At 47.5% G+C, this 128,373-nt stretch overlaps 5 protein-coding genes across 6 annotated transcripts; 1 reads left to right on the top strand and 4 right to left on the bottom strand.

Moving 5' to 3' along the window:
- Positions 1 to 7,260: 7,260 nt before the first annotated feature.
- POU6F1 (POU class 6 homeobox 1) lies at positions 7,261 to 39,241 on the bottom strand. The gene is made up of 11 exons (XM_077838206.1): positions 38,963 to 39,241; positions 22,835 to 22,931; positions 21,796 to 21,991; positions 19,483 to 19,604; positions 18,642 to 18,867; positions 16,387 to 16,637; positions 15,101 to 15,229; positions 14,276 to 14,494; positions 13,402 to 13,540; positions 12,435 to 12,609; positions 7,261 to 11,133 (listed from the first exon to the last, which is right to left on the bottom strand). Exons 2-11 carry the CDS (start codon positions 22,877 to 22,879, stop codon positions 10,788 to 10,790), a joined length of 1,848 nt encoding a protein of 615 aa, XP_077694332.1. The 5' UTR covers positions 22,880 to 22,931; positions 38,963 to 39,241; the 3' UTR covers positions 7,261 to 10,787.
- A 9,914-nt stretch (positions 39,242 to 49,155) lies between these two features.
- Positions 49,156 to 54,684, top strand: DAZAP2 (DAZ associated protein 2). The gene is made up of 4 exons (XM_077838607.1): positions 49,156 to 49,306; positions 51,595 to 51,716; positions 52,515 to 52,757; positions 53,301 to 54,684. Exons 1-4 carry the CDS (start codon positions 49,294 to 49,296, stop codon positions 53,427 to 53,429), a joined length of 507 nt encoding a protein of 168 aa, XP_077694733.1. The 5' UTR covers positions 49,156 to 49,293; the 3' UTR covers positions 53,430 to 54,684.
- A 657-nt stretch (positions 54,685 to 55,341) lies between these two features.
- Positions 55,342 to 66,563, bottom strand: SMAGP (small cell adhesion glycoprotein). Of its 2 annotated transcripts, none has more exons than XM_077838802.1 (4): positions 65,121 to 66,563; positions 60,291 to 60,385; positions 58,610 to 58,687; positions 55,342 to 56,378 (listed from the first exon to the last, which is right to left on the bottom strand). In XM_077838802.1, the coding sequence occupies exons 2-4, from the start codon at positions 60,322 to 60,324 to the stop codon at positions 56,209 to 56,211; spliced, it is 282 nt and encodes a 93-aa protein (XP_077694928.1). In that variant the 5' UTR covers positions 60,325 to 60,385; positions 65,121 to 66,563; the 3' UTR covers positions 55,342 to 56,208. The 2 variants fall into 2 exon arrangements, with proteins under 2 accessions (XP_077694928.1, XP_077694927.1); XM_077838801.1 differs by having other exon boundaries at positions 65,116 to 66,563.
- A 2,047-nt stretch (positions 66,564 to 68,610) lies between these two features.
- On the bottom strand, positions 68,611 to 96,221 carry BIN2 (bridging integrator 2). The gene is made up of 13 exons (XM_077838671.1): positions 96,068 to 96,221; positions 91,245 to 91,325; positions 89,684 to 89,738; positions 88,146 to 88,240; positions 84,887 to 84,982; positions 84,404 to 84,511; positions 84,005 to 84,090; positions 79,903 to 79,978; positions 77,758 to 77,840; positions 75,300 to 76,440; positions 73,250 to 73,324; positions 71,356 to 71,451; positions 68,611 to 69,234 (listed from the first exon to the last, which is right to left on the bottom strand). The coding sequence occupies exons 1-13, from the start codon at positions 96,143 to 96,145 to the stop codon at positions 69,124 to 69,126; spliced, it is 2,181 nt and encodes a 726-aa protein (XP_077694797.1). The 5' UTR covers positions 96,146 to 96,221; the 3' UTR covers positions 68,611 to 69,123.
- A 14,113-nt stretch (positions 96,222 to 110,334) lies between these two features.
- On the bottom strand, positions 110,335 to 125,004 carry CELA1 (chymotrypsin like elastase 1). The gene is made up of 8 exons (XM_077838893.1): positions 124,420 to 125,004; positions 123,582 to 123,664; positions 121,725 to 121,825; positions 119,383 to 119,508; positions 115,424 to 115,560; positions 113,802 to 113,947; positions 112,296 to 112,445; positions 110,335 to 110,346 (listed from the first exon to the last, which is right to left on the bottom strand). The coding sequence occupies exons 1-8, from the start codon at positions 124,460 to 124,462 to the stop codon at positions 110,335 to 110,337; spliced, it is 798 nt and encodes a 265-aa protein (XP_077695019.1). The 5' UTR covers positions 124,463 to 125,004.
- Between the last annotated feature and the right edge of the window lie 3,369 nt (positions 125,005 to 128,373).

A 128,373-nucleotide genomic window follows, 5' to 3' on the forward strand; every position in this document is an offset into this window, starting at 1 on the left:
GCCCGTCGCCTCGGCAGCACCCTTGCGATAGGCTGAGCGCGCCGGACGGGGCGGGACTAGCGGGGTTAAGGCGCAGGAACCGCTCGGCGTGGTACAGTCCGGATTCCTCTCCCTCTCCCGTTGTAGGAATTGGCTCAGGCCAGTGCCTCTGAGGGCTGTGGGTTCGATTCCTGAGCCTGGCTACTAAGTGCAATGAGTTGGGGTGAACTCAGCCTGGATCTTAGGGGACTGGATAATGGCAGGGGGGCTCTGGGTCGGGAATGAGAGCAATGGCAGACCTGGAGGGAGGGGGCAGAGATAGTGGGGGGCGTGAATTGGGATTGAAGGGCAGTGGCAGAACCATCCTGGGGGATGAGCCCAGGGCTGGGATAGCAGGGGGCTGCAGGTAAGGACTGAGGGGGCATTAGCAGGAAGGGAGAATGCCAGGCTGGAATGCCAGGTGAGATCTAAAGGGCATTGGTGGAGCTGGAGGACTCCAAGAAAAATAGAGGGTTTGAGTGAGGAGCAAAGGCAAATAGTGCACTTGCTTATTTCATGCATTACAATAAATATGTACTGAACAGCTGCTGAGTTTTCACATCCAATGGGCTGGAAAAGCAAAACCAGTGTAAACCAATAGTGAGTTTCTTAAAATAACTTAGTACAAACCTGACAAAATCCTTCCAGTCCGACACACCAACTTTGCAGATGGATCAATTAAGCCTTAACATAACCCTGGAGCTAGCTGAGTGTTTGTAGCAAACAGAGGAGAACTCCAGCTTTGTGCATAGCTTTCCCCTGCCACCCTACCCTGCTGGTCCTCTCCAGGTGATCTGGCTGCTGGATGCCCTTTTCAGGGTAGATCTAGAACTCAAATGCATCTCAAACACTGCATGCATCCAATGAAGTGGGTTTTAGCCCATGAAAGCTTGTGCCCAAATAAATTTATTAGTCACAAGTACTCCTTGTTTTTTTTTCAAATGAGAAAAGTAAGGCTTTGACTGAAAGGTTCCCCCACTCCATCCAGATGCTACAGACAGAATCTTCCATCCACACAGCCCTCAGCATGCAGATGGGGGGCCTGGCATTCCCACCACTATGGCAGGCTGGCTGCTGCCCTACAATTTGCGTGGCAGTTTCTTTCCCAGGAACCATCAGCACTGATAGATTCAAGCTGGGGTGGGGGGCTTGTTTTCATAGGGTGGATTTCCAATGGCTGCCGGCATTGCTGTTCTAGGAAGTGGGCGAGAGCCCTGCTGCAATGAAAACTCAGCCCAATGTCTGCTGGAAATGGGGTCAGGCTTGTTTACATTAGTAATCAGTTTTCAGCCCCAACTGGAGGAACATATGATTAACGCCATCTGTATTATTTTCCTAGAGTAAATAAAATTAATATGCATTGGAAATTCCTGCCTATTATTTATGATTGGTATTGCCATAGCACCTATGAGCCCGAGCCACAGACTACGACCCCACTGTGCAAGGTGCAGTACAAACACTGAGCAAAAAGACACTCCTTGGCTTAAAGCGTTTACAGTCAGTCATGTGCTCACATTAGCAGATTGTAATTTCCCTCCGCTCTCAACCTGTCTATTTTTCCATCCTTTACAATAAAAGTTTCTCTCCCTGCAGAATTCGTTCCCCATTATTTTGGGCCGTATTCTTCCCAGAAAAATGGGGCTTGCACCTCTCTCATCCAGATGCAGGAGAGGATTAGCACATATTATTTCCCTTACACACTGCCTGAGCACTATTCCCAGCAGCTTCGGGGAAAACATTTTGTGTTCTTAACGGTAGAACATTTTGAACTTTTCAATCAGTGGCACCAATTCAGATAGTTCCTGGAGGCAGCCCTCTGACATATTTAGTACAGTACCACTGCTTAAAAGTAGCTGGCCCATGGCCCTCCTAGCCTATGAACCATCAAGCAAGTGCAAACTCTTCTCCCCCTCCCGGTCCAGCCCTTCCTAATTGGTGTTTATGGGGCCCTAATTTTATATCCATTATGCAACTTGCAGCTGCAGGATTTGGGAAACAATGCCACCTGGCGGCCACCAGGCTCTGCAGTCAGAAAGGCTTGGAAATCATCAGTGGACTCTGAAATAAAAAAGCAGGTTCCAAAATCCTACTGCCTGGTTTGTGCCAATGTTGCGTGTGCATCTCTGGACCACAGCGACACCTTCCTTGACAGAAAGATCAGCAAATTAATTCCCCTCAGGTGAAATTTAGGCACGCTGGCCTGTTTGTTCGGTGAATTTAAGTGGTCCATAGGCATTGTGCTGTCTGTCAGCACCAGGAGATCAAATTTCACCCTCAAATCTACATTAATGTATGTGTTTTTTGTTTGTTTTTTAGAAACAACAATGATCCAGCACCGCTCCAGGTAGGCAATTCAGGGGCATTTTGCCTTTAGACGGCAGGCTCTGAATCCAGAATCAACCTCCCCCTTGGATTCTTTATGTTTGTGGTACTATGGCTCTTTGGGTCTTCCTCATACATTTCAGCAAAAGCAGCTGTGTTCCTGCTGTCAATTTTATCTCAAACATCTGTCATCTCTAGTATTCTCTTGACCGGTATGTGTATGTGTTGAGAGTTGGGAGCCTACTGGATAAGCTAGCATGGGGAGATAGTACGGCACAAACCACTCACTGTCTGTGCCCCCTGGCCCACTGGCAAGTCTTATGAAAAATAAGACTGTGGACCCCCCGCGCCCAGTTCCAAGCTTCAGCAGAAGGGGTCTAAAGAGCTCTTCGCTGGCAGATTGTGCTCTGAAGACAGGGACAGGGTGTGTCTGCGCCCTGGTCTACACTACAGGGTTAGGTCGAATTTAGCCGCATGAGGTTGATTTTATAATGAATGTGTCCACACAAGCAATCCCGTTCCGTCGACCTAAAGGGCTCTTAAAATCAACTTCTGTCCTCCTCCCCGGCGAGGGGAGTAGCGCTAAAATCAACCTTGCTGGGTTGAATTTTGGGTAGTGTGGACACAAATCGACATTGTTGGCCTCCAGGAACTATCTCAGAGTGCTCCAATGTGACAGCTCTGGACAGCACTTTCAGCTCTGAGGCACTAGCCAGGTACACAGGAAAAGCCTTGGGAAATTTTGAATTTCATTTCCCGTTTGGTCAGCGTGGCGAGCTCAGCAGCACAGGTGACCATGCAGTCCCCCAGAATCGCATACGAGCTCCAGCATGGAGTGAACGGGAGACGCTGGATCTGACTGCTGTACGGGGAGAAGCATCTGTGCAGGCCAAACTCCGATCAAAAAGAAGAAATGCTAATATAGATGCCAAAATCGCACAGGGCATGATGGACAGAGGCTACAACAGGGACACACAGCAGTGCCTCGTGAAAGTCAAAGAGCTCAGGCAAGCCTACCAAAAGACAAAGGAGGCAAACAGTCACTCTGGGTCAGAGCCCCAGACATGCCGCTTCTATGATCAGCTGCATGGCATTCTAGGGGGGGACCCTACCACTACCCCACCACTGACCGTGGACACCTGCAATGGGGGAGTCTCACACAACATGGAAGAGGATTTTGTGGATGAGGAAGAGGAGGAGGAGAATGCACAGCAGGCAAGCGGTGAAATCTGTTCTCGGCAGCCAGGACCTTTCCCTCACCCTGCAGCCAATAGCCTCCCAAGGCGGGATCCCCGACCCTGAAGGCGGAGAAGGCACCTCTGGTGAGTGCACACTTGTAACTACAGTACAGGGTTTAAAATCAATTGTGTTTAATTTGCCCTTAAGACTTGGGATGCATTCGTGGCCAGTACAGCTACTGGAAAAGTCTGTTAACGTGTCTGGGGATGGAGCGGGAATCCTCCAGGGACAACTCCATGAAGCTCTCCTGGAGGTACTCTGAAAGCCTTTGCAGAAGGTTTCTGGGGAGGGCTGCCTTATTTCCTCCTCCACAGTAGGACACTTTATCACACCAAGTCAGTAGCAAGTAGTCTGGAATCATTGCAGCACAAAGCATGGCAGCGAATGGTCCTGGGTTTTGGTCACGTTCAAGCAACATTCGGTCTATATCTTTCTGTGTTAGCCTCAGGGGAGTGATATCATTCATGGTCACCTGGTTGAAATAGGGGAATTTTTGTAAGGGAACAGTAAAAGGACCCCGTTCATGCTGCTGTTTGCACTTGGCTAAAAGGGATCATCCCTGAGAACAGCCACACGGAAGGGTGAAGGGATCATCCCAAACAGCCACACGGAAGGGTGCGGGGAGATGTGTGCTGCACATCCACCCGAAAACTGCACCCCGCTCCTTTTAAATGGCAAACCCAACCGCCAGTGCTTGCTATGGGAAAGGAGGGCACTGCAGTTTGAAAACATTCCCACAAGTTATGAAGGCATTAGAACCCAAACCCGCATAGCCTTTGGCTTACCATGGCTGCCTAGAAACCGAATTCTGTTGCCCAGCCATGTGTGATGTGTCACCATACTGGCAGGCGCTCAATATAAAAGGCAAAATGCGACCTTGTACCTAAAGCCCATGTGCTGTCTGCTTTGAATTGCTTGATTCACTGTGAAAGAGTCTCACATTTTTGAGAAGAAAAGGATCATCTTAACTTTTACTCTCCCTTTTTATCCCCCCACAGGTGCAAAAGTTTCTGTGCTCTCCGATCATCTCCTTCCCTGAGGTTATCGCAGATTAGAAGGCGAAAAAAACCACACTCGCGATGACATGTTTTTCTAGCTCATGCAGTCCTCCTGCACTTATAGGGCACAGCTGAATGCATGGAGGCATTCGGTGGCAGAGGCCAGGAAAGCATCAAGTGAGCGCGAAGAGCAGAGGCAGGAGACGATGCTGAGGCTAATGGGGAAGCAAATGGACATGATGAGGCGTCTCGTGGAGCTGCAGGAGAGCCAACAAGAGCACAGACCCCCGCTGCATCCATTGTATAACCACCTGCCCTCCTCCCCAAGTTCCATATCCTCCTCACCCAGACACCCAAGAACATGGTGGGGTGGCTCCAGGCAAGCAGCCACTCTACTCCGGAGGATGGCCCAAGCAACAGAAGGCTGTCATTCAAACAGTTTTGATTTGTAGTGTGGCTACAATAAGCAATGTGGCCTTGTCCTTCCCTCCTCCCACACCCCACCCAGGCTACCTTGTCAGTTATCTCACTTTCTTTTTTAATTAATAAAGAATGCATGATTTCAAAACAATAGTTACTTTATTTCCTTTGCCAGCTGTGATCAAAGGGGGGAGGGTGGTTGGTTTACAGGGAATTAAAATCAACAAAGGGGGCGGGTTTCCAGCAAGGAGAAACACACACAACTGTCACATCATAGCCTGGCCAGTCATGAAACTGGTTTTCAAAGCCTCTCTGATGCACAGCACACCTAGCTGTGCTCTTCTAATCGCCCTGAAGTCTGGCTGCTCAAAATCGGCCACCAGACGATTTGCTTCAACCTCCCACCCCACCATAAACGTCTCCCCCTTACTCTCACAGATATTATGGAGCACACAGCAAGCAGCAATAAGAATGGGAATGTTGGTTGCGCTGAGGTCTAACCTAGTCAGCAAACAGCACCAGCGAGCTTTTAAACGTCCAAAGGCACATTCTACCACCATTCTGCACTTGCTCAGCCTATAGTTGAACTGCTCCTTACTACTGTCCAGGCTGCCTGTGTAAGACTTCATGAGCCATGGGAGCAAGGGGTAGACTGGGTCCCCAAGGATAACTATTGGCATTTCAACATCCCCAATGTTATTTTCTGGTCTGAGAAGTAAGGCCCTTATTGCAGCTGCTTGAAAAGCCCGGAGTTCCTAAAGATGCGAGCGTCATGCATCTTTCCCGGCCATCCCATGTTGATGTTGGTGAAACATCCCTTGTGATCCACCAGTGGTTGCAGCACCCCTTGTGAAGTACCCCTTGTGGTTTACGTACTGGTGGGCAAGGTGATCTAGTGCCAAGATAGGGATATCCGTTCCGTCTATCACCCCATCACAGTTAGGGAACCCCATTGCAGCAAAGCCATCCAGTATGACCTGCACATTTCCCAGAGTCACTACCCTTGATAAGAGAATGTCAGTGATTGCATTGGCTACTTGGATCACAGCAGTCCCCACAGTAGATTTGCCCACTCCAAATTGATTCCCGACCGATGGGTAGCAGTCAGGCCTTGCAAGCTTCCACAGGGCTATCGCCACTCGCTTCTCAACTGTCAGGGCAGCTCTCATCTTGGTACTCCTGTGCTTCAGGGTGGGGGAAAGCAACTCACGAAGTTCAAGGAAAGTGGCCATATGCATGCGAAAGTTTTGCAGCCACTGTGAATCATCCCATATCTGCAACACTATGCAGTCCCACCAGGCTGTGCTTGTTTGCCAGGCCCAGAATCGGCGTTCCACTGTATCAACCAGCCCCACTGCCGCCATGATGTCCCAATTGCCACAGCCCGTGCTTTCAGGAACGTCTGTGTCCATGTCCTCCTCACAATCGTCCTCGTGCTGGCGTCTCTTAGCCAGGTTCTACACATACTGGAGGATGATGTGCAAGGTGTTTACAATGCTCACAACAGCAGCAGTGAGCTGAGCGGGCTCCATGCTTGCCATGCTATGGCATCTGCATGGGTAACCCAGGAAAAAAGGTGTGAAACAATTGTCTGCCGTTGCTTTCATGGGGGGAGGGGAGACTGACGACATGTACCCCAAACCCTCCACAACAATGTTTTTGCCCCATCAGGCATTGGGAGCTTAACCCAGAATTCCAAAGGGCAGCGGAGACTGTGGGAACTCTGGGATAGCTACCCACAGTGCATCGCTCTGTGAGTCGATGCTAGCCACGGTAGTGAGGACGCACTCCGCCGACTTAATGCGCTTCATGGGGACATACACAATCGACTGTATAAAATTGATTTCTAAAGATTGACTTCTATAAAATCGACCTAATTTCGTAGTGTAGACATACCCTAACTCCTTGAAGAGTTATGCCTGTGGTTAGAGGACAGAATGGAGATTGGCTCCATAAGTTGACTGAGGACTCACTCAGCATTCATGGGTTTCTTGACCAACTAGCTGGCTGAACTGGGAATTGACTTCTGCTATCCCAGGTGGTAGGAGTTGCAGTGAGCTGGGCATCACAGCCTGGACCGAGCAGGTAGGAACCAATTACCTCACCCTGGCAGATGCAGAAGAAGCTCAGCACGGCTGGAAGTTGCTCCATGCAGTCCTCACCTGGACCGCCCTCGCATGCCCCTTCTCCTCCCCTGAGATTGCAAATAAATAAACCATCCGGGAACCACACAACACGTTTTTACAAAAGAAAGTGAAAAAAGAAAAAGAAAAAATACTGTTTATTTCACACAACTACATCAAGTGCATCAGTCTAACAGAGCAAGACAGCCAGACCCCAGACCGGCTCCCCACCCCCATGGAGCCTGTCCCTCCCTCCTTGTACAACTTACACCACCTCACACGGCACTCTGTGAAATCCACCAGCTTCTCTTGAAACTAGGCAGTGGTGTTAACTGAGGCAAAGGGGAATGGCCCGCCCAATGAGGACTGGCTTAGTGCGGGGAGCCCTGGAGATTGGAAGCTGGAGACACAGGACTGGTGATAGCATGTTGGGTTCTGATTGACCCGGGGTGGCGGCATTTAAACCACCTCCTGCTACAAGGATGATAATGAAACCGCTTTTGCTCCCAGTCCTGCCCACCACTCTAGCCGTGTCTGGAAATCACTGAAACACTCATCTCTTAGGGCAGGGAAAGAGGGAGATGGATCACCTTTATTAGGGAGGAATTTGCCTGCCAACCTTGCCCTAGCTATTCCAAATGGAGGTGGAGGGACAGCAGATCCGGAAAGGTACTTCCTGAAAAACAAAAAATCACAACCCTCCCTCTAAGAAACCTTCTTTGGACAGATTCAGATGCGCCCCTCGAGCACCCCGTTCTGCTCTGAACGAGGCAGAGGTTTGGGGAATCAGCAATGCCGGTGTGGCATTGGTATCACCCCCACACCAGGCAGCCAACGGAATGGCTAGCTTTGCTTGTAGCATCTTGGGAACAGCAGCATCAACTCAGGGCAGGGGACCACCCAAACATGCTAGCGAAAGCCTGATTGGAAGGGGAAGGTGCCAAGAAATTCTACTGCACAGCAGAATCGCCCTGCTGATGCTGGGACTGAAGTCTGCTTGTGGGGGCAGCAGCTGCTTCCAAATTAATCTGCTTAGTCTTTCCCCTGTTCCTCCTCTCCCGGCTGAGTCTCATGGTCCTGGGCTGGTGACACTCGCGCTCCATTCAGCCTGCAGGCAGATCTGTGGAACGCCGTCTTTGCCCGATAAAAATGCGGTAAAACCGAAGCAGCTTTTGAGTTCAGCAAGACCCTCAACTGACCCCCATCCCGCCCAGGTCGGCTGTCCCCAAATCAACGTGCGTATAAACATTTTGCCTGGCAGCGAGTTACGCTGAACCCCCAGCGCCACCCTTCCGGAGCAGAAAGCTCACTCCTGCTGCCATTCGGAAGGTGGGCGATGAACTAGGACACAGACTTTTTTGAGATTCCTCTAGGAATAACGACTAGCCTCTGGGATGTGTCCTGGAGATCAGGATGTCAGACCCATAACCATCCTATATCTCCTGGGATAAAGAGAACTTTGTGGGACACTGGAAGCTCCCATAAAGCATAGGGCCAGCTGACACTGAAACCAGATTCTCATCCTAATGGGCTACCTGACGCTTTCCTAGCCCGTAGGTGGGCCCCTGGCTGCAGATGAAATTGTGCCAGGATCTGATACCACCTCTCATTACCATGCAGGCAAACAGAACCTCCCACTCCACTTAGCAGCAGAAGCTACTTTCTGATGATCTGCTTTGGGACTGAAATTTAGACCTTGGTTTGGTTTGGTTTTTTTAAATGCTTAGGCCCGAGGCAACCAGCACTGTCTCTTTAAGATAAGCAGAAGAGGCAGTACCAAATAGGACCTTTTCCTGGGTTTACAGTTAAGGGATATTGTGAAATCATTTGTATATAGATATATATATTTTGGCTTTCACATGACATCAAAACACACCTCCCATTCCCTTCTTATGTTAAAGACACACAGTGCATATACAGACAGGAACAGGCTGGCCCCACCCTCCCTGAAGGACCCTAATACACACAGCTTCCTCCACTTATTCCCCTTTTGCACTGAACCCAGCTTAGAAAGAGGGCACCTGGGAGAGATCTCGGGACGGATCCCACCTGCCTGCATCCAGCCTGAGAGCTGGGCTCTGGCGCGCTTTGCCATCACGCCACACAGGCGGTGGCGGGGGACGACACGTTCAGGCAACATCCGACGCGCTCTAAAAGGCTGCTGGTTAAAGAAGGCATTGACGCCCCCTGGAGAGCGTCTCCTGATTGTTGAGCCGCACAAGGAGGGACTTTGTAGTTCAAAGCTGAAGGCTGTTCCTTCCACACACACACCCCGGGCCTGGTTCGTCTCCATTGTAAAGAGTCTCAGTCCTTTGCCTGGCCACTTTCCCACAGGGAGGAGGGCTGGCGCTGATGGCTTGGAGTCGGCCCCCCCTTCACTTGGCAAGTCGACAAGACAATCAGCTGATGGTCTCTTCTCTTACAGCTGCTGCCACTTCCCCATCCCCCTTCCAGCACTTAGCAAGAGTCGGCCCGTCCTTTCGTTTTCCAGATTACCCCCTTCAGAAAAGCCACGCTCAAAAGGTAAGCGTAGAACCCTGCAGGAGGAAGGTAAATGTACCCTGTAGAGCCCTGGCTCCACGGCATGGCTCTTTGGTCCCCCTCTCCTGGTGAGACCACTTAGAGTGGTTTGTGCCTCCCAGCTAACAGAGGCCCATGCTTTAGATCCCCAGGCTCGAGCCCTAGCAGGGGAAGGTGTAACGCTTGACTTCAACAGGAGCCAATGCGAAAAAAGAAAGAGGATGGAGCAAACGAAAGGGCTCACACCCTGTCCACCTTCAGAGGCCTCACTTTGGTGAAGAAGCTGCCTGGCCCGGCTGGTTCTGTCCATTTCTTCCTCTAGAAACAATCCCATTTAGTGCAATTGAACCTTCCGTTTCCCAAGGGTGGCAGGGGAGATGCCAGGACGCAGGTGGCCGGTTCTCCTCTGGCAAATGAGGTTAGTAAGAGAGCTACCTACTGGCTCTTTACACGTGATCCCAAGCCCTAGCAGCTAATCATATGCAGAAACTTCCTTTTAAAGTCTTTTGATGGATAGTGCTTTGTACTCATAGGGAAGGGGATATAAATTAAGCTACTCTGCCTAGATACCGTTAGATACCAAGAGCTTGTGTCTCACACGGGACAGCCAGGGTTCCGAAATAAAAAGGGACTGAAATGAAGCAGGCTTCACATCTGCCTGTTCCCGGACCCAACCGGCCTCCTGGCAGGCCCTGACGCTACCTTGGAGAAACAGGAAATTCTAGAAAAGAAGAAAGTCGTTCGTGTGGCTGACATATTTGTGTGACACAGAAATGCACGGATCACAGCACTCCCTGTGCCCTGCCCCACTTCTGCCCCTGGGGGCAGAGGGGGGCTGGGGACACTCACATGAGCAGCTCTAGCACTCACTACATGTTACACTCAGGAGCAAGAGAAGGAAGGAGCTAGGCGTGTGATGGCCGACGTGTACATGGTCAGATCCTGTGAGGATGAAGGGCACGGATATATGCATACGGCGGGGGGGAAATAATGCCCGGCTGCAGTCAGCGAAGCTGGGCTAGTGGGGCTGGGGGAGGAGGTGGGCAGGGGCAAGGCCTAGGGAACAGTTAGTCACAAAGTGCTCACGGCAGGATCCTGGGGGTGGCCGGGCTGAGCCGGGCAGGGTTCTCTCCTCCCACCTGCCCCCCTAGGGGATCTGAAAGACGTTGAGTTTGCTAGTGTTTTTGAGTGTCTGTCGGCGGTTGCAGAACCAGACCCGGACGACCTCGCGGTCGTAGTTGAGCTCCTTGGCGATCTCGGTGATCTCCTGGCCGGTGGGCAGGGCGTTCTTCTCGAAGTAGGCGTTGAGGGCCTCGATGGCCTGGGGCGTGAAGGAGGTGCGGCGCTTGCGTTTCTTGGAGGGCTCGCCGCCCACAAACTCCATCAGGTTCTGCTGCCCTTCCTGGTTCCGCAGCTCGGCCTCGCTCAGCCACTTCTCCAGCACGGGCTTCAGCTTCTGGGCGCTCTTGGGGGTGATGTCCAGCTTCTCAAACCTGCAGGCAGGGCGGTGGGGAGGGAGAGAAGGCGTGAGGGTCCCGCCCTGCGCCAGGGGTCTGGCACAGACAGAAGCAGCAGTGACCAAACTCTGGGGGGTGGTGGAAGGGGCATAAGATCAAGCCGGTTATGTGGTCACATGCCGGTGGTACGGTAACAAACACGACAACGGAGGCTAGTGAGAAAAGAGAACTCTGAAATGGGATGCAGGCATGGACGCATGGTTCTGGGGGATCCTCAGGAATCTAGGTCTGCCCACAAAGAGGGGCCAAAGCAGGGCGCTGGGAGACTGGACTCCTGGGTTCTTTTCCCAGTTCTGGGTGGAGAGTGGTCACGGCAGTGGGGAGGGGGACTCGGGACTCCGGGGTTCTATTACCAGCTCTGAGAAGGGGTGGGGTCACTGACACCCAAACCGTGGCCCTACCCCTTAGCCGCCCCTTCCCCCTGAGGCCATGCCCCAAAACCACCCCTTCCCCCTGACGCCATGCCCCTTCCCCGATGCCCCTGCCCCTTCTCCCTGATCCCCCGCCTTCACCCCGCCCCTTCTCCCCGAATCCCATCCCTTGTGCCACCCCTTCCCGAGGCCCTGCTCCCACATCGCCTCTTCTCCCAAGACCCCACCCCCCACTCACTCCTCTCTGCCCCCTCTTCCCTGTGTCGCTTGCCCTTATGGCTGGAAAAAAGCAGGGGGCCATGGCGGTCCCCCCCACCCCCGCCCAGCATCCCTGGTGTGATCTAAAGGTTAGAGGGGGAGTGGGAGTCGTGAATCCTGAGTTAATTTCCCAGGACTGGTAAAGGAGTGGGAGTCAGGCTGCCTGGATTCTATTTATAGCTTTGGATGGGGCCTGGGGTGTACAGATTACTGAGAGACAGAACTCTTGGGTTCTGTTCCCAGCCCTGGGAGAGGAGCAGGGTATAGTGGTTAGAGCAGGCAGAGGGGCCCGGGAGTCAGGACTCCTGGGTTCTATATCTGGCTTTGGGCGACCTATACAAGTCACTCCATCTGTGCCTAGTTCCCCTCTCTATTGGGGACATTAGTGCTTGGCTGAAAGGAGAGTGTTATGAACACCGGTTTTGGGGTGGGCAGGGCCGGGTGCTGCTGTCCTGGCTCAGGGGATTCTCCCAGTGAAGTCAGTGGGTTCAGAAACGCTTTCTCTCCTTTCGGCTGACTCAGTTTCCTCTTTGCTTTTTCAGGGGAGGGAGTCACCTAAACGCTACACAGCCGAGCGGCGCCCTAGCCAGTGTCCGCCCCAAACACCTGAGCCCCATAACAGGGCCGGCACCGAACACAGCCGCTTACCTGCAGATGGCAGACTGGCTGTAGGCAGGTCCTTCCGTAGCCGTCAAAGCTTGACCCACCTGCGTCTGCGTCAGGCCCAGAGACAGACGTCGGATCTTAAAGTTCTTGGCAAACTCCCGAATCTCCTCTAGGTTGATTCCATCCTCCTCGATGCCCGTACTCGGAGTTTGAGGCTCTGGGGTAGGGAGGGGAATACCGTTATGAAGCGCAGTGTGCTCTGTATCATCACCTCCAGCCACAGTCCATCTCCTCTCGCCTCCAGGGAGATCTCGAAGTGGGAGCAGACACTGTCCATGACTGGCGGCATTCTGGTAGCCTCACCCTATGGTTAGGGCCCCACTGGGCTGACGGACAGTCTCTGCCCCAGGGTGCTTACAGTCTAAATAGACAAGCAGTGGAAGGGGAAACTGAGGCAGAAAGAGGGGAAGTGACTTGCACAGAGGAGGCTAAAAGAGAACCCAGGTCTCCCAAGGCTCAGACCAGCACCACATCCGCAGGGCCATACTGCCATGCTAGGGGAAGCAAGTCCAACATGCGACTTGACTCGTTCCAGAGTGCTTTGTGTCTCGGGCAGCAGCTCGTCGGGGCTGGGATCTGCCTGATGCAGGGCACTGGCGTCGCTACAGAAATAACAATACTAACATTGCACTGCTTCGCAACGTCTGATTCGCTCTTTAAAGGCTTTTTCCTCCCCACCAAAAATAAATGCTTCCACTTTGCTTTGTTTTATAAACAAATCGGAAGTTTCACCCAGCACGCCAGCAACCCTACAATAACAACCCAGCCTGTGTGCACACAACACTGACTCCGTGTCCTGTACTCTCACCATTAGAACCTGCTTCCTCTCCTACAATCACCGGGAAGGGTCACATCACACACTCTCCAATTCCTGCGAAGGGAGTGCAAGCTGCCTGCCCCCCCCCCCCCGCAACCAGCATGAAATGGACAGGACCCGAGAGGTGCTTACTGGAAACGAGTTGGCTCACTGTCGGGGTCTCCGAGCAAGTGATGGGAACAGGCACGGAAGAGGGCTTAGCAGCAGGGGCTGGGTTTGCGATGACCACAGCTGGCTGGGGCAGAGCAGGGGCAGGCTGGATTGGCTGAATCTGGTAACACAGCAAAAAACAAGGCTCAGATGAGGGCCATATAAGTGCATATAGTCCAGACGGATGGAGAGTATTGTGGCAAGCTCTCTGCTGTGGTAAAGCCCTGGCCACCCACCCTGCCTTCGCATAGGGGGCAGAGCACAGCTCTGCTACGCTGATTCCCCGTTGGCATATGGCCCATGCATTGGTGGCGTATGTAAAGCTGCCCCCATGCTATTCTAACTCATGCCAGGGTCACGGCTGGCACAGACTGGATCTCCGGTCTTCCCCTGGGCTGAATGGAGCTTGGCTGCAGGACAGAATCTGGCCCGTAGACAGGCAATCTGCACAAGTGAACTGCAGCCAAAGCAGATGTCTCTTCAATTCCAACATGCCAGGGCCGCCTGACCTGGCTAATTGGTGTCCTAAACAGTGACCTCTGGCATTGGATCCGGGAGCTGCCCCCTTCGGGCGACCTCTGGATGGAGCTGCCACCTCGACTCCTTCCAAGGGGAGAGGTCAGGCTCAGTCTCTGAACATCCTAACGAGGCACTGGAGAATTCAGCAGGGTGCTAGGTCCTGGCGGAGGCTTCAACACGTTGTTTAATGCACAGTACGTGGATCTGTAAAGGGCCAGTGCCCAAGTCACCAACCTCCCCAGGCTTCTGGGAGCTGCTGGCCAGCCACAGACACCAGTCGGCTGGCTCTCCGAGAAGGTGACTGTTAGACAGCCGTCACCCGCCGTTCGGAACTCACCTCGTTCTTTGCTGGGGACTCTGGGGCGCTGGGTTTCCTGATGGCCGCCGTCTGGAGGGCGCTGCTGGCTAATGTAGCAATGACTTGCCCTTGGGCGTTCAGCAGCAGCTGCGGGGTCACCGCCTGCACCTGCAGGTTCTGGGCTGGCAAAACAGCTGGGGTGGCGCTGGCCGTCGTGATCCCAGCCGGGTTCACCACCCAGGGCAGCGTCCCAATGACCTGCAGAGGAGACAAGAACGGGAGCTGGGTGCGTGGCACACCAATACTCTTCCCCGCCTCCCGTCCTGCAGGATGGAGTCCCCCCCTCCCGAGGCTGGATACGGGACACTGGATGGGGTGGGCCAGTGCTCTGGGGTGGTGCTGAGAATTTCTCTTTCAAGGGCTTGGCTGGCTGGTTCATGCTCACACGCTCAGGGTCTAACTGATGGCCATATGAGGGGTCGGGAAGAAATTTCCCCCAGGTGACCTTGATTTCACCTTCCTCTGCAGCACGGGGCCCGGTCACTTCCTAGGATCATCTGGGCATACCTCACTTAATCGGTTCCCCGCCACCGCATGGGCCCTGGGCACTGGTGGCACAGTTGGGTCACCTGTGGGCTGCCACATGTGGATCTAATTCTGGTTGAGCGTGCGGGTGCTGGGTGGTCTGTGATGCACAAGAGGTCAGACCAGCTGATCTGGTGGTCCCTTCTGGCCTTGAACTCTGTGACTAACTCTATCCTGAGTGACAGCTCTCGGGAAGGGAGAGGGTGCCCATAGGAAGGCTTTACGAGTGGCAAGGGAAGGTTATCCTCCTGTTGTCTTCTGGAGCCCGTCCCCACATACCTGTCCCTGGGCATTGGTCAGGATCTGACTCGTTATCCCTTGGACGCTGGGAATGGTGTTCGCGATCACCGGGGCGGCGGCCAGCGAGCTGAGGAGCTGGGTTTGCCCGCCGAGAGAAGCCGCACTGATCTGTAGAGAAAACAGGAGTCGGAGGTTAAACACACGCACTCAGCCATGCCTCGTTCAGTGGGGAAACCCCACTCTGGCTCCCTCTTAGAGGGAGAAATGGTCTAGCTGCCTTAGGTACTTATCTGGCCCCCATTATGGAAGTATCTCGACACTTCACGATCTTCATTGTGCTCATCTTCACAAACCCCCGGGGGGCAGGGCAGTGCTACTATCCTCACTTTACAGATGGGGCACTGAGGTGCAGAGAGACCAGAGACCACAAATGAAGATGTAATTGTAGCACAAGGAGGCATACCCCTGGCTAGCTTTAAGCTAGCTAGCCCGGGTAACCGTAGCAGCGGGACAGAGTCTGGGGCTGGCAAGCGACCTGAATTTGTACCCAGCGTTCCCGGCGGGCTTGAACTTGGGCAGTTAGGCCACGCGGCCTCATCTTCACTATTACTGTGCTAGCTAGATCAAAGCTAGCGCAGGGACACCTCCGCACGCTGACAGTCACCGCTTCATTTGTGCCCTCAAGGACTTAGCCACAGTCAGGCAGGAAGCCTGGGAGACTGCAAGGAATTGAACCCAGGCCTGCAAAGTCCCAGGCTAGCACCATAACCACTAGACCATCCTTCCTCTTCCAGGTACCATCCTTCAAGAAGGTCTCGCCATCCAGCCTGCCTCTGCTCCGTCAGTGACGGCAGCCGGCCCAACCCAGCAGCTGCTCCCCTACCAGAGCCCGTGTCCTTTCTCCCGACCCGCATGGGAAAAATCCTCATCAGAATGATTAATAACAACACCTGGCTCATACCACCAGTAGCTCTCAGAGTGCTTTACAAAGGGGGTATCATCAGCCCCACTTTTATAGATGGGGAAACTGAGGCACAGAGTGGCAAAACGACTTGCCCAAGGTCCTCCAGCAGGTCAGTGGCAGAGCCAGGAATGGAACGCAGCTCTCCTCCCTCCCAGTCCACTGTTCTATCCACTAGGCAACACTGCCTCCTGTTCTGGGCAGGTATAAATGATGACGCAAGGGGCCAGAATCAGGCCCCTTTGTGAGCTGCTCCGTCAATAAAGAATGCCCGACGTCAGGCCAGCCGGCAGGGATTCCTGACCACGCAGGACAGACAGCTCGGCTCCCAGAGGTTCTCTGGAGCGTCCCACCAGCTCCTTACTATGCCAGGGTTAAAGGCAAATCCCGCAGGCTGGACTGTGATTTGAGTCTGCGTCTCCAACGGCTTTCCCGCGGGCGGCGGCGGGGCGGCAGCGGGCTGGGGCAGGATGGCCGGTGGGCTCTGGAGCGAGGGCTGCGGCTGGAACACGGCCTGCGTTTGGATGGAGGGCCGCGGCTGGACCGTCTGCGGAGCCTGCAGTGGCTGGGCAGGCTGCACGGGGGTTGCCACTGCCGTGTTCAGCACCGCAGCAGCTGAAAGCAGAGCAGACACAGGGGACACTGAATAGCCGTAATATGCCTCTCTCTTTGCACCCCCACTGCCCGTCCCTGCAACAAATCATCCTCGTAATACATAGCCTCATGCAGAGCCTTTAAACTGAGCCCCCACCGGTCCCGCGCGAGCCCTTCTTATCCACCCACCAGCCCTGGCCTCTGTTCCGTCCTTTGGATGCCTGGCACTCGAAGTGGACAAAGGAGAAGGGTGCATGGAATCCAGGACAGGGCGGGCTGGCAGAAGACCAGTTGCCAACTCTGGTGGCTTTATCACCCGTCTCATGATTTAGGGCATTCACCCCATGGAGCCCCAGCTCTTGGGGTCATGGAACTACGGAAGAATCTCAGCTTTCGTCTAAGAAACTGGACATATGATTCTAGCCCCCGCGGCTGCAGAGAGAAGCTGGGAAACATCCCTAGCGCTTTGTAACTGTAGGTCTCAAAGCATTTCCCAAAGGAGGCCAGGATCATCACGCCCCCATTTTACAGATGGGGAACCTGAGGCACAGGGCAGTGACGTGACATGCCCATGGTCATCCAGAAAGCCAGCGGCCGAGCTAGGAAAAGAACCAAGGAGTCCTGAGTCCCAGCCCAATGCTCTAGGTATATCACAAGTCAGTTCTTGTATCGAGGCCTGTGCGTGACCATGGGCAGGGCTTGCACGGATATCCAGGAGCGCAGGGCACCTGAGTTCCATCCACAGCCATCACAACACAAGGGGAAAAAAAAATCTCTAACGACTAGAAGGCCAACAAAACTGGCATATGGCTTGGGCACGATCCACGCCACCCTCCCCTCCCTCTGTGCTGCCTGTCCAGACATCCAGATGGCCCTCAACAGCCTAGTGTCAGAGCATCTCACAATCTGTAACACACTGACCCACACAACTCCCTGTGAGGGAAGACAGCGGTATTATCCCCATGTTACAGTTCGGGGGACCAAGGCACAGGAAATCCATGAGTGAACCAGGATGTGAACCCAGTTCCGCAGAGTCCCCATCTGCTGCCTTCTCCGCCAGACCATCATTTAGGAGCAGCTTCTTGTTGAGAGGCAGATTCATCCCCCCTGCACCCCTTTTTGGAAGGGAGCTGGCAAAGATCAAAAACCCTGGTCTGTCTAACAACCCCAGAGCCTGAAAGGTCCAATCTGGATCCACCCTTAACTCTGTAAAGGGAACCAAACTGGCCATCGGGCCGAGAACACGCACAGCACCAACTGCAGGATTAGGCAGCGTGAGGGAGCCAGCCCTTCGGGGCTTCAAAGCAATTAGACACATTAGCTAAACACGGCTCTACCAGGAGACAGGTCAGCGTTAGTCTCCTAGCTCTGCACCAGATGAACCAAGAGGGCACCGTTCACCCCTGTGGCAGCATGAGGCCTCGGCACTGCTGAAGCCTTTTGGCTTACGTGTTATACGAGCCGTGTGGACTGAAGTGGTGCCTAGACCTCATGCTGGCCCCCTGCGCGCGGTGGATTTCACCCAGAGAGCAAGCATGGCTTCCCCACCGACCCAGCAGTAGACTCAGAATTTAAATGCAGATCCTGGCCTTGTGCTCAAGAGCACTGGCCCATGCTTCCTCCCAGACACAGAGAAATCAGTGTAACCTTCCCTGCCCGGCATGAGCCTGCAGTCCTTATGCATGCAAAGCCAGCTGGAGCCAATGGGAGCTTTTGCCTGCAAAAGAACAGCAGATTCAGGCCCGGGGCTTGCAGCTTTACACTTTTCCCAGGCCAGGTGGACTTTGACTCAGCACAAGCCATGGAACAGGGATAGCTCAGTGGTTTGAGCTTTGGCCTGCTAAACCCAGGGTTGTGAGTTCAATCCTTGAGGGGGCCATTTGGGATCTGGGGCAAAAATTGGGGATTTGTCCTGCTTTGAGCAAGGGGTTGGACTAGATGACCTCCTGAGGTCCCTTCCAACTGTGGTATTCTATGACATTTGACACGACCAGGGATGCTCTAAGGCAGAGGAGTGGCCGTTACCTTGCAAGTTGGCTATAGGTGGTTTGAAAATTCCCCCTGTAGGAGAAGCAGCCGTCAGTCCGGGAAGGGCAGCGACCGTTGCTGTAGGAAATGTCCACACAGCCAGCCCCTGCTGACCAGCCACTTGACCTGCAATACTGATGGGGATAAGAAGAGGTTGAGTAACTGCCCCTGCTGGAACCATTACTCCTGTCACAACTGTTGCTAAGTTTTCCTGAGTCAAGACCTGCAAAAGTAAACAAGATTTAAAAAAGAAAAGGAAAAAAAAATCAACGCCACTCCAGACAGCACCAGCCGCGTTAGCGAGCGCACGCGGTCTTTCCAAAGGCACACTTTGCCCCAGCCAGGGGGAGCCTGCCTGAGCCATGTGTGGGCATGGGATCGCTCCCGTCTTAGCAGCTGGGTTCCAGCTGAGTGGAGCCCCCCCGGAGGCTGGTTGTCAAATCACCACCAGAGGGGGACTTTTTTTTTTCCTTAGTGCAACCCTACAGAATCATTTCCAGCAGCAGCTCAACGCCACGGGGCCTTCTGTGGCGGGCGCTATACGGAGGAGTGGCCAGGGATGGATCAGGACACAGAACCTACACTCCATGCCTAGGCGGGTTGTTTCATTCAAACCCCACCCCACCACCGGGTGCTATCCCACTGGGCAAGTCTCTGTGCAAAACACACAGCGCTGTTTCAGGGACCATTAACAACCGATACACGCCGGGGAGCGTTGGAAGAGCGTGAGTGAATCCCACATGTAGGACACAGGAGAAATACCCCGCGCTCTTCCCCCTGCTCGCCGTCCGCATTTGCTCCCTTCCCACGCCCATCCGCGTAACTGCCGGGTAGTTACCTGTGGCGCGGCTTGCACTGCCAAGGGAGTTAGGGTTTGGGTCGGCTGGCTCGTTGCTGGGCTGAAGGTGGTGACAGATGAGACGCTGGCGGGAGCTATTCCAGGCAGTGACTTTACTTCACCTTGAGAGGAGGAAATAACACAACGTCAAGTGACCCTGTCACTTAAGTGTAATGACAATAACAATTATATAGGGCTTTTCAACTACAGATATCCAGAGCTGCACCATTACCCTTATTTCACAAATGGGGAAACTGAGGCACGGGGGGGGAGGGAAATGACCTGCCCAAGGTCACTTAGCAAATTAGTGGAATGCTGGATGCAAAGTGGGGTTTGGGGTGGAGGGTGACAGCTCGCAACCCCCATGTAATAACCTCACGACCCCCTGAGGGGTCCCGACCCCTAGTTTGAGAACCTCTGCCCTACCCCAAAAGAAGCTGAACATCGGAACAGCCATACTGGGTCCATCTAGCCCAGTATCTTGTCTTCCAACAGTGGCTAGTACCAGGTGCTTCAGAGGAAATGAACAGAACAAGGTAATGTATCGAGTGATCCATTCTGTCATCCAGTCCCAGCTCCTGGCAGTCAGAGGTTTAGGGACACCCAGAGCATGGGTTGGGTCCCCAACCGCCTTGATTAATAGCCATCGATGGACCTGTCCTATAACCCACTTATGCTTTTGGGAATTCACCACATCCCCCGGTTCACAGGCTGACTATGAGTGGTGTGAAGAAGTGCTTCCTTCTGTTTGTTGTAAACTGGATGCCTGTTAATTTCAGATCAGGTGACCCCTGGCTCTTGTGTTTTCATTTTACAAAGCAGATCAGGATCCTTACCCCCCCATTTTGCAGATGGGGAAACTGAGGCACAGAGCAGGGACACCACTTGCCCACGGTCACTCTGGAGCTCAGTGGCAGAACTGGGACTGGAACTCAGGCGTTCGGAGTCCCATGCCGGGGCTCTATCCACTAGGCCATCCTGCCTCCCAGTTGGTAATGCCTAACATACCCACTGTTCTGAGTCTCGGTCACCACCATCCTGGTCTGGCCACCTCAGCCGTGCATGGAGTCAAGGTGACACCTTGTGGCCAGACATAGGCATTGCAATTCTGTGACCTGGGACGGCAGTAGAGTTCCGAAAAGGCACCGACATTTTTTGGCACAGACTGCGTTAGTGAGCACCACCCTCCCATTGCTACCCCTGGGTAAGAAAGACTGCATCACAGCTACATTACATGCACCCTCCTTCTCCTCCACCTTGGACGCTGAGGCCAAAGTCATTTTCTTCCCAAAGGAGCTGACGATTGTAGGATAACACCACTATCTTTGCAGCTGTGCCCAAAATCATAACTTAACAAACTGAAACCCAAGAATACTTCACCCACCACTGAAAGGCAGCCACCTCTGGGGTGGGACGCAGAAGCTGTTTATCAGCACATATCAACACTCCAGAACATCCTAGGGCAGGCAGGGAAGAAAAATCCCGCACCCCTACACTGCTTCAGCCGTTTGCTTTGGGTATGTCTACACTGCATACTAAGCCCAAGCTCTGACTCAGATCTGAGCCCAAGCCCCTCTTGTGTGCACACACAAATCAGTGTGAGTTGGGGCAGGCAAGCCCTCAGGACACCGACAGCTCCACAGACGCTGCTTGGGTCCCACTGTGACTCAGGTCCAATTCCTGTCATTTTGCAGTGTGGATGCAGATGAAGCCGCAGCCCACCCTCCTCTCTAAGGTCCGGATGGTAAAGAATATGGCACATGGAGAAAAAGAGACTCCCTCTAACCCTTTTTATGGATTACATCAAGGAGCGTTCCTTGCTGTTACTGTCAAAGGGGTGGACTGGATTTGGATCTCCACAAAGAGCCAGGCAGCAACCTGGGAAGGTGCAAGCATCGTATGCAGAAGTGTTTTGCAGCGTGTATTGATCCCACGTATTCCTGGGCGGCACGTCGCATAGGCTGGGGAAGGCTGTGCCTCCCCAAACAGCCCAGCGTGGCCCCGCCCATGTTCCTCCCAGAAGCCCCCTCCTGCTTGCCCTTCCCCCTTGCCCCCAGCCCAGGCAGGCTGCTCCTCTTCAGAGAAGCAGGCTGGGGCTGGGGCTAGGGTGGCTGGGACTTGGGGTGGCTGGGGCTGCCCACCGCTGGGGACTGGATTAGAAAGTGAATTGAAATTGGGGGTATATTTTTCAGGGGAGCTTTTGGCCGACTCAGGAGGTTTTCTAGGTCTTGGGCATTTTCCTAATCCTTTGCCCTAATCAATGGGTGTGGGGTGGGGGAACAGTGAAACAGCACAGTGTAGAGGGCCTCGTACCAGTTGTCCCCCCACACGTGGTCTCTAGGTTTGCCTGCACATCTTCTCTTCCTGGTTCACTTGTTTCCACGGGGCAGCTGCTTGCCACCTCTCCAGCTGTTGGTTCCAAAGCTTTCCCATCATCCTCTGCTGGAAGTGGGGCGTCCACTCCCACCTCCAGCACTCGGATAGTCTCGTGACTCGACATCACAATGACCTGGAAGCAGACAGCAAAGCGTAAGTAAGAGCTCAACGGGCACAAACCCTGAAAGAGACGAACAAGAAGAAGGCATGATTCTCTGGGCTTCACACTCTCCATCCACAGCAAAAGGCAGAGCTAGACTGGATCCATCTATCTATCCATCCATCCCTATACACATCCATCCATAATCCATCCCCATACATAGCTGTCTGTCTATCCATCCATGCCCATACACATCATCTATCTGTCTATCTATCTGTCTATCCAACCATCCCCATATCTAATCTATCTATCTATCCCATGCACCCCCTCTATCTATCTATCGAATCTATCTATCCAGCCATCGCCATACACGTCTGTTTATCCATGCACCCCCTCTATCTATCTAGCCCATGCACCCCCTCTATCTATCTCTATCTATCCCCATACACATCTGTCTGTCTATCCAGCCACCCCCGTATCTATCTGTCTGTCCGTCTAATTACACTAGGCTCAGCTGTAACTTTTTCATCACCATTGCAGTTAGTCACAAACAGCCAGGCCAGATCCTCAGCTGGTGTAAATCAGCTGTAGCTCCATCAGTCACCAGGCCACAGCTCCAGCTGGTGTGAGCTGGCATAGCTCTGCTGACTTCACCGGGGCAGCCCCTCAACTGGAGTGAATCAGCACCGTTATATTGAAGTCAATGGGCCGAAGCCCCAAAGGGTGTAAATCAGTGACGCGCCTCTGGAGCCAATGTTGATTTACACCCGCTGAGGATCTGGCCCTGCACACGCCCGCAGTGTTAGAACGGCAGGATAGTCCCAAGCCCGACGCCAGGCTCAGCTGCCACAAACCTGTGGAAAGAAACCAACGTACTTGCTCGTTAACCGTCAGGGAAGCTTCCTGGGGCTGCACGTCCATGATTGGTCACTGCGCGCTGGGCGGAGTGGGGTGGACTCAGACTCTCCACATACTGCAAGCAAGAAGACAACGGTCACAAGAGCGTCTGCTACTAAACCGGTGTCACACCCTCCATGGGGTCAAATCTTGGGAGAGTTGAAACAACATGCACCCTTGCGTTTCCCACGCCGTAGCCGCACGGGAACTGTCCCGAGACCAGCCTCCCTTTGCACGGTGGGGTAGCTGTCAGAGCGAGGCACAGGCAGCCTGGCTTCTCCATACCACTACGCCTTGTGGAGCCGTTCACACCCGTGCAAAGCGGGTGTTAAAACACTCCTCTTCCGAACCAGTTCCGCTTTGCGACGGGTCACTGACTGCAACAAACGCAGGGCAATGGAAGGTCAAGTGCTGGGAGGTGCTCCACCCCCCGGCTCCACCCTGAGGCCCCGCCCCCACTCCGCCCCTTTCCCTGAGGCCCGGCTCTGCCCCCTGCTTGAGGTCTCCTGTCCTCCCCTGAGTGCTTCCTCACCAGCCGCCCAACAGTTGATCAGTGGCCCCAATGGGTGCTTGAGTCCCGGAGCACCCACACCGTTGGCGGCTATGGTTTGGAGCCAGGACTCCTGGGTTCTACTCCCAGTTCTACCACTAACTTCCTTGGGAAGGGGTTGGTATGTCAGAGTCCCCTTCTCTATGCTGGGTGTGGGAGGCGGGTGAGCTAATATTGATCATATCTCACAAGGCATGTGTGTCTGTGCGTGAGTGTGATTCACTTAGTAAAGTGGAAGGGCTGAACAGCCAATGAGAGAAGAAAGAGGCGCTGGAGATTCCACTAGAAATACCCAGCGCCACCTCACCCCAAGCGAAGCAATGGATCAGTGCAAGAATGTCTACTGATTTTGGGAGGAGAAATCATCCCAGGAGATGAGAATCCACCAACAGAAAAGCGAAACCCACCCCTCAGGATCAAACCATTCTCCCACTCCTTGGAAAACCAGACTCATGCCAACACATTTCTTTAGGCTGGCATTTTCCTCTCCCGCTGTCCGTGGGGGTTATGCGTCTAACTCCCATAAACCCGCTGAAAATTCCAGCCTTAAAGAGCAGCTGTTTCCAAAGAGAACACTGCCTCTTCCCTGGGCACAGGACCCTCAAGGCTTGAAAGGACTAGTGATTTTTTTTCCTGGGTGCCTAACATGAGAGACCTAAAAAGGTCCTCTTTTCCAAAGTGGGGCCTTCAGCACTCTCTGAAAATCAGGGTCCCTTTACGACGGTCCAAGACGGCATGGATGCCAACTTTCAGCTTTTCCTGCTGTTACCACTCAAGGAAGAGATCATGGAGTCATTGTGGACAGTTCTCTGAAAACATCCACTCAATGTGCAGCAGCAGTCAAAAAAGCGAACAGAATGTTGGGAATTATCAAGAAAGGGATAGATAATATGATAGAAAATATCATATTTTTATAAATATATGTAATATATGCCTCTATATAAATCCATGGTACACCCACACCTTGAATACTGTGCGCAGATGTGGTCGCCCCATGTCAAAAAAGATATATTGGAATTGGAAAAGGTTCAGAAAAGGGCAACAAAAATGATTAGGGGTATAGAACAACTTCCGTATGAGGAGAGATGAATAAGACTGGGACTTCTCAGCTTGGAAAAGAGGTGACTAAGGGGGGATATGGTAGAGGTCTATAAAATCATGACTGGTGTGGAGAAAGTAAATAAGGAAGTGTTATTTACTCCTTCTCCTAATACAGGAACAAGGGGCCACCAAATGAAATTAATAGGTAGCAAGTTTAAAACAAACATAAGAAAGTATTTTTTCACACAATGCACTGTCAACCTCTGGAACTCCTTGCCAGAGGGCGTTGTGAAGGCCAATACTATATTGGGGTTCAAAGGGGAGCTAGATAGGTTCACAGAAGATAGGTCCATCAATGGCTCTTAGCCAGGATGGGCAGGAATGGTGTCCCTAGCCTCTGTTTGCCAGAAGCTGGGATTGGGTGACAGAGCATGGATCACTTGATGATAACCTGTCTGTTCATTCCCTTTGGGGCATCTGCCATTGGCCACTGTCAGAGGACAGGATACTGGGCTTGATAGACCTTTGGTCTGACCCAGTATGGCCGTTCTTATGTTCTTCTGCTCCACTTCGAGGCCCCACTCCCACTCCACTCCTCCTCCCAAAGCCTCACCCTCGCTCGCCTCTTCCCGCACCCTCCCCTCGAGGCCCCACCCCTTCTCTGAGCACGCCCTGCCTGCGCCCTGCCTTTACTTCATCTCTTCCCACCCTCACACCTCTCTCTCCTCCCCAGCACTTCCCGCCCACCACCGAACAACTGATCGGCAGCAGGCGGGAGGTGCTGGGGGGAAAGGGAGAAGCTGATCGGTAGGGCCCAGCAAACAGCTGATCGGCAGGTGGCTTTAAAGATTAGCACTGGGACTTTGGAGCAGACGTTGGGTGTGCATGTTATTATGATGTGCACTCATGTTTCAATAATATAGGATGAAATCCTGGCCCGTTAACAGCAATGAGGCCAAAATGACACCGCTACAATATGCAGTGTGTAGTAACTGGGTAGTGTCCCTTTAAACAGTGTGTGGAATTATTACTGCAGGAAGGAACCTCACAGAAACACAGCGGAGTCCGAGTAACTGTGTTTACTAACTATATACAACAAGCAACCTATAGACATATACATGCTACTGGCAGTAGTCTGTTGGCTTCTGAAACATAAAACCCAGTGAGCGCCATTAGAAGGCTCACAAACTATTTAAAGGGATACTACGCAACTCCTAGCTGCTGCACACACTAAACTGTAAATGTAGCTGCCCAGCTCCCTTTAAAACTATCCCCCTAGTTGGCTCTGAGAATCACAACCTAAACATTCAAACAGATCCCAGGGGGCGCGGCCCAGAACCAATGCCGTCTTCTCCGCTACGCTCGGTGGCTTTTAATAGGTTTAGACCCTGCTGCCTGAGCGACTGAACTGATTGAGATCAGCCGAGTGACTGATCTGTAATATCTGATAAAAGTTTTTAAATCCCGCTTTGACTTCAGAGTAGCCAAATGCCATGGGATGCCGGTGCCTGCTTTAATTAACAATTTATTCCAGTGCAACAGAGAACAGAGTCAGGGGCCATCAGGTAGCTCTTCGATGCATCTGGCGTTATTAATAGTTAATTAGTTCTCCTACAGCCAGAGCACAGGAACCGGCAGGAAAAGTTGGAGCGAGGGACACTTGCTGCGCCAGGGACGTGCCGGTGGAAAGAAAAAGCAGAGAACTAAAGCTGCAAAACCTCCTGTGACGAAGAGACGAGATGAGCCGAATGTACAGTCATTCCACCAGGAAGGGAAGATCTGTGAGCTGGACAGGGTGGTGGCTAGTGACCGGTTTGCTGGTCTCCTGGCAGCGGTAAGACCTGCTGTGTGTCTCTGGGAGGAGACTGTAAGCTCTTTGGGGCAGGGACTATCCTTCACTTTATAGACCCTACCACAATAGGGTCACTATCTCACCTGGGGTTTCCAGGTTCTACTATAATGCAAATCATAAATAACCGCTGACCCCACAAAAAAGCTCTCTGGATAAGTTAGAGCAGCCCCAGGGGCTGTTCTATCCTCAAGCAGCCTTTCTCAGGTGGTACCACCACCCGGGATCCCCTTAGCACTGAGCATTATGGCTCCTTCCCCTTTCTGTCTCCTGCACCTGAGCTGGTAAGAGGGGAACAGCACAATTATGCACATGGCAGCTCTTTGCTGGGGGAATTCTCCTCTGCCCTTTGCGGCTCATTCACAACCCCTCCATGCTGCTGGAGAGGCATAGAGAGACTGGAGTAGGGGGGCAGCATCGGCCCCCCCGTCAATTAGAGAACAGGTTTCATAACTAAAGCTGCAATGTTTTTAAAGGCATCGGACCAAATTCAGTCCCGGTACAGAATAACTCAGCACAGTTCTCATGCTTATCAATGGAAACTCAGCCTGTTTATGCCAGGGCTGAATTTGGTTTGTCCCAGGAGGTAGTCAAGGCAGAGAAATGTCCACTGAAGAGATCTTTTTTATCAGACCTTGTCTACACGCAAATTCAAACTGGTTTGTTAAACTGGACACTCCGGTTTTGGTTTCAGAGTGGTTTATAACAGTTTGGTCTAAATTCCTTAAATTCCTTTAAGCTAAACCGAAATAAGCCCGTTTTCAACCAAAAATCACAGTCCACACAGGGGTTTACACTGGCACCACCAACGTGATTGAAATTCACCCCTTTCATTAAAAAGATTCAGCTTGCTCGTACAGACAAGACCCAAGACAAGCCCTGTCCCGGCTTTCTCTGCTGCGGCTGTACTAAATAATACTGTTTGACGGAGACATCTTTTGCACACAGGCATAATGAAACCTGCAGTAAAATCTTCCAGCTTTGCAAACGCAGGACGTGAATAAACAGCAATGAGCAATACCAAGGCTGCTGCGTATAGAGACCAATTAACAAGCTGTTTCTGAACAAACTCAGCAGGAACATCTGTATCGAGCTAGCTAGCTAGCTATTGAAAAATAAAAGGGTTAAGGACGTTGTTAGCTGGGCTGTTCGCTGTTTGCCCGGGCACAAATTCTGTTTATGGAGGGTTTCTGTTCAGCACCTTCTAAAAGCAGCCTGAAATGTTGTATCACCTCATCAGCCTAAGCAGCAGAGAGTGGAAATTTTCAGCATTCACTCAACCTGCTCTCACTGAGAATTTTCCTGCTGACTTCAATTAGAATCGGGGTCCATCCAATGCTGAACGCCTTTAAAAATCCCGTCCACAATACTTCAGCCTGGTGTATATACAGGCATACCCGTTTCCCTGTTTAGAGTTGGGGCATGATTGTGCACCAACAGCGTTAGAGTGATCATCCCTGGGTCGGGATCTGGTTATACTGGTGATTGTCTGCTCTTTTGGGGCAGAGCCTGTCTTTTTTTCCTTCTGTGTTTGTACAGCACCTTGCACAATGGAGTCCAGAGCCATGACTGCGGTTTCCAGGTGCTATGGTAACACAAATACATAAAATAATATAAAGATGCTCACACCTGTAAAGCTTACTCCTGTCATTTTACCTTAGGTCTGCTCTACGCACAGTTTTCATACTGATTTAACTACTTCATTTAAGGGTTGGTTTTTTTAAACTGATTAATATACTGGTATGTATAACCTATTCCCCAGCCAGGTCTACACTACAGATCTTTGCTGTCATAGCTATGTTGATTAAGACTGTAAAAACATCACACAAGCAATTCCCCTGTGTAGAAAGCAGCTCATCCCTGTAAGTGTCCCTTTGCTGGTATAGTTTATGTTTCTTGGGGAGGTGGTTTCAAGTGTCCTTTTGCCGGTATAAGCTGCATCCAGAAGGCTTTGCCAATATAGTTATACGGCAGAGCTTTTGTAGTGTATACTGGCTGCATACTGGTAAATAGCATTTAGCATAGCCACACCTGCGTGGGCGGTGTAGCTGCCCCCTGAGTACAATCCCATCTGAAATCCTAGGTATGCATTTAGAGCAGCTAGCCCATTCCCAGCCGCGGCTACACTGCTATTGTTAGCTCACTAGCTTGATCAGACCTAGTGCAGGGGTGTCTGCTGGAGCTGGAAATTATACCAGTGTAGACACCCCCTCAGAGGCTAAAGAAATGCAGCTGCTGATTCCTGGTGAGCCTTCCTTCATCTACTGAACCCTCACTGGGAGTCTGCCATCAAGAGCCAGGTAATGTGTATCTCACAGCGTAGTAAAGCTGATGGGGAATTTTTTGATGGAAAACGTTTTCATCGGAAGTTGCCCATTTAAAGAAGCCAAAACTTTTCACAGGAAAGGGGGGCCAGTCTCGACAAATTTTTCCACTCGACTAAAAAGTTCTGAAATTGTCAAAACGACTTTTCATTTCAAAATTTAAGATTGCTATAATTTTAAAAATACAACAAAATGGTAAAAATCGCGGCAGTGTTGGGCACCCACAGGGAGACTGCTTGATATTCAGTGGACACATTCTTAAAAAGCCAGTGAATATTTAAAAAATAGCCAGACATCTGTGCCTCACTGCAACTTTCCTTTGCAGTGAACGCTGACGCCAGGAACAGCTGTTTAAGGAAAGGTATAATTCCAAACACACTCTCTAGTGACTGAGTGAGTGTCATTCTTGGCAGGAGATGGGACTGAGCAGTTATTAGCTCGTCTGTTAGAAAAACCACAAGAGGAGAACCCAGGAAATTCTGAGTTCTAATGCTGGGTACTCATTTGCTTTTCGGCTTTGGGCAAAGCACAATCGTGGGACGAGTCGGGAGAGTTTTGTGCACTTGTCTCCCATAGGGAGCTGGGCAAATGCTTCAGCGTGATCAGCTTCTATGATTTCACTCGCTGTGCTGCAAAATAAAAAAGCTTGGTGCTGAAAATGCCCCAGCTCTCTTGGTCCTCCCAAGGTTATTCATCTGCTCCCCAGTCACATCCCTCCTGTTTGTGCATTTTAGGAACGTCTCCAGGAAACGGTGAAAAACAAACAAAATCCCATGCACTTTCCCAAGGAGGCACCTGGGCACAATGGAGTGTTTAAAAAGCAGCATAAGTCTTTACAGTTACACACACTTTAAGGTGCCTTTGCCCTGCCAGAGAGGTATAAAATGGCCTTTGTGTAAATCAGAATGAAGTTCAGTGCAAGACGCCTTCTTCAAAGTGTGCAGAGGATTAAAAAAAAAAGGGCTCTTTCAACAGAGCCTTGGAGTTTTGCTGATCAAAGTTACACTAAAAACTGCAGCAAAGAGCAGCTCGAGACGGGAAACATACTTGCGGCTTATGGGAAGTTTATCTCTGCACAGATCTACAGCAACAAAACAAGATGAAGAGCCACTTTCAGAATCTCAGGTACAGTCTAACAAGAGTGAACAAGACTCACTAATCAGGTTCTATCTACTGTATTTATCAGAGCAGGATACTTCCATCTTTTCAGGCCTTCCCAGTGCAGCAGAGTCAAATAATGGGCAGAGAAGAGAAGCCGAGATCTCTCTCAGTGTGGTGCAAAAAGACCCATTAGCGTGATGGACGATTAAACAGACATTTCATAATGTCAAGCTCAGTGCAGTTCCGTGGCATGGCTTGGATTTCCTCACGGGCTGGCGCTCATTGAGCAGATATTCTGCGAGTGTGTCATACCATTTCATTTTGCTTCTTCGCACATTTTTGCAATCAATGGGACAAATCATGTGCCCAGATGGTGGTGTTGAGCGCACGCAGCACGAAAACAGCCATTTCACAACAGATGGTGACGAGAAACTGAAATGCACTAAATTATACTACTAATAATAAAAAAGAATTGGAAAAGAGAGGGAGAAGATGATTTACGAAGCTCCAGTTTTCACTGTGACTATAACTGATGTGTTAATTACTAGTGTTGATGAGTCAGAGATGTGACGGCCTGGATACCATTCCAGTGGGAATCTCACTTTGAACAAACATGCCACAGGTGAGAAGTCCGAAGAGTCAGATTTTCAAAGGTGCTTAGGCATCTACGGACACAGATAGGTACCTAGTGTTGTCTTCAAAAACGCCTAAGCTAATTGGGCCCCCAACTCCCAGAGAAATCAATGGGAATTAGACGAGTAACGTGCTATAAGCCTTTTAGAAATCCCACTAAGCACCCATCCGCATCTTTAGGTGCCTTAAATACCTTTGAAAAATTAATGCCCATCCTCATCGGAGTACTGTGAGGGCTCCTGTACTGAGGTGTGTTATATGCTCAGGTACTAAAGTGGGGAGTGCCACAGAAATGTCAATATTACCAACTAAATTCTGTTTCTGTTGGAGTTAATGACAAAGTTCCCATTGATTCGATGGGAGCAAGTTTGGACCCCACCGGAAGGGGCCCATGAGCCTGCAAGCAAAGGGAATAGTAACTAATGATGATAATAGTTCTTGTCAGCCATAGCTTTTGAAGCACTTTACAAAGGAAGTCAGCACCATTATCCCCATTTGACAGATGGGGAAACTGAGGCATGGAGAATCTGAACCATCTTCCCTACCAATCTGAAATGGATCCTGGGTTCTACTGTAAGGCAACTACCCCCAACCTTCTGGGACACTGCACCATTTCACTAGGCCAAGGCAAGACTGTGATTACCCCATTGCTGACCACCACTTCCTGTCCCGTTACACCAGTGCTAACCCATCAGGGAGTGTATCCTAAGTACAACTGTGGGTTAGATCATGCACACACTGAATGAAAAATGGGCAGCCACAATGCACTGGGGCTCAGTATTAAGGGGGCTAGGGAAAGAGGTTACCCGTTACAAAAGGCTGAAATTACAGTGCTGATACCTGCACCAGTGGTTAATAGCACAAGAGGAGACTAAGACATGAGGCATCAGAAGCTTTGAGACTGCTGAGCCTCCCACTTCTGCCATCCAGAGTTAGGGGTTCAATCATGCACTCTGGTCCCCATACAGCAAAACACTTAAGAACATCATGTGGTTTTAACGTTGAGCAAGGCGGGTGATTTCATATGCTTAAAGTTAAGCATGTGCTGAAGCGCTCTGATAGATTGGGAACAAAGTGCTCGACATCTGGCAGGATCGAGCCCATAAAGCAATTTCGCAGTCACTCAGGCTCATATTAGGGCTGGTGCAGGGTGACATTGTGTCACGGACTTCGGTGGTGTTATGCTGACTCATGCCAAATGAAAACCTGCCTCTCATTTTTGTAGTATCATAGAATCATAGAACATCAGGGTTGGAAGGGACCTCAGAAGGTCATCTAGTCCCACCCCCTGCTCAAAGCAGGACCGATCCCCAACTAAATCAGTATTCCCAATTTGTAAAGCCATTCAGCACAAAATTCATGGAGTTAAAGGTTCTTAGAATCATAGAATATCAGGATTGGAAGGGACCTTAGGAGGTCATCTAGGCCAACCCCCTGCTCAAAGCAGGACCAATCCCCAATTTTTGCCCCAGATCCCAAATGGCCCCCTCGAGGATTGAATTCACAACCGTAGGTTTAGGAGGCCAATGCTCAAACCACTGAGCTATCCCTCCCCTCCTTCACATGTATGTGACTAAATGCTTGTCTACAAGAGGAAACTGACCACAACTGCTTTTGTAGAGTAGTTTATGTCACAATAGCTATTCTGGTCAGTTTCTCCCTGTACACAAGTCCTTATTCTCACTGTTTAAGACTTTAAGTGGTCTGCAGGGATTGTTGTATCTTTCAGACTGGTTGCACTTGTATCTCTTGAGAGATCAATTAAATGGACAAACTTGAACTCACAAAGACCACAAACATTTGCTTTTCCAATGAAGCTACCTAAAGGTCTAAACTGCAATTTAATTAAATTAAACCCTGCATTTAATCATAAAAAGCCATTCATCATCACATGGGTCCAAGCACACATGTTGTGCCTCATGTTTAATCTCCCTCTTTTCCATTCATATTCGTTTTCAGAATATTAAGGACATTTCAACCTGGTTTTGCAATTAATTCCTCCCCCCAACAGCCTCCCCCACAAAACACTAAACCTTTGTTTGCATTTTGACCAAACCTTTTCCTCTGGGAATCTCAAAGTACTTCACAATTAACGTCACAATGTTCTCAGAGGAAGGCAAATATTACCAACTGCATTTACTGAAGGGGAAACTGAGGCAGAAGGAGTAACTTGTCTAGCATCACACAGTGAATCACTGGCAGAATGAACACTAACACTCAGGAGCACACAAACCCTGGGCTCCTTCTCAATCCACTCGCCCATTCTTCCTACGGTTCTGATCTAGGCTCTGATCCTGGAATCAGGTCCCCAGAGAGAAAGATTCAATTACAGCATCAGACCCCTAAGAGGACAGGCCCCCATTTAGTATGGCTGAATCACACATTGTTTTTTACAGTCTGAAGCAGTGTCCAGATAGAAAAGAAAAAGCACCTCAGTCTTAAATCCCAGTTTAGTGTAATTCTAAATAAATATTCATAAAAATAAACAAGCCAATCTTGCTCGAAGGCAGATGCTCATGTCAGTTACAGTCTATATAAATGGGGATTTATGAGCAACAATTTCCAAAGCTCCTAAGTCATTTAGGAGCACAAGCCCCATTTTTAAAAAGTGACTTCAGCACTTAAGGCTGAGATTCTCAGAGGTATTTAGACACCTAGCTCCCACTGAAATCACATTTTGGGTACTTATCCAATTAGTCCTTTCCAGCCTCACTCTAATATAATAAAACAACGATAGTATTGCAGCACTTTTTATCAGCAGATCTTCACTTCACGGAGAAGGTCAGTATCATTATCTCCATTTTACAGATGGGAAAGCTGAGGCAGGGGGCAGTGACGTGACTTGCCTGCGGTCACCCAGCAGGCCAGTGGCGGAGCCAGGAATAGCATATGACCAGTGGACAGCATGCCCATCCTTTCCTCTGCAGCATGTTGCCTAACTCAACTACTCTAAATCACGTTTACTCGTGATTAAGACGAGCCCTGGGACTGGGATTCGCAAAGAGGTTAAAGGCTAGAAACATGCACACACACATCTAGGCACAACAGCAGGGCAAACTTCCAGCACCCTTACTCATCCCTTAATGTAGCACAAGATTATTCCCAGAGCAACGGGCATGGCTTGATTCTCATTTACAGTAATGTCCCTTCCCATCACTGTGGCTCTCCAAGGAGGCAAGTAAATGTAACATACGCTCATTTGAAATCCCCATTTGCACCAGAACAGTGCAAAGTGGTCTTAGTGAACTGAGCATCAGACATAGGGTGCAACTGTTCTACAAGTAACCATCATAGGACAGCCCCCAACTGTTTGCTGAAACAAAACTGGATTCCTCCTTCTGAAGGTAAAAATAAAACCACAACCAAAATCCACTCTATATAATAGGGGGAAACTTCAGTTCTGTGCTTGGGAGCTTCAAAATGGCCTATCCAATGTTTCTGAAAATGTGCATTTGCTCCCCGGGGAATGCACCCTGCTTGGCACGTTTCAGAGTGAAGTTTTATGGCTATTTTTAAACTCCTAAAGATGGGGGGGAGGGGTAATGAAAAATCAGAGACAGCCTCTGATCAGAGTTCGATTCCATGCATCTGAAGAAGTGGGGTTTTTTACCCACGAAAGCTTATGCCCAAATAAATCTGTTAGTCTTTAGGGTGCCACCGGATTCCTTGTTGTTTTTGTGGACACAGACTAACACGGCTACCCCTCTGATACTATCTTCGAAGACAGAGATTTCTGCCACCAGCATAACTTTGGAACATACGGCCGCTCCCCAAAGCTCTTGGTTACTATCTCCTACAAGAGGAGTGAGCCTCTTTCCTGGAAAGCTTGTGCCAGGGCTGGGCCGGGCCAGCTAACTCCACCAGCCAAGCCAATGAAAACTCATTTGTGACACATAAAGGACAGCCGCTCCAACGTTACCGTAAAGCTATGAAAATCTGTACTGAGTTGCTATAAAGTGGGCTGTCATCAGATCAGGCTGCTCTGCTGACCTAAGATGACAGTTTCGTCAGCAGAAAGAATTACAAATTGGTTACTGTTAAATGTACTTTGAGACAAATAGAAGTGGGCCGTAGGGCTGCCTGTAATGAACTGCGGCTTCAAGCTGAGTTTCAGGACTGAAGAAATCACAAGAGGGAATTCATGTCTGCAAAGCATGTGCAGCTTCTGCAAACTTTAAAGAGCACCTCCCACCCACAAGAATGCCTTATTTTACGTTAAAAGAAAAGGAGTACTTGTGGCACCTTAGAGACTAACCAATTTATTTGAGCATAAGCTTTCGTGAGCTACAGCTCACACATCCGATGAAGTGAGCTGTAGCTCACGAAAGCTTATGCTCAAATAAATTGGTTAGTCTCTAAGGTGCCACAAGTCCTCCTTTTCTTTTTGCGAATACAGACTAACACGGCTGTTACTCTGAAACCTTATTTTACGTTGACGTACTTACTGGCATCTGTGCAAAGGAACTAGAGGTCACTTGCATTTGCCAGTAGTTGGTTGGCAGTTTTTTTAGCCCTGATCCTGCAGTCGATTGCTCATGGGCAGACTCCAGAACCTGTTGCCATAACTGGGACTTCAAGGAAAGCCAGAGACAACCTGCCAATCCCTTTACCGATACACTTGCCATTCCCGTTTCAAGGCAAGTGGAGCAGTGAGTAACGAACAGGGAGCTTTCATCTGCATCCAGAACATTTTACTAAATACATTAAAAAACAAAGAAGCCAGACGTGACTCAACTCCTGCCAATTTCTGGGTTTAACTCCCAGTTATTTGCCAAACCCTGTTAGTACCTTTAAAATAAACGTTTGTTTTCCCTGCTTTTCCCTCGTTACAATCGCTGCAACCTTCGAAATAAGGATGATACTCTATTAGAGAGCCAGTGCGACCCACTGGATTAGGAGATCTGTTCCTAGCTCTGTCCTCGACCTGCTGGATGACCTGGGGCAAATCACTTAATTGCCCCGTGGCTTGTTTTCCCTCCCACCCTTTGTCTATTTTGATTGTAAGCTCTTCAGGGCAAAAACTCTCTCCCTATGGGTTCGTACCACACTCAGCACAAAGGGTTCTACTATAATACAAATCCTAATAATATGTTTGCTTGACATCTTCCTGAATTCGGTCAGTGTGGTCTTGGAAGCCGTATTTGTTTACAAGTATCTCCGGACTGCACATTCGTTACTTTCTCCTGAGAGGGCGGGACGTATTACTATCTTTGTTTTACAGCTAGGGTATTGAGAGATTAAGTGAATCGCCCAAGGTCAGGTGAGAAGCCTACTGCAGCGCCAGGCACAGAACTCAGATCTCCTGAATCCCAGTCCAGTACATTAACCATAAACTCAGTCTATCAGTTGTGAAGGAAGTTCATAATATTGATTCCGGCAGGTCCTGCCAACATAAAAATATGTCACCTACCAAGCAAGCCTAACCTAAAAAAATGCACATCTCCCAGCTTTCCAACAGGGTGGCACCTGAGTAATCCTGCAGAAACCTAACATTCGCTCCCCAATCGATACCTATGTAGCACGGGTGGTAAAACCACCACCACCATGTGCGTAATTGTGATGGGAATGCATGAGAAAAATCGGCTGGTTTCTTCTTAATATTTCATGCCCAAAAACATTTGATCACTTTGACTGCAAAAGGTGAGACAGAGAATAAAGCCAGCTCCTTGGAGACAAGGATGGAAGGTCATACTGCTCAGTGCATCAAATGCAGTATTGCCGGGCATTTCCATGGCCCTGATCGCGCTCCCCCCCACCCCCCCACTGGCAGGACATCTGTCTCAACAGGTGTTTCCTGGTCAAGCAACTCTTACTACCAAGGTCTATTAGTATTTAAAGCCTTTAATATATAATGTTGGGGTATGTAAGGGTTAAGTAAAGACCTGGGTAACCGCTATCATGGTAATAGGGAGGGAGGCACATGCAAGCACTGATTCTTCGCTTGATAAAGCTGCCGTCCTTTTCCCTTCCCTTCTGCTTGTTAAGGATAGATAAGCCTTGCAGTTGCATGAGAAATATGGTTGTCTGAAGGATCTTTGTTTGAAGAAGTGTTATCTCCCCTCTCCCAGCTACATAAACAAGCTCAGGGTCACGGCCCCTTCCCAGGATGACCAGATGTCCTGATTTTAAACGGACAGTCCCGATTTTTGGGTCTTTTTCTTATATAGGCTCCTATTACCCCCCACCCTGTATCCCGATTTTTCACACTTGCTGTTTGGTCACCCTACCTCTTCCTCCCTCCCCCGGGAAGTGCTGATTAAGGGAACTTGTGGCTACAATTACTGCAAAGAAACGTACCTTCAAGGTAAAGACATGTCTGTACAATATGCTTAATGCTGTAAATGGTAAACAGGGGAGGGTATAATTATATTCAGTATATAACTATTAATATTCATTATATGGGCGTTCATATTATTAAATAAAGGTTTTGGGGGCGCTGTAGTAAACGTGGGTATTTACATATTAACTTAGATAAAAGAATGTGACGTGATTAACTCGGGGCTTACTCGACAACTGGGTCGAGGGGAACAAGTACTGCAATAAAGAAGTCCGTTTACTCAATCCGCCTCTGGGTCAGCCTGCTCCTTCTTTCCATCTCTAACATATAAGTGCTGTCTCTGGGGGAAGGGCAGCCTGCGTCTTAACACCTTGTCACAAGCAAGTACAATCGTTACCATTAGAAGCGGCAGTTGTATCAGGTTAGCATCCTGAGGGGATGAGAACATGGAGCTCGCCGCTTTCCCTATACAAAGCCCAGCCAATGCAGCCTTAAGACAACTCCAGAATCTTTTGTTTCCATTCCCTTTGGTAATTCCTATTTATTTGTATCGGAGTAATGCCTAAAGACCCCAGTAAAAAATCAGGGACACATATTTAGCTACTAGGGTGTCTGTCGTGCTGACCACTGCTGTCCAGGGTGCCTGCCAGCCTGTGGGTTTGGGGTGCCATCAAATTCACCATTATCCTCCATTGCTCTGGTGCAAATTAGCACTAGCAATAATACCCACCTTTCATCTAGCGCTTTTCATCAGTAGACCTCAAAGTGCTTTACAAAGGAGGTCAGTATCGTTTGTGCCCATTTTACAGACAGGGAAACTGAGGCAGGGAGGTGACGTGACTTGCTGAAGGTCACCAGCATGGCAGTAGCAGAGTTAGGCATAGAGGCACTTCCCCGGGAGACACACTTCTCTCTGACTCTAAGCCCCTCTCCCTACAGGGGCACCTAGCTCAGGGAATGCTTAAAGGGGTCCTGGAGAGATAATACAAACTCCCAGTTTGTGGCAATTAGCCCCAGTAACATATTCCTCGGCCTCAGGGGCAGCCCCTCCCCAGCCACCCAGGGGGCTCCAGCCCCCAGCGCAGGGGGGCTCCAGGGCCCAAGGGCAGGGGGCAGCCCCACCCCACCCAGCCAGGCATGAGACACAGCCCGGCAGGGAGGAGAAGCCCCAGTACCCCAGTCCCTGCAACGCGTCTCCCTCCCAATCAGGCAGCTCAGCCCCATGGCCCGGCCCCGGCAGCTGCTCCCCCAGGCCGGTGCCTCGGCAGCCCCCAGTGCAGCCTGAGACCCCACCCCCGGGCCCCGCCGTCTGCTCGCCGCCTACAGCACAGCACAGCGCCCCCCGGGGCGGGCACAGCCCGGCCCCCGCTGCCCGATCCGGGCAGCTCCTACCGCGGTCCCTTCCCCGCTGCCCCCCAGCCCCTGGCTCCTCCGACCCCCGGGTCCCCCCCAGCCCCCGATCCCCGGGGGTCCCCCAGCCCCTGGCTCATCCGATCCTCGGGTCCCCCCAGCCCCCGAGGCTGATCCGATCTCCGGGTCCCCCCAACCCTTGTCTCCCCCGATCCCCGGATCCCCTCCGAACCCCGGGTCCCCGCAGCCCCCGATCTCCGGGGGTCCCCCAGACTCCGATCCCCGGGGGTGCTCCGACCTCCGGGTCCCCCCAACCCTTGTCTCCCCCGATCCCCGGATCCGCTCCGAATCCCGGGTCCCCCCCAGCCCCCGATCCCCGGGGGTCCCCCAGGCTTCGATCCTTGGGGGTCCCCCCAGCCCCCGATCCCCGGGGCTGCTCCGATCTCCGGGTCCCCCCAACCCCTGTCTCCTCCGATCCCCGGAGCACCCCCAGCCCCCGATCCCCGGGGGTCTCTCGAAGCCCGGCTCCCCAATCCCCTTCAGCCTCTGGCTCCTCCGATCTCCGGGTCCCCTCAGCGCCCGACGCCCAGGTCGCTCCGATCCATGGGGCTCCCCCCCACCCCGACTCCCCTGGTCTCCCCCCCAAACCCCAGAACCCCCTGAGCTCCCGACCCCTGGGGGCCCCGATCCCAGGGGCTCCCAACCCCGGCTTCCTGACCTCCGGGCTCCCCTTAACCCCGGCTCCTCGGTCTCCCCCCCCCCCCAACCCCAGCCCCCTCAATCCCGGTCTCCCCACGACCCAGTCTCCCCGGGCTCCCCCGGCCCCGGCTCCTCCGCTTGCAGCGGCCCCGGCCCCGGTTTTTCTCTTTATCATAAATATATAAATTATGCTAATTAAGACCATTGCATATTCACCGAACCGGGTCCCCCCCGCCCCCCCTGCCCGCCCCACCGCACCCCCTCTCCCGGGCCCCGCACTCACCGCGCCGGCAGCCGCTCGCCCCCCGCTCGGGCCGGGGCTCCGAGCCGCTTTTTTGCTGGGAATAATTAACAATTCATCTCACAGCAGCGGAGCGGAGTCTGCTGCACACAAAGGGGGGGGAAGGAGGCGGCAGCCCCCCCACTCCGCCTGCCCAGCCCAGCCCTTGCACCGAGATCCCCGGGGCTCTGCGCCGGGCCACCCCCGCTTGCAGCCGCCTCAGCCCCGGGCCCCCGCTGGGGGAGTTGCGGCGGGGGAAGGGGATTTTTTTGGTTACTTGGATTTTTTTTAGCTGCTGCGTCATGAACATAATTTATGCAAAGGCCTTTGCCGCATCCTGCAGGCTGCAGAGCTGGCCGCGGCCTCGAGGGGGCGCAGGGACCCCCCCCTCCTGTAACAACCCTCCCTCCGCCCCCCAAATCTCCCTGTATAAACCCCCCACCACCACCACCCCAACCTGAAAAGTGCCCCTTTGGTATCAGACACTTTGCGTTTCCCCTCCCAGCACTTGGCAAACATGAGCTGGTTCATGACGCCCAGTGGGGGGAATCTCAGGCATGGGTGGGAGGGGGGTGTGTGAAACCACTGCCCCCCATCAAGGTCATACAGCAAGTCACCACCGGCAGAGCCGGGCGAAGTAGGCCTGACTTGCTGATTCGTTCCTCCCCGTCTCCCTTCAACTAGCTCATCAAAACCCTAATGCAGCATTTCATAATAATAAATTAATACATTAAGAATAGTATTCACATGAGCTGCCTGGGGACAGGACAAAGGACTCTGACTGTTTCCTCACCTTATCTGGCTCTCTCATGGGGCATAGCTTGGACCTGGAAATCTGCACATCACTAAGGTTGCCTCCCATCCAGGTGTTCCCAGGATCGTTCCTTTTTCGAATCTGACAGCCGCTGTCAGGGTCCTCAGTACACACTGCCAGCAGTCCAGCGTTATGGGATCAGGATCTTCCCGGATGTCCTGGTTTTTGTACCTCAGAGGTAGCAACCCTACCCACCGCCCTTGTTATAAAAACAAAACTATACTGTACCATGAAAACTGTTCCAAGGGGCCAGCCTAGTTAGCAGTCGGGGGTCAGGGTGTCTGTTAACGGTACTGGAAACCTTGAAGATATACGTTAAAGCAGGGGTTTGGCTAGGAGAGGAATAGCACAATTATTGCAGGTCCCTTCCGCACTTTGCAAGAGTAATGTTGCAAGAGCTAATAGTACTGTTACTCTCAGTACTAGTACTCTCCAAGCACAGAACGCAAAGAAGCCTGCATTCCATACTAACTGTGGTTCTTATCATCCTTTCCTGAAGTCAATCAGAGGACCCCTAGTGGGACCAGAAGCAGCTTGTGGCCTGGCTGTCCCTCCACTTGGAGCCCTACAAGGCCTGACTATTATAGTTCCGGAGCCAACTTCATGATCATTACCCAAAAGAACCACAGTAGTCGCTCTCTCTCTCTCTCTATTTATATAGACTGATCAAGTATCCTACACATGGTTAACAATATAGTAAAAAGAACAGGAGGACTTGAGGCACCTTAGAGACTAACCAATTTATTTGCGCGTAACCTTTCATGAGCTACAGCTCACTTCATCGGATGCATGCAGTGGAAAATACAGTGGGGAGATTTATATACACAGAGAACATGAAACAATGGGTGTTACCATACACACTGTAACAAGAATATAGTAAAAACATCCTGATTGGTTAATAACTTAGATTGGTTAATAATTAAAGCACAGGGTGTTTTAATATCATATGCTGCAAAGCACTGCAGGAGACACATTAAAGAACTACTTGCGGCTCCTCAACCTTGTCTGAGTATCACTGTTGTACCATTATTTATAAGGCCATCCTGGCTGGCCTCTTGAACCTACCTACAGGCCTAAATGCCCCGAGGCAGACCTGTGCTCATACACGCTTTGATTTCCAACACAGCGAGTGCTGTTGGAGAGATCTGTGCGTGTACTTAAAAAGCCTGGTGAAGAGAATAAAATGTATCAACTCCTCACAAGCAATGCAGTCCCGAGGAAATTAAACATTGTGCATCATTGCGATTGTTCAGTCTGGAGAAGAGACGGCTGAGAGGGGACATGATAACCGTTTTCAAATACATAAAAGGTTGTTACAAGGAGGAGAGAGAAAAATTGCTCTTCTTAACCTCTGAGGATAGGACAAGAAGCAATGAGCTTAAATTACAGCAAGAGTGGTTTAGGTTGGACTTGAGGAAAAACTTCTTAACTGTCAGGGTGGTTAAGCACTGGAATAAATTGCCTAGGGAGGCTGTGGAATCTCCATTGTTGCAGATTTTTAAGAGCAGCTTAGACAAACACCTGTCAGGGATGGTCTAGATAATACTTAGTCCTGCCATGAGTGTAAGGGACTGGACTAGATGACCTCTCAAGGTCACTTTGAGTTCTATGATTCTATGACATGTGCCTGCCAAACAACCCTGCATTCCTTAGCTGTCCAGGTTACTTGCTTTCTCCTAGGGCTTGAGACAAAGTTCTTGAAGTCAGTAGAATGAGTCACATTGACTTCAAGGATTTTGGAGCTAGACCCTAGGGATTAATAGTTGTTGGGATAAGGAATTGGGTTGTTAACTCAGTGCATTGCTATAGCTTGGCTCAGCCCAGTGCTTAGGCTGCAAACCTGAGACTTGGGTTCAACATCCACCCACCTCTGCTACAGGCTTTATGTGTAACCTTGGGCAAGTCTCCTTGCTGTGAGCCTCAGTAATAGTAACTGACTTCACAGAGGTATTGTGTAATACATTAAAGATTGTGGCATGTTTACGGTAATGGTGACCATATAAGCACCTTAGTAAAATAGCAAGCTACCTCTAATCCACATGGAGCCAAATTCATTCTTAATGTTACTTCACAGTCATTCAATTTAGGTGTGAATTTTGACTTTGAGACTGCATGCTATATGAGGCAGGGACTGTCTTTATTTGTTTTGCTCAGCAACAAGGGCATCATCAAGTGAATAGATAATAATCATACTCAGGAAAGTGATGCACTGATTACTTTTATTGAAGTGGCAATATATATATATATATAAAAGACGACTTTCTGAATTCTATTGAGCACCTGTATTTTATGAGTGTGATCATTCAGGAAACTTTTGTCCAGTTCACTTCAAATTTTGTACAAGAATTCTACCTCCATTTCAGATCTAACCTACCAATTTTGAGGCAGATAAAAGGAACACAAAGATCTCTTTTAACTGAATACCTCATTAAAAGCACAGATGCAATATTTGCGGTTTTTCAAAACAAGCCAACTTATGGACCAATTACAGCTAGTTTTGACTCGTTACAAAAGAACACAAAGTATATTATTATCTTGCATTGTGCATGTTTTAAAATGTGTAATTGGATAAATTATAACTTCTTTCTTATCTTTAAGCAGAAGTAAGGGGGAGAAGGCATGTCTCAGTTGCTGGTGCCTCTTAAAAACAAACAACAAATGGTCTGATGAAGAATGATTTTTACCTCATTCTTTCACATCTAGGATCAATTAGAAAGAATTACAGCTTCTGTTTCTCTTCACAGAGAAGCTATTGGATTAATTTTAAATTGTTGCCTTAAAATGTACCTTTCTGAGTTCACCATAAGATATTCAAAATGTGCCTCTAAAATACATTTCAGGATATATGTGAATTTATATATATCACAACTTACAAGAGATGCATTCATTTTTTTAAATGTGTAAATACTATTTGTAATTTTTTGGGGGGCTACCCTTTATTCTGCATCCTATTTCTGTATACAAAAATGTTTCTCGAATGAAAATAAGCTAAACTAGACTATCCCATCTCTACTGGCATAACATGATATTTAGTACTAATTAGTAACAAATCTGTTTTGTAGAGGAACTCAGTAAACATGATATTATGTAAGCAATTCTTTCTGAGGTCCGGATTCAAGAAAGCACTTAAATACATTGACTTCAACAGGAGTTAAGGATGGATTTAAAATTAAGCACACGCTTACATGGCTTCCTGAATTGAGGCTTGATCCAGATGTTAATACCAATGCACGGATATTAACAAATGCACAACCAATGGTGACAACATTTTTTAAAATAACCAAATCAGTTATGTTAAAATGGCTTTGCTTCAGTACAGCTATTTGAGACTCCGCAGTACAATTCTGTTGAGAATCTGGTTTGCATATGCTGTACCGTGATTATGAATATTTAAATACTTCCATCTAGTTGAATTTCAGACTCATTTACATACATTGGCATACTATTAATATAATACATATGGGGAAAGGGTACACATTGCATTTTTAATTTATTTTGAAGATGAATTGATTTTGCGAGTTCCAGAACTATTTCTTTGGAAAACAGCTTGTTTAGAGGGGGAAAAAAATTATATTCATATGTTTGATAAGAATAGCTGGCGGGAATAAAATTCTGTCTGTCTGATCATTGTCAAATGCCCTTTCCTCCAGTGCCTTCTCTGGCCACAGGAACGCATGACAGAGGACCAAATTAGTATTCTACCTCTCTTGTCTTTTCCTTTCTCGCTGACTTAAGGATTTAGCTTCCCTATCCACACACAGCACTGGACCAGATCAGTGTTTGCACCTGACTATGTGGTCTCTGACATATCTCACTCTCTACAGAAAGGCCTTCAGTTCCACAAGTGATGACTATCATGCCATAAACCCGTTTCCCTCAGAGGTTCTGGGGAGGCCTACCTTCCCCACCAGCACAAAATCCAAGCAACAGAAAACCAGCATTTCTGTTTGATTTATCAAAACACAAAGATCCCATGGGTTTACGCACTTTTGCTATTTCAGCACATGCTTCAGTGCTTTGCTGGATAGGGAGGGATTTAAGCAGATGCTTCAAGTTAAGCACGTGCTTAATGCTTTGCTGAATCAAGCCCTTCTCAGTTTTCTCCTCTAGGGCTGTAAATAGGATCAGGATTTTGCACTGCAGTTTCAGATACTTCCCTACTTCATTGATTTTGAGGCTTAGCTTACTCATGTGCGGTGAAACTCTCACTCTATTGCCATCAATGACAAAACTCCCACTGATTTAAATGGAGCTAGAATTTTGCCCTTTGTCCTTTGGAAGTAGGAGGTGCCATAAGGCAATGGACAATTAATTTGTATTGTTATAATTATTTTTACACTAATTAGGGGCCTAATTCTGCATGGTACTGAGTATCCTCAACTCCTTTTAACCTTCAACTACTCACATGAGTAAAGATACACTCATGGCTGTTTGCAGGGGCAGGGATTTCACAGGCATGATTTTCTTTCTTTCAAGTAGAAACAACAGAAACAGTCCAATTCAGTGTCACTGTTCGCCAGTGTTAAATATTATCCAGTAAAGTAGATAAGTAACTCTAGCTCAGGTCTGGACTTATCCTTTGCCAAAACCAAACGGAACCTATACTCATCTATTTTGCATTTTATTTGTATTGTATCATCATTGTGCTAGGAAAACTGTCCCGTTGCCATTTGGAATTACCCAGGGCAGGAAGCATGGTCCTCTGGCACACAGCTAAATGTTCAAAAGTAGACTCTGATTTTAAGTGCTTCAGTTTTTCAAAACCCTTTGGGCCTGATTTATAGGGCGGGTGACATCAGTTGGAGTCTGAACATCAGGCTCAAAGTTTATCAATTTGGCTATTCAAAACAAACCAACCAAATCAAAAACCCCTCCAAAAGAATGCACGCTTTCCCTTTTCCTGTATAATGAAATCTGGCGAGCAGAAACAGGATTAATAACATACGCTCTTTCAAATAAATTGGGGTTCGATCCTTCCAGGTGATGAGCTCTCTCACTAATCTCAGTGTGCATAGGGGGCACTCATCACTTTCAACTCTAATCAGCACCTTGCAGGATTGGGCCCTCACAGAGAGACAACAGAACTCAGTCACCATTTCAGAAACTGTTTCCTAGTATCCGAAAGGAAAACGACCTGCCACTTCTCCTGATGGAGATGCTCATTCCTTCTTTCGCCCTCGCTCTTTCTTGCCGCTTACATTTTTAACACTGGGGCTATTTTATATAGGCAGCTTTCAAGCTATCTACACAGATCTCTCCTCCACTTTAAAGGGTAAATATTTTTTTATAGTTCCTGTACAGTAACAAGGTGAAGAACATTTTATGCTCATAAATTATTTATAAAGCCCTCACAGGCATAGCAACCGATGTGCATATTCATCAGTAGCCATGTACATTATTCATGAGAAGTTCACTTAAACAGTGAGAAAGCAATGCAATTGTTGATTGAGATGCCTAAGAATTAGCTTGATAAAAGGTGTGTGCGTGGCGGAGTGTGGGGTTTCACCCCAAAGCAAACTGCATCAGGAAAGTTTGCATATAAGAGTCAAGACAGAAAGTGGCATTTTTTTTACTCATGCCCAAAATATAAAATATTTATCTGTTCTATTTATGAAGGAGGAAGATTTGTACTTGTGGCATCTAATAGTCATATTAAGGGAGAATAGTTACAAGCCCTTTATTTCACCTACCCCTGGGCCTCTGACTATAAATTCTGTTCTAGCATCTTTGACTTTGTGACTATCAGACCAGAGTTATGATAACAGGTAGGCGCACAATAGCTGATCCTCAGAGCACATGGTATGTTTCAGTTCTCTAGGTTTTGAAGGTGCTGAGCTTTCTCATGTCCCAAGGTTCATCTCAGTGTGATCAAGACCCAACACAGACAGCATTTAAGTGCATGTTTAAGTTTAAACACATGAGGAATCCCACTGATGGTAACAGGACTCTGCGCGTGCTTAACTGCTTCGTTGGATCAGGAGCACAAAAGAGGAGCAGCCTTATGGATAAAGGAGGACCTGATCCAAAGCCCACTGAACTCAACTGGGACTCTGTCCATTCATTGACTTCAGTGGGCACTGGATCAGGCCTTAAGCACTCAGAACCAAAGGATCTGGGTCTCAGGCCTCAATTCAGCAAAGTACAGCTGGTGCTTAAGTGCTTTGGCGAATGAGGGCCTAATTCAATTCAGGCAAGGGTGCTCTGGACCATACATAAGAAGCAGCATGGAAGAAAACATAGACACATTTCTGGGAGATGCAGACAAGTGCATAATCAAGGCATTGGACACGGAAGCTGGGAGAAGAGATAAGAACTGGCTGAATGGTTGGTATTGAGAGTCCACCTTTCCTGGCATGTCGCAGTTCTTTAGCTTGACTATAACAAAACCAAACTGGAGGGACCTTATGATATAGCTGTGGTCATCTGGGACCATTTGAAAGGAGCTTCTCTCTCCTAGATCATTTGATTATCATTTGTATTACAGCTCCCAATTGTTCCTTTCACCAGGCCACTGACTCACGCTCGTACATAACCCCAGAAGTCTTGGTGCCAAATGCTTGAATTCAGAGCCACTGTGGATGCAGAATATCTAAGCAACGCCTACAGAACTCAACTGCTATACTGCAGTGTGGCCACTCTCCTTTGTGACAGGCTACCTCGAAGGCAGTGATCCAAGGTTTCAGTTAATGCTGTAGGATGGACCTGCCCTTGGAAAAATTCCAATGTGGACCAAAAATTGTTGCATTTCTGCAAACATGGGCCTGTTGTTAGTGAGAAGCGGAGAGGAGGCGTGAATCAAAGAGGCATCATCTCCTAGCGGCCCCTACTGAGACTGTGTTGTTGTGGGATAAAGGGGCATAGCTGGGCAGAGACTGGCTGGGGAATAGCTGCTTCCCATGGGATGCTCACCCTCAAACCATTCAGGATTTCATAGATTATAAGGCCAGAAAGGACAATTATGATAATCTAGTCTGACCTCCTATATAACTCAGAAGAACCTCCCACAATAATTTCTGCATCACGCCCATAACTTCTGCTTGAGCAATAACTTATCACTGAGCAAGACATCCAATCTTGACAAAGACTGCAAAGGATGGAGAAACTACCATGTCCCTAAGTAAGTTGTTCCAATAATTAATTACCTTCACAGTTAAAAATTTGCCTGTGTACGATCACATTGATGCAAGTGTGTTCCACCTCTGGGTTCTGCAATCACCTTATAAAGAGGGGTTGGGCACATTTATGTGTGTGTGTGTGTGGGGTCACAGTTCCTGAGTGAGTCCCATGAGGGTGTATGACAGGCGCCTGGGGAACCAACTTCCTGTTATAACAACGAAGAGGATATGTTTTAAAATAACTAACATATCCTAAAGCTCAGGACAAAATAACTAATAAAGCATTAGCTGGTGCTAATGAACAGAACTTACTGCCTGATGAAATTTTACCAGCCTTAAGGCTTAATTAAATTTAAAAATATTTGGAGGTTATCAGCTGTTTCCATTGATCTTTTATGCATGAACTTAGAAACGGCTGCTTTTTCTACGTCCAATTCAGAAGGAAAAAAAAAAAGGAAGGTTACATGGATATTTTTTTTTCAGATTTGCTCAACTGCCTGTTTACAGCCCTGTTCTATACCCAGGGTTCAGGCTTTCTATGCTCCAAAGAGGAGTACCCCAAGATTGGGTGTAAATGAAAGGGTTGCATTAGCCAATTGGGGTTGAATTCATTAGTAACAATATTTAGCAGGTTTCAGAGTAACAGCCGTGTTAGTCTGTATTCGCAAAAAGAAAAGGAGTACTTGTGGCACCTTAGAGACTAACTAATTTATTTGAGCATGAGCTTTCGTGAGCTACAGCTCACTTCATCAGATGCATACCGTGGAAACTGCAGCAGACTTTATATATACACAGAGAATATGAAACAATACCTCCTCCCACCCCACTGTCCTGCTGGTAATAGCTTATCTAAAGTAATCTTCAGGTTAGGCCATTTCCAGCACTATTTATATTTAGCACTTTCTCTCTTCAAAGCTCTTGACAAACATTGAAGGATTACGCTTCATAACCTCATTTTACGGTGATCCTGTCCCTGTTCTCCTTATAGGGAAAGCGAAGCACAAATTCATAGACTGTAAGCCCAGAAAAAAAGAACAGGAGGACTTGTGGCACCTTAGAGACTAACAAATTTATTATAGCATAAGCTTTCGTGAGCTACAGCTCACTTCATCGGATGCATTCAGTGGAAAATACAGCCCAGAAAGAATCTTTACGATCATCTTGTCCGACCTCCTGTATAACACAGGCCAGAGAATTTCAGCCAGTGATTCTTGCATCAAGCCTGTATCTTGTGGCTGAGCCAAAGCCTATTATTTAGAGTCATCCTGTCTTGATTTAAAGACTTCACGTGATGGAGAATCAGCCTCATTCCCTTGGAAAGTTATTCCAATGGTTAATTAGCCTATTTAATATGTACACCTTAATTCTAGCCTGAAAATATCTAGTTTCAGTTTCTAGCCATTGGAGCTTGTTATGCCTTTGTCTGCTTGATTAAAGAGCCCTCTACTATCAAAAATCTTATCACATGTTGGTACTTATAGGGGGAGAAGGAAGAGCCCCCGCTCTCCTCCTTGGCTGGGATAAGAGGTGGCTGCCCCACTCCTACCCTTGGCTGGGATAAGCAGCCCCCCAAAGTTTCCCCTCCTTTTCTTGGCTAGAATAAGCAGCTCCCCTCCACTACTTGGCTGGGATAAGCAGCCTGCCCAAAGCCCCCATTCATGCATGGAATAAGCAGCCTCCCCACCGCTTGACTGGGATAAGCAGCCCCCCCCCCGGCTCCCCCTCCCCTCCTTGGCTGGGATAAGCAGCCCCCCCCGCCCCCGGGCTCCCCCTCTCCTCCTTGACTGGGATAAGCAGCTCCCCCCCCCGCCTCCCCTCGGCTGGGATAAGCGGCCCCCCCCCGGCTCCCCCTCCCCTCCTTGGCTGGGATAAGCAGCCCCCCCCGCCCCCGGGCTCCCCCTCTCCTCCTTGACTGGGATAAGCAGCTCCCCCCCCGCCTCCCCTCGGCTGGGATAAGCGGCCCCCCCCCGGCTCCCCCTCCCCCTCCCCTCCTTGGCTGGGATAAGCGCCCCCCCCTTGGCTGGGATAAGCGGCCCCCCCCCGGCTCCCCCTCTCCTCCTTGGCTGGGATAAGCAGCCCCCACCGCAGGAACTTGGGAGTCCGGGGCGGGGCTAACTACTCCCGCCCCCAGCAGGGGCTCAGCGTTCGGAACGGGGGTAGCTCCGCCCCTGCCCAAACGCGCCCAGGCCGCGCCCCCCATGACCCCTCTCTCTTTCCCTCCCGCAGCCCCCGGCGCGGCGTCGTTACGTCATGACGCCGCGCGGCGAACGTAAGACGTCATCTCCCCTCCTCTCCCCCGCCCCCTTCCCAGCGCCGCAGTGACAATAACAAGGAAGTGAGCGGAGCGGACGGGTCCGGAACCGGCCGCAGCGAGTCCCCGAGCCCGAGCCGAACCCCGCGCCGCCATGAACAGCAAAGGCAAGGGCGGGGGGGGAGCCCGGGGCCCCTCTCCGCCAGTCGGCGGGCCCCGGGCCGCGGCCCCTTCAGAGCGGGCGTCGCCGTCGGTTACCGTGAGGCCGAGCCCGTGATGGGCGGGGAGTCCTGGCCAGTGGGAGCGCGGCGGGGGGCGGGGGCTCGGTTTCCATGGCGCCGCACGCCTGGGCCTAGTCGTTAACCCCTTGGGTGCCGCGCGGCCGCTGTGTGGGGGGCGGGCTCCGAGGCCCGGGTGCTTCCCAGGCGGGGGGGCGGCTGGCGTGAGTGGGGTGGTGTGGAGGTGGGGGAGGGTGAGAGCATCGTGGAGACGGGAGGGGTGCGCCCCATGGGGGGAAGAGGAGCAGAGGAAGGGGTGCAGGGGGGAGGAGGAGGAGGAGAAGGGGTGCTCTCCAAGGGGGAGGGATGTGCCCCATGAGGAGGGGGAGGGGTGGTTTGTTTGTTTTTTTTGGAGGTGAATGCCTGTGGTGGTAGCTGTAGGAGCCGGTAGTCATGGATCAAGGTAGGGCAGTTGTGAGGGCACCAGGGGCGGGTGGGGGCTGGAGGTGGTTGGGACAAGAGGGTGAGGGCAGTTGTGGCGGCTCCTTGTCGTCTTGAAGAAGCAGGGAGCCTGAGGCGTTGGTGGAAGGCCTATATTTAACGGTTAGCTCAACAGTTCAATGCCTGAACCTTGATTTGCTAACTCGGAATCCCTAAACTGTGTCACGAGGTCTCCCTTTAGACGCTTCCTGTAAGAGAGCTGCAGTGTCTGCGGGATGGCGCTGTGCCAGAGCAGCATCCTGGAGTTGGATATGCCAGTCATGGGGGAGGGAGGCTGTTGGGGGTCGTAGTGGGGTCTGCGCCATTGATGGGTGTCACTTTAGGGGTTAATGCACATTTGTATAACTCCAGTTGATCGGGTTCATAATTTGCCTCGAGTAATGTGAGCTGCTCTGGCTTTTCCCAAGGGATCACAATCTTTAAATCGCTTCAAGAATCTTGGTTACTTGCCATTAACAAAGCTTCTTCTTTTCTCTGAATTTTCCTTGGGGCAGTGGCTCCCTCTAGTTTTGGATGCTCTCCTGGGGCTGGGGCACTGTGGGGATGAGCATCTTATAAAAGCTTGACTAGAACTCAAGTTACAAACCCTCCAACGCCCCTATATTTCCCCCCTCTTGCTCCCCTCTTTAATGCTGTGTTGAATCTGTAACTCTCATAGAAACATTGATATTAGCATTAGGTGTGATAGAGCTTTTAACAATCATTACAAGAGTCCTGCTTTGACCTGATGGTGACGCCTTAAAGCCACACCTCCTTGCCATTGCTAGCTATCTTACATGCAGCTGGAAAAACACACAGAAATTATTTATCTTAAACACATGATGTTGACCTGATGAGAAAAACAAACTGTAGAGCTAACTGCGGTAAAGATTAATAGTAATTCCTTCAAAATTTCACCAAGATATTAAGCAGGACTTCCTATTGGCCTTCACTTTAAGAGCAATGCTACTGTACAACTACTTACTTTTGATACATTAAGATGCATGTCGCTTTAATGGAATGTCAACTTTTGTATGAATTAATAAAGGGGTAAGGAAGAGTAATTAGCGTAGGAGAGCCTGGGATTGGGAGCAGGTCCTCTCTTATTCTGGGGACTATCTGTTTCTCACTTCAGTGTGTATTATGCCCCCTCTCTTTTGTTGAAACCAAGTTATCTTTTCTGTGAACTCTGCTTTCTGCGACTTGAGGCACATGGAGTGACAGTGTTTAATTGTAAACATTAAGATAATTAACAGATGCTCTCTGGAAATTGCACTTATAACAACCTATCACTAGCTTCAAATGATACAGGATCTAGTACTGTTGATGTCCCCAGTAATTGTCGTAGATCTGTGGCAGAGAGTCAAAATTTTGTGACTTGCTAGTCTAAGGAGTGGAATGCCCAACTCTGAATAAGCAACTCTGCACAGGAAGGTAATTTAACTTTGCAGTAGCCTCGTTCCTTTAAAGGATTTTAATAGTACAGAAATTATTTTTTGCTTTAAATTCTGACCAGAGTGCAAGTATTGCCTGAACATGACTGAGTGGACTTTACTCAGTACCTGACACAGCTGCATTCCCTTCCCTCTTACGTCCTCTGCCTCTGGCTATGTGTGTAAAAACATCCATGATTTCAATCCCTTGTGGTCCCCTCTCTCTGATCCCTAAAGAAGGGGCTTTCCATAAACTCAACTTCCTGTCCCATTTCCATAATGGCAATTCAGTTAACATTCTCTTAATTCTCTTCTGCTTCTTAGGTCAATATCCGACACAGCCATCCTACCCAGTGCAACCTCCTGGTAATCCTTCTGTGTACCCACAGACAATACCTCTTCCTCAAGCGCCACCTTATACCGATGCACCTCCTGCTTACTCTGAGGTACGCAATATGTTCCTTTTGTGTTCTTGCTCCGCACCTGAAAAGTAAACTCGAACTGGTTACAAATGAATACTTAATACCTGCATTTGTTAGCCTGGAATGACCATTTGCACCTCCCAAGACTGGGCAGCAATCAGTCTGGCAGCTCTGTCTAGTGAGAAATCTGCTGAGTTAGGGCATGCCATTCTGACTACTAATTAGAAAAGCATGCTCTATGCACTTTGGAAGCTGTTTCAGGTTTCAAAATCCTTCTCTCTCTCTCTCTCTCCCCCACCTTCAGAAATCAGTAAAGCATTAGATAATAGCTTTGGCTAAATGCTCAAGCATAACATTGAGTAAAAACGAATCGACATTGCTGTCTGACAGAGGCTTCATGTATGGATACAAACAACATGTCTGTTCTGAAATGGGAAAAAATACTTGTTTTGTGATCTGGCTGAAATCCACAAATAACATTTCCTTTCCCAAATCCATTTAAAATGCCAGAAACTTTAGTCAAAGCTTCCCTTGGAGTTGCCACTAGAGCTAACCTGCGTAGGCAAAAGCCAATAATATGGTTCTCCTGGACCGATTCTGGCAGACAATCGAGAAGCACTGTGCCTCAAAGTGGCATAATCTGAACAAACTCCTCTCTCCTTCCAGATGGAGTTGTGCTTTCAGGGAAGGGAATGGGACTACCTCTGTACTTGGGGGAGGGTGGCAGCCCTATGACATACTATCAGAGCTTTGAGAGAGAATCTGCATAAATGGTTCTGGGGCGAGGAAAATCTTGTAACTTCCTTGTGTTTCTCGTTCTAGCTCTATCGTCCAAGCTTTGTGCATCCAGGGGCTGCCACTGTACCTACTGTGTCTGCTGCATATCCTGGTACTTCTCTGTACCTACCCATGGCACAGTCTGTGGCTGTTGGCCCAATGGGCTCTTCAGTTCCAATGGCATATTATCCTGTCGGTCCCGTCTACCCTCCTGGGTCAACTGTCCTTGTTGAAGGTGGTTTTGATGCCGGAGCAAGGTTTGGGGCTGGTGCTACTGGTAGTGTTCCTGTAAGTATAAATGTATTGTGGAAACCCTGTATGTCTCACTTTCAGAGTCACATGGGAGGCTGACAGCATAGGCAATAGAGGCTATTCCTCAACCTCTAAACATTTATCAGAAGGTGCTTGTGTCCCTATTTAGGAACAATCAGCTACTAGGAGAGAACCGGTGTGAGCGACCTGTGCTTGTAGAGCTCGTGATGTTCTGCTGCTGTCTTTTTCTGCCATCACGCTTCTACTTGGCTTTCGGGTGGATAAAAAAAGCCAAGGCGGCATTCATAGTTTTAATTCTTTCCTGTCCCGTTGCCTCACCCATTCTATCCTTCTATGAATGGAGCAGGGACGACTCCTCTACTGGTTCAAACCAGGTGATCAGGGTGTTGCCCATCTGTTTGTGTACTATTATGGGTGATCGCAGTTAAGTAGATAGCTGTGGGTACACTGATGGTAATTATTATTCTGTGTTACAAAAGGGAGTGCCTGGTTCTCTGTAATCCAAGACATGGAGGTTGCCCTCTGATCCTCTTACGTAATCCTCTCTTTGTTTTTCAGCCACCCCCTCCTGGCTGCCCTCCCAATGCAGCTCAGCTGGCAGCCATGCAGGGTGCCAATGTGTTAGTCACGCAACGGAAGGGAAGCTACTTCATGGGGGGCTCGGATGGTGGCTACACTATCTGGTGAACACAGAGGCGATGTTTGTGTAAGGAAAGACATCACATACTGTCAGCACTTCTCACAATGTAACTGCTTTAGTCATATTAACCTGAAGTTGCAGTTTAGACACATAACGGTGGGGTGTCTTCCTGGTGCCCAACCCTTCAGGCACTTTTAAAATTTAATAAGAAACCATGTAATGGTAGCAGTGCCTCTATTAAAGAGGGGTTAATTCATGAAATGAATGTGAGCTAAGCAGCCCCACAGATCTTCCTTTAATTCCACTGGAGTAATACTGCAGCACTGTCTCTTGGCTTTTATTAATCAACTGTCTATAACTTGTGGGGGGTGGGAGGAGAAGGGTAGGAAAGAAATCTGACTTCAAAGTATCAAACTATAATTCTTGCAGCTCAATCTCAAATCTATTGCTTATCAATAGGAGTGAGATTCATGCATCCTCTTTCTCCTTCCATAGAATCAATGGTGCTGGATAGAAAGCCAGCACATTAATTTCTCTGGTGGCCAAATAGGGCTTTTTTTCCCTCGCGACTTCACAGTAGAATGGATCCCTTGAAGCACTCTCTGTGCTCACATTCACTCTTCATTTTTCTCCAGGAAGGTATGCAGCTTGGGTATGACATGGGATGTTCTTTTGATACATTCCCAGTAGCGTTGGGACTCCTTTGCACGTTGAGTCTAATCAAAGCCATGCTTTGGTGCCTGAAACACAGTGCAACTCCTGTTCGAACGTTTCATTAAATGCAAACTAGACTTTTAAAAATACAGCTTAATAACAAAATCACATTTTTAAAAGCAACTTGGTGTCTTGACAGCAAAACTTAAGGATATTACTCAGAACAGAGAGACGGGTTTCCATCTGTGCTTGAGTGTGTAGCAACTGTCAATCAACACAGGTTAGCTTGGTGAATGGCTTGTTTTATGAATGCATCCTTTTAAAAATGACTTGAGTATAATGAAGTCTTATTAGGGTTAAGAAGAATATTTCAGGGATCCTCAATCTTTTGGTTTTTGTTTTATGAAGAAAAAAATCAGATTTGGTGAATATATTTTATCTTGAAGTTTCAGTTGAATCTAAATCTCTGTATTCTATGTTGTGTTCAACCGTACAACTGACTGTTCTGGAAGTTCAGCATTATGTCTCTCTCTGTATACACTGTGGTGCACTTAACTTGTGGATTTTTTTTATACTAAAAAAAGTAGAATAAAGACTATTTTGAAAATTTGAATAAAGTGACAAAGTTGCATTAGACCTCACAAAGAACTCCTGACTGTTACTCAGCTCAGTGGTTAGTTGTTTTTTTTGTTTTTGTTTTTGTTTTTTTTAAAGGCTTGCATCTTCTTTCCTGCCTTCTTGCAAACTTCATCTTAAACAGATTTTGTGAAAGGGGAACTTTTCTTAAGAGGTGAGGAGTACCCTGTAGATCTCCTGAGAGCATTTCACACTAGTCTAACCTAACACAGGGAAGGATGAAAGGAAATTTGAGTAGATTGTTCTGTTGCTGTGTGAGGATATCACAGAATGGCATGATGGGTAAGTGGACTTGCGGTACAATAGAGGGTCATGCCAAACGGAAGGATTTTTAATCTCTTGGACACTGGCATACTGCTTCAGAAGCTAAGCAACACAGGGCATGTTGAGTCATCTAGACTAGAGGGGCTCAGTCATTTAATGCTGATGGTCTACAGCAAACATAAGGGCAATGTAGTTTCAGGCACCTTTTTTTCCATCCATAACAGGGAATTATTGCTGATAGAGGTAAAGAGCTTTGAATTTTAGTGCTTGATTCAGCCTAAGATCACGTAACTTGCCCTAAATATGGGTGTTTTTCCTTTTGGTGGTGGCACTAGTGACACCAGACTAAGGCACTGTGCAGAACAGTGATACAACAGCCTACACCACAAAGAGGCATGACTTTATTATGCTGAGTGACTTTTGGTTACATGAAATGAACTGCTAGCCTCACCGCTTGTAAGGACGTAATAGGAATTATTGTGCTTTATTAGAGCATGGATCTGTCTGGTCTCAGACACTGGCCAGTGCCACATGCAACACCTCAAAGTGCAAGAAACCCTGTAGTGGACAACACTGAATAATCAACTCCTAAGGCAAGTTTCTTTAATTGGCCTCTGTCAGCTAATGGCTGTCCTCATTCTGAGAGGCAGTGTGCTCCAAGGGTTAAGACACTGGGCTGGGATCAGGAGCCCTGGGTTCTCTTCCAGCTGTACCACTGGCTTGCTGTATGACCTTAGGCAAGTCACTGCTCCTGTCTGTGCTTCCAGTTCCCCTCCTGCTTGGTGGCCCTTTAAACTAAATTCTTTGGGGCAGGGACTCACTAGGCAATTGTATTAGAGCCTAGCATGATAGAGGCCTCTAGGCTTTATTGTAACACAAATAACAACTTGATTAACTTTGGCCTTTAATCTGTGTCTCCTCCCCCACTTCCTTAACATTCTTTGCTTGAGGAGAGAAACTCTAGATGTTTGGCAGTCCATTTTACAAACCAGACGAAGAAGTGTGCTATCATCCCAGCTAGCACTTTTACAGTGTAGTGCTTCCAACCCAATCACTTTTATTAAGCTGGAGATCCTTGCCTTCAGTTTAACCAGAATTCTACGCAGTGGAATGATGGTTGAGGTTAGCACTGTGCACGTATTACACTTTTCCTTCTTGGATTAACTTCATAAATTAGGGGGAAAAAGTCTCTAGGTCCTGAGTCCAGGAAATACGGGTAACTTAGCGTCAAACCTGAGTATGGTGTAGAAGCTGTTAGCCACACTGAATGGGTTATATAAAATATTCTTCCTTTTCTCCTTTCGAAGGGAGGTTCTCCATCTCTACAGACACATCTGCTTCTGGTTGCTCATAGGTATGGTAGCTACCTTTATTCTTGTACAGGTATGTGATGATGATTACCAGGACTGTCAGTAGCGTGATGAAAACCACCGTGATGACGCCTTCCGAAGAAGAAGAAGAAGAAGAAGAAAGACAGATTAGGATATAGCCTTGCCCAGGTCAGCCTCTAGCTGCTCACTTAGAAAGCTTGCTTGATCTGTAATAATACTAGCATTGGTCTGAAGAGCAGCAGAACAAAATGGGATGCTAGCAGGTCTATATTTCAAACTGGGAAAACAGTACAAGAGTGTATATTAAAAAATAACTCACTATAGGGGGCAAGGAAGAGGTACAGAGTGGTACAGCGCTAGTCTGGGATTTAAGTCTAGATTCCGTTCCCTTCTCTGGGGCCAGATTTTTAAAAGCATTTTGGCTCCTAAAGATGCAGATTGAAAATCCCACTAGGTCCCTATCTTGTCATACAGCAGGGCCAGGGAGCAGTGGGAGAGGGGAGATATATAAACCCAAGGCTAATTAAGGTGTGGTTCCCTGTAGACTAGGGAAGGTTACTGCAGGTTAATTGGAGCACCTGTAGTCAATTAAGGCCCTGTCAGGAAACTAATAAAAACACCCTGCTTGAGGCAGACAGCATGGTGCAAGGAAGGAGAGAAGACTGGGATTTAGAGGTATGTTGCTGAGATTTCAAAGACCAGAGAACTGGAGGAAGGGACACCCTGCCCCAACATCAAGGACCAAGGGTAACCCTACCCAAGGGCGAAGAGGGTAAGAAACCCGCATGGGCTGGGGCTCAGAGTGCAGAGCAAACCCAGATCCCTTCCCCGCTTCCCTCCTCTACCACCTTTCCGGGCCACTAGCGGGGCCCTCGGTGCCCCAAGAACAGGGGCAAGGGGTGGCGTCTAGCCTCCCTGCCAAGAAAAGCACAGATCCCAACATCAGCCATTTTGCCACAATCTTTAGGCACCTAAATACCTTTTAAAAATCTATCCCTTGGTCTGTTTGCCTCAGTTCCTCATCTCTAAAATAGAGAGAATAGGAAAGTACGACCTCATCAGGTGTTGTGTGAATTAATATGTTAAGAGTGTGAGAGGCTCAGATACTATGCTGATGGGGACCATATAGTACTGTAATATCATTTACTATATTCATGCATGAATTTGGGGAAGCAGTGTGGCAGGGACTGCACAGGAAAAGATGTGGGTTTCATGTCTGGCTCTGTGCCTGACTTGTGGTCTTGGACTTGCCACTCCTCTTTTCTGTACCTCAGTTCCCTACCCATAAAATAACAGTAATATCTCCCTTGCTGTTGAGAAGCTTAAACAATTGATGTTTGAGAACTTCAGAAGCAAGATGGATTTGTCGTGGTGTCTAGAAATGATCTAGGATGCTCCTCTTTTTCCTAATCTTTAAATAGAATAGCTTATGGAATATTAGTAAAGCAGCTGAGATGTTTGCTAAGGTGATAGAAAAAGCAGTTTATCAGCAGTAATACTGGCTACTGGTTTCTTTGTTATGGGAAATTACCCCAGCGTTTCAGCCATTAGCAGGCAGATCGCTCTTAACCAGCAACACAGTATACCCTGAAGAGATGCTTCAGACAACAGCACCTGTAGTAAAGTGTCACACCTGGAAATAAGGTTATCGAAGCAGCCTATGACAAGGCTTGGAGACTGGCTAAGAGGGAAGACTAACCTTATGTGCATGGACAGAGATGGAGGTGGCATTGATTTGGTTGGGTCAGTAGCTGTATAATCCATAGATTTTTTTTTTTTTTTCTCTATACCCATTTCCTCTTCTTTCTCTTAGTTCAGGGCCGGGGGAAAATCCACACTATCTCTTTTGTCTCCTCTCTGTGCTTAGAACCTGGGCTGGGTGAAATTCACTGTTGCTTTAGCTTCATGTAGGCCATCTCTGTGGGGGTCAATCTAGAATTGTTCTCAGTAAAAAGGGACTGCGAGGCTACTAAACTCCTCCTCCTGGAAAAGTTCAGCAGCTGTCAGCTGGATAAAAGTGACCTAGCTTCAGGCGCTGTTATAACCCCTCGGTATGGTGCATTCCTGGCGTGCATATTTACCGAGGTCAGTGCTGAAATTTTGTGTGTTAGCTGGGAACTGCCAAGGTCATCCAAGTTGCCATATGGCCCCTCGCAGCAATGAAAAGAACCATTAACGCCTCAGCGTGGAAGAAAGATGAGTAGGTCCTGTACAGTGAGCTACTTTGATTAGGCTCTGAGCTTTCCCCAGAAAGTGTCTTTATCCCTATGTATCACGGTACAGAGCAGAGTGATGGCCTATGTGCTGCTTGGGATCAATATGCGACAATAGTAATGTCCTACCTGCGATGACACCCACACTGGCTTCCTCTTGGAGAGACGGCGTATTTATCCTCTTCAGAAAAGGGGTGGTCAGCTCTTCTTTAGAACGCAAGGGAAGGAAAGAATGTAAGTGACACTGTTATTGAAGCATCTTCAAGGCACTTAATTACACAAGAATAGGTCTTATGCTAAGACTTGTTTAGTAGCGTTGGTTGAAAATTTTTCATTGAAACAGTTTTGGGTTTGGAAACAGGCTTAAAACAAAAAGGAAGTGTTTCTTCACACAACGCACAATCAGGCCGTGGAACTCTTTGCTAGAGGATGTTGTAAAGGCCAAGACTATAACAGGGTTCAAAAAAGAATTAGATAAGTTCATGGAGGATAAGTCCATCAATGGCTATTAGCCAGGATGGGCAGGGATGGTGTCCCTAGCCTCTGTTTGCCAGCAGCTGGGAATGGGCAGCAGGGGATGGATCACTTGATGATTCCCTGTTCTGTTCATTCCTTCTGGGGCACCTGGCATTGGCCACTGTCGGAAGACAGGATACTGGGCTAGATGGACAGGATGGCTGTTCTTATGAAAATGCCCTTTTGGCAAAACCAGTGTTTTTTTTTCGGTAGTGAAATTGTACTGACAATTTTGTTTAGAAAAAATAGTTTCAAAAATGTAAACACAACCCAGTGTGACACTTTTAGAACAAAGTTTTGATTTTTTCTTGGCAAAATGACTGGTTTGAAGCTTACTTCATGAGATTTTTTTAAAAACGGTTGAAATCCAAATTAAATGTTTTGATAGACCTGAAGTAATTTTTTTTTCCAGGTCATTTTGATTTTTTTTTGAAATTTTGGATTTGTCCCAATTTGAGTCAAAATGTTTTGTTCTGAAATTTCAGTTTCTCACAGCATTTGAAAATCAGTTTTCCGACCAATTCTGTCGTTTACCACAGATGAACCCTCGAATGAGAGTGAAGTCTGGAAACTTTGAAACCAACATGTGGTTTCAATGTGTAACAGCTGCTGGAGTAATGCAGCTGCTCAGCTGTCCCCTTAATTAAATGATTAGAGCAGTGGCCTTCATTAGCAGCCTAGAGGCAATTGACACTTTTGGCCAAATCTGTGGACTTTAATGGTGCAACATGCCTATTGGAATCCGTGAGTTTTGCTCAATTCAAGACTCCAAGACCTGGTTTAACAGCATCTTTCCCATCATTCAATGGCATTATGTAATCGGCTGTCTCCTTGCACATCGTCTTATAAAAAGCTGCCGTGCTACCAGCAGGAATGGTCTGGCAGTAGCTCTGTTACAAATTGTCTTACAAGTTCTCAATCTGAGACCATTTCTTCTGGCTACGTTTTGCTTCAAGAGTGGGTGGGATTATTTGTTTAGGGATGTGGGTTTGTCTTCATGTGGGACAGTTATAAAGGGGCCTTTTGGATAGGGGAAACCAGGAAAAAAATAGAAGCATGTGTTTTTCCTGCAATGTCTTCAGCATTCACAAATGCTTCTACAGTTTGGCTTATTATAAACTTCTTACAATACAACATCTTAGCAGGAGAGGCAGATGAGGCCACATATAAACCTGCCTCTTCATTTTGTATCATGCAAGAGGTGCTGCTTTTCCTTGCCAGCTAGTAAACCAAGCTGTGATTTACTGACTCCTTACCAGGTCTGCGACCTGCCAAACTTTCAAGCGCTTCTTACCTGTAGGTAGCAGAGGTGGTGGAGTAGCTGCCATGGATCTAGCTGAGTTGCAGGTGTTTTTATCCTTCCACTTTAAATTTTGGGATCTTTTAGAACTACAAAAACAGCCAGAAAAGTGATGTTAGATTTATTAGTGTCTCACAAGGGAGAGTGCAACTCAGCTAATTACCCTCATGCTTAGTTATGGTAGAATCTGAACTTGTGATCAGTCACCCACCATCAAAAGCAGCACTTACTTTGAGAAGAAAACAAAACAGTCTAATTTGTGCAGACCTGATTGGAATAGTTGAGCCCAGGGTCAACGCAGGAGCAACTTAAGAAAAGCAGGGATTGGGAAAGCCTAGGTGACTATCCAGCATCTTCAAGCAGGTCCTGTTCTATTTGTTCGTTAAGCCAGGATCAGAGCAGACCAATGGTGAAGTGGGGAATTGTCTCTAGACGTGCCATTTGTTCTCTGATTCAATTTAAGCACATATGACACTTTACACCTTCACAATGCTTTCCATGCACTCTAATTAGTAAGTCCTTACAACTTCTGCGTTATGCATATAATTTTCTTTGTCATAAAAGGGGACAGTGAGGCACAGATATCTTAAGGCCAGAATGTCTAAAGGTGGCCTTTGATTTTGGGGGCTTGAGTTTTGAGTGCTTCCCATCAGCCACACAGGACCTGATTTTCCAGGGTCCTGGGCACAGCCACACCTTCTGCTGACTTCATTGGGAGTGGTCGGTGCTCAGCCCTCTGAAAAAAAGGCTCCAAGTGTAGCTAGATGGGCACCCTCAATTGGAGGCTATTTTGAAAACTTTGGATTCAAGTGTCAGTTTAGAATTTCTGGGCCTATGTTCATACTGCTAGACTTAGGGATTCCTGTTTTCAGTTTGACCTTTGCCATCACTCTTCTGATCAGGAGCACTCTTATGGAGCTGTCTGGGTGGGTAAGATTGATAACATTGCAGGTCTCCTCACTCTCCCGGGACTCAAACCCTCTCTCGCATGCAGTGTGCTTAGGGTGACCAGATAGAAAATCTGAAAAACTGGGACAGGAGGTGGGGGGGTAATAGGCACCTATATAAGAAAAAGCCCCATATATTGGGACATCCGGTCACCCTAAGTGTGCTTGTGTGTTGGTGGGCAGTCAGTCAGCTGCTGTATTTTCAACAGGTCTGATCTGTTCTCATGTAAACTGTGGAAGTGAGGACCACTGCAGCATCTTTAGCGGGATGCAAACTTTTAACATTAGGTATCCCAGTATATGGTGGTGATAATGCAAATCTTTAGACCCTTGTAAAAAAACCCGGCAGTAAATTTTTCTGGCAACTAGCAAATCCACTAAAAAAAATGGCCAGGCTGGTCAAATACCAGCCAGCTGGTAACCCTAGTGGCTAAGTACATGTATACAAAGAGACTGAAGAGTTAGGTGAGAACTTCTAGACTCAAATTACAAGAGCACATAATTTGACAGGGGTTTTGTGTGATCTTGCTCTATTAATAGACTTGATTGGTTTCTAAAATCTAATAACTCTGAATCTCTGTGCATAAGCAAACTCTGAACAGGAAGAATAAAGCCTTTAACATGAGAGAAAATAAAGAGTTCGAGACAACTGGCTCTACCCCAAGCAAGCGGAGATGTCTCACCTCATTCTGCTACACGGCAGTTCGTGTTGCTTAAGTCCAAATGTCTTGCTTATCAAAGTAGTAATGCCTGGCATTCACATTGCCACCCCTCCTCCCCCCCACACTTAAAAACAGGATCTCAACAATTAAACATGTGGAAAAGGCTGCATGCATTACTTCCACACTCTTGTAAAGATTCTTCTCAGCTACATTGTCAGTGGACCCGCCCTCATATCTGCATCTCTGGTTTTAATGGCAGTTGCAGTTAGATCTCTGTGGATTTTATTAGGCAGGGCTCTGCCTCACACCCCTTGTTCCCAAGGCTGCCTGCCTCATAGCAAATGACTCACCCAAGTACTTGCAATAAAATTAGCAGCAGCTTCCCTACTCCAATCGAGTGACTCAGCTGCTGTGCAGAAACTGACCACTAGGTGTCAGGCTAAAATAAATTTTAAAACAGCAGTTCAACAACACACAAATGGGGTCAGAGAAGTGTCCTACAGTTTCTACTTCAGTATCAGTCTCTGTATTTAAAAGCATCTTGTTAACTTAAGAGCATATGGCAAGTGTAAGGCTGTAAACCCAGATGTTCTCTACTGAAACTGAAAGATCTAAATTAGTTTCCACTATTTACACTCCAATTTAGTCTGTGGTTGACTTAGGGCCAGATGGTATCTTCTTTTTAACCAGCTCATTATCAACTTATGTTCTCTCCATATGTGTTATGTCCACCTGTTCTCTCTCATTTTTAGACCTGCATTTTAAGCTGTCCAGGTACGTCCTGCCTTTTTGCTGCATGTTTGTACAGTGCCTCATACAATCACTCAGGGATCTTACTGTTCTTTCTTAGATCTTACTGTAACACCTAATGGGAGGCTGCACAGCCATGCAGGGGAGTAAAGGAGAGGAAGACAACCCCCAGCACAGGGCACAGTGAAGACCAGTAGCTTCTCTCATACCCCTGTAGATACGTAGGCAGGCAGGGGCAGAAACTTCATTTGGAACCCCCGCCCCTTCTTCCCTTCCAAAAATGCATTCTAGCTGAGCCGGGAAGTAATCCACTGCTGGTCTAACCCAGTAGCAGATTACTTCTTAGAGAAAAGGGGAACCAGTGAACTGTGACTCTGAGTCACAGTTTGTCCCATGATCTGCTCTTAGAGCGCCACACTGTCTTACACAGGCCAAATTGTGAGACAACACACTTCCTTAATTTGAACACGAGAAATAGACTGGTCATAGTGTCACTGACACTATCATTTCTCGCTAAGCTTTTATAAAAACGAGGAGTCCTTATGGCACCTTAGAGACTAACACATTTATTTAGGCATAAGCTTTTGTAGGCTAAAACCCACTTCAATAGATGCATGGAGTGAAAATACACTCCATGCATCTGATGAAGTGGGTTGTAGCACAAGAAAGCTTATGCTCAAATAAATGTTTAGTCTCTAAGGTGCCACAAGAACTCCTCGTCGTTTTTGCTGATACAGAGTAACATGGCTACCACTTTGTAAGCTTTTATACTGCACTCACCACCATGTGCTAAGTGCTGCCACCTAGAGCTGCAAACGGTACAGAGCAAAGGTTTGAAATCCAACTAAAAAGCCTTTCTAGTGAATTGGATTCATGAAAACATTGCTATAGTCATACCTTTTGTAAAAAGGTTTTTGACGTCAGTACCTGAGTCTAAGTCACTCGACAACATGGCTTTAGAAGTGTTTCCCTAGTGTGATGCCAAGTTATATGAAGGTAAAATGTCATCCTTGGACGTTCAGAATGTGAGCGCGCACCTGAGCAAGCAACGGGAAAGTGACCGACTTCCTGAAGATAATTGCCCCTGTGAAAGCCAGGAAAGGTAGCTTGTGATTTTACAAGCCTCGCAGGGTTTATAAAGAAATTGTCAACTGTGCTTTCAGTCATGGTGTCTCAGTGGATTTTAAAGATGGTGGTTAGCATGGAGGAATGCAGTGAGTAAGGGCATTTCAGCGGCAGTCAGATGATTTTGGGGGCAACCTGATTTAGGGATTTCAGAGAGGAAGAGGAAGCACTGGTTAATATGATGAAGGTTAGCAAAGGCTGGAGCATGATGCAGCGGAGTGGTTACAACAATGTATGGAACAGTTGGTTATAATTTTACTCCTGCATGATGGGCATTTTGCTTGGACCGTATTGAGCTGCACACTGAAATGTGAGCACAAAACTCACCTAGCTACAACAGACACAAAACTCGGCTACAGAGCAATCCAGGAGTCACTGTGATCTGCAAACACTAATGCCATAGTGAGAGGCTGGAAAGAAATTCTACCTCCAGAATGACAGTCAGACAGCAGTTAAAGGTAAGTACACCGTGCCTGCAAAAACAGGGTGAATCCGTGAACGAAGCCTGTATACTTTCTCTTCCATTGAACCCCTTGCCTTCAGATGCTACAAGGCAGTACTGGAGCATGATGCCCTTGTGAATCAGGGAAGTTAGGAGTGACAGTGTATAATGAAGTCAGTGTAGGGCAGGGGTGAGCAAACGTTTTGGCCCGAGGGCCACATTGGGAAATAGAAATCGTATGTCAGGACTTGAATGCTCACAAAATTGGGGTTGGGGTGCGGGAAGGGGTGCAGGTTCTGGCTGGGGGCACGGGCTCTCGGGTGGGGCGGGGATGAGAGGTTTGGGGTGCAGGAGGGTGCTACAGGCTGGGATTGAGGGGTTTGGAGAGCGGGTGGGGGGGATCAGGGGTGGGGCGTGGGGAGAGGTTCAGGGGCAGGCTTACCTCAATTGGCTCCCGGAAGCAGCAGCATGTCCCTTCTCCGGCTCCTACGTGGAGGCACAGCCAGGCGGCTCTGCACGCTGCCCCATCTGCAGGCACCGCCCCTGCAGTTCCCATTGGAGTGCGTAGGACCCGGAATGGGGCCATGCTGCGGCTTCCAGGAGCCACGTGGAGCACCCCATGAACCGGCGCCCTGGCTGGAGCGCCGGAGCGGGGCAAGCCCCAGACCCTGCTCCCAAGTGGGAGCTTGCAAGCCGGCTTAAAATGGCCCAGCCCGCGCACCGTAGTTTGCCCACCCTTGCTGTAGGAGTGGAACGAGAACCCCAGTGAGGAGAGCATGCTGCCAGCTTGCTGGCTGGGCCGTGAACCTCAGTCCAAGCACTGGAGGGAAGAGAAAAGTGCTATAGAAGGCAAGAGAGTGTGTTGCAAAGCAGAGGCCCAGCAAGGGGTTTACCTTACAAAGGTGCTGACTCAGACAGGCCTCTCTGAAGCTCCAGTCCTGCAAGGTGCGGAGCACCCTCACCCTTGACATCAGTGGGACTAGGCACTTGAGTCCTAATTTAGGGCCAGTCTCGGAAAGGACTAACACCACCACTAACTCCTTTGGGAATCCAGTTCTGATATTGGGAGGCTCTAGTCTCTGCTTGGTTCCTCTCCCGCCTCCTTGCTGATTGGGTGTAGTTCCCCAGCCAGTGACTCACTTCCCTAACACACTGGATATTTACTCATCTGTAAGTGTTTTTAAAGCGACATGGCATTGCAAATAGCTGTGCATGGAACCAAGGTTTTGGTGCACTGGCCATTGTGAAAAAGAAACCAACATTTTTTGCAATCGAAAAAGTAAAAAAAAAAAAAGTCATCTTGGGTTTGAATGAAATGTTTCATTTGACCCAAAACACTTAGTTTTCAGGCATTTTTAAAATCAAAGCAAAGGCAATCATTCACAAAGGGAAGGATGATGGTGCTAACGCCTCATAACCATTACCCCAGTGCGAGCATGCACCGACCTAGGACATAGAAGACACATGTTTGAATCCGTTCTGAAGCAGGGACTTTGAACCCAGCCTCCCACATGAGTGTCTGAACCATTTGGGTATAGGGCATGTTGTGGTGGGGGTTTCAATCTCTTTCTTCTGTTGAAGCTGTTCCACTTTATATCGATAGATTTTTCCTTGGAGCAGGGGCTGGAACTCAGGCCTTCCACATCCCAGAGCGTCATTTTCTCTTGCTAGCCCCATTTGTATTGCAGAAGCAGCTGGGGCCCCAGTCTTGACCCAGGACACATTGTGCAAGGTGCTGTACAAACTCAGAACCAAAAGATGGTCCCTATCCCAAAGAGCTTACCAGCCAAGTCACACTGCCACGGTCAGGGACGCCTGCACAGTAGGGGCTGGATGGAGACCCCCGGAATTCAGTTTGTAACAGCAATGTGATGATCAAACCTAAGCTAGATTCCAACCAGTAACCTAAAGGCTCAATCTCTCACTGCCAGTGATACTAGACAGCTGGGTCTCCCCTCTAAAGAGCTTATGCTCAAATAAATCGGTTAGTCTCTAAGGTGCCACAAGTCCTCCTTCCCTCTAAAGAGTTGACTCTAACAAGCCCATCATTTTCTGGCGTGGTTCTAGTGTCTGGTCTTTGTAGTCCGCGTGCTCTGTTTCATCTGTTTATTTGGGGAGGATTTTTCACTTCCTGCGCCTTCCTAGGGAAGGCCAGTTGACAATTCAACCGCACCTTCGAGAGGCTTTTACGAGTCTGCTGAATTTAAACTCAAATGAAAACACAGCGCCTTGCTAAAAGCACTGATGCCGAGGCAACTTCTAAAGGGAAACTCTGAAAGAGGAATAGAGACAAAGGGGGAGCAGCATTTTGGCTTTTGCATCCTCCCTCTGCTGCCAACGCAGTCCAGAAGTTAAAAACCCTCTCTCTGACTCTGGGCCTGGACCGGTCATGTGCTGAGCTCCTGTAAGCACCAGCAAGGGCAGTAACCAGTCAGGATTTGACCCAATGGGCCAGATTCTCATAAGTGTTTAAGCACCCAGCAACTCTCACTGAGGGGCCTAAATGGGAGCTAAGCTCTTTCAAAAAACTGTCCCTGTGGGGTTTGGAGTTAATCCACCCCAACCAAGCCTTCAGCAGGGTCTCCCTGGTTTGTCTCTCCCTTACGCCACAGACCATATTCAGCTGTAGGGCTGGATTGGGAGTTGATAGACACCCCAGATGAGCGGACATGGGTTGTAAAGTGGATCAGAACCAGTGGTGACTGCGAAAGTAAGTCTCTATCCCCAAAACAGCACTGTGCTGCCAGGGGGAAACCCTCCCCCCCGCTTTACCTGTCATCAGAGTAAAACGCTCCAGCAGCATGAGGTGTTTGCAGAGTTCCCTTCCACCATCTATTCTCACACAGCTCCTGAAATTGCTGGGAGGCTAAGGCGTTCCCTTCCGCCTCACCTTTCCAGTTTCCCCACATTGATGATAAAAGGCATAGTCAGCCAAATGCCTTGCCCTTGTTAACTCTTCGTTGGCAGGCGAGAAACAGACCAAATACGAGAGGCCACAGTTGTGAGACCTTCTCACCAAGTGATAGATGCATATGCAAGGGTTAGGAATTATTCAGCACGGTGTCTTTATTGAAATATCTTGGGATTTAAAACGGTGGCCAAATTTCTAGTGATAAGAAGATGCCATGAGTTATTTATTGCTATTTCCTCTCTGGGGAGGGCCAGTGAAACGCCTTTCCTGGAATAACAGGATATTGAGGCCAACCCCAGGGATCAACCCTTGTCACGTCAGAGCCCATGCTAGGCATAGGCAGCTCAAGGAGCCCCCCCCCCCATTAGCTTTTTAGTATTGGGGAAGGGCAAAAATATTCTGGTTTAGGGCCCCCAGTGGGCTAACAACGGCACTGGTCACCATCATGTGCCTTGGGGACAATCACCAGTAACCATGCAGGTGGCAGACAGAAGTCACAGCGTTGCCAAGGAAGTGAGGGAAGCAAATCTTTTGTGGATTCAGCCCCAGTGAATGGTGCATTTACAGGACCAGCAACATGGGTGGCGGGTGAACCACTGGCTGTGGGAGACTAGCCCCCAGCTGACCCTGCCCCCACATCCCCTGCCAGAGCCCCCCCCAAGCCCTGGAGCACTGGGCATGTGCCCCCCCCCCGGGTCCCCAAACATGGGAGGGCAGCCCCAGTCCCTCCTGTCTCCCACCCCTGAGCGCCCCCTCCCCCCCCAGCTGCCCTAGCCCCAGCATGCTGCTTCCCTAAAGAGGAGCAGCCTGCCTGCGCTGGGGCCAAGCAGGGCTTCAGGGAGGAGTGAAGGTGGGGCCACGCCAGGCTGTTTGGGGAGGCACAGCCTTCCCCAGCTGATGCTACGTGCCACCCATGACCAGCAGAGCCACAAAATAACTCCCGCCCCTCCAGATTCCAAACCCGAGTGGACAGAGCCAGCCCCTACCTGAAAAGCATCCCCAAGGCAGCTGGGCCTTTCCAAGGGCTCACATGGTCTGCAGGAAGGAGCTGGATGGAGGGTCTCATGGAACCTAGTTGCTAAGGGATTAAGGCCCTGATCCACCAAAGCATAGAAGCCCATGCTTAAAGCTAAGCATATGAGTAGCTGCAGACATTTCCATTGGGATTACTCAGGTGCTTAAAGTTAACCATGTGCTCTGTGGAACCTGGCCTTCACTGAGCGTAAATGCAGGGGGATTGAAGCATAGGGATAAACACCCCCAACTAGGCTGCAGTGTCTTCTACCAATGCTTCACTATTGGTTTTGCCAAACAATTTGTGACAGCAAATTCCCTGATATTTATGGCGGGGGTGTGTTCAGATTTCTGTGAAAAAAGAAAAGGAGTACTTGGGGCACCTTAGAGACTAACCAATTTATTTGAGCATAAGCTTTCGTGAGCTACAGCTCACTTCATCCGATGAAGTGAGCTGTAGCTCACGAAAGCTTATGCTCAAATAAATTTGTTCGTCTCTAAGGTGCCACAAGTCCTCCTTTTCTTTTTGCGAATACGACTAACACAGCTGTTACTCTGAAACCAGATTTCTGTGCTTTTTCTAAGGGGCATGCAGCAGGCACTGTGGAATCAAACTGAAGCTTGTTCCTATACCAGCCAGTAAGGTGCAGCTCCATTAATTCCCACTTTCTCAAAACAAAATGAACGTGACAGGTTTTGTCTCCCGTGCCCACATGTCCCGTTGCAGTTTGACATTCTGAATCGGATGGATGTGGCAAAGCACTCTTTGGTTACAACGGCAATGTTACTGCTTTCGGATGAAGTGAGCTGTAGCTCACGAAAGCTTATGCTCAAATAAATTTGTTCGTCTCTAAGGTGCCACAAGTACTCCTGTTCTTTTTGCGAATACAGACTAACACGGCTGCTACTCTGAAACCTGTCATAAATAGATCCTGTTTCCCTCCCACTCCACCCCAGCCGCTTTGATGCGCTAGACTCATTTGGAGGAGATGGGTCTGATGAGATCTTGGGGGAAAGCTCTCTTCTGTAGGAGATCCCGGTTCACCTTCCAATCACTCTCTTTGAAGCCGGTCAGAAATCCTTCTTCCTGGGGAGAAAAAACAAACCTGGGTCAGGACCAGTAGGAAGAGTGGAAAGGGATTTCTAAGGCTGAGTAGCAGGAAAATGTTCCTGACAGTGAGAGCTGTTGGACTGTGAAAGTTTCCCAAAGGTTGCAGGGTGGAGACAAGGCTTGGGACATTTAAAACTAGATTAGATGCAGCAGTACAGAACAATCCTGCATTGGGTCCAGAGAGATGGACTGGGTGGAACCTATCCAGTCTTTTCCATTTCATGATTCAAAGAGGAGTTTTTTGCTTTAAAGTCACCTAGGAGGTGTGGAAACCCAGTTCCCGCTAATTCTAACTGGGGTATCTGCATCTATTAGACAGCTCTGAAAAAATCTCAGCTTTAATATTGCACCTCTCCTTAGGTTTACCCTCTTGTGACAGCATCTTCATCACAGAGACAGTACACAGATTCAAGTGTGCAGATGAAGGAACCAACTGACGAGCTGGGTGGGAAATGGTTTTCCTATCTTGTGAGTTTGAGGTTTTGACATTTTTTCCTGCCTCAAATCAGGCTGAAAAGTCAAAAGCTCAAATTTTTGCAACCTGATAGTCCAAAAATTTTTTTCCATCAAGTCCATTAAAATGTTTAATTTAGATTTCGACTTTAAAAATAAAAAAGCTTTTAGTAAAAGCTAACGAAAATTTCAAAACGAAAAGTTATTTTGAACCAGAAAACAAAACACTTAATTTAGAAAACACTGAAACAGGTCATTTTAACAATTTTAAAGTTTCCCCCACAAAATTTTCTAATTAGATTTGTCAAAACCAACCCTTTCCCGTGAAAAATTTGTTTCTGTGAACCGGCATTTTCTGATGGAAAAAACATTTCATCAGAAAATTCCCAGCTTGCTCTACCAATTTGCCTCTAAATCTCTTCAGCAACAGGAAGTGACTTGTCAGCACCAAGGAAATAGTTTAGCAAGAGGCGAAAGGAGCTGGGAGATCAGTTAATGATTGACTGAAGGTCTACCTAAGGTGAAAGAGAAATGATAAACAGACACATGTGTATTGCAGGCACTATGCCTGCATTTTATTAGGCCTTGTGCTCATGGGAAAGTTGCACTTGTATAACTGAAGGTGTGAATTTAAATCGGGTGCAAACACTGCACAGACACTTTTAGACTTGGTCTACACAGTTCTTTTACTAGGAAAATGACGTCTCTTAGAGGTGTGGTGTTTTTTTTTTTGTTTTTTACCCAAAGTTCTACCAGTACGACCCCTAGTGTGGACTTATAGTTCTATCAATATGGTTTATTCCTCTTCCTGTACGGTATACCTGCACTCACCCTAACAGGAGTCGTATTCCTTTAATTATACCAGTATAGTTAAAGCAGTACATCTTGTCTGTGTGTAGATAAACCCTTAATCCAGTTTAAGAGTGGTTTACTTCTGTTTAGCTCCATGCTAGCTCTACACTTGAAGGCTTTGCTGCTCTAGCTGTACCAATATACTAGACGGGCAAAGTGCTCCTAGAGTGGATGCAACAAAACTTTGGTTTCACCAGTGTAACTTATTCCAGTGCCCCCTCCCCGCTCCACCCCAGTGAGAGAAAAGGGCAGTTTGGCTGGTATTACTGTAGCTACACTAGGGGCTTTTGCTGGCTGTATTGGTCACAAACCACATCTCCGACTGACATTGCTATGCCAGCAAAAGTTTTTAGTGTAGATCTGGCTTTCATCAATTAGAAACAGGTTTAATTAAACCAAAATAAAAGCATCCGCACACCACCTTTTGTACCAGTTAAATTGTCTTTTTTTTAAAAACTGGATACAATTTAAAGTTAGACTGTGAAGCTTTCCCACGTAGACAAGCCCTTACATACTGAGAGAAGAGACTGCAACAGGATCATATCAGGTCCTACCTACACAGTATGCAGCAACAGGAAATTGCCAAGACATCCCATCCCCCATTACCAAATAGTCAGGCTCTTTGTTTTCAGTTTTTACCGACTTTTACTGAAACTTTCCCGGGTTTTACAAAAGCAATTATTCATATATATATATTTTTTTTTACCAATTTTTCACCCAAATTTTGGAAGCGTCAGAAATCCCACAAACCACCTCCTCGCTCGGGAATGAGAGATGGTGGCTCGCTGTTACCTGGGCCTGAGAGTTGGTTACCACCAGAATTATCTCCCCTTCCCTGAACTGCAGATGATTTTCATCGTCTGACATGTGAGTCTGGATTGCTTGAGCCTGGAATGTGAAAGATGGGATTAGTGAGAAGGTACTTTCCTTGGAATCACTGACTCTTTCCCCACCAGCAGGATGGGATGGTACATGGTGGAATTCGGATACACAGGTTCTGTCAGAATGGTGCAATTGTCTCTTGATAGCCACATTCCATACCATGTGTCATTGCTTAATTAGCAGGTCCCTTTCAGATGACACCCCAGGGAGCAGCTCATAGACCCAGACTGGGAATACTGCTCGGAACTGCTGCTTTACATTATTTAGGGCACTGAAGCCAAAGAAGTATGCATCTGAAGGCAGAATTTGGCCCTTGGGACCTATTTTTTTAAAGTAGCGATGGAATAGGCAGGCAAGAAAAGAACGTGGATCCCCTGGGATTATCCTGCCTGCAAATCCAAAGTTTGTGTGTCCCTAAAATGTGAACGCAAAGGGCTGCTACTGGTGACATCTCAGGAGGACAACCACCTCCCCTCCAGCAATTGCTGATTGTATCAAACAGCTGATTGCTATCACATTGTTCACTCTGCTTGTGTGTGGTGTCGCTTTCCCCTATCTGTCATCTGCATTGTCTAGAATTATCAGCTCTTCCTGGCAGACACTATTTTGTGTTTGTACAGCACCTCCCACAATGGGGCCCCAGTCTCGGCTGGATCCCTAGGCACTTATTCATGCATGATTAATCATAGTAAGTATTAATATTGACAGAGGCCAGGACTACACTACAGAGTTTTGTCAGCATGGTTCTGTCATTCAGAGGTGTGAAAAAACCACACCCTTGACTGACACAGTTATGCCGGCAAAACCTCCCATGTACATGCAACTATACAGTACCAGAAAGAGGGTCCTTTTGCTGGTATAGCTTCTGTTGTTGCAGTTTAACTATACTAACTCCTCTTGCTGGTATAAGCAGTGTCTCCACTAGGAGGCACTGCTGGTATAGCCTGTGTAGTGTCAACAAGCCCTCTGGTACCAGCGAAACACAAAATTCTTTTGCTCAAGGTCGGCCTTTGAATCAACCCCCGCTGTGTCATTATTGGGAATTCGTATTAGAGGAGCACTTAGAGGCCCCAACTGGGATTAGGACCCCGCTGTGCAAGCTGCTGTTCACACCCATAGGAAGAAATGGTCCATGAAGAATATACGGTGTAAATAAATAAGACAAAGGATGGGAGGGGAAACAGAGACAAGAAGCAACTTGCCCAAGGTCACACATCAGGTCAATGAACAGAATTCCTGGTCTCCCAACTCCCCAGCCAGTGTCCTAGCCACTAGGCCACCTCTGCTCAGCCTTATGGTACAGCAGGTAGTTGGCGTTTCTTAGAACATAAGAACGGCCATACAGGGTCAGACTAAAGGTCCATCTAGCCCAGTATCCTGTCTTCTGACAGTGGCCAGTGCCAGGTGTCCCAGAGGGAATGAACAGAACAAGTAATCCTCAAGTGATCCATCGCCTGTCGCTCATTCCTAGCTTCTGGCAAACAGGCTAGGGACACCATCCCCGGCCATCCTGGCTAATAGCCATTGATGGACCGATCCTCCATGAACTTACCTAGTTCTTTTTTGAACCCTTTTAGAGTCTTGACCTTCACAACATCCTCTGGCAAGGAGTTTCACAGGTTGACTGTTGTGTGAAGAAATACTTCCTTTTGTTTGTTTTAAACCTGCTGCCTATTAATTTCATTTGGTGACCCCTGGTTCTCGTGTTACGAGAAGGAGTAAATGACACCTCCTTATTTATGATCTTCACACCAGTCATGATTTTATAGACCTCAATCATATCCCCCCTTAGTTGTCTTCTTACCTTGAAGAGGAAGCCCACAGGCAGCTCATGGCTGCTGCTGCCTGTTTCACCATTTGGAGTGAAGCCAAACATCATCTGAAATCAGAAGGACATTTGATGGGTCCGGTTACTCTAGCTTCTTTGCCCATGCACAGAACTATCCCTTTGGCTGGCCCTCTTGGGCTGCTGGTGGCATCACAGACTACACAGAAAGCAACGTTGCAAAATAGTTTTTAGAAAATACAATGTAGGACTATAGTTGGGAACCGGAACTAATCCGGCCTTTCAGCCCAGAGTCCCTGCTTCCTTCAGTGGATTCCCAGATCTTCTGATTTAGATCCAGATGCTGCTACTCTGACACGGCCAGCAGCCCTCCTGGACTACACCCAGAGTGAAGCACTAACAATTGCGTGTCAGGATAGGACAAGCTGACCCTTCAACATTTCTACTCTATTAACTCAGTCACCTCCTATCAAGGAAGAGATTCACAGGTGCAGATCACTAATAGAGAACGCTAAGCAGCTTCATGTCCATAGGAGGAGCTTTGCACACAGCATGGCTCACTTGCCCCCCATGGGGAAAGCCACAAACTTTGGTTAAACTTTGCTTTATCATCATATCGCTCATACTGAAATAGTGCCTAGGAGCCCCAGTCATGGGCCAGAACTCCACTGCGCAAGGTGCTGTACAATGACAGTGACTGGATGCAGTTTGTTTCCTCCCAGATAGGCTCTCCCCTTTTCATGGCTGATGACAAGGAGCACGACCATGCCAAACAAGCGTGCTTGTTTCTAAACGCGTGCTGACTGGAAACGCCTTTTGCTGTGGTTTTGGGACAAGAGGTGCACAAACCCAGCAGCAGTTGGGTGCCTAAATCCCTTAGGCTCCTGTGAAAATCCCAGCCTTACCATGCAACAAAATTTGATAGCAACCTTTGACTACCTGAAGGGGGTTTCCAAAGAGGATGGAGCTCGGCTGTTCTCAGTGGTGGTAGATGACAGAACAAGAAGCAATGGTCTCAAGTTGCAGTGGGGGAGGTCTAGGTTGGATATTAGGAAACACTAGGAGGGTGGTGAAGCACTGGAATGGGTTCCCTAGGGAGGTGGTGGAATCTCCTTCCTTAGAGGTTTTTAAGGCTCGGCTTGACAAAGCCCTGGCTGGGATGATTTAGTTGGGGTTGGTTCTGCTTTGAGCAGGGGGTTGGACTAGATGACCTCCTGAGGTCTCTTCCAACCCTGATATTCTATGAGCCTGGGAAATGGATGGGTGAGGGAGAGGCTAAAAATACACATTGATCTTCAGGGCACTTGTGAGCACTTCTGGGTGTGGGAAAAATCTCCCATTTGGGAGGGCTGGAGGCATATAAGGGAGCCACAGAGAACGTATCGGTGTGTGAGAAACAAGTCCCAGCGTTAGAGTGGCAAAAGCTGGGCGTGCAGAAGAGCAACTATTCGGAAAATGTGATGCACCCTCCTGCGGCAGTCGAAATAATGATGAACACTAACTGCTGTCCCTGCAGTTTCTTGGTTGAAGTTGGGTTTTTCAGACACACCTTAATGACTATCCAAACGCAACTGGGTTTGGAACAAAAGGAGGAGGAAACGAGTCTTATTCAGCAAATAGTTTCCTATTCATCCCCAGTGAAAAAGCAAACCACATCATGGAGAGCATTCTCCATGGAGTGACCAATTCCTCGCTGCTGGGAACTGCTCTCCTCCCCCCCACTGCCCTGCAAGTTCCTTGGAAGTTGGAAAACTTGCAATATATTTTGCCACGAGCAAATTGCTTTTCTGCTGCAAAGGTTCGTGGAGGCAACAGACCCAGGTGACTGCCCCGGTAAAGGCCCTGGTTGTCAGTAACATTTCTGGCAAGGACAAGTACAATTCAAGCAGGTCTCTTCTCTGGGCCCTAGCATCTGCCGCCCCGCTTCTCCAGTAGCCCCCCTTTCATCTCCTCAATGCACCCGCTTGCTTGTTATTCCCATGTTACAGCAGATACCTGCAATGACTTTGCTTCAGGCCACTGGTCAGCAGCCAAACCCTTGTCCTACATTCATTCTGTTATCTCTTACCTGCGTTTCAGTCACCGTTGGGGAAATGTTTAGTTCTTCCATGCTCCCCTCGCTGCCCCGGTCCTCTTCGGCCTCCCGGCTTGGCTGGCAAATGGTCCGCTCAGTCTCTGGCTGTGGCTGCTTCTGGCCATTGGCCCGTTCCTCTCCTTTGGGTGGACTGGAGCCACGGATGCTGGCTGCGTCTTGATGGACTTCATGGACTGGGGTGGGAGGGGAAGCGTCTTCGTCAGGAGGATACGTGGAATTTTCAGGGCAAACTAAAACCTCACCGAGGGGCATCCCGTTTCCTGGCTGACTTGATTCTTGCTGGGAAGCTGTGGGTTGGGTATCTCCTGATGGGTTGGTCTCCTCTCTCAAGTCAGGTGAAGGGGATGCTTGCAGAGATGGGATTTCATTGCTCGCATGTAGTACAGAGCATTCATTTCCCCCCTGCAGGTCTCTAGCATCGGCCTCCAGGCTTCCTGGAGTCTGGGTTTGGGCTGATGCACCATCAGAGGACGGCGGAGACGTTTTGGCTTTGCCCACAGCCTCAGCTATAGCGGCAGATAGAATCTCTGCAGCCGTAGCTGCTGCAATATCTTCAACTCCCCGGTATGACCTCTCTGTCGCTCGGCTGGGTTCCTCCAGAGTCCCACTTTGATTCTCATTCTGGATTTCACTGGCACCAGAGGACCCGGACGCCACCTCTGCTGCTGACATTGACTCTCTCTTGTCATGCATCGGAACAGCAGGAGAGGTGGGTGTCTCATCCTGGATTTCACTGGCACCAGAGGACCCGGACTCCACCTCTGCTGCTGACATGGACTCTCTCTTGTCATGCATCGGAACAGCAGGAGAGGTGGGTGTCTCATCCTGGATTTCACTGGCATCAGAGGACCCGGACTGCACCTCTGCTGCTGACATGGACTCTCTCTTGTCGGGGGTCAAAACAGCAGCAGGAGATGCCGGCCGCTCATCCTGGATTTCGCTGCCACCGGAGGATGCGGCCTCCTCCTCTGCTGCTGAAGAAACAGATTCTCTCGCGTGACACGTTGAATTGTTAGGAGGCAGCTCAGGGGTCCCATCTGCAGAATTTCCCAGTGATGTGAAAACGACAGGAGGACGACTCACCGGGGAGGAGATGACCAGCGAGCGCCTGTTACTGCATTAAAGAAGACAGTGCTTTTACTTGCATAGGGTGTTCTCTCTGTGACACACGTCACCTATCTAAGTACTTTGCACCTACTCCACCCAACATTAATCCCCCCAATGCATACAACCCCAGCAAGAGTACGACTGGCCATAGGCTCCAGACAGACAGACTGCAACAACCAAATGCGTGTTTCCTAGATACCAGACGTCTTTAACTAATCCCAGTGTAGTGACGGTTAGTTTGGCCTTCACCAGGGATTGAACCAGGGATCTCCACAGCTAAAGCATGAGCCTCTATAGCCTGAGCTAAAGGACGAACTTCCCTAGTTTTGAACTGCAGCAGACTCATTCTCTCTGGGTCAGGCCCAGGGTAGGGGTGTGAGGTCTAAATCACACATTAACCAGTGGGTTATATTGGCTGAAATTTGTGAGATTGCCCCCCTGGGGAGGCTGGATTTTAAATACTCCAAGACTCACTGAGGCAATGACTATACCCAGTTAGATTTCTCTTAACTCCCAGCGATAAAGGAATAAAAAACCAGTATAAAAAACCCACACGTTGACCAAAGTACAACCGGCCAGGAGTTCCACCCAAGGGTATCTTAGCCAGGGGTTCTGAGGAGGCTGCTCCAGAGACAGAGGAGGTGAGTAAAAAAAAAAGTAAACTAATGATTCCAAGGTGCCAACATTTGAGACACATTTATGGGCTCTGATTTTCAGAGACGAGGCACTCAGCACAGTTTGAAAATCGGGCCCCATTGAGGAACCTCAGCCCAGACTTCTGAGGGTTGAGGCACCTCCCACAATCCATAGTCAGATTTGAAAATCTTGGTCAGAGTCAACTTTACGTTCACGTCATTATTTTCTGATTTACTGCATTTTATTTACATTCATTTAAAGAAACAGGAAACCTCAGAGAATCAGGGCTTGAAGGCATAGGAGAACATTCTCCATAGCTCCTAAGGCCTGGTCTACGCTACAAATTTAGGCCGACGGAAGCCACCTTAAGTCGAACTAATAACATGTCTCTACGCTACCAGCTCCCTTCTGCCAACCTAACACTCCTGTAATGTCGCCTTAATTACTCCACCTCTGCAAGAGGCGTAGCATTTAATTTGACGTTGATGGGTCAGCAGAGAGGCAGCGTAGATGCATTAGAGACCTAGAAGCTTAAGTTCCATCGAAAAAGTCAATGGGAAATAGGAACTTGACTCACTGAGGTACTTTTGAAATGTTCCGTGATCTAACATGGCACCTAGCGCTCCCCCGTTTGAGATTTAGCATCCCTCTAGACCTCATCTACCATGAGAACTGGAAAGCCATTTACCTCGGCACCCCTTTAATGATAAAGACTTTGCTGGAGTGCTGCTTTTCCAGTTTGCTCATCACCTCATACAAGTCGTGGTTCAGCTGAAAACAATGGGAGAGAAGCAAACATCAGAACCTACAATGAGATGATACTTCACAGCTTTCTCTTCTTTTGTCAGGGAGAATTAGTTCACATGGTTTCTCTTCACAGCCCTGTGAGCATGGACTTCTGCTCACCCACTGTCTGAACCACTGTAACATGGACTATCTAGACCAGCGTTTCTCAACTTTTTGATACCAGGGACTGGCTTACTGCCTTCCTAAACTGTCTCAGGGAAATCTCAGGGACTGGCAAGGAGACTGCTGCCGACCGGTAGTTGAGAAACACTGATCTACATGACTCAAGACAGGAAGTCGCTTCTGGAGGAGCCCCATGGGTGGGTATCAAAGGCTGGGGGAGGCTGAGCCTCCCCAAACATCCCTGCATGGCCCTGTCCATGATCTGCCCCCAGACCCCCTCCTTCCCAGTACTGCACTCCTAGGTGGGGGGGGGGGCCGTGCCACCTGCCCACCACCACACCCGGCGCTCCAGGACTGGGGGCGCTTGGGGGCTCTCTGGGCTGGGGCGGGAGGGGCGTGACCTCAGGCAGGAGGGGCAGGGTGGGCTGGGGGCTAGCCTCCCCGAGCCCAGGGTTCACTCGCCGCCCATGAGAAGCCCTCTGTGTTTCTCCCTTCCCTTCATTTGGGGCTGCACTTCCTGCCCCCCACATTCTCCAAATCTTCCCTTTAACCAGGTCATAACAAGAACCAATGATTGGACGTTAAAGCCAGACAATTTAAAATTGGAAATCAGGCAGAAATTTTTAACGGTGAGGGTGATTGTACCATTGGAAGAAACTACTCAAGGAAGTGGTATCTCAAGGTCTTCAGATCAAGACTGGATGCCTTTCTGAGATGCTTTAGTCAAACAAGTTATTGGGCTCAGTACAGGGGTAACTGGGTGAAATTCTCTGGCTTGTGCAATGCAGGAGTCAGGCCTGTGGTTCTCAACCAGGGGTACTTGTACCCCTGGGGAGATGCAGAGGTCTTCCAGGGGATACTCAACTCATCTAGATTGGTGTTTCTCACCCTGGGGGTTGCATCTTGGATGGGGTCATGGGACAGGTTTGGGGGGTGGGGAGCGCGTTACAAGTACTGGTCTGGTGTTAAGGGTTGGCAAGCAAGGCAGTTGCTCCTGGTCCCCAGGGCACAGGGAGCCATGCAAAACTAAGTTACATGTTTCAGCCTCGGGTGGTGGGCTTGGACTTCAGACAAGGCTCACAAGTGAAAAACAGGCTCAAGTACCACGGTGAAATTTACGTACACTATTTATAACCCAGTCAATTTGTTTTATCATTATATGGTGAAAATGAGAACATCAGCCATTTTTCAGTACGAGCGCTCTGTGACACTTCTGTATTTTTATGTCCGACTTTGTAAGAAGTAGTTTTTAAGTGAGGTGAAACTTGGGGGTACGCAAGACAAATCAGACTCCTGAAAGGGGGACAGGAGTCTGGAAAGGTTGGAAACACTGACGATCTAAGAGTCCCTTTAAAAATCTATGACTTTATCTATAAAAACCCAGCTCACAAGGCTCTTCTGGCAGCACTGGGATATGCTAGGGACTAGTCTGGTTAACACAGGTCGTCCGACCAACAAGAGAGCAACATCAGATGGATTCCCTTAAAATTACATTTCAAGGGAACACAAATTCCTTGGATAATCTGACAAGGCGGGTGAGGGAATCTCTTGTATTGGACTGACTTCTGTTTGTGAGAGAGACAGGCTTTTGAGCTTACACAGAGCTCTTCTTCAGGTCTGGGAAAGGTACTCAGAGTGTCTCAGCTAAATACAAGGTAGAATATTTCATATTTCAAGTAACCATGCAAGTTGAAGTTGTCTGTTAAGACTTTTCCAGTCATGGCGGGAGGAGGGGAAACAAAGGACCGGTGGTGGGTGGATTATTTTTTTTAACCTTCCTAACTGTCCTCTAGGTGGCAGCAGTGGGCAATTATTGCTAATGCTCAAAGGAACAGTTTTTAAAGCAATTGAGACCCCATTACTAGGAAAACACATCTTCTGTGCGTCATTTAACAGGCTTATATTTTAAGGGCCAGTCTCTCACCTTACTCATCTCCTTGTAGAAGATGTCTCTTAAATTGGAAATATTCTGGAAGATGGTCACGTAGCAAGCAATGCGGCTGTTCAGAAATAAACCAAAAATAAATAAATAGCAAATTGAGTCATGCCATGCAATGAAAGGAAGAGAAGGCGAAGAAATGAAGAGAACAGGCTGGAATAACGATTGGGTAATCAAGGATCGCAACAACTTACCTTAGGCTGTGATGGAGTCTCCATAACTTGAAGTCTAGAGATCAAGACTGTCTCTTTTTAAAAAGAGATGCTTTAAGACCCTAACTTCTGTTTGAGTGAATGCAGAAGTTACTGGGTGAGGTTCCTTGGCCTGGGGTATGCAGGAGGTCAGACCTGATGTCAGAATGATCCCTTCTGGCTTTTAAATCTATGGCTAGGAACGCTAATCACTCTGCACAGCTGTCGATCCTTTTTGTGCGAGATTTCACATCACTTTACATCCAGAGCACTATGAAGCTTCAGCTTTACTGTAGCCATTTTATAGATTGGGGTACAGAGAGATGACATGTCTTGTGGGTGTATGGCAGAGCTAAGAATAGAGAACAGGAATCCTATTCCCTGTCCATTAAATTAACCCCTCGAGTATACCGGCTTTCCCAGCTGACTTGGTTCTACATGAGCTGGGTATGTCCTCCATGTGACTTAATGAATTGAGCTGGAGAACTGGCAGATTGTCTGAGCAGAGCACTGATGCAAAAGCTACAGTGGAACTGGTTGGTAGGCAGAAGTAAAATGGCACATCTGACTGGTCCACTGTGAGAGAGAAGCTGGGTGAGGTAATATCTGGGTAATATCTTTTATCTGCCCCACCTTGTCTCTTGAATGTGCTGCGACTGGCACGGCTTCACCAACACTGCATGTAACAGTGCTCAGCTCCCCATCTGTAAAATGGGAATTACAATATTTCCCTGACAGGGATGGTGTGCGGATATGTTATTGAAGTACTCACATAGTATGGGGATGGCCCCCAATCTAAGAATATAGATCACAGATATCATCCTTCCCCTTTTGCTGGTAGGGAAACCGAGGCACAGAGCAGTTAAGTGATTTGCCCAAGGGCATACAGGAAGTCTATAGCAGAGCCAGGAATAGAACCTGGCTGGAAAATTTTGTCAATTAAAAAAAAAAAATTTGGTCAAAAAAATGAAATTTTGTTGCAGCCAAAACATTTTTGTGAAAACACCATGATTTCGACTGGCCTTCGACGGAATGGCTGCTCAGGTTCAGAGTGGACTTTCTGACGCAGGGGAGAAGAGAGACAGAACCTTACTTTTTTTGGATCCCAAATGGACATTTCAACCCAATTCCGTTGTCACAAACATGTTTGAAAGGTTTTCTTTTTGTTCCACTGTGGGGCAAAACCCAAAATTTCGGAACCTTGAAAGTTGTTACAAAATGGAATGGTCATTCTCCAGAATACTGGGATTTCTATTCTATATAGGTTCTGATACAGTGCTCATCATTGTAACATCTGAGCACAATATAAGAACTTATACGGAATAGAGTGTCTGAGACCTAGTGCAGTGTCTTAACTATAAGACCATGATAGAAACTAGCATTAACAACTGCTCTTGCCCTGGTTCTATTCCAATACAAACTGCTTGCAAATTAAAATGAGTAAAACGTGTTGGTAAATTAATATAATTTCTAAAAGTCATTGGTATGGCAGGGAGTTGGGTATCAAAAAGGCATTGCAGGATGACAGGGGGCACGCACAAGAGCTCTTGCTAACTGATAGATCATATGGTTTCGCTCCAGTTTGCGTAACCTTTTATTGTCCCCCTTTCAAACAAAGAAACATACAAATAGAAAAGGAGTACTTGTGGCACCTTAGAGACTAACCAATTTATTTGAAAATACAGAAGATCTGTATTTTCCACAGTATGCATCCGATGAAGTGAGCTGTAGCTCACGAAAGCTTATGCTCAAATAAATTGGTTAGTCTCTAAGGTGCCACAAGTCCTCCTTTTCTTTTTGCGAATACAGACTAACACGGCTGCTACTCTGAAACATACAAATGTAATTCATAGTATTATTACACAGTACATTGGCCATATTCTTGTTTGTTTCAGAGTAACAGCCGTGCTAGTCTGTATTCGCAAAAAGAAAAGGAGGACTTGTGGCACCTTAGAGACTAACCAATTTATTTGAGCATAAGCTTTCGTGAGCTACAGCTCACTTCATTGGATGCATACTGTGGAAACTGCAGAAGACATTATATACACAGAGACCATGAAACAATACCTCCTCCCACCCCACTCTCCTGCTGGTAATAGTTTATCTAAAGTGATCACTCTCCTTACAATATGTATGATAATCAAGTTGGGCCATTTCCAGAACAAATCCAGGTTTTCTCCCCCCCCTTCCCCCCCACAAAACACACACACACACAAACTCACTCTCCTTTGGATAAGCTATTACCAGCAAGAGAGTGAGTTTGTGTGTGTGTGTTTTTTTTTGGGGGGGGGGGGGTGAGAAAACCTGGATTTGTATGATAATCAAGTTGGGCCATTTCCAGCACACCTTGTAAAGAGAGTGGTCACTTTGGAATGACTATTACCAGCAGGAGAGTGAGTTTGTGTTGGGGGGGGGGGGCGGAGGGTGAGAAAACCTGGATTTGTGCTGGAAATGGCCCAACTTGATTATCACACACATTGTAAGGAGAGGTTTCAGAGTAACAGCCGTGTTAGTCTGTATTCGCAAAAAGAAAAGGAGTCCTTGTGGCACCTTAGAGACTAACCAATTTATTTGAGCATGAGCTTTCGTGAGCTACAGCTCACTTCATCAGATGCATACCGTGGAAACTGCAAGGACTCCTTTTCTTATTGTAAGGAGAGTGATCACTTTAGATAAACTATTACCAGCAGGAGAGTGGGGTGGCAGGAAGTATTGTTTCATGGTCTCTGTGTATATAATGTCTTCTGCAGTTTCCACAGTATGCATCCGATGAAGTGAGCTGTAGCTCACGAAAGCTCATGCTCAAATAAATTGGTTAGTCTCTAAGGTGCCACAAGTACTCCTCCTCTTATTCTTGTTTGTGAACCTCTACTGCCATCTTTTGGTCATTAATCATCGGAATTTTTCAGGCCCAGCTCTCAAAGCACTTTCATGGGAGGGCGCTCTGTGTCTTATTATTCCCACTACAGCGGGATAAAGGAAGGTGAGGTTAAGGGCACGTTTTCCAAATTTGGCCGTGAATTTTGGTTTCCTGTTTTGGAACACTTAATTTTAGGAGTCTTAATGCAGAGTTCAGTGTCTAGCCTCAGAGTGCAACATTTTGGCCAGTATCTTTCCTTCGGACACAATTATTTGTTAAAGCAAGAGGAGATATTTGCTTGTGTGCTACAACTTTGTTGAATTGGATTGTATATCACACTGTTCCATGGCTTGACAAGATGTTAACTAGCGTTGGCTGTGGAATTGCTTCATCTAGTCTCCCCCATCCACCCTGACCCCAAAACAGGCAGCAGCCAGAACTGTGATTAACACCCTCCACCCAGTTCAGCTATCTGTGGGGTGGGAAGAGAGGATGTGGTTTTAACAGGGAAGATTTGAGAAGCTGAGGGTTAGAAGCTAGGAGGATAACAAAGACCCATACTGATTAGAACTCCAGGTTTTTAACTCACATCAGATTAATTTTTTTTTTTTTTTTGTAGACAAGTTACTCTGCCTTTCTTAATTCCCAGCAAGAACCTCGGAATTGAAGGAGTTTAGCGTATAGGTCAAAGATTTACTCATACTTTCCTCCAATCTAGATATTAACACTAAACCCTATTGCCTATCAGGCAAATATACCAGTGGCATAAAGGAGCTCATTCCCCAGCTAGGTTTCTCTGCCATTCTGCACCCTTGCTATGACCTGTCTCTGCCATAGCACAGGGCAGCGGCAGGCTGCATTTTGCTTGTGAATTAAGAATAAGATGCTCTGTTGTGCCATGGAAATGAACATTTTGGCTCCCCAGAGTCCTCCTGACTACATGCAAGTTCTCCTAGATTTAACTTGCCCTTTTTACGCTGCTCTTTAAAACGGAGTGATTTTCCAGCTGGTTTAGCCGGTGGGGATGTGACGTTACCTGTTATAAAGAACCGGGAGCTCCTCTCGAAGTTCTTTGTTAAGATCCTCAAACACAGCCTGCGCTTTGTAGAATTCCTCTTCAGCCTGCGTGACGGAAGGGGACAGCTGTCTTCAGACACAGCAATGTGAAGGAGGCATTAACAAAACAGACGAGCTGAGCTGTTGAGGTGAGATCCGAACTCGGAGCTGCAAGAATCTTTGCACACAGGCGCTCCAGATATGCTAGGTAATTGGAAGTCACTTGGACAGCTAGAGCCAACCCCAGTCTCAGAGACTGGCAACAGCCCCGCTTTAAGGCCCCGTGAGGTGCTTATCGGGGACTTAACCCAGTATTCGGCATTGAAGGCGCAAAAACCATGGGCCCTCCTAGGTTCTGTTCGGCACAGTTAGCCTTTACCTTTGCAATCTTAGCTTCATCTTTCTTCTTGGCATTCTGCAGCGCCTCCAGGTGATGCCTGGCGCTGTCATAATCCACCACCTTCCGCCCCCGCTTAGCAATTCGCTCCTGGTCAGAAACCAAACGCATGGAAGGTGAGTTAGTTCAGGAGGAGAGGGCCCTTAGCAGGGTGTTCTGTACCTTTGAATCAACCCACAGCCCTGCTCAAGGGTGTTGTATCCTATAGCTGCACACGTCACCCAGTCATACTGTACCTTGAACCCCTGGGACACCCCATGTGCAATGTAGCTTGTGTCTAGCACACGGTGCATTGCCCTTACCAGAGTGTTGTGTACTCAGTAATCTGAGCGGTATCTGTTTGCATCGCTGCCCAGGGCCTATCCCGTGCCGCTTACCGTAAACGCAAAGCCCCCTACTTTATTTTGTAGTGGGGTTGGGGTGCGGCTTTCTGAAAATACAGCCTATGTTTCCACTTGCCGGTACCTTGATTTCACCAAACTGAGCCATGTAGTTCTCCATGGTTCTCACCGCCTGGTCAGCTAGTTTTTCCTCGTAGTCTTCCCACAGGAGGTCATTGCTCTGGAAACACACACACAGGGGACATTTGAAAGGCTGCTGTGTCCCTAGACTCACGCCTCTGCGCTTCATTCCCTAGACTGGTCCGGGTCAGGATGGTTCAGCAGTTGGGCGGGGGGGGGGGGAGGCGCTAGGCTGGGATTTGTGAGACCCAGGTTCAGTCCCCTTGTTTGCCACAGGCTGTGTGACCTTGAGCAAGTCAGTTAGCATCTCTGTGCTTCAGTTTTACACGTGAGCTGAGTGGCGGTTGCCTACCTCCCAGAGGCGTTGTGAGGATAAATACCTTAAAGATGGCTCGGGTACTGGAGTGACGAGTGCTCGTAAGTACGACTAGATACAATTAATGCCTCAGGCTCTTCTTTCGAGTCAGTGGATCACTGAAGGCTTCATTATAAAACAAACTATTATCCTTCCAAATGATGCGCAGGTGCTTGGTCTGTGTGCGCATTTGTGTTTTCAATTCGTCAGTAAACCCGTTAGAGCACAGAAACTTGGCGAGATGTTCCAGGCGGATTTGGAGGCTCCAGCCACAGAGCTTCTATTCATGTTAAGCCTCGGAGTTGGCTTTGAAAAGGACAGCCCCTGGTCTCACACAGCGTTGGGGCAGCCGTGTTGCTCCCAGGATATGACACACACACACACACACACACACACACACACATATGATGTGCGAGGGGATCTCTTTTATTGGACCCGCTTCTGTTGGTGAGAGAGGGGAGCTTCCGAGCTGACACAGAGCTGAAGAAAAAGAGGCTTTTTTCCCCTTCAGCCCTGCGTCAGCCCGGAAGCTCCCCTCTCTCACCAACAGAAGAGGGCCCAATAAAAGAGATCCCCCTCACCCACCTTGTCTCTCTAACCACTTATCTGTAACATCCACCGCCTGTCTAGTCAGCTCCTACCACAACAAGACTCACTCTGAGTGTGGCTTTGATAGGCTATTGCAATATAAATATAGGTTTCAGAGTAACAGCCGTGTTAGTCTGTACTCGCAAAAAGAAAAGGAGTTCTTGTGGCACCTTAGAGACTAACCAATTTATTCATGCTCAAATAAATTGGTTAGTCTCTAAGGTGCCACAAGAACTCCTTTTCTTAATATAAATATAATAATTTACGTCACTGCATAAGCCATCATCACCCACGGCTCCATCCACATGCAGCTACCTTAGGGAAAGTCCAGAACAAAGTGAAAGTTGCCTATTATTCCTTTTCTATAAATCTTAGGTACTTATATGCCCCCCCCCCATTATCAGTTGAGCATCTCAAGCTCTTTGATGTACTTTTTCCCCTCACAACCCACCTGGGAGGCAGAGCAGAGCTATTATCCCTTGTGACGCATGGCTTCAAAGGGTTAAACATCCTGCAAAATAAGTAACCCACAGAAGACATGTGGGGAGATAATTGTTGTGTATTTACATATGTCTGCATAGAGTGGACAATGTAATCAACAGTCCCTGTCTGTGCTGTATTCTGATAATTCAGAGGTCAAAAGAACATCCTATCATGTAATATGGGATATCTCAGTATTCATCTCTCTTTGAAACGTACTGTGAATGGTGGAGGAACAATCAAATGGCCTTATGTTAATTTGTAAAGTTAAGTACCAGTGATGGATCTCTTTCAAAGTCATCCTAATGACCTTTTGTTCCCTGAGGAATTCCAACTTGTCAAAAGACAGGACATTGTATAAAAGAGCCTTGGGCCCTGATTCTGTCATCTCCGATCTGCTTAGGTGTAGTCAGGGGAAGTTTGAGTCCCAAGACTGAGGTCCCAGTTATGCTGGTGCGCCCTGAAAATGAAATTTGGACATTGGACTATAAACTATGAACTATTTCTGAAAGAACTCTTTGCAACTACAAAGCGCACCATCTCTGCTATGAATCTGCACCTCAATGAATTGAACTCTGTATGTATATTGATCTTTTAACCATCCTCTCTCTCTCTCGTTTTTGTAATACATTTTAGTTTAGTTAATAAGAATTAGCTGTGGCATGTATTTGGGTAAGATCTGAAACATTCGTTAACCTGGGAGGTAATGTGTCCGATCCTTTGGGATTGGTAGAATCTTTTCTTTTATATGATGAAATAAGATTTACAGAAATTTTCATCATATTTGACGTGGGTACCTGGATGGAGGCCTGTATGGTAATAAAGGTAGTAAGGTAAGGTAAGAAAGTAAGGTAATAAAGAAGCTGTTTTATGCTGGCTTGGTAAATCAAGTATTGGAATATCCACCAGCTTTTTAAGGTTTGGCTTCCCCATTCTTTGCAATTCACCCTGATTGAGTGACGACAGTTGGCTCCCCACTAGGATCCCGGTCACAGTGGCATAGTCGTGCTTGGATACACATTACCACAGGTTAAGGGTTTTTTGGATCAGAACCACACACTTGGCAAAATTTTATTTTGATATTGGAGAGTTTAAGGTTTAAAAATCAGTTACAGTGAGTGACCCAAGATCAAGATCCTGACAGAACAAGCCTTGAAGAATTGTGCTCACAGAGGGGGTTGTCTTAAGAAAAAGGCCCCAGAGTAGTAAAAATCTGATAACTGTAGGGTGATCAGATAGCAAGTGTGAAAAATCAGGACGGGGGTGGGGGGTAATAGGTGCATATATAAGAAAAAGCCCCCAAAATCGGGACTGCCCCTATAAAATCAGGACATCTGGTCACCCTAGTTAATTGTCAGTAATAAGGAAGCAGACCCAGCGAAAATGCTTGCAGCGAGAAACCAGCAGCTAGAGCTTGAACAAAAGTAAAAAATAGCTGATACGGAAGAAGAAGCTGCTGAAAGAGAACTCCTGTGTTTTGAACATGAACAAAGAATGGCATATATTTGATTGCAGGAACTAGAAGCTAAGGCAGAAGTGGACAGACTTAAGCTCCAGCTCAAGAGAATAAAGGAACAACAGAAACTGTGTCACCCTGAAAAGCCTGCTCCTCTCAACAAGAAAGATGGGGATAGACAGGTAACAGACACAGAAGAGGTTAAGTGACTTGCTCAAGGTCACCCAGGAAGTCTGTGGCAGAGCAAGGACTTGAACCTGATTCTCCCAAAATACAGGCTAGTGCCCTAACTGGACGAGCTGTCTTCTTACTCCACCCTTCAGTTGAATGAAGATTTTCTAGTTAGTGTTTCTTGCCCAAGGGAGATTTCATCCCATCTCTTACCTCTGCAATGGCTTTCAAGTCCCCATGTCCATCCCATTCCACATGGTAAATTTCATGCAGGGTTTCCGCCACTTTCCTGGAACTTTCGTGCATCACTGGAAGAGACAACCCAACATGTGGCAAACCTGCTACCACCCCAGAGTCATTAGCACCCCTTAAGCCAACTTCCCGGCTGCATCATTAAGGTTTAGAGCTACCATTGGAGTCTCCCTGTGAAACCTACACACATCCCGTAGGCATAAAAGACCGGGACATTAACAGAAGTCAGGCACCCAAGAGAATAAAACCCAAGGTGAACGTGGTGAGCCAGCAAGTCTGGGATAAGGGGAAAGCTGTCTGACTGGATCCAGGAGTGACTTCTCCAGTCTCGGACAGAGACACTGGATGGTGGGAGGCCACTGGGTAGCAGGGAGCTTCAAGAATCAATGCCAATGGTTTAAAATTCTTCTTCAAAAGCCGTTTCTAAACGCTGAGCTTTTCTAAGCCTCCCAGGGAACTGAGATGCACAGTTCCACACTGAAATGAATGGGATGTGTGGCTAAATCCCCTAGGGAGGCTTTGAAAATTTCAGCTCCAAGACCGGTTTCAGAGTAACAGCCGTGTTAGTCTGTATTCGCAAAAAGAAAAGGAGGACTTGTGGCACCTTAGAGACGAACCAATTTATTTGAGCATAAGCTTTCGTGAGCTACAGCTCACTAGTGCTAAAATAAATTGTTTAGTCTCTAAGGTGCCACAAGTACTCCTTTTCTTTTAGCCCCAAGACCGTAGCCTTCCAACACTGGGAGGTCTGGCAAATACAGGTAGGAAGGGTGGTCTGGTAGTGGAATTGGGACTCAGGAGACTTAGGTTCTACACCCAGCTCAGGCAAGACACATAGTCTCTCTGTGCTTCAGTTTCCCATTTGTAAAATGCAGAGGATAGCACTGCTCTACCTCATAGGGGAACTCGGAAGATAAAGCCTATTAAGGGCAGTGAAACACTCAGAAACTACATTGATGGGGGCCATATAAAAACTTAGATAGATACCCATTTTACAGAGAGGGTCAGTGAAGAGAAACAACTGTCCAAAGCCACAGAGGGAGCTAGTATAAAAGGTTGGATTAGAACAGGGTGGTGGCCTGGCTCCCAGACCTGGTTTGGAGAGCTTAAAAAAAACTGTCACAGTTATCTGTCTAACACAAATGAGGCACCGAAGTGTTGCCAACTCTTGCAATTTTATCTCAAGTCCTGAGTCCTAAAGCCCCAGCTCCTGGAGTCATGTGGTTAGGTGTAAATCTCAAAAATAAAATAAAATAAAATAAGCATGTTCTGAGACCTCATGGTTGCAGAGAAAGGCTTGACAATGTGATCCAAGCATGGCTCTAGAGATTCAGAAGCTAAATAAAACCTCAATTTTTTTTTTTTTTAATTCTCACGATTTTTCGGCCAGTCTGATGATTTTTCAAGGCTCGAGGTTGGCCACATAGCGCGTCAGTCGCGATGTGGCAGGGAACCAAGCAGCAAAAGGTAAGTTTGAAGAAGGAACTGGGGTCTCATACCTTTCACAGCGCTGAGGAAAGCCTTAAGGTCCTTGTAGAGTTTCTGGCCTTCAATCTGTAAAGCAAAGAAGAGCAACAGCCAGGGTTTGCGTCAGCAGCTGGCGTTCTACTCTGCACTTCTATTACAAAACAGCCAGAGGCAGAAATGTGCCACATCAGCCACAGTGGGGAAGGTGAATGGAGCAAAGGGTGCGAGTAGGCTCAAAGAAATCCAGCGAAGAATCAAGGGTAGAGATGGCTGGACATTTGTCAAAATGGTTTCCTCAGACAAAAAATATGCCATTATCGTAGAGATCAGAACATGTCAATTTCAACCAAATTTCATTGAAGAAAACCCCCAAAACAAAGCGTTTGGATGCTGTCGTCACATGCGGCTTTGTCCTGTTCCAACATTTCCAATGAAAAGTTTTTAAAAGGTGGCAACCGGAATGAAATGTTTCAATATCAGCAACGCAAACCCTTTTGATGCACCTGACATGATTTTATTTGATTTTATTTTAAATTTTGTTTCATGAGGAAATTTTGAAATTTTTTTGTTTTCATTCCATTTCAGAACAGAAAAAATTCAAAATGGCGGGATTTCCCACAAAACGGAAAATCCAGTTTCCAGCCAGTTCTAATCATGGAATCGTCCTGGAAGGGACCTTGAGAGGTCATCTAGTTCAGTCCCCTGCACTCAGGGCAGGACTAAGTATTATCTAGACCATCCCTGACAGGTGTGTGTGCAACCTGCTCTTAAAAATCTTCAATGATGGAGATTCCACACTAGACAATTATTCCAGTGCTTAACCATCCTGACAGGAAGTTTTTCCTAAAGTCCAACCTAAACTGCCCTTGCTGTAATTTAAGCCCATTGCTTCTTGTCCTATCCTCAGACGTTAAGGAGAACGATTTCTCTCCCTCCTCCTTGTAATCAAGGGGCATCGCATGGTGGTGGTGGGAGAAACCAAGAAGATGGGATAAGGTAAACCTTGCAGATGAGTTAGAGCTGGACAGGGCAGGGCAGGGCATATTGTATCCAGACAGGTATGTGTACAAGCATGAGTGGCTCCAAAGAAGGTGTGGGTTCACGGGGCATATTTCCTGTTCCTAACCTTTCATGACAATGGAGCAGGTTTCTAGCTAATCAGAAACCTGCATTTCTTTTTGTTGGAGCCTTTCTACCCATTTAACCTTCATGCTCCAGTTCCTGGGCTGGCTGCGTCTGCCCTGCTGGAGTTCAAGCAGTGGCTGGTTACACCAGAGAGTGACTTTGAAAGAAAACCAGCCTCTCTCTTGCCCCATTTCCACTCTCCAATATCTCATCAGACACCCTCTCCCCCTAGTTCCTGATCTACTTCCCTTCCGCTATATGGGAGATCCCCTACCACCGCTCCTTGCTCCACATTTCAGGAGAATCCCCCTCCTCCAGATGTTCAGTGACCCTCCCCCACACTTTTCAGATGACCTTCCCATGTCCCTGCCCCTCCCCTATTTTAGAAGACCCTTCCCCCACCCTCTGCCCCTATGTCTTTCAGGATCTTGTCTTCTCTCCCCTCTGCCCCCTTCAGTCAGATCCAACCTGTTGCTGCTGGAAATCGTAAGCGCTTTGCTCGAATTGCTCATCTTTGGTTTCTACCGTCTTGCCCAGTTTCTGCAACACCTGGGGGTAGAAAAAGACACCAAGTTTAAAAAAAAAATCTCCTTGAGAAAAACTCTTAATAAACTACGAGGGGTGCTGTGAAGTTCCCATTTTAATCTCTCGCGATGAGCATGTGCAGCACCTTGTACAATGGGGGATGGAGAATCTAGCCACTACTGTAATTAACAACAATTACTAATCATTTGAAAGCTATTTCCTTGTAATCTCTCATTCTATGTGCAGCACCTAGCACAAAGGGGCCCTGATCTCAGCTGAGGCATCTAAGTGCTATTAAGTGTATGAATGTTCATAATTTAAAAATTAGTCTCCTTTCAACTGGAACACGCGACTATTAGTAATTTTCAATTCTGCAAGTAGGTTTATAGATTAAGGCCAGAAAGGACCATTGAGATGATCTAGTCTTATCTTTTGTACAACACAAGGCAGAGAATTTTACCCAGCATTTCCTGAATAGATCCTGCTACCTATTTTGAATCTTCATCTTGTGTAATTATTTTCCAAATGAATTTCACCGAGGATGCAGATTTAAAAGGTCAACATTAGTTCATCTTTGAAGAAAAACAGGCTTCTGTTTGGCAAAAGCTTAAACTCGCTGAGGTCTGAGCCACTCAGGGAAGACAACATGCCGTGGAATTTCAAAATCCCCTTTCCTCCGTTTGCATCGACGACACGCCAAAACAAATGGAACCCGTGCCCAGTGCGGTGCTGTGCGCCCCCGGGCCACTCATAGAGACTGACGAGGTTTGCTGCAGCCTTGGCTAGCTCAGGTAGTAGAAACTCATACTCTTAGAGCCGGAGGTTCCAAGTCTGATCCCTGCTACTGACAACCCACCCAGGTGCATGATGTAGTGGGGGCCTGTAGGGAGATTTGAGCTGGCTTGGGGCTCAGAAGGGACTTCCTCAGCCAAAAGAAGTGTGTAACACGTGTCCATTCCAGCGTGGCACACTGCGCCCAGTGACGATCAATTCAGGGGTTCAGCCGAACGTGTACTGCACTTGGCTAAGCCTTCACATTCAGAAATAGGAACTTAAGCACGTGCGTAAGTGCTTAGGTAAACAGAGATGTTTTCGTGACTTGAGGCCAAGCCAGAGCAAAATATCCAGCACCGGCTGCCATTTCTGTAACTCAGTTTTCTCTTTAAATCATTTTGAGCCCGGTGTTGTCTGATGGTTCAGAAGACTATATGGTTGGTAACATTATGAAGAATTGAAATAACTAGTCACTCTGTACTTGCTAAAGGGGAAGCAGCCCATCTGGAGTCCAGGTCAGCTAACTTCTCCTCACGCCAACATGTGCCAGTCAGTGACATGCCCAACCTCTGAGAGAACATCTGCACCTCAGAGCTTCTCTCCTCTGGAGTTTCCCATCATCACTCACAAAATCATCCTCCTCCTGAAAAGAATCCTCCCCCCCCCAAATCAAATAGCTTCAATTGGACGAAGAGCGAAGATCTGGGAGATTAAACCCAAATGGTGAGGCGCTTGAAATACAGAACACAGGAGGAGGCTGGCCTGCAGAAGTTGGTTTCTTTAAGCATCAGAGATGTGTGTGTTTCGTAGATTGCAAGGCCAGAAGAGACCATTGTGATAATCTAGTCTGACCTCCTGGATAAAGTACAACTTATGCTAGAACGGCCCCAAAATAATTCCTTTGGAAGTAGAGCATCTCTTTTACAAAAAACTTCCAGTCTTGATTGAGAAATTGCCAGTGATGGATAATCCACCACGACCCTTGGTCAATCTTTCTAATGGTTAATTACCTTCACTGTTAAAAATGTATGCCTTATTTCTGGCCTGACTTTGTTTAGCTTCACCATCACCCATTGGATCGTGTTGTACCTTTCTCTGCCAGACTGAAGGGCCCATTATCAAATATTTGCTCCCCAGGTAGGTACTTAGCGTCTCATCAGGAAGAGAGGGTTCCCCAGGAAAGCCTGTGAAGGGACCACATCTAGACAGTCCCTTTCAGCAGGATCTGCACCTATTATTCAGAGGGTAGCTGGCCCCGGATGTTTTGGGCAATGTGCAGAAATTCTATCCAGGTTATTGAACTACATGAAATATCTACAAGAGAAGAGGGCTCCAGCCAATGAGCACAGAAAGAATTCAAACGTCTGCGATGCGTATGTGGCCTCCATGATCTGAGTGCCTCAATTTTTAATGTATTTATCCTCAGCACCCCTAGGAGTAGTGCTAGCATCCCCGTTTTGCTGATGGGGAATTAAAGCCACAGAGAGAATAAGGGGCTTGCCAAAAGTCACCCAGGACTTCTGTGGAAGAGCAGGGAATCTACTTCAAGGGAAGCTAAGAAGGGACAATACACAATAATTTAGTCTCCAAAGGCTTTTCCAAACTACTTCCTCTCTCTTCTCTTAGATACCAAATGAAAATCCATGTTCTCATAGTTAAGCACACCACCACTTTCTGGCGCGCTCAAAAGTTTCTTGCCTGCGTTTGTGGTCAGACAAGCGCAAACGCCTTTCTGCATGTTCACACATCTGAATTCTGGAGGCGCAGAGCCAACGCTACGTGGGTGTAGCTGACGAACAGCAGCTAAGGCCGACAACTACCCAAAGTTGCAAACGGCCATGAAGATCATTCCAGCTGGCAAGGCGATTTACAGGATGGTAAAGTCTGAAACTGCGCTTCCCCAGAATAACTTTGCAGACGGTGCTCCAGATGCCTATGTGTGCATGCATGCAAATTTAGCACTAGAAACTGGTTGCAGTTTAGCGTCAGATTGACAGCCCTGGAGACCGGAGCCTTCTGGTTATCTCAGAGAACAAGTACAGCATGGACAACCTTCCCCACCCTTCCTCTATTCTTACCTTGGGTAGATCGACACTGCAATCAGAGATATCACTGCAACACGTCAATGTACTCAAGCTAACTTTGATCTAGCTAACTTGGGTACCAATAGCAGTGAAGCCATAATAGCATGCGTTAGGGCTAGTCACCCAAGTTATGTACCCAGGATCCTGGATGGGCTTGTACAGCTCATGCTGCCGTGGCTTCCTTGCTATTGGTACCTGAGTTAGCTAGAGCCAAGCTAGCTCGGGTATGTCTACATGTGCTGCAGTGAACACAAGAACGGCCATACTGGGTCAGACCAAAGATCCATCTTGCCCAGTATCCTGTCTTCCAACAGTGGCCAATGCCAGGTGCCCCAGAGGGAATGAACAGAACAGGGAATCATCACCCCCGGCGCCCATTCCCAGCTTCTGGCAAACAGAGGCTAGGGACACCATCCTTGCTCATCCTGGCTAATAGCTATTGATGGACCTAGCCTCCATGAACTCAGCTAGTTCTTTTTTGAACCCTGTTATAGCCTTGGCTTTCACAACATCCTCTGGCAAGGAGTTCCACAGGTTGACTGTGTGTTGTGTGAAGAAATATTCCTTTTGTTTGTTTGAAACCTGCTGCCTCTTAACACCTCCGATTGCAGTGTAGACAGACCACTGGAATGGAAGGATAATTCATCTAAGGTCCTGCTCCCTACTGAGACTACCAGCTGGGAAAAACTGTTGTGACCAGTAGGCCGCATTCAATGAGACTCAGATACTATAGAAAGATGGAGGCCAGTTAGGGCTGCTCACATGAGAGGTTTGATAGGATGAGGCTCAAGGTAGCTAATCAGAGCTAAGCCATAATTTCTACTGCTGTAGTACCTAGAGCGGCCTTTAACAGGTCAGAGCCCCAGAACGCTGAGCACCGTAGAAACTTCTTCTAAGACAGTTGTCCACTGGAAACCAGCTGGAGATCACCCCAACTGATTTCCACCCAGGCCACCACCAGCCATCAAATGTCACTCAACCTAAGGGGGAGATTCAACATCAGTGACATGGAGGTGAAAGATTCAGCTAAGGATTTCTGTGCTTTGGTGAAAGAGAGATATGGTGCTGGTCTGTCCTGACGAGGACAGCTTGGTTAATCCTACGCCAGAGTGAAACAGGCAAAAATCCTCTGCTTTCAGAGATGCTGCACTTAAAAAGGGAGAAATACCAAGACTAGAGGAACTAGCAGAGGCCAGCTCTGTTTCTACCCACTTCCTGAGCCCAGCCCCCATCTCTTCCTGATGCAGTTCATAAAAAGAGAGTTTAGGCTAGCTAGCATTTCTGGAGTTCACTCCACTTGCCAGCCCTCCCTCCGCCCTGTTCTGGGCTTGCTCTCCTTCCAAAGGAACTGCCCTCAGCCACGCAGTACTTGTGGGTAACTGCCACTCGGCATCATCATCCGTGGCAGACACACTTTGGGTGACAAGGTGATGGTTTGGAGGAAAACAATGCAACTCACCTCCTCAGAGACCTTTGGAGATAGGTCGAATGAAGCCCCCCTCTAGTAACGTTAGGTAGCACTCCATGGAAGTTAAGCCAGGTACACAGATACGGAGTTAATTCTCTCTCTCTCTCATTATTTTTGTTACAAAGAGCTCCAGTCAACATAGAGTTAAGCTCACTGGGAGCAGGACATCACCCTTGCTATCATCAAAGCAGCTGTCTCTGCGCATCATTTTTTCATACTACCGTTGAATTACAAATTCCACAACGATTGCAAAAGCACTGGGAATTAGACACACACACACACACACACAGGCTAGTGCTCAGAACACACCTCCCACTCACTCACTTTGTTTCATAGCATGATTTCTCAGCTCCCGAAGCAGCTGGACAACTGAAAGGGGATGCTACATTCTGAGCTTTCCTTGCAAAGGCACAAAGCAGTAACAAATGAATGAAGCGTACCTTCTCTTGGGCTCGGCTAAATCGCTTTTGGACCTGCTTTGCAAACTGCCCGGCTCCTCCTGTCTTGCCATCTGCCATGGCTGCAGCTCACGGTGCAATTTCTGTTTTCAGTATGAACTTGTGGTTTTAAAGTTTTCTGGGGGAGGAAGTAAACAGACCGTCAGCTGCCACCATGCTCAGCATCCGCTTAAAAATCAGATCAGGGAGTGTTTAATTTCCATTGCTGAATGCTGAGCAGCCACTGTCTGGTCTGCCCCAGGATTGAAGGTTCTGTATGTTTGGCTGGTTGGATTTGGGTGGGTGTGACGCTTGGCTAGAAAGGGTTAAACATCCTGCAAAATAAGTAACCCACAGAAGACATGTGGGGAGATAATTTTTGTGTATTTACATATGTCTGAGTGGACAATGTAATCAACAGTCCCTGTCTATGCTGTATTCTGATATTTCAGAGGTCAAAAGAACATCCTATCATGTAAATGAATTGTAAACACGGGACATCTCAGTATTCATCTCTCTTTGAAATGTACTGTGAATGGTGGACAAACAAGCAAATGGCCTTATGTTAATTCGTATAGCTAAGTACCGGTGATGGACCTCCTTCAAAGTCATCCTAATTACCTTTTGTTTGCCGAGGAATTCCAACTTGTCAAAATACATGAAATTATATAAAAGATCCTTGGGTCCTATAACAAAGTGAGCGGTTCTCTTGGTTTTTTCAATGGGTTGCATGCAGTGGGGGTGGGACTCAGTTTCCCTGGGCGTTACTGGTTTAACGAGACGGTGGGAGAGGGAGTTTGTTGTTACAGAGGACCAGTGACTGAACTTGGGACCCCGGCCAACGGCCTGGAGAATGGATACCCCAGTGACTGGTGACCCAGCTCGGGACTCACAGCAGGTTCTGGCCAGTGGGAGGACAATGGGCTGCGAAGAGAGGACCCCGGTGACCTGACCAGCCGGTTCCAGCCAGAGGAGGACAAAGGTCGGCTGAGAGGAGAAGAGGCCCAGGTGGCTTTGTTTACCTGGATAGAAGACAATGGACAGAGGTGGGGTTTGTGGGGGGTGATATCATCTGCCCAGCTGGAAAGCGCAGGGTCTCTGGCTGGAGAGAGGGAGCAGGCAGAGCCCACCTGGATGCAGGAGAGACTTAGATGTACTGTGCTGAGGGAGGCCAGGCCCAAGAGTTTCCTATGCTGTGTTCAGACACTCAATAAACCCTGCTGTTTTCTGCTGGCTGAGAGTCACTCCAGTCTAGAGAACAGGGTTGCATTATTCCCTCTGGGAGTGGAGGCCCCGGGGGTCTGGAGCGAGTGGACTCTCCTGAGGCGTGCTAAGGCTCAGAGAGGTGCAGTTCCAGGAGGTGGAGGGGCTTAACCCTCAAGAGAGAGTGAACCCCCGAGAAGGACTGTCCCACTGAAGGGGGTTCCCTCCATGGACCACCCAGGCCAAGAGTGGACACGACCTGTGAGTCTGTGACAGGTCCTGATTCTGTCATCTCAGATCTGCTTAGACTTCATTAGGGGAAGTTTGAGTCACAAGACTGAGGTCCCAGTTATGCTGGTATGCCCTGAATATGAGATTTGGACATTGGACTGTGACCTATGAACTGAATTCTAAAGGAACTCTTTGCAACTACAAAGCTCACCATCTTTGCTATGAATCTGCACCTCAATTAATTGAGCTCATGTCTGTATGTATATTGACCTTTTAACCATACTCACTCACACTCTCTCTCTCTCTCTCTCTCTCTCTCTCTGTTTTTTAATATGTTTAAGTTTAGTTACTAAGAATTGGCTGGGTTGTGTATTTGGGTAAGATCTGAAACATGCATTAACCTGGGAGGTAATGTGTCTGATCATTTGGGATGGTAGACCCTTTTCTTTTGTATGATGAAATAAAATTTACAGAAATGTTCATCATATTTGATGTGGGTACCAGGATGGAGGCCTGAGGCTGGATCACTTTAAGGGAACTGTGTTGTTTGGACTTCTGAGCAACCAGTAAGGTAATAAAGAAGCTGTTTCATGCTAGCTTGGTAAATCTAAGTACTGGAATATCCACCAGCTTTATGGGGATTGTCTGCCCCATTCTTTGGGGTTTGCCCTAATTAATTGACCACAGCTGGCTCCCCACTAGGACCCCGGTCACAGTGGCATAGTCGTGCTTGGATATACATTACCACAGGTTAATTAGGTTTTTGGATCAGAACCACACGTTTGTCAAAATATTATTTTGATATTGGAGAGTTTAAGGGTTAAAAATCAGTTACAGTGAGTGACCCATGATCAAGATCCTGACAGAAAAAGCCTGAAAGAATTGTACTCACAGAGGCGGTTGTTTTAAGAAAAAGATCCCAGAGCAGGAACTGAGAAATCTGTTAATTGCCAGTGATAAGGAAGCAGACCCAGTGAAAATGCTTGCAGTGAGAAACCAGAAATGAGGAAAAAATTGCTTATATGGAAGGAGAACCTGCTGAAAGAGAACACCAGTGTTTTGAACATGAACAAAGAATGACATATATTTGATTTCAGGAAGTGGAAGCTCAGGCAAAAGTGGACAGACTTAAGCACCAACTGAAGAGAATAAAGGAACAACAGGAACTGTATCATTCTGGAAAGCCAGCTCCTCTCAACAGCAAAGATGGGGATAGAATCTATCCAGTTTGTAAGAATGTTCGTACGTTGTTTGACTCTAAGCAGTCGTCTGTGTGTAACCAAATTTACCCCAACGCTGCCACCTTTTATGTAAATGCTTTTACTGTGAGCTCAGGCGAAGGTAACCCCATACCTTGTGCAGAGAATGTAAAAGTCAATGGAAAAAGCTGTTTAGAGCAAATTACAGCTTCTAACATCACTCTTGTTAGAACAGATTTTGTTCAAAGAGGAAGATTATTTACCAGATAAGAGTGTGAATATTGTAATCCTCTATGAGTTTACTGTAAGTGTGCCTTGAGCCAGAATCCATCTTGAATGGAATGGTGTTAAACATGAAGTTATAGCTGGTGTAAGGAAGTTATTGCCTAAGGATCTTTTGATTGGGGATGAGACTAAAGCTTTGTTCAGTCAGGTTAACATAAATCAGTCACAGGAAAGAAATATTCCTGAACCTGTATCTACTGGGGCAAGGATTTGCCTATGGAGGGTTTCTCCAAATGTTTGTCTGTGCAAAGAAGCAGTGCAAACGTGGAAGAAATTTCTGAGTGTCTGTCTGGTATCTCAGAAGTGAATCTGGCTTTAGATAAAGCTCAGGAAGATGTTTCTCTAGAACAAATTAAAATTGGTGATCAGGTTAAAGCCCTAACTGAGGAAGGAAAGGGTACATTCTTGGTAAGTGATGGATTGTTGGCAAGGTTAGTGGAACATGAGTATCCCTATACCTTACCTGTTAGCACTGTGGAGAATTGTGACAGTGAAGGAAACGGTCCTGTGTCTGTCAGGGGTAATGACTTGCCTATGAAGGGAGCTACCCTAATCTCCAAGCAATTGTCTGTGAACAGCCATGTGTGCTGGGACAAAGGAAAGGATATCCCAAGGTATTTTGTCTGTTAAAGGGGAATGTTTCTCCATCTCTTTTCTGTTTGTAGAGCAGACAGAAAAAGTTTGTCAGCCTATGATGGTTGAAAATTTATCTGTTAACCCAGGCCTGATTCTGGATACAACTAAAGCCCAGGAAGGAAGTGGTCCCGAATTTGTGTCTGCTAGGGAAGATGACATTGCAACTAGGTTGCATCCAATTGATGTCATAAATAGCTCCCAGAGACCAAGTCATTCTGGTGCTTCTATTTTGCCTGTTGCTGGGTAAAGATATGACAACCTTGCCTGATCAGGGTGATATCATAGCCAGGGCACAAGAAAAACATGAAGGTGATTTGATTATGTTACCCACTGACAGCGTGGAAACTTGTAACAGGAAGAGAATACTTCTAATCTTTTGATTACGAAGTCGAGCAGTTTACCTGAAAGGGGGTTTTGTGAAAATCCTACTGATGGGTCAGAAGGGATTCTGGATTTAAGTGAAACCCAGAAGTCGTCTGTTATTGCTCAGGAAAATGTTCCTTTAGAGCAAGCCCTAGGTGAAAAGGATAAGGGCAGAATTTCTGTGAAAAATGAGTTGTTACTTAGAAAGATTCATGAAAAGGAAAATCTTCAGGGTAGATTTTGCAACTGATGGGTTTGGAAGTGATTTGATTGAGTTAACGCAGGGTGAATCACTATATAGAGAAAGCAACAGTTTGTTTGGAGACTTGTTCCCATTTCTAACTGCCAGAGTCTTTCTGAGGTGTATAGATCCAGGGCCAATCAGAGGGGGGGCCAGGAGGGCCATTTGACCTGGGCCTCAAGCTCAAAGGGGGCCTCAAATTTAGACACTTGTTAATTTTTTGGCATTTGATAAGTTTCGCAACTTGTTTTTATGCCCATCTTTATTGGACCAAAATGTGACACACACACAGCTCAGAGCTGCAAATTTAAGCAAATAAGAGATGTGATTTGGTAAAAGACAATTTTGTTAACTGATATAGATTGTGTCATATTAAAGAGTTAAAAATGTTCATAAATATTAATTAAAATATATTGGTTCTGATGGCACAAGGTTAGACCGTGATGAACGTGTCCTCTCAGATCAGCTGATTATATAAACAAACCACTACTAGTGGCTGGTGCTGGATCAAGTGAGTGTTGAAAGGTAGAGAATTGTTACATTTTAGTGTCCTTATAGTTTTACATCTAGTTGACTAAGGAATTATTTGTGTGTGAGAATACTCATTATTATTTTCATATGGTAGCTAAGAGAGGTGACTGGTTGGTTGGATGAGCCCTGGGCTTGGTAGCCAGCATCATAGGCTTTTGAAGTCTATAGGCCCAGCTTCAAGGTAAAAATTTGTGAGGACAGTCTTGAACAGTGAGTTTCGGAGGACACATGTTTTAAATTTTTGGACATTATCCCTGTGTCTGTATCTGTGTCTGTGTTTACTATAATATATATATGTCATCCCTTTGTCTTCAGCTCAGCCTGTTATATTATACCTTGTGTGCTTGAGTTTTGATTCAGTGAGAAGGATAATAACCTGTTTCATTTTGTGTTCTTAATTAGTATTCCTTCGTTTTAAGTCTTTTCAGCTTTTGTGTACCATTCAGTATTTGTGTACGTTTACAGTAGAAGATGCCAGTGTAGATAAGCTACTTATTTACAGAAGAATATTTCAAGTGTGGATAGGTTACAGATTGACCAGATAGATCACTATGAAGAGGAGATTTGAAAGTGGTGCAAGAAAGAGACAGCGAAAACAAATGAGTGAAGCAGCTGCTAAGAGCTCAAAGCCAATACCTTCATTTCTCACACCACTGGAAAACACTCCTTACCCAACAAACAATGCTACAGATAATGAAAACTCCGCAACTGCAAAAGGTGATATTTCAATGTCAATACCTGAACACGAGGACAGTAGTCAAGAAGGAGATGTGCCAACAGTAACAGATGCAGCAGAAGATCCTGTGTACGATCAAGAAACTCAACAGCAACAGGAAGATGTAGATCTTACGCAGCAAGAGCAATTCATGAGTACTACAGGTTTGACTGTGACTGACATTGGAATTATTGACAAGAGCAATGCTGCCCAAATGCAATCTTTTCTTCAAGTTAGTTGTTTTGAAATTCCAAGTAACATTCCACGAGATGCTGATAATCATGCTTTCCCTACTCGTCTGCTGACAAAAACTCTTCCAAACAGTGAGACCTGCACAAGACACTGGTTATGCTGGAGTACGGAAAAACAATCTTTGTACTGTGCACCCTGCTTCATTTTGAACAAAAGCGTTGCAATTGCATGAGTTCTCTCTGATCAATCAGGATGGAGCATCAACAGAGGTTGGAGGAAGTTGAAAGACCGAATACCATCACATGAGAGTTCAACGTTGCACAAAGAAAACTATGTTGCATGGAAATCAGCCAGTAGGGCAGCATCAGCTGAAAGTTCAGTTGAGAATTTACTCCTGACTGAACTCTCTGCAGAAACTAATAACTGGAAAAAGACTTCTTGAGCGCATCCTGAATGTCATCCTTTTTCTTTCTGAGTGGGGATTGACTTTCTTTGGTTCCAGTCAACGTATTGGTGATCATGCAAATGGAAACTTTTTACGCATAGTTGAGCTCCTCAGCAAATATGACCCACTTTTATCAGAGCATGTTAAACATGTTAGAGAATTGCAAGAGAGTCGAAAGCGCATGCAAGTCCATTATCTCTCCACACGCAGACAAGTTTATTGAGCTATGTGGGTCATTCGTACAAACAACAATTCTTGAGACTCGAAATGCCAAGTATTTTTCAATCATTGTGGATGCCACTCCAGAGTGTTCTCACAAGGAACAGACTACTATGGTTATTATACTATGATATGTTAAGATTGTAGACAGCTCAAAATTTTCAGTTGAAGAAAGGTTTATTTTGTTTGATAGTTTCATGAGAAAAAGTGGAAAAGAAATTGCTGCTCGATTACTAGCAATTCTAGAAGGTTTTAAATTAGATTTTCAAGTCTGCATTGGTAAAGCCTATGACAATGGATCCAATATGGCTGGGATATACAAAGGTGTACAAGCAGTTCTGCTTGAGCATAATTCAAATTGTATTTTCTCCAGCTGTGGAAACCACACACTAAACCTTGTAGGTGTTGACTGTACTGAATCATGCAAGGAGGCAATTACTTACTTTGGAACTGTTCAGCAAATATACAGTCTCTTCAGTAGCAGTCCACAAAGGTGTGAAAATTCTGAAGCAATATCTTCCTGTTTCACTGCATGGGATGTCCAAAACTAGACGGTCTGCACGGGTTGATGGTGTTCAGCCAGTTGCGCAGCATTTGAATTAAGTGAAAAAAGGGTTTAAATGAGCTTGAATCTCTCAATCTCACTGCACAGGCTTGAACTGAACTTCAGTCTATTCGGAAACATGTCCAAATTTGAATGCATTCTGATGTCATCTTTGTGGATGAAGCTACTTACAATGATCCATCAAACTAATCTAGTAATTGAAGCACACAATGCTACACTTGATGTTGAGAGGGATAACACTGAAAGTCTTATCAATGACATTCAACGGATTTGTGAACAATGGGATGCAATCCCGACTGAATCCAAATTAGTCGCACAGAATATTGGCATTTCATCTGAGCTCTCCACCAATTGCAACTTACTTACTGAATCTGATGCCGAGCAACGTTATAGGGTCAATGTCTTCCTTGTTGTCATTGACTCTATTCAATCAGGTCTCACACGTCGATTTGAGTCTCTGCGACTAATTTATACTAATTTATTCCTTGGCAGCTCAACAGACTGAGTAATAAAGATGTGCAGCTGAACAATTTCATCAACAGTACAACAAAGAAATCTCAAAAGAGCTCAGTAATGAGGTCATCTTCCTCAAACGAATATATTCCACAAACTTTAAATTGGATTGCAAGCCAAAGGAATTGCTTCAAGAAATACTCAAACTTGGACTCTCTGGGGTGTTTCCTAATATCACAGTTGCATTGCGTATTTTTGTCAGTTTGTCTGCATCAGCGGCTTCAGGTGAATGCACCTCCAACGTGTTGAAGAAGGTAAAGAACTATCATCATTCAGCTATGGGACAAGAGCGTTTGAACGGGCTCGCCATGCTTAATATCAACTGTGATGCTGCATGAAAGCTAGATTTTTTTCCTCAATAATTAGTGCATTTGCACAGAAAAAGGCTAGAAAAGCATTTGTTAAATAAAAAAAAAATATTCAAATTATGTCTCACTCTTTTTTTGGTGCCTTATTTTGTTTTCATGTGTCGTCATTTTTTATTTTTATTATGGCTAGGGGCCTCAAAAGCTGGAAGTGGCCTGGGCCTTTCTGGACCTCTGGGAGGGCCTGTGTAGATCCACTGACTCTGCTTTAGAAAGACCCAGTGTGGATAGCTTTGAAAAGGTTTCAAATGAAATAAAAACAGTTAGGGAATTTAAACAGCCCTATAAGCTTAACCAGCTTGTTGGGGAGACGATGTTGTTGGAACATTAGTGTCTCCATGTTGATTCTTTAAGTAAGCAGTCTGTGACTCAGGAACTGAGGAGAGATTGGGTTACTGGGTTACAAGGATGCAGGGGAGAGCAGGCAAACTCTCATCTCTAGATATTTTGGATATGTCTTGTCATCTCTTAGTGGACTTGACATTTGATTCCATGTGGAAGCAGAGGTTGGTAAGGGAAGGATAAAAGAACCTTGAGTCTAACATGCTTGTGAAAATGGATGGAATCTCTTTAAGGCAGAGTCCAGCCTTCAAATTGGTAAAGCTTGAGGATCTGAAAACTAGTAAACAAGCTAGGGTCTGTGTTGATGCAAATTACCTGACTGACTGGGGGGAGAAATACTTGCCTGTAGCTGTAACAAAAAGGACACACCGAGCCAGCCAATGAATTCTGTTAAGCAAGAGAGTTCAGATTTTGACCCAACTGGACAGGGAGGAAGGAAAGGATTAAACCTTGCAAATAAAAGCCACAGGTTAACCCTAAAATACCAAAACCGCAAGGAATTGGTTAAACTGAAAGCCTATGTTAAGGAAGACCCTGAGGTCAAGAAAAAGCTACAAAGATTCAAAAGTGACGTTGAACAAGTTGACCTAAAGAATGATTTGTCTAAACCAAAGGCTTGGTGTGACAAAAACAATTGTAAATGTACACTTGTGATAGAACTGATGTTATTGCTAATGATTGTAACTAACTTGTTGCTGATACCAAGAACTGTAAAAATGTACAATGTGCAGGGTTTTTTGGAAACATGTTAGGGGTTATACATAAGAAATCATCATGGTGTAAAAGCCTTCATGGTTAGACTTTTCATTACATGATAACACACACTATGTGAAAAGGCCTGGTGATACGGATATTTCTCAGTTAGTGCCTGTATCTAATCTTGAAACTATACACAGCAGAAAAATCACTACAAGCTTGAACTGCTGTGCACAAAGGGAAACTGAGGTACAACGCCTCACAGCCTTCATGGCTGAATGCCAGAATAAGTGCTCTTTAAAAAACACCAGTAGCTATGTTAAGTTAACACATAGTGATTCCAGGGTTTGGTCTAAAGAGTTTCACAAAGTATGCGCTAAGTTTTTGGCTGGGGCCAAAGCATGCATCAATAATTTGGCCTTAAAAAAAAATTAAATGGGAACACAGCTCATATCAACATTGGAAGGTCCTTAAGGTGTATCCAGGAGCTCTAATTTCGCCCTTCCACACCAGTCTCACGTTGGGGGTATGATGCTTGGCTAGAAAGGGTTAAACATCCCACAAAATAAGTAACCCACAGAAGACATGTGGGGAGATAATGTTTGTGTTTTTGTGTATTTACATATGTCTGAGTAGGGTGGACAATGTAATCAACAGTCCCTGTCTGTGCTGTATTCTGATAATTCAGAGGTCAAAAGAACAGCTTAACATGTAAATGAATTGTAAACACGGGACATCTTGGTATTCATCTCTCTTTGAAATATATTGTGAATGGTGGAGGAACAAGCAAATGGCCTTATGTTAATTCGTATTGCTAAGTACCAGTGATGGACCTCCTTCAAAGTCATCCTAATTACCTTTTGTTCCCTGAGAAATTCCAACTTGGCAAAAGACATGACATTGTATACAGGAGCCTCGGGTCCTGATTCTGTCATCTCAGATCTGCTTAGACTTCATCAGGGGAAGTTTGAGTCACAAGACTGAGGTCCCAGTTATGCTGGTATGCCCTGAATATGAGATTTGGACATTGGACTGTGACCTATGAACTGAATTCTAAAGGAACTCTTTGCAACTATGAAGCGCACCATCTCTGCTATGAATCTGCACCTCAATGAATTGAACTTATGTCTGTCTGTATATTGATCTTTTAACCATATTTTCTCTCTCTTGTTTTTTAATACATTTTAGTTTATAAGAATTGGCTGTAGTGTGTATTTGGGTAAGATCTGAAACATTCATTAACATGGGAGGTAATGTGTCTGATCCTTTGGGATTGGTAGACCCTTTTATTTTGTATGATGAAATAAGATTTACAGAAATTTTCATCATATTTGATGTGGGTACCTGGATGGAGGCCTGAGGCTGGATCACTTTAAGGAACGTTGTTTGGACTTCTGAGCAGTAAGGTGATAAAGAAGCTGTTTCATGCTGGCTTGGTAAATCTAAGTATTGGAATATCCACCCTCTTTATGGGGATTGTCTGCTGCATTCTTTGCGGTTCGCCTTAATTGATTGACCACAGCTGGCTCCCCCCTAGGGCCCCGGTCACAGTGGGCATTAAAATTAAAGACTATAAAATGTTACCCCTGAATGAAGTTGTTTGGGTTAGATGTACTGAAGGTGGTGGGTGAAACAGTCACTAAAATGCCTGGGAGAAAAGACTTTGTTAAAAGGACAGTGAAGTCCTAAGGTGAGCTCCAATTTCCAAATTTTCATGAGGTTCAATTGTTCCCCTCATGTATGAAGTCCTACATGAATCGTGTACATTTCAAAGCCTGGTAGGTTTTGTTATCGGCATGGCTCATGTGACTTTCTAGGGTTGGTTTTCCCTCTTACAGGCCACATCTTCTATTGGTGTAAACTGGCATAACTCCATCACTCCATTGGTGCTCGGGCGATTCACACCAGCTGGGAACCCAGCCTCGTATCTGTATGACTGTACTGACCCTTGGGAAAAATAATTTTCTGAAAATTCCTTCCCTAGTTGTATTATTGTAATGCCTGGGAGCCGCAGTCACAGACCTGGACCTCACTGTGTGAGGTGCTTCATGAAGAGAACAAAAACAGTCCCTGCCCCAAAGAGTTTGCCATTGAAGTAATCTCTTTCCCTCTTTTTTCCCCCATCCCAGCACCTCTCCTTGCTTTTTGACAGCTATTGCAGAGCGAACCATCCACAGAGATGCTCAGAACTTTCTTGTGAGAGGTGGCAGCTAATTCAAAATCTGTGCCTCTCCGTGAGTCATTTAGTCTCTTCCCGTGTGTGTTCGTTTCCTTCGACTTGTGCACATTCCATCTACCATTGCACTGTCCAATTGCCAGGTTTTAAACAGGAACACAGGAAATGCCAAGTTAGATCATACCCAACGGTCCAGCTCAGGCCAATACCAGACACTTCAGAATTCGGTGCTACAACATTTATAAATGGACAGTTACGGAATAATCTGCCCAGGTAGGAGAAGTCTTTCTAACCCCGGACTGTTATTGGCTAATTTATGCCCTGAAGCATGTGGGTTTATAACCTTACATTCCAGCCCGTTTAATGTAATGAGAGATATTTGCTTTACTCATGCATCTCACACCACCACCTAGCTCTAAGATAGCTCTTTTCATCCACAGATCTCAGAGTACTTCACAAAGGAGGTCAGCACTGGTATCCTGATTGCACAGAGCAGGGGCGATGGAAGCTCCCACAATGTGGAGGGGGCCACAAGCAGCTGAACTGTGGCCCCGCCTCCCCTTCCCTCCCCGAGGCCCCGCCCCCTGCTCGCTCCTCTCCACTGCCTCCCCCACCATCGCTCTCCCTTACAGCCGGTAAAAAGTGGGAGGGCATAGCCCTCCCACTTTTAAAAGTGATGGGGCCATGGACCCCTGGCCACCCCTGTTCCAGCACACAGGGCGGGACACAGAATTACAGAGAGGGGAAGTGACTTGCCCAAGCAGGCCAGTGACAAAGCCAGGAATAGACCCCAGGTCTCCTGAGTTCCAGTCCTGTGCACCATTCTCTAAGATAAATGGGAGCTGAGCCCCTCAGGCCCCCATAATAACTTCATCCTCCTACTCCAGCCCCCATTTTAAAGTCTTACGGATTCCATATTACAGCAAATGATAACCAAGCCTGGGCGGATATAGAAGGGAGTTAGGCAGGAAGGATTCCTGACCTGGGATTCTTTCACACCCCTCCCTATTATCTTTATGGATGAAGTGAGGAAATCTTGGGAGCTTCCCGGCTCATTCAAAGCTTTTACATTCTGGAGGAAGTTGGCCGGCACTTTCTAGCTATGCCTGTAAGGTGGATTTTTCTGCAAGATCTTGAGGCTCAATGCTCAGGGATCTTTCCTGGTAGTTACTGTAGCAGTGAGCTGCTTGGAAAGGCCTCAAGACTAGAGCTGGGCTGGTAACTGATTTTGGGTGGCAGTTCCAAAAACGTAAATTTGGTTCAAGTCAAGCTGAAATCAGATTTTTTTTTGTTTTTTTTTTTGAATTTTTGGTAATGTAAGCAGTGTCAGGATGAGCTCCACCCTGACATCTGGTGGTGAAGTGTGGCAAGTTGTGGAAAAAAAACTTCAGGGGCCGGTCTCATTTGCATAGGCACACCCACCCCGCCTAGAATGAGGCCATAGCTGCCCAAATGGTCACTTTGGCTGCAGTGGGATCCCCAGTGTCTCTGTTATTGGGGCAGGAAGAATAAATTATTACCCTGATTATGGGAACTGTGCTTGGAACTGTACTTGGCCTTTTGTTATGATGGAGGGACTCACCATTTACTAAGTAGCACTCGCTAGGCAAGGGTCATGGGTTCCAAAACTCTGTGAATTGAGAGAAGCTGGGGACAAGTATGAATACTTGGTGGCATGGGACCCTTGGTAAGAGCCTTACATGCTAATTGCACTTTCTCCTTTCTCCACTGTGGAATATTGGAGCTAATTTTGATTTCATTAGAAGTATAGTTATAGGCTGCTGAGCTCACTTTGGGCTAACAGTGCACCAGCACTGAGGCTCCCCTACTACAAGCTGAATTCACCAAAGAGCTGAACTGACTAAGAGCTGAAATCACTGAGCGTTGTGTTAAGTAGTGGGGGAGCCTGAAGATATATTGTGGAGCAGTTTGCGGGACGGCTGGAGTGCCTTGTGGACAGCTGGTGGAGCAGTTTGTAGGACGGCGGGAGCTGCTAGTGGGACGCGGAGCAGTTTGTGGACCGGCTGGTGGAGCAGTTCGTGGGGCGGCTGGGGGAGTGGAGCGAAGGCCTATGGAACTGTGGGGCAGTCAGCTTCAGATCATGTAAGGTGCCTCTTACCCCCGTCCCATCTCCACCCAGGTTGGGAGGTAAAGCTCCGCAGATAAACTTTCGAACTCTGGGGCTGCCCTGACCAGGGACAGAGACTTTTGGGTCATTGGACTTTTGGGACTTGGGGTTGCTGGACTCAAGAACCAAAGGGAAAGAACATGCCCCAATTTGCTTGGGGTGGGGTTTTTTTTTTGCTCATGGGTTGTGTTATGAATCCTGTTGGTGGTGTTTCCCCAAAATAATGCCACATTGTTTCTCTCTGTTATTAAAAGGCTTTTTGCTACACTCAGACTATGTGCTTGCGAGAGGGGAAGTATTGCCTCTTGGAGGCGCCCAGCGGGGGTGGTATATATTTGTCCCAGGTCACAGGGTGGGGGCTCGAGCTGGTTTGCATTGTGTTATTGGATTGGATCCCCTAGATATTGAACCCAGCCCTTGTTGCTGCCAACTCTGACGGGCAGAAGGGTTACAGTAAATTGAACGAGTCCGTTTCAGGTCTGTTCCAGAGCAGAAATTTGAACCTGGTTCTCCTCCATCCTAGGTGATCATCCTAACCACTGGGCTGAAGGTTACAGGGGGGAAGAGAGGAAGAAAGTTACATCTGTCACCCATCATTCCTCCTCTTTCCCCTGTTTTTGTGAATGGTCAAAACAGCGTGTGTCAAATTTATGGAGCTCGGTTCCTGCCCTTCTCCCAACAAACTGTTCCTTGAGGCTGGAGGTGCTTTGATACTTCAGTTAACGGGAGCCATAGAAGTAGCTATGATATGATTTGATTGATTTCCATGGTGCGGGAAAGCCCTCGTAAATCGCTACACAAAAGGACTTCTCATTATCACTGTTGAACGTCCTTAATGCTTCAAATCAAACCACTTCAGGGTGCGGGGACCGTTCAAAGGAGGCATCACTGCCACAACACAAACCAACACACTACACTAATCTTTGCCATAATGTTGGTGTCAGGTACAGGAGGGGAAAACGTTCCATCATGCATGTCCAAAGGAACCCTCACTGGGGACTGGAGAAGAAAGGGACTTCGTATGTGGTTTCGTCACTACTGAACAGAGAAGAGAGTAATTTTAACATAGGTTTATTGGCACTAGAGTTACAGGTATAATGCTGCAGAGCAAATGGGATAATTGAGCAAATGGGCAGTAGAGAAGATGAAGACGGACAGCGTGAGAGTGTATTCCGATTAGGAAAAGGGATTGTTCTTTGACCTTGAGTCTATCCTCTCAGCCTGTTCAGTTAATTATCTGAAAGGAGGAAAAAAAATTCAAATCAGGCTGTTTCTCAAGTGTTTTCAACAGAGTGGCATCAATTGAAGGCATGGAAGCGTGAATGAAATTTATACATTATTAAATCTTTAAGCCGGAAAGGCTCCAGGTGGCCAACACTAAAACTTCAGCTCCTGATAAAAGGTTCCAGCACATACATTCTTACGTGCAGAACTGGGAATTGGCACAGACCGGCTGGAACAGCTGCCATTAATCTCACTGCCTCTGCAACTTTTCATCTCTTCTGATGGACTTCAAGGCCAGAAAGACCATGAGATCATTTAGTCTGACCTCCTGTATAACACAGGCTTTAGAATCTCACCGTTACCCTGACATTGAGCTCAACTTGTGTTTGGCTAAAGCACAATTTACCAGAAAGGCATTCAGTCTTGATGTGAAGGCATCAAGGGATGGAGCATCCACCACTTCTCTTGGCATTTTATTCCAATGATTTATCACCCTCACAGTTAAAAATGGGCCTTCATCTTACTCAAGTTATTTTCTCCCTTGCAAATGCTTCCTGCTCAGCTTCCCCTATTATATACTGTATTTTTGGTATGATATATTTCTTTAACGATCAGCTATTTAATTCCATAACTATATTATTTATCTCATAAAGCCTGTGTGATACTTCTGATAGACACGATCCAAACCATACACTGGAGAGGGTTCAGAGAAGTGAAACTCCCAACTCTAACGGTTCAACGTAGATCCCATGGCTGGAAGTTGAAACTAAACAAATTCAGACCGGAAATAAGGTGTAAATTTATGATGGAGGGTAATTAGCTATTGGAACAATTTACCAAGGGTCATGGTGGATTCTCCATCATTGACAATTTTTAAATCAAGGCAGATCTATTAGGAAAACATCCAGTCTTAGGAATTATTCTGGGAAGGTTCTATGGCCTGTGTTATCCAGCAGGTCAGACTAGATGAACACAATGGTCCATTTTGATTCATAGATTCCAAGGCCAGAAAGAAGTATTTCTCTGGCATTGCATGACCTCAGATTCATAGATTTTTAAGGGACCACTGTGATCATCTCATGCCAGTGGTTTTCAACCTGTGGCCCAATCAGCACAGCGCTCCAGTCCAGATGACATCTTCAGGGCCATACAGGTAGTATTGGATGCGACCCACAATGGTAAATAGGTTGAGAACCACATTCTTGTCGGACCTCCTGCATAACCCAGGCCAGAAAGAATCTCGTTCAGTGATTCTTGCTTCCTAGTTCAAACAGTTGAAACAGATTTCGTTATGCCTTTGTCTGCTAGATTAAAGAATCCTCCAGCCTCAGATATGATCTTCCTATGTAAAGATGTCTAGACCGTGATCAAGTTGCTTCCTAACTTTCTCCCTTCCTTGCTGTTTTCCATCAATGCTAGCGGGTGTGTGCGTGTAAGAACATCACATGGGGGAGAATTGACAGAAGACATGGTTAGGATCCCTTTGCATTAAGGTGAGATTATACTTTCATGCAGGGTAATGATCAGATCTGGTAACCAACACCCAGATGGAAACACCTGAACGTAAATGATAGCAATTCCGTAGGGATGATAATACTGCAAACTGAATCCCGAGTGGAAGAATGCTGAATGGCAATCAATCCCACAGAGATCCCCTGAAGCAATGTCCTTAGGAGAATAGCTCTTGGCAAGTTCAGCCTCATAGAAGAGATCGGTTTGGAAAAAAACACATGCTTACTGTCATCTATCCGCCCGCTCCCATGCTGCAGCCACCATGCATGGGGAGGGTTTCTAGCCACGCTCTTCGGCATGACTGCAGAGGCTGCATTTAAGAGACACGTGTCCTGCAGCTGGCTCAGAACAGCTGATATAATTAGAACAAAACTACTACAAGCAAGAGGCCTTTGTCTGCAGTGGGGTGTTTCCTCAGTGCAGCTTCCCTTCCGTGCAAAGCCAACTTACGCTATTGATCCAGGAAATGTAGGCAGACACCCTGGTGAACACCGTGGGCTTCCGGTAGACGTTACAGCCCAAGGAGGAAACAAAACTGGTCACTCCACAGACGTAGTACTTGCCATTCACCAGGCAGTTCAGAGGGCCCCCAGAATCACCCTGCAGAGCAAAGCCAAAGGGCAACTAAACTTGGCACATATTGCAACGAACAGCAATGTTTGGCTTTCTTAGCACTTTCCAACAGACAACCTCAAAGTGCCTTCAAGACTCCACGTCTCCCCTTCCCCAGTGAAGTAGACTATCTCTGAGTGAGGTGACTGAACAGAATAGCCAGCATTAGAATACAGGCATCCTGACCTGTGGAACTCATTGCCAGGGGATGTTGGGAAGGCCAAAACTGTAACAGGGTTCATAAAAGAACTAGCTAAGTTCATGGAGGATAGATCTATCGATGGCTATTAGCCAAGATAGTCAGGGATGCAACCCCATTGCTCCGGGTGGCCCTAGCCTTTGACTGCCAGAAGCTGGGAGTGGATGACACGGGATGGATCACTCGATTGCCTGTTCTGTTCCTGCTGAAGCATCTGGCATTGGTCACCATTAGAAGGCAGGATAGTGGGCTAGATGTACCCTTGGTCTGACTCAGTATGGCTGCTCTTATGACAACTCCTCCTGGGCCATCCACTGGTCCATACAACTCCTCTTCCCACAATATATAGGGCAATGTCCGGTGAATTCATTTCCTATCAGCACTTATAAAAGCCCCGGGCGAGTGTGGTGTCTCCCTTTGTGCCCGTCCACAGAGGATACGAGTCTGTTCTATCCCCAGCTGTCACAGGCTGGCTCTTCAGCGTCTGCTGCAGCACCCTATCCCTTTAGTTCTGGAGGTTCCCCGTTCACTTCCCAGAGTGTTGATCAAGGTGGTGGCCAGACTTGCAGCACTGCAGCCAGCAAATCTACCATTCATAGCCTCGTAAGGGGTTACGGCAAACTAACGCAGCAGCTGGCGAAGCACCAACGGCAGCCTGACTTCCAAAGACAGAAGGTCCAGCTGGAAAGTCAGCACAGGAGAAGAGAATGGAAAAGCGAGCGGTCCCTTGGAAAATCATTTTTTTCAGCCCTAACCCCCTGGGAAGGGAACACAGCCAAGTGGACATTGTGAGCGTATGATCTCCAGCTTCGACCCACCAACCCAAATAACATACAATACCCAAGCTTAACCCCTACGCAGCATCTCCCTTCCAGGAGGTGGAGAGCCCTTCTAAAGGGCTATTCATCTGAAAGTGCTTTGGTAAGGAATTGACTGATGGGCGACACAGAGAGGGGAAATGACCAGACTGAGATCACACAGCAGGTAGGTAGCAGAGCCAGGAACAAAACCCAGGTGCCACTGGACCACAATTCGGAACAATACCCAAGTGTAAACCTTCTATAGAAAACCCCCGTCCAAGGAGGCGACAAGAGCGGCTGAGATCCTGGCAATGCTCTTGCTTGGTTCACTCGCTCGGCAGTTACCTGGCACCCAGAGCGCACACCATCACCTCCAGCACACACCATGGTGTCCTTGACCGTGGAGCCCCAGTAACTGGAGCTGGAGCAGATACTGTAGGACACGATGGGAAGCGAAGCTTGCTGCAGGATTTGAGCCTGCTGCCCATTAGCTGCGCAAAACACATCAGAGACCTGGGGTTAGTTTAAAAGGAAAATGGCCCGTTTTTCCCCAGACACCTGGGGTGAAGTTCTAAGCTGCAGGATCAAACACAACCAACTTCAGGATCTAGAATTCTTTTATATTTTCTTACTCGTTGGCCAACTTCTTATCCAATATATGAGCTTTGCTATGCTAATCTCTCCCCTGTTATGGAGTTACGGCCATAAAACTTGGCTGGGAATTTGCTTTCAATACGCTCGAAAGCAAGGGATTGGAGTCAGTCTGGACTGTTACGGGCACATCTCGGGATCCCCAAATTATAGGTCATTGACTGGGCCTGATTCTGAGCTCATTTTTATGAGCGTAAATTACAACTTCAACAGAGTTACGCCCAGTGTTAAGATCAGAACGAGGCCCAGCAGTTCGTAAATTTGTTTAATCTAGCGCATTTTCTGGAAAAAAAAGGGAGCTTCTAAAGGCTGCACTGGTGCTGGCCACTACACCAAAGGGAGAGTGCCGGATGACCCCACATTTCCCCGAGGCGTTCTCAGGGCTCGTGTGAATCAGTGAGCAGATCTCCAAAGGGCAGCTGACTGCAGCTCTGATGTTCCTCCGTAGCGTCTCCTCACTTAGCTGGTGTGGCCGGGAACGGCATGGTCTTGCATGTCAGGTCGTGTTGCAAAACCATCCAGGGGCAGCCGTGTAGCCAGGTGGAGGGAACAGGGGGGAGCGATCCAAAAGAAAAAAGGCACCGCCCACCCACTGCGGCGCTTTTACTCACCCAGCAGCGCTCCAGCAGCCGGCCCTCACTCGCTCCGGAGGTGCCGCCGAAGACCTGGAGTGAGTGAAGGTCCCGCCGCCGAAGACCCGGAGCGCCGCCGGGTGAGTAAAAGTGCTGAGGCAGGTGCCTTTTTCTTTTTGGATCTCTCCCCCCTGTTCCCTCAACAGGGGAAAATTTAAAAAGGCGGCAAGACATGGACAAGGCGCCACTTCTGCTCAGTGCGGGAGCGGCCGCGGCCGCTCCTCCCCTTAGCTGCGCCACTGTCCAGGAGGAATGAAGTGAGGCCAAGCTCCCTCTGGAGGGGGAGCAAACACGGTTTAGATCTTATGCACCAAACTACAGACCAGGGTATAATCCTGGTCCCGTCGAATGGCAAAACTCCCAATAGGGCCGGAATTTCCCACAGGTCTTGTGTAACAAGTGATACGTTGGCTCTTCTATTACACATTTAATGGGAGGGTTTTAAAGGGCTTTGCAAACGGTTAACAAAGCCATGGGTCGCAACAAGTCTGAGCGATCACCACTGTTTTATACAGGGGAAAACTGAGGCACAGAACGGTCCGGGGTTTGTTCAAACTCTCAGGAAGTGTGGGGCAAAGTGGGGATGCTAGTCACATCCATGCCTCACCCACCTCCAAGTCTGTGCCCTCAATCACTGGGCCATCCCATGCCCCCTCTGGAACGTTCCTGAATTCCGGCACTTACTTTGGGTCAAGCCCCAGCCAGAGATGTAGCAAGGATTGTTGTTTGGCAGAATCTGGCCTGAACTGGGCAGTGCGGCCAGCTGCACGTAGCTGTTCAGAGATGCGCTCTGGGAGAGACGGAGCAGAGCGATGTCGTAGCTGCAGAAGAACAAAGGAAACCGCATCAAACGGCCTTTCACAGGCAAAGGGGTTGCATTTAAGTGACCCCCGCTGTCGCCGATGGTAAAACCGAGGCTGGGGCTTTCAAAGGAGCCCCAATCAATTGAAAGCAGGGGGTGGGACCACCGTGTTGTGTGACGGTCACTTGACAAAATGACCGTACTTGGTGATGGACACTGGGGGTGGAGGGGGGGGGGGTTATGTCATTCAATTTTTTGAAAAATTACCATGGATCACAAAATTTTTACCATGGGCATGTTGCTGACCCCTGATTGAAAGCCGATTGGAACTAAGCACTGAACTCTTCATTCTTTTGAGCAACCGAGCCCTAATGTCCCCTAAAGAAGGCACAGAAGAAGGGACTGGCTGTATTTCAAGGAATCCCTGTTGAGGTTACAGGGACAAACCATCCCAATGAGTCGAAAGAATAGTAAATATGGCAGGCGACCAGCTTGGCTTAACGGTGAAATCCTAGCGGATCTTAAACATAAAAAAGAAGCTTACAAGAAGTGGAAGGTTGGACATATGACCAGGGAAGAGTATAAAAATATTGCTCGGGCATGTAGGAATCATATCAGGAGGGCCAAATCGCACCTGGAGCTGCAGCTAGCAAGAGATGTCAAGAGTAACAAGAAGGGTTTCTTCAGGTATGTTGGCAACAAGAAGAAAGCCAAGGAAGGTGTGGGCCCCTTACTGAATGAGGGAGGCAACCTAGTGACAGAGGATGTGGAAAAAGCTAATGTGCTCAATGCTTTTTTTGCCTCTGTTTTCACTAACAAGGTCAGCTCCCAGTCTGCTGCGCTGGGCATCACAAAATGGGGAAGAGATGGCCAGCCCTCTGTGGAGATAGAGGTGGTTAGGGACTATTTAGAAAAGCTGGACGTGCACAAGTCCATGGGGCCGGACGAGTTGCATCCGAGAGTGCTGAAGGAATTGGCGGCTGTGATTGCAGAGCCATTGGCCATTATCTTTGAAAACTCGTGGCGAACGGGGGAAGTCCCAGATGACTGGAAAAAGGCTAATGTAGTGCCAATCTTTAAAAAAGGGAAGAAGGAGGATCCTGGGAACTACAGGCCAGTCAGCCTCACCTCAGTCCCTGGAAAAATCATGGAGCAGGTCCTCAAAGAATCAATCCTGAAGCACTTGCATGAGAGGAAAGTGATCAGGAACAGCCAGCATGGATTCACCAAGGGAAGGTCATGCCTGACTAATCTAATCGCCTTCTATGATGAGATTACTGGTTCTGTGGATGAAGGGAAAGCAGTGGATGTATTGTTTCTTGACTTTAGCAAAGCTTTTGACACGGTCTCCCACAGTATTCTTGTCAGCAAGTTAAGGAAGTGTGGGCTGGATGAATGCACTATAAGGTGGGTAGAAAGCTGGCTAGATTGTCGGGCTCAACGGGTAGTGATCAATGGCTCCATGTCTAGTTGGCAGCCGGTGTCAAGTGGAGTGCCCCAAGGGTCGGTCCTGGGGCCGGTTTTGTTCAATATCTTCATAAATGATCTGGAGGATGGTGTGGATTGCACTCTCAGCAAATTTGCGGATGATACTAAACTGGGAGGAGTGGTAGATACGCTGGAGGGGAGGGATAGGATACAGAAGGACCTAGACAAATTGGAGGATTGGGCCAAAAGAAATCTGATGAGGTTCAATAAGGATAAGTGCAGGGTCCTGCACTTAGGATGGAAGAATCCAATGCACCGCTACAGACTAGGGACCGAATGGCTAAGCAGCAGTTCTGCGGAAAAGGACCTAGGGGTGACAGTGGACGAGAAGCTGGATATGAGTCAGCAGTGTGCCCTTGTTGCCAAGAAGGCCAATGGCATTTTGGGATGTATAAGTAGGGGCATAGCGAGCAGATCGAGGGATGTGATCGTTCCCCTCTATTCGACATTGGTGAGGCCTCATCTGGAGTACGGTGTCCAGTTTTGGGCCCCACACTACAAGAAGGATGTGGATAAATTGGAGAGAGTCCAGCAAAGGGCAACAAAAATGATTAGGGGTCTAGAACACATGACTTATGAGGAGAGGCTGAGGGAGCTGGGATTGTTTAGCCTGCAGAAGAGAAGAATGAGGGGGGATTTGATAGCTGCTTTCAACTACCTGAAAGGGGGTTCCAAAGAGGATGGCTCTAGACTGTTCTCAGTGGTGGCAGATGACAGAACGAGGAGTAATGGTCTCAAGTTGCAGTGGGGGAGGTTTACATTGGATATTAGGAAAAACTTTTTCACTAGGAGGGTGGTGAAACACTGGAATGCGTTACCTAGGGAGGTGGTAGAATCTCCTTCCTTAGAGGTTTTTAAGGTCAGGCTTGACAAAGCCCTGGCTGGGATGATTTAACTGGGAATTGGTCCTGCTTCGAGCAGGGGGTTGGACTAGATGACCTTCTGGGGTCCCTTCCAACCCTGATATTCTATGATTCTATGACTCAGAAGTCAGCACTCTCAGGCACATTCCCACCGAAGGACAGCACAGAGGACTGGACGAGGACCCAGCACTGGGCCTTGTATTATTAAGCAGATGCTTGATAAGGTAGAAAAATACCTGAGCCCACTGCCAGCCCAACGCAGAAGCACCCAGTACCACCAGAAACCCAGCTCCCCAGCAGCTAGTCCAGAGGTGGGCAAACTATGGCCTGGGGGCCGAATCCGGCCCTTCAGACTTTTTAATCCAGCCCTCAAACTTCTGCTAGGGAGCAGGTTCCGGGGCTTGCCCCACTCCACGTGTGCCATGGCTCTGTGCAGCTCCCAGAAGCAGCAGCGTGTCCCCCTTCCAGCTCCTACACATGGGGCAGCCAGGGGGCTCCGCACGCTGCCCCCGCTCCAAGAGCTGCCCCCACAGCTCCCATTGGCCGGCAACCACGACCAATGGGAGCTGCAGGGGTGATGCCTGTGGATGGGCAGATGCAGAGCCGCCTGGCCGCACCTCCGCATAGGAGCTGGAGGGGGGACATGCCGCTGCTTCTGGGAGCTGCTTGACGTAAGTGCCGCCCTGACCCCTCCAGAGCCCCAACCCCCTGCTCCAGCCCTGATCCCCTCCCTTCTTCCAAACCCCTCAGTCCCACCCTCCTGCACCCCAGAGCTCACACCTCCAGCTGAAGGCCTCCCCCCCTCCCCCCCCGCACCCCAACCCCTTGCCCCAGCCCAGAGCCCCCTCCCGCACCCTGAACTCCTCATTTCTGGCCCCACCCCAGAGCCCACACCCCCAGCCGGAGCCCTCACCCCCTCCTGCACCCCAACCTTCAATTTCATGAGCATTCATGGCCCGCCATACAATTTCCATATTCAGATGCGGCCCTCTCGTCAAAAAGTTTGCCCATTCCTGAGCTAGTCGGCTGGAGGATCCTGGTGGTTACCCAGGACAGTCTGTATGGAAAAAGTATGCAGGCCCAAGTGCTACCCCGGTACCCATTAGAGCTGTAGGAAGACACTGGCCAAACTGGAGTCTGCTTTCCTCATTTCCAAACACTGTTTGTTCTGCCTGTGCAACTCTACCTCCTTAGGCCCTGGACCATCCGGCTGTGGTCTGAACCGATCTGTCGTACCAGCGAAGAACACTATTGAGTGGGACCTTCTCCAAGATATCCATTTGGGTTCTGGTTCCACCCAAGGGTTCTGAAAACTGTCTATACTGGGGGCCAACTCAGGCTGTACGTCACTGAGTAGCTCAGACGAAGGGAGTGGCGAGTGCAGGGCATTCTTATTTCTCCAGCGTGTAAGGAGCTCGGACTTTGTGACCCTTCATGTGAAATTATCCCTTATCCGAAGCCATGCAGGTGTGAAACAGGAGGTGCCTTACCCAGCAGCAGCAGAGTTGCTGTTCCAACGAGGATGGATGACCTTACTCCGCACGCTCAAATACTGCTCCGTGCCATCGTTCATATACAGGTTGTACTCTCCGGCAACCACCCGGAAAGTCAAGGATCTGTGGAGAAGAGGAACAAGCTGTGATGTGTTGTAAGGTGCCAACTTGGCATCAATCCCCCTTCGCCCCCAAGTCCTGACGGCATCGTGATGCGATTGGAATATGAGCCAGTCCCCCCTTTCTCTACTTCTGAGGGGAAGGGTGCTGAACATAATGTTAATAACTAACTCATCTAAAGCTCTTTCTTACCAGATCTTCACAATCTTTATCCTTGCAACATCTCTGGGGTGGGGGGGTAGGCAACTATTACTGACCCCATTTTACAGATGGGGAACAGAGACCTAAAGAGGCTAAATGATTTGCCTAACGTCACACAAGAAGTCTGTGGCAGAGCAGGGAACCAAACCCTGATCTCCCAAGTCCTAGACTAGTGCCTTAGCCACTTGTCCATCCTTTCCCCGAGTAGGAATCACATAAGAATCGCCATACTGGATCAGTTCCAGGAATTCACTGAAGGTTGAGTACAGGCCTCAGGACTGGGCCTTGAATTATTAAATAGCCGCATGATAAAAAGGAACAAAGTCCTGTCCGAGAAGCCAGAGCCCAGCTGCTCCAGAGGAAAATTCAAGAAACCCTATAATGGGCAATTAGTGAAATAAACTGCACAATGGACAGGTTTCTGCCTAACTCTAGAGCTGGCTGAAATTTTTCCATTGAAACATAATCTCAGAAAAATCACAAAAATGTCCAGTTTAAGAGGTCATCTAGTCCAGCAGTTCTCAAACTGTGAGAGACAACCCAATTTTCATGGGGTCACCAAGGCTGGTGTTTGACTTGCTGGGGCTCAGGCTTCACTAGCCTTAGGAGTCAAAGTCTTCCCCAATATCCCTTTGGATGAAAGGTGGCTTTTTTTGTGTGTGCCGAAAACTAAAATTTGAGGTGAACAAGGTTTCCGCAGTGAAAACCCAAGAATTTTCACTGAAAATGTGGGAAATTCTGACAAAATACAGGGCGGGGGGAGGGGAGGGGGAAGAACGGTATACATTGATTGGGAAAATAATTAGCATTTTTCAGCCAGCTGTAACTAGCACCCGCCCCGGAAACATTCAGTGGTTGGACTCTGCCCTGCGGTGGGGTGAGAAAGAGAGGAAGTGTGTGTTTTGGCACACCTAGGCCCCACCAAGAAGGAGGATGAGCTACTTAAGTCATGTTTGGATCTGACATGTTCAAGACTAACAACACTGCATTGTTGGTAGTTTCAGATGCTACTTGGAATGAGCAGAATTATACACAGGAGGGTGCGTATATAACACGCTGTGTCATTGTGTGCTACAGGCATAGACAGGCACTGGCTAGGGCTAGAGGAGGCTTAGGCCCCCCCCCCGCATTGCCGAAATTTCTCTGTCCAGCCATGCCAGGCAAAGGAATCACAGGGGGAGGGCCCTGCCTACACACTTGCCTGCCCAGCAAGTGGAGCTAGATTCCTCAGTCCCATCAGGGATTGCTGGCTCCTGAGCAGCGCTCCCTGGGAATGGGAAAGGGGATCCTGAGGTGATTGTGGGGGAGAAAGGGAGTCCCAAAGGCAGGGGGAATCCTGAGACCTTGCATCCAACGGCGCCAGGGCCAGGAAAGGGGACGGATGTTGTGGGGGGACGGCCCCACCTGCGTGTGAACCCACGCCTCATGTGATGCTGGGGTGGGCTCTGAATTTGTGAGGATTGAAAGCCAATGGGTCAGAGCGGGGAGCCGGGCCCAGCCCTGCGGGACAGGCTCCGCCATGGCGGGGTGAGAGTGGGGCGGGCAGGCTCACCTTCCCCCCCACCCCAGTATTTTCACCAGCCACCTATGGGTACAGGTTCCCCCCTCTGTGCTGATCCCCAGAGGTAGGAGTTGTTACAGCCCCTAGCTACAGAGCCTTGAGTCTTTCACTCAAGCTGTAGGAGTTCCTGCTTTCAGTTCTGGAGGACTCTGGTTTAATCCCCAGTGTGTTGGCCATCATACACGCTCAAGCAATGGCTGCCTGTCGTGCATCCTCATGGGTGGACAAGAAAGCTGCAGGCATACAACAGACGTCCCGCTCAAGGGTTAAGAGAAGGGGGAGCCCAACTCATCCTCTGCTAAAAGCACCCCCCCCATCTTCTCCTTTGCTTCAGAGAGCAACTCCCCTCCTTGCTTGGTGCATTGCCAGTGCCCGCTCCTGCTTTAGACCCTGACCCGCATCTGATTAAAAAGTCTCTTTAATGGGTAGATAAACCAACCACTGGGGCCTCCATTACCTGTCCACGCAGTGAGCTGCAGTCATCACCCAGTTCTGCCTCACCAACGTCCCACCGCAGGTGTGATACCATTGTCCACCAGAGTTATACTGGAGGGAAATCTAGATTTGGGGTGACGAAAGGGAAAGAGAGAGAGAATAAGACAGCAAATATCATAATGCCGCTATATAAATGCATGGTACACATCCACACCTTGAATATCGTGTGCAGTTCTGGTTGCCCCATCTCAAAAAAAGATACATTCAAAATGGAAAAGGTCCAGAGAAGGGGTACCAAAAATGATTAGGGGTATGGAACAGCTTCCACATGAGAAGGAATAGAAAGACTAGGACTGTTCATCTTAGACAAGAGATGACTAAGGGGTGATATGATAGAGGTCTGTAAAATCATGACTGGTGTGGAGAAAGTGAAAGTGTTTTTTACCCCTTCACATAACACAAGAACTTGGGGGTCACCCAATGAAATAAATAGCTGGCAGGCTTAAAAACAAACAAAAGGAAGCACTTCTTCACACAACGCACAGTCAACCTGTGGAACTCATTGCCGGGGATGTTGTACAGACCAAAACTATAACTGGATTTAAGAAAGAATTAGATAAAGTCATGGAGGATATTAGCCAAGATGGTCAGGGATGCAACCCCATGTTCTGGGTTTCCGCTCAGTCTCACTGCCAGATGGTGGGACTGGATCACTCAATTGCCATTCTGTTCATTCCTCTTGAAGCATCTGGCATTGGCTACTGTCAGAAGACAGGTTTCAGAGCAGCAGCCGTGTCAGTCTGTATTCGCAAAAAGAAAAGGAGGACTTGTGGCACCTTAGAGACTAACCAGTTTATTTGAGCATAAGCTTTCGTGAGCTACAGCTCACTTCATCGGATGCATTCAGTGGAAAATACAGTGAGGAGATTTATATACACACAGAACATGAAAAAATGGGTGTTATCAAACACATTGTAAGGAGAGCGATCACTTAAGATGAGAACCAATTTATTTGAGCATAAGCTTTCGTGTAAGCTCATCTTAAGTAATCACTCTCGTTACAGTATGTATGATAGAACATGAAAAAATGGGTGTTATCATACACACTGTAAGGAGAGCGATCACTTAAGATGAGCTTACACGAAAGCTTATGCTCAAATAAATTGGTTAGTCTCTAAGGTGCCACAGGTTCTCCTTTTCTTTTTGTCAGCAGACAGGATACCTGGCCAGATGGACCATTGGTTTGGCACAGCATGGCCATTCTGATGTTCTCATGGTGGAAGAGAAGAGCTGCATTTTAAAGAGGAAATCTCTCACACAAAGGAGCAACAACCTCTCACCAGCCCAAAGTGAACGTGCATCAGATGCATGAAGAAACAGTCTTGCTTCTATATGCACCAGGCACATCACATTAGCTGGTTCGAGCATTGGGCCATGGTTTATGGACTTGGTCTGTGCAGGGTGTGCCCTATAGATAGTGGGGCTGAAGTAGCTGGTTGGCTGGGGCTCCAGACACTACCTAGTGAAACAAAAAAACCACTACCACCAAACAAGAAGCTAAGGACTGACTGGTCAGGGCTGGGGTCCGCACAGAGGCATGCTTCACAAAGCTAAACTGGCAACGTGGCCTTATGCCAAGGCAGTAACAGCAAAGAATAGAGATGCCCACTTCAGGTGCCCATCATCCCAGACAGGCACACCCCTCTCTTCCCCCACCAGCTGGGGCTTTAGAACTGGCAAAGGCAAATCCCCCTTGGGAGCAGCTAATCTGCACTCACAGGTATTCTGTATGCCATCCTATCTCTGCGCACCCTCCTTGGGTCATTACTGGGAGGAGAGTTAGATGGAGAAGGGACTTAGAAGTAGACATTGTACCCACCTGCCATGGCCATGCACCACGCTGTGCATTGCTCCCTCCGACAACGCGCCCATTGTCTTCCAGCGACTCTTCCAAGCAGTGTCCTTCAGGAGTAAAGAAGGAACAACATCTGGAATAGCCTCTGCGTATTGCAGGAGGAACCCCAAATCCCATCGCCTCTCTGCTGTTTCCATCACAGGATGGGAATCTAGACTTTTTTTTACTCCCTTTCTTGCCGAGAACATTTTCCTGCTCCAACTCCTCAGAGATAGAATTTGAGAAGGGAAATGAAGCGCTCTGAGTGCCAGGCATCCCAGCTTTAATGATAAGGGGCAGATGTTCAACCTTACTTGGCATCCACAGTGGGGGGCCATTTTTCCAGGAGAACTGGATACACATTGCGTGTGGACCTCTTGAAAGTCTGAAGGGCCCCAATGGCAAATGTTGGGAGCAGAGCAACTTTGAAACCTGTGAGGCCCAGGGGGACTAGGGAAGAGATTAAACTTCTGGAGGCAAAATGGACACAGCGTCTCTTCTGAGGTGATGGAGGATTTTTTCATGTAGATCAGTGCACAGTGGGACAAAACCAGCCACTGCAAAGCACATTTCCATGAAGACTTCAGTCCTAGCTTAGACTTTGGTGGATTTGCCCCTGCTAATACCTATTCTGGATGTGCCCCTCCAGCTACCTCTTTGGGGTGGGGATTTTTATTTTCTATGTTCGTACAGGGCCAAGCACAACAGGTCCCTAGCCTGGCTGAGGCCTCTAAATGCTACTGCAATGTGGGTGGTAACCAATAAGTTTCTTAGCACCAGAACGCAAGACATCACCGCCTCAAAAAAACAAAAACCCACTTACCACAGAGGACAAAGACAGCGAGGAGGAGTAGTTTCAGCATCATGAGCGAATGGTAGGGACAATCTCAGTCACTCTACTTCCTATATGCTTCTGGGTCTTGTCTTTCATACCATGGCTGGTGTTAAATAGATACATGTGGGGAGGAAGGCATGGGAAGAAATGCAGGTGATTTGGAACTACAAACGGATTCTTGGCTCCATTTCCAAGAAAACACACATTTCATTCTTGGTTCCGGCGAAGGTCAAGGCTGAGACCTGGCATTGAGGGCACCGGATACCAATAAATGCTCTGGAGAGTTTAAAGAAAAAGAAAAAAAGATTATTTTACCAATATAGAACATGCTCTGAGAAACTGGAAGTGCAGAATCAAGTGAGTTAGGGGTGGGTGTGCCTGAACAAACTTGGGACCAGTTTTTCCATACCTGGACCTCCTCTTGACCCCAGCTGAAATTGTGGGTGCTCAGGATTAGGGCAAGAATTCCATTTGCAAAAAAAAAAAAAAAAAAATGAAAAAAATGAAGGTTTTGGAATTTGTTTTTGCTCTGCATCAGGACAAAAACGAGACCTTTTGAAATTTTTCATGGAAAACAACATGAAGGCCTTCTCCTTGACTAGCCAATAGCCCAGTGGTCAGGACACGCACCTGGATGTGGGAGACTCAGCTTTAAGACCTTGTTCTGCCTGATTTGGATAAGCTGGGATTTTCAGAAGATTGAAGGGAGTTTGATGCCACTTGAAATCCAGTAGGCGATGGGTGTTTTTCTCCCTTAAGATACTTTGAAAAATTCTCAGTAGTAGACCTAGGGGGAGGCATCTTCAGGGTTTGGAGAACCAGAGAGACATATACATGATCAAGCAAAAGATCAGTTGAAGAAGTCTACAAGGGGCACTTAAGAATTCTTGTCCCTTATCCCACATACCCCAACACAGAGCATACATGACTAACGAGATTCAATATATTTATTCTCTCCCTTGCTCTATTATACCCGATCTTCACGTTTCCCTTTAATAGCCAGATCTGCACTTAAAACTGTTACAGCAGATCCTCGCAACCCAAGTGTTCTCTGACCACTTACAATATGGTCGAAGTTTCTACTGTGGATTGGACCGATGCATATTGACATCAGGTCACGTAACCGAGTCTGCACCTTTAACATGGACAAGGCTTTGGCCCTGTTACATAAACCCCAGCTAAGATCCTGTCTATATTACACATTATACTTGTGTTATGACTGGCCTTGTGAAAGTTGTATTTGTACCACACTGGGCCACAGAGCCTTGTTTGGCCGTTACATGAGTTATAAATATATTGTGACCGGATAACCAGTTTACATGTTTCCTATTGATATGACCACCATGCTGTTTTGCAGCTCTGTGTATTTATAGCCTTAAAACTTCCAGCTTCCTGTGTGTTTGGGGAGCTATTGTGATAAACACATGTGATTGTGGCCATTGGAAAGTAGCTGTAATTGGGTCACAAAGCGTGCTGTTGGCAAAATGTGTTTATGCGGCCCACTGGAGAGCATACATGACGCATCCCCAGCTATACAGGAGGGCCCTTTCGCGCCAAGCTACAGAGGCTTGCAGCTCTGGAGATCCCCGACATCAGCCACCCCACTGAGACGCCTTCCTAAAGGCGCCCAAATTCATGGTAAGTGCCTCCCAGAACAGACGAGGTCAACCCTGCTTCTGAGTGATCGGGGGAAGATAATTTAGACACAACGTTTCTTCAGTATAGTTTCCATTGGATTTGGTTCTGCATAGTGGTTGGAACACACTTTCTAAATCGATAGTTTCCCGCCTGTGTTGATGTGTCTCAGTATAGAAAAGGTCTCAGGCAACGTAACTCATGAGCACCCACCACTGTCTGTCTTAGGCACTTCCATAATAATAAATTAATACCTAGCTCTTCTCATCAGTAGATCTCCAAGTGTTTACCAAGGTGGTCAGTATCGTTATTACAGATGGGGAAACGGAGGCACAGAGGTGGAGCAACTTGCCCAAGGTCACCCAGCAGGCCAGTGGCAGAACCAGGAACACAACCCAGGGCTCCCAAGTCTCAGTCCCACGTTATAGCTACTTACAGCAAACTGCCACCATATGCCCACCACCATAGGACATATGCCTTTGCAGGCTTTGCCTACACACAAGTTGCACAATGCATGAACTATAGTTAAGCAGTACCAACCCACCAGTGTGGACACAGTTATATCAGTTTAAGTGGTGCCTTGTACTTATAACTTATTCCCATACAGCAAAGGGAATAAGCTATGATCAATATAAGGCAAGTTCATACCGATATAACTGCATCCACGGTAGAGATTTGTTACTGAAACAGTTCTAGATTTCGTACTTATATTTTCAGTAAAAAAAATCTAGAATAGGCATTTGTTTCTTTACGTCCAAGATGTGAGACCCCCGCCATTTTCTCTAAGCTTATTTACTACCTATAACAGGAATCTAACAAATTCCTCCTACCTATCAAACGTCCTGGTTCTTGTGAGCAGTGCCAACACATTTCATTACTACGGAGGTGCATGCTAGCGACACCTTGGTTCAGGTTGGATCTTGGTTTCTCCCATTTGACATGACGTTAACAAGAGCCGTTCAACTGTGTTTTTAAGTAACCAATGTTTGTTCTGGAATAAGAACAGGCTTCATGGTCCCACAGCACAAATTATCCCACAGAGTGATCACTGTGTAAACTAGTTTGAGATACAGACATTCCGAATCAACGGCTACCCAAAAATAGCAACGGGCACTTGGGTAAAATCCCAACACCCTTAGCACCTGTTGGATTTCTGCTTTTTATCTTTGTTGAAGTACAACATGCCAGGAAACGTAGCAGTGAAGTAAGAATAAGATAAAGGGGTAAGGAACTGACTGCAGAAAAGCAAGAAACCTGTAGACCTGTAAGAATAGCTTAAGCAGTTAGCATAAGTACAAGGCCTGACAGCCTGCACAGGAGTACTTGCTTAATAAGTTAGCATAAGTAAGTGAACGAATAGTAACGCTAAGTCACAAGATGACATCAGGCTTTGTTTGCTGTTTTGTAATGATCACAGGTGTTGAAAACTGCCGACAGGTATCTGCAAGAAGGCAGTTTGTAGCAGTTCAGGGTATTTTGGGATGGGAATATCAGCAGATGCCTAACCGCAGGTAACCACATTAATCCAATTGATGTATATGTGAATGGCTTTCATCGAATTAATAGACTAATCTCTAGGAGGACACCCCAACATTATGAGGGTACGGAAGTTAAGATATTATAGAGGGAGGAGGTAGTCATATATATGCATGAAGGACATGGGGCTTATTCAACATTTGGCCTTACGTAAAGCCCTTGGAGTTCTTCATTGGCATGCCCGGGTCAGACTAGGATCTGTCTCAGTACTTAGAACTCTCCCCAGGACAGAGTGAGTATATACATGTCATGGTCCAGGTCATCCTTACGGTGTTCTATTATCTCACTTTACTTGTTTGGATGGTTTTACTTATTTATTTATTACTACATGGTAGTAATAAAACTCTTACAATTGCAGGTGGTCTTTCCCGCCGCGTGCGAATGGTGTCATTGCTGGGCTCCCAAAGCAGTAACTCTGATAAATGTTGGGTCTGATCCTGGGACAAGAACATATCAAATTACAGAATGCAAATTGGGGAACCTAAACAGGTAATCTAATCAATAGACCTTCAGTAGATCAGGCAACAGAAAACTGTCTATGCAATAACTAATAAGTTGATATTTAAACACACCACATCCAGTAGGCAGCATTATTCAGAAGAAATGGGCTGTGAATATCTGTCCGTCTTCAGAGTAATTCATCAGACTCTGAAATTGAGAAGACAAACTCAAGACGGTTGATATTGAACTTTGTGACAACAATCGAGTAGCATTTCCAGCACCATTCGATTGCATTGGTAGGTGGGGAGTTTTAATCAGAGGAAGGGACTT

The sequence above is a fragment of the Eretmochelys imbricata genome, chromosome 20, assembly GCF_965152235.1.
Source record: "Eretmochelys imbricata isolate rEreImb1 chromosome 20, rEreImb1.hap1, whole genome shotgun sequence".
In the NCBI taxonomy this organism is placed as follows: Eukaryota; Metazoa; Chordata; order Testudines; family Cheloniidae; genus Eretmochelys; species Eretmochelys imbricata.

Excerpts from the sequence above, each read along its gene's own strand:
- BIN2 (XM_077838671.1), bottom strand. The coding sequence starts at position 96,145 with ATGGCAGATGGCAAGACAGGAGGAGCCGGGCAGTTTGCAAAGCAGGTC. Across the intron at positions 77,841-79,902 it reads TCTACAAGGAGATGAGTAAG|CTGAACCACGACTTGTATGA; the intron begins GTGAGAGACTGG and ends CATTGTTTTCAG. Across the intron at positions 69,235-71,355 it reads TAACCAACTCTCAGGCCCAG|GAAGAAGGATTTCTGACCGG; the intron begins GTAACAGCGAGC and ends TTTTCTCCCCAG.
- SMAGP (XM_077838802.1), bottom strand. The coding sequence starts at position 60,324 with ATGGCAGCTACTCCACCACCTCTGCTACCTACAG. Across the intron at positions 58,688-60,290 it reads ACCACCTCTGCTACCTACAG|AAGAGCTGACCACCCCTTTT; the intron begins GTAAGAAGCGCT and ends TGCGTTCTAAAG. Across the intron at positions 56,379-58,609 it reads CAGTGTGGGTGTCATCGCAG|GCGTCATCACGGTGGTTTTC; the intron begins GTAGGACATTAC and ends CTTCTTCGGAAG.
- POU6F1 (XM_077838206.1), bottom strand. The coding sequence starts at position 22,879 with ATGGACGTGCAGCCCCAGGAAGCTTCCCTGACGGTTAACGAGCAA. Across the intron at positions 15,230-16,386 it reads TTGCCTTTAACCCTGGCATA|ATCAGTGCGGCTTCTCTCGG; the intron begins GTAAGGAGCTGG and ends TTTTCTCTACAG. Across the intron at positions 11,134-12,434 it reads AGCCAGTCTGCCATCTGCAG|GTTTGAGAAGCTGGACATCA; the intron begins GTAAGCGGCTGT and ends CCCTGCCTGCAG.
- DAZAP2 (XM_077838607.1), top strand. Across the intron at positions 51,717-52,514 it reads CACCTCCTGCTTACTCTGAG|CTCTATCGTCCAAGCTTTGT; the intron begins GTACGCAATATG and ends TTCTCGTTCTAG. Across the intron at positions 52,758-53,300 it reads GTGCTACTGGTAGTGTTCCT|CCACCCCCTCCTGGCTGCCC; the intron begins GTAAGTATAAAT and ends TTTGTTTTTCAG.
- CELA1 (XM_077838893.1), bottom strand. The coding sequence starts at position 124,462 with ATGATGCTGAAACTACTCCTCCTCGCTGTCTTTGTCCTCTGTG. Across the intron at positions 123,665-124,419 it reads CGCTGTCTTTGTCCTCTGTG|GACACTGCTTGGAAGAGTCG; the intron begins GTAAGTGGGTTT and ends TTACTCCTGAAG. Across the intron at positions 112,446-113,801 it reads GTGTGCGCTCTGGGTGCCAG|GGTGATTCTGGGGGCCCTCT; the intron begins GTAACTGCCGAG and ends TTTGCTCTGCAG.